The sequence below is a fragment of the Sparus aurata genome, chromosome 2 (genome assembly GCF_900880675.1).
Source record: "Sparus aurata chromosome 2, fSpaAur1.1, whole genome shotgun sequence".
NCBI classification, from domain to species: Eukaryota; Metazoa; Chordata; class Actinopteri; order Spariformes; family Sparidae; genus Sparus; species Sparus aurata.
Window position 1 is genome coordinate 31,079,121 of NC_044188.1, and position 144,179 is coordinate 31,223,299.

The 144,179-nt window shown below is 42.2% G+C and overlaps 3 protein-coding genes across 4 annotated transcripts; 1 reads left to right on the forward strand and 2 right to left on the reverse strand.

The window, feature by feature from the left end:
• Positions 1-37,238: 37,238 nt before the first annotated feature.
• zbtb44 (zinc finger and BTB domain containing 44) lies at positions 37,239-57,088 on the reverse strand. Of its 2 annotated transcripts, none has more exons than XM_030395593.1 (6): positions 56,689-57,088; positions 53,220-54,323; positions 49,410-49,494; positions 48,198-48,349; positions 45,319-45,619; positions 37,239-41,877 (listed from the first exon to the last, which is right to left on the reverse strand). In XM_030395593.1, exons 2-6 carry the CDS (start codon positions 54,283-54,285, stop codon positions 41,454-41,456), a joined length of 2,028 nt encoding a protein of 675 aa, XP_030251453.1. In that variant the 5' UTR covers positions 54,286-54,323; positions 56,689-57,088; the 3' UTR covers positions 37,239-41,453. The 2 variants fall into 2 exon arrangements, with proteins under 2 accessions (XP_030251453.1, XP_030251462.1); XM_030395602.1 differs by having other exon boundaries at positions 41,721-41,877; positions 45,536-45,619; positions 56,689-57,086.
• Positions 57,089-59,118: 2,030 nt separating this feature from the next.
• Positions 59,119-76,940, reverse strand: LOC115575484 (A disintegrin and metalloproteinase with thrombospondin motifs 8). The gene is made up of 9 exons (XM_030407614.1): positions 75,861-76,940; positions 73,408-73,647; positions 68,822-68,954; positions 68,485-68,652; positions 67,321-67,613; positions 65,149-65,335; positions 63,942-64,114; positions 63,013-63,188; positions 59,119-61,506 (listed from the first exon to the last, which is right to left on the reverse strand). Exons 1-9 carry the CDS (start codon positions 76,593-76,595, stop codon positions 60,762-60,764), a joined length of 2,850 nt encoding a protein of 949 aa, XP_030263474.1. The 5' UTR covers positions 76,596-76,940; the 3' UTR covers positions 59,119-60,761.
• A 1,382-nt stretch (positions 76,941-78,322) lies between these two features.
• Positions 78,323-97,342, forward strand: adamts15b (ADAM metallopeptidase with thrombospondin type 1 motif, 15b). Its single transcript, XM_030438166.1, has 8 exons — positions 78,323-79,569; positions 82,277-82,409; positions 83,790-83,957; positions 91,253-91,536; positions 91,643-91,820; positions 92,881-93,056; positions 94,066-94,241; positions 95,251-97,342. Exons 1-8 carry the CDS (start codon positions 78,598-78,600, stop codon positions 96,026-96,028), a joined length of 2,865 nt encoding a protein of 954 aa, XP_030294026.1. The 5' UTR covers positions 78,323-78,597; the 3' UTR covers positions 96,029-97,342.
• The last annotated feature ends 46,837 nt before the right edge of the window (positions 97,343-144,179 follow it).

The following is a 144,179-nucleotide window of genomic DNA, read 5'->3' on the forward strand; positions in this document are numbered from 1 at the left end:
GAAACTCTAGAAGTTATTGTAGGTGACCACCATGAACTCATGTGTTTTCACTTGTTTCATTCTACCCAGCACTCTCTCATTCTGGGTTTCCTGTGGTTAAAGGAACATAACCCACACATCGACTGGAGTACTGGGAAAGTTCTGAACTGGGCTGAGGGTTGTACAAAGAAGTGTTTTAAGTCATGTCATGATTTGAATATGAAACCTGTATTTAACACTGTCTCCGTTAATCTGGACACAGACTCTGAACCCCCTGACCTGACATCAGTCCCGAAATGTTACCATGATCTGGGAGAAGTATTTAGCAAAAGTAAGGCTACTTCTCTTCCTCCTCACAGACCTTATGATTGGCACATTGACTTGATCCCCGGGGCCCCTATTTCCAGAGGCAGACTGTATTCAATCTCTGGACCTGAAAGGGAGGCCAAAAAAATTGGTATTCTCTGTCACTCATGTCAACCGCTTTTGATCAGCTTCAACAAGCAAATATTTTTACCAAATTGGGCCTGAAAAATACTTATCACCTGGTTCGTATACGAGAGGGGGATGAATGGAAGACAGGCTTTAACACACCTAGTGGTCATGAGTACCTGGTTATGCCATTTGGTTTGACCAAAGCTCCTGCGGTGTTCCAAGCCATAATCAACAATGTTCTTAGAGTTCCTGAACCACTTTGTCTATGTCTACTTTGATGACATCTTGATCTTTTCCCCAGACTCGGACTCTCATGTCGGCCATGTATGTCAGGTCTTCCAACAGTTGCTGGAGAAGCATATGTATGCTAAAGCTGAAAAGAGTGAGTTTCATGCTGACACTGTAGCTAAAGTTAGCGCTGTGGCTCAGTGGCCTACACCTGGTAGCCGCAAAAAGGTTCAGCAATTCTTGGGATTTGATCACTTTTACAGGCGGTTTATCAGAAACTTCAGTGCCATAGCTGCACCTCTCCATGCCCTCACATCTCCACAGACTCCGTTCTTGTGGTTCCCTCAAGCTGAGGGGTCCTTCCAGCTGCCTAAGACATGCTTCACCACTGCCTACATCCTGATCCCAGCCGACAGTTCGTGGTGGAGGTGGACGCCTGGAATGATGGGGCAGGAGCGGTCCTCTCCCACAGCTCTGAAAAGGACAACGAGCTTCACCCCTGTGCCTTCCTGTCTTGGAGGCTTTCGCTTGCTGAGAGGAATTACAATGTTGGGAATCGTGAGTTGCTGGCTGTCAAAATGGCCCTGGAGGAGTGGAGACATTGGCTTGAGGGGGCACAGAATCTTTTTGTTGTATGGACAGATCATACAAATTTAGAATACTTTTGCAAAGCTAAAAGACTGAACTCCTGTCAAGCCAGATGGACGTTGTTTTTGTAATCATTTTAACTTTGTGCTGTCTTATAGGCCGGGGTCCTCAGAACACAAAGCCCGATGCCTTGTCCTGTCTGTTTGACCCCGAGCCTACTGCCAAGGAACCTGAGCCCATCCTACCACTGAACGTGTGGTTGGAGCAGTGACTTGTCAATTAGAATCTGAGGTGAAGCAAACTAATGGTGACAACCCAACACCTAGAGTCCAGTGAATCGCTTGTCACTATGCATCCACAGGCGATCCATTGGGCTCACACCTCGCTACTCACCTGCCATCCGGGTGTCAAAAGAACCATGCACGCCATTTCCCAGAGCTTTTGGTGGCCATCGATGGAGCGAGAGGTCCGGGAGTATGTGGAGGCACGCTCCATCTGCGCCCACAACAAGACCTCCTCCGGAGCACAGATGGTTTTGCTACAGCCACTCCCCATTCCTACTCGTCCTTGGGCTGAGATCTCTCTGGACTTCATCACAGGGCTCCCGGTCTCTGAAGGTAACACTGCTGTTCTCACAGTGGTGGATAGATTTTCTAAGATGACTCATTTAATTCCTTTGCCCAACTTGCTCTCTGCCAAAGAAACAGCGCAAGTTATGATGACTCATGCGTTTCGTATCCATGGATTTCCTAAGGATATCGTGTCAGACTGGGGGCCCCGTTCATCTTTAGTTTTGCAAACTCAGAGCCACCGTCAGCCTCATGTCAGTACCACCCAGAACGGCCAGGTGGAACGTCTCAACCAAGAGTTGGAATCATGCCTTCGATGTCTGGTGTCACAGAACCCGGCTTCTTGTCGCAAGAACCTGTTGTGGGGGGGAATACGCCCACAACTCACTCCCCACCTCAGCCACCAGTATGTCACCATTCGAGTGTGTCTTCAATTACCAGCCCCCTGTCTTCTCTGAGGCAGAAAGGGAGATCACTGTTCTGTCAGCTCACGCCATGGTCCGGCGTTGACACTCTATCTGGGCAGCCGCCCGCAAGATCCTCCTATGCAGTGTGGACCGCATGAAGAGGGCTGCCGATCGGAGGCGCCGACCTGCTACGGTGTACCAACCTGGCCAGAAAGTCTGGCTCTCTACATGGGACTTGCCTCTCCACATCATCTCCAGGAAATTGCCTCGGTCCCTGAGAGTCCATCCAACCTTCCACATCAGCCGGGTCAAACCAGTTAGGAGCACCCCATGGTTCCTGCAGCCAAACCCCCTCCACCCCCACAGATGGTCGATGGTGGCCAAGTCTACTCTTTTAAGAAAGTTCTTGTTGTGTGCAATAGGGCTGGGTAGGCAATTCCTTGTGGACTGGGAAGGTTTTGGTCCTGAGGAACGTTCCTGGGTCCCCGCAAGCTTCTTTGTGGACTGTAACTAAGCACATTTTGTTACTTGTGCATATTGCACATGTGGTTATGTTCCTTTGCACAACAACTTAAAAGGTTCAGTAATAGCAGCACTTTGCACTTTAGTCACGATAGCACTTTATTTGCCAAGGTTTGCAAAGTACAGTTTGCACATTGCGCATTTGCACAGTTTATACAGATATTTAAATCACTCTATTTATTGAATATTTATTGAGCTATTTATTAGACCGTGTGATCGCAGGTGCTTGCATGTCTGCGGGCAGGTGCGGCACTCGGCTCTGCCTGCAAGAGAGGAGAGCGAAGTTGAGCTCCGACTAAAGACTGTAATTGAAGTGATAACATAATGTGAAGCGTGTGCAGAGAGGTACTAGTAAATATGTGTGGTGCAATATCGGGTGGTAAAAGTGTGAGTGCTGTACATTTACAAAGTTGTTTGTGTTAACACTTACCTGTCCGGTCCGGTGTCTGCTCCAGGGTGCGTGGCCAAAACATTCCCCCGGGGGCACGGGCAAAGTGTTGCCAGATTGGGCGGTTTTCCGCCCAATTGGGCTACTTTTGTTGACGCATGGCGGGAAAAAAAATACATTGGGCGGGTGAATAAAATTTGGGCTGCTTTTGTCCACATTTGGCGAGTTTTTAATATTGTGAAAACAGCACTCTGAACTGCGGGAGCCCATCAGGAGCGCAGGAGGAGCAAGTTAAATAGAACAGAAAAGCGCCAACCCCACCCCCTGGCTAACGGCGAGAAGCATAACTCTCTCTCTCTAAAAAATGGGGAAGTTGTCATTTGGAAAGCCATTTGATAATATTTTAATTTGACCTCATTAGTGGAAGAGTCCAGTGATAGTTACTGGTGGTACAGTATATAAGGCTCCAGTTCCCATCTGTCTGTGTTGCTGGTTGGAACTATGACACTCATTATCATTTAATCTGTTGCTGTTATTTTAAGTTAAGTAATATCTGAAAATTGGGAAACCTGACTATAGTCTACGACTTTTCTTTGTGTTTTTCCCGCCAGTGTGATTGTCTTCCCTGCCCCGATTGTTTCCACCTGTTCCCCATTACTGTGTGTATATATGGTCTGCATCTCCCTCGTCTTGTCTTGTGTACCAGAGAACCAGCTCCGTGCCATCGTCTTGTCAAGAATTGTCAGCATTTGTTCCATGCCCCAGTTTTTGTTAGTAGATTTTCAGTTGCACTTTAATAATAAAAGATTTGTTTATTTTTCATTTGTCTCCTTAGTCGTGCGTTTGGGTTCAAGTCCTAGTTCAGTTGTGACAGAAACTTAGACTGCAATTGCTGAAAAATATGAAACATCTGGAAAAGATGAAATCTGATAAAGTACAAAAGGTGGACTCTATTTAATGTTTAGAAATGATAATTTTGACTTGTGAGGACATTGAGGAGTTAAAAGATGAACAAATGTTACTGCCTATTCATATGAATGGGGAACATTTTTTAAAAAGATGTGAAAAATATCTGAATACATGTACAGAAATGAGATGAACATTTCAGATTTGCATAGCTAAAGGTATGATGGATTTGTTCCGTTTGAGCTTTAAAGGTGATTAAGATGAATTGGATTCATCTGGAAAATCCAAAAGTATCCAAAGTCATTCACTTTAGGTTTTGTTACACTCAGTCATGTGATGAGTATGCAGGGCAGCTCCTTATACATTCCTAGAAGGAGATCATGGTGAAAAGTATCCCTCCATGTTCCCTAAAACTCATGAAACTCATGCAGGTTCTGGCCTCCACAAATTGGCCACATATGCTGGCTGACACCAGGACTACTGGAAAATGTCACAGGTGTCACAGGCGTTTTACTGTCACTGCTGTCAGGTCGGCTTTTCCATGACTTACCAGAAATGCAATGGAAAGACTTTGCCATGAAAGAATGGAAAAAACTGCTCCAGACCCTTTTCTGATGGTTGGTTGGTGGGTTGGAAATCACTGCATCACTTAAAGAAATCCCTCATGTGCTCCAAATATTGGTCCTGTTTGTCTGATATAAATTTCAACCTTGTCCCAAAATGAAATGCAGACAATGGCTGCACGCTAATGAGGGAAAAACTGAAAGCATGCTTTTAATACCTCCAGCACGTGCCTAATGTCACAAATCTGTCATCTTAAGGGCCTCCTTTCAGCACATATGGGAACAGGTTGAATCACTCACAGCCCGTGCAAGTAAACACGTCACAGAATGTGAATGAAATGATGATGATGATGATGATGATGATGCCGAGTGAAATAACAGACCCTGGCTGTGTCACACGCTTTGTCTGTGCTGGATAGACTATCCAGGCAGCACCTCTGAGATCTCTGGGAAGATTATTTGGGAAGATGAGACCATTGTTTGACGTCAGACTCTTGTGTCAAACAGAGATAGTGTGCTTAGCAACAGCGGAAAACAATGGATCACAAAGACGATTTTTGAAAGCAGCGCAGCCAAGAACCTCATCCCAATACTGTTACAAGAATAACACATTCTTGGAAATGACTTTGAATAGCTCAGTAGTGAGTCATTGATTTCATCGCTGCACTGGAAACCTCTGCTGATCAGAGAAAAATGCTAACAGGTTCCACTCTAGTGAAACAGGCTATTATGGATTTTATTGTCTTCAGTGAAAGCCTGTTGTGAGGCCATTTACAGTAACTTTGATATAAGCTAATGACTCCACTGTCAACCCACTCTCCTCTGTTCGCAGGAAAAGTAGGACGTGCAAAATAACAAAGCGAAGATCTCATCGTATGTCTATATTCTGTGTTTTGTTCCATGATGTGACCTTTTCAAACATAATTCTGGCTCATTACAACTTGGATCTTGTGTTTATATGTTTAACCATCATTATGATCAGATGTAATCACTGCACTCACCAGGGTAATTGCTTTCATCTGGAAATACGGTGAGATGGGTTAAAACCGATCACCAGCATTTGAGATGGTAGAATTTGGCCACGTATGAGCTGTAGGGTTGGTGTTTTGCTCCCCAGCACCTCCTGTGTAGGTGTCAAAGTGTGCTTGAGTCAGGAGACTGTGAATGCTTTAGACAAAGATATCTGCCAAATGAATGTAATGAGTAAAGGATAGTGGACTCACCATTAACCCTGAATCCCAAAGGAAAACTGTGTGTGCACCAACCAACAAAAAGCAAACCGGCTCAAAATTGAAACAGGATCGATTGAAACTAAATCAGGTCAAAATGAAGTATACAGTGTAAACGACGGAGGACAGGAAGGTTACTGTCTGCAGAATCACAGGCTCTCAGACCCAGTCATGCAGTCTGCACCTCTTCCTTTCAGGCTTTCTGTGGCTTTATAAGGTTACACAAATTTTGCCTTGAGCTCATAACTTACACGGCCACTTTGGGTTTTCTGATGGATAATGGTATAGACTGGTCTTTAAGACGTTTGAGCAAGTGAGAGGATAGTCTTAACATGGAAGTTTGTTTACAACCTGTCTGACAGTCTGGCTTCTGCTTGTATTTCTTGTTTGTTTGACTTCTTTACAGCTGATCTCAGTGCAGCAAGATCAAGACTTTACATGTGTGCTGTAGCTGCAACGCTTTTTAGGAAGGCAATAGTGTTCATACTGACAATAAAATAATGAAAATGTGATATTGATATTTAATACACAAACTCATGTCTTAGATGACATCATTCAAGTTTTACTTAGATCTGAAACGGAGGAAGGTTTTGAGAGCTGGAGATCTGAACATGCCCGGGCAAGCAGTCACCGAGTTACCGGTATTGATCAGTAAGCCTCCTGAGACATGGCAGGGTCTCAATGTTACTCAGCAGGAACATCTGAGTCACTTAAAGGGCGTCCCTGCAGGCAGATCTCTGATGCACATTCAGGTGTGTTTGTGTACATTGTTTGTGTGCTCACTATTCACACTAAGTGGCCTGATCACCGCGATGACGCAACAGTTTAATGGTGTTTCCAGACGAGCAGATGGCTTGAAAGGGCATGAAGTGAAACAGTGAAACTTTTATACTCGCATTTTATACTACAGCCTACAGCCTTTCCTCTTCAGCTTATGGAACTTTATGTTATTTGCTAACTGCTCACACCCTCGGAAACTTGCTTCTCCTCGCCGGTGACACCAGGATCCAGGAACAGATTGTAGTTTTCATTACCTTTATTTTTGACTTTTCAGTTCTGGTCATGATTTAATTTTGCATCTGGAGGCCCGGCTGCTGGAACGTTAACAAAAACGATCAATGCCGCCCTCCGGTTACTGAATGAGTTATTCAAATTCCGAGCATCTCCAAAACTGTGATGTTTTTCGGAGGAAGTTGCCAGAAAGAGAAAATAAATGTCATTGCCTCTTTCTTTTGCATAGCGAGGATGTGATGAAACGTATGAGATTTATACTCACATATGTAGACTCATGCCAGCTTTGTCTTGTAGTGAAAACATATGATTCATACTCTCCAAAATACAGTTACGTTACTTGATTTAACTCTCCATCATGCTTTTACATTGAGGGAAAAAATAGAGAAAGAAAAGGGGAACGTTGGCTCTTGTCCATGTCCTTCATCAGAGCTTGATAACTATTAATTTACAGAGAGAGAAACGTCACATTCCTCACAAGTAGAAATAGGTTTTTGTTACGTAAAGATTCTCTTCTGCATTCAAACATTATGAAGCTGTGGTTCCCAGGGGATGAATAAGTGGCTCACAAAAGGGATAACACACATAATGTCATCATTCTGTGACACAAAATTACACAAAACATATTTCTCTCTAAACTTGCCCCTTTTCTTATGAAATTGTTGGATATTTTGACCTTTTCTGGGCCTCTAAAATTCCTTTAAAATCTGAGAATGGAAAAAGAATGTCTGGCATAACTGCTCACAACTTGTGTCCACGTGTGAGGACAAGGGGTACAACGTAGACGTTGCTTCATTTTAGCGGATCACAAGCCAGAGAAGTTTGGAGAGAGAAACTTGAGTATGTTTCACATCAGGATTTGTTTGTCCGGACTCTTAAAACTTTGACTCTCTGTGCTGCTGTTCACATGAGCAACAACAAAAAGACCTCTAAGCTGCACTAACCAATAACTTTATGAGAAACTGGCAATAGACAACTTTTATATTTTGATGTATCGTTCTGAAGTAACTACTGATGTCACAGTGTAATGACACTATCCACATATAGATCGGCTCCCCATAAACCTAGTTTTCACTCTGCGCTTCCGTCTGTCACCAGGCCGGAATTTTCCCTGAAAAGCAAAATTAAATTTTTCTGCATAAAGGAGCAGCGGCTGCCATAACCATTTGCCCTCTGGCGTCAAAAAACTATTTCTGATTCTGATTCAGAACAGGAGGAGTCATTGCTTTCCCTGGTTAGTAGCTTTAACCTATTCTGCAGTTAATACTGATGTCACAGTGTGCTGGCTGTAGAGAAATGACACCATCCTCATATAGATCGATTTGCTAGGAACCTGACTTTCACTGTGATATTCAGTCTGACACCAGGCTGGATTTTCCCCGCAAATAATGCCGAATTACGGCACTAAGGAAGCTCGTCTGCCATTGCTCAACTAAAACAAGAGGCGTTGTTTGCCCTGGTCACTATCTCCAGTTAACAGTGGGACAACTGGAATAACTGTGGAAACTTTACACTGCAAAAGAAAAAAATCCCTCTGATAGAGTAAGAAAAGAAGGTGGAGAGGGATGAAACAACATTTAAAATAGGTGGGACCCACATGGAACAAACAAATACATATACTTACCTGGGTTTACAAATAAGTTCCACAGGAAACCTCTGCTCTGCCGTGAAGGAACTCAAAGAGTAGGCAAAAAGGGCTTTCTATGCCATCAAGCGTTCAGTTCAAATCCAAATCCCAATAAGGACATGGCTCAAAATATTTAAATCAGTTATAGAACCGATTGCATTGTATGGCAGTGAGGTATGGGGCTCATTAGTACAACATGATTGGGCAAAATGGGACAAAAATCCAATAGAAACCCTGCATACAGAGTTCTGCAAAAGTATCCTCCGGGTACAAAGAAAAACCCCAAACTCGCAGGGCTGAATTAGGCCAATATCCTTTACTTCTAAATATTCAAAAAAGATCGATTAAATTCTGCAGCCATATTAAAACGAGCGACCCTGCCTCCTACCATTATAAAGCCCTCGCCTACCAGGAGTTGAACATAGAAAGGAGTCCCCTCACCCAACTGGTCCTGAGGCTGGCTGACCTTTCACCTTCTGACATCACAAACCCCGGTCAACCTCACTCAGAAGATTGGACCTAACCAAATTATAACTAAAGAAAAAGAAAAATACAGAACTTATTGGAATGATATTACACGCTCACAACACAAACTGGAAACATATTTGACCCTAAACAGAAAGTGTACTGTGGCAGAATACCTAACCACAGTAACTGATCAGAACCTGAGAAAGACATTGACAATGTACAGACTGAGTGACCACAGTGTGGCAGTAGAGAAGGGCAGACACCATCAGACCTGCTGCCCAGAGAGGACAGACACCGTCAGACCTGCTGCAGAGAGGACGGACACCATCAGACCATCTGCTGAGAGGACAGACACCATCAGACCTGCTGCAGAGAGGACGGACACCATCAGACCTGCTGCAGAGAGGACAGACACCATCAGACCTGCTGCAGAGAGGACAGACACCATCAGACCTGCTGCAGAGAGGACAGACACCATCAGACCTGCTGCAGAGAGGACGGACACCGTCAGACCTGCTGCAGAGAGGACGGACACCGTCAGACCTGCTGCAGAGAGGACAGACACCGTCAGACCTGCTGCAGAGAGGACAGACACCATCAGACCTGCTGCAGAGAGGACGGACACCATCAGACCTGCTGCAGAGAGGACAGACACCATCAGACCTGCTGCAGAGAGGACAGACACCATCAGACCTGCTGCAGAGAGGACAGACACCATCAGACCTGCTGCAGAGAGGACGGACACCATCAGACCTCCTGCAGAGAGGACAGACACCATCAGACCTGCTGCCCAGAGAGGACAGACACCATCAGATCTGCTGCCCAGAGAGGACAGACACCGTCAGATCTGCTGCCCAGAGAGGACAGACACCATCAGACCTGCTGCAGAGAGGACGGACACCATCAGACCTGCTGCCCAGAGAGGACAGACACCATCAGACCTGCTGCCCAGAGAGGACAGACACCATCAGATCTGCTGCCCAGAGAGGACAGACACCATCAGACCTGCTGCAGAGAGGACGGACACCATCAGACCGGCTGCAGAGAGGAAGGACACCATCAGACCTGCTGCAGAGAGGACGGACACCATCAGACCTGCTGCAGAGAGGACGAACACCATCAGACTTGCTGCAGAGAGGCCAGACACCATCAGACCTGCTGCAGAGAGGACGGACACCATCAGACCTGCTGCAGAGAGGACGGACACCATCAGACTTGCTGCAGAGAGGACGGACACCATCAGACCTGCTGCAGAGAGGACAGACACCATCAGACCTGCTGCAGAGAGGACGGACACCATCAGACCTGCTGCCCAGAGAGGACAGACACCATCAGACCTGCCCAGAGAGGACGGACACCATCAGACCTGCCCAGAGAGGACGGACACCATCAGACCTGCCCTGAGAGGACAGACACTATCAGACCTGCTGCAGAGAGGACAGACACCATCAGACCTGCTGCAGAGAGGACAGGCTGTGCTGTCACTGTGATGAGGGAGTTGTAGAAACAGAACTACACTTTCTAACACAGTATCACAAATACAGAAACATCAGAGAGGAATTATTTTCACAATTTGAAAAAGGGTGCCTCGAATTCAGAGGTTTAACAGAAAGCTACCCCTCATTCTGGGGGAAAAGAAAGAATGTGCAGTGTTGGCTGCTAAATATGTCACTTCCTGCCACAACAAACGAGACAACCAGTAGGACATAGATATATAATCAGATAGACATTTATACTGCCACCATCTCCTTTTATTTACTTATTTATTTTTTATTCTATTTATTTATTTTTATTTTCATTTAATTATTTGTATTTATTATAATTTTACTTATCTATTTTATCACTAGTTGTACTATCCCAACTTTTAACATCTCTTCATTTTATTTCATTTTATTTTCAATCTATGTTATATACATATACATATATATATATATATATATATATATATATATATATATATATATTATATATATATATAGCCTATATTACATGTACATATATTGTTTTATGTCTTTTGTTTTGTTGAATAGTATTATTGTTATTATTGTTGGGATTGTGCTTTGGCAACACATGTTAAATGTCATGCCAATAAAGCCTTTTGAATTGAATTGAATTGAGTGCTAGAAACCAAGGTAAAACAAGAGTGAACGGACAGACAGTCACTGGATGGAGAGCACTCAGGTGTTGTGTTCAAGTCTGTTGTTTTCTGCTCTCGGCAGTAACAATGATGCTAGCTGTAGCAATGTTGCTAACGCTGTCTTTGCAACAGCTGCAGTTTACCACAGGGAAAATTGAAAAGTTGTCTATTTCCACTTTGATAATGGCTTAGATTACTATACTACATAGTGTAGTATCAAAGATGTCGCTCAGTGACAAATCAACACAAAATGATCACACAGCTCTCTGTTTCAGCTCAGTGTTCTGAGTTTTACTTTCCACAACTTTCCTATTTCAGTTCAATCTAACCACTCGTCAGCATGAAAGCTCCGATAAACCCACTAAACACTTCTGCTCAGCAGCTCACATTGCTCTCTACCCTCTGAATGTGTAATTTAGCATAGTTTGCTAACATGCAGAGTATTTGGCCCCAGGTGGCCAAAATAAATCAATAATGCTTAATATATACTAATATATATGTACTCTATAAAGTGGCTACACACTCATATGTCTCAAGGCAGACTAAGTGAAGCTGTCAGCTCATCCTCAGTGTCTACGGTCATATTTTAAATAGACTGGGCGCTCCATTAAAAAGGTCAGTGAACAGAAAAAGGTTGGAAAACTGCACATTTTATGTGGGCAACAAGCATCGGTGAAGGATCAAGATCAGTTAACTCGATTCAGAATACGCAATACCTTTAGCAGGCATGTGGAAAATAGGCAGCTTTGCACTGCATTACTCAAACTATGAAGTGCATTAATAGAAAAGTGACCATTCAGAGTGTGTGGTGACCTCATGCTCTACAGGCCTGGCTTATATCGCCATGTAATTTAGCGTCCTGGGGACTCTGCTGGCAGAAATTACTTTTAAAAAAAAAAACATCTTTAGTTTAGGTCAGCTATCATCTGTCTGTGTGGGTCACTGAAGGCCATCTGCATATCCCGTTCTATTAAGCGTGTGATACCACATGCCTCCCCCCCTCACAAATCCAGCTTATAGCGTCTGTTCAGGAGCATTAGCACTAATGGAGTACACTGCTGGGACAAAGAGTGCTGGGCCATAAAATGATTCTGTATAAATGTCAGCTCTTTCCTTCAATGTAAGTGATACTCCAGAGCAGGTTGGGGAGGTTTTACTGGAAAAAGGGCTCCTCTTACACAGTAGATAACAAGCACTGTTCGGGGAAAATGGGGTTTGCCCTAATGCATCAGCGTAAAAGACTTTACTCATGACAAGAGGGCACTGTTCAATAAAAGTCCCCACATAGTCTCTCATAACAACCTTCCCGTTCCGTTCCGTTCCGTTCCGTTTTCTTCCGCTTTATCCATGCGGGTTGCGGGTGATATTACCCCTTTTATACCACCTTTTTTCAAGGTGGAGCGGGGGTACTGGGGCCAAATCCAGTGACTCTATGGGCGAAGGCCAGGGTACTCCCTGGATAAGTCGCCAGCTCATCGCAGGGCCCTTACTGATGGCAGTGGCTGCCACGAAGGTGCCAACTGCACATCAGGAGCAGTGTTGGGGTTGGGGTTCAGGATCTTGCTCAAGGATGCTTCGGCTTGTAACTCAGTCCACAACCTTCCCTTGACATATAAATAACTCATACACCAAGAGAAAGAAATACAACAGGTTTAATAATAATAGCTGAGCTGAATTCGCATGTGGCACTTCTATTGACGTGAATGAATGCTCGCTGACTTGGTTTACCGGCACATCTTAATGTTGGAGGCATTAGTGATGTTATTAAGTATAACTGTGGCTTTTCGAGATAAATACGACTGATGTGAAACTTCCTGAGAAGAGGTGACAAGAACACGTGGAACAGCTCACGTCTCCTGGGTGCAGGATATCACCTGGCCTTTAGAGCCTTCTGAGCAAGCAGTCACAAGCAGCCATTTTGTCTAGGGAATTACTTTGTAGAATTACTTTGGTGACGCCTTCACTTTCCCCCTACTTGCACCAGCAGGCAGGGACGGGACGAATCCCAGTGAGCTACCAGAATGATGAATGTCACCTCTTCTCAGGAAGTTTCACATCCATCGTATTTATCTGGAAAAGCCACAGTTGTATAGATTTCTCCACTTTGGTTTATTTAAGAATTGTGACCAAGATATGTAGCCTCCTGAGCGGGTCATATTACATTTAAACAAGAATGGAGTCTTCCACCTGCTTTTAGGCTATTCTATATTCACTATTCTGACTTTACAACAGAATGACAATGTTTTGTTCTCACAGGTAGGTTACTGTGGGACACCAGGTTGGACATGTATGATAGTATTATGTGTCAGGGTGAATGAGATTAATCAACAGGCTAACAAAGATTGCTGACATTCTCCAGAGTTTCCACTGAGAATGTCTGCAGATCAACTTTAACTCTGTCTCAGACTAAGGCGCCCTTACGTAGGCCGGTACAAATATCTAGTGAGCTAGGGTAGAGTAGGCACACATACAAATACACACACGAACCCAAATAAAGCTTTAGCCAAACTTTACTCATGCCTGCAGAATCATTTTACCCATCCTTATGAGGAGAAGATCTGGTGTATGCCCGGTGACACATTTGCAAATGAACACCCAGAGTCGTCAAAACAGAGCGTCACTTCCAGTTCAGCTTCACTGGCCTGACTCTGCGCAGGCTTCTGGAACAATAACTGACAGGTAGAGCTGCATGCAGCCTGTCCAAGTTTTGCCCTGCTCTTATGTTAATGCTTTTTACTGTGTGAACCTGTACAGTGTAGAGAGTGAAGTAAAGGAGCAGGCAGGCAGACAATGAGCCTGTAACCTGGGGATGAGCGACCATATAAGGCAGCAGTCTGAAGGAATGCACCGCAGTGAGACGAAGGGGGCCCTGCAAGTCACCCAAACACTCAACACACATATAAAGTTGATACCCTGACTCAAATGAATTTTCTTTTAAAGACCTAGTCCTGCTGACCACGCTGTACTGTACAGAGTGACAGCAGAACTTTACGCCAACCAAGAGCCCTGAGTGCCAAATGCCTCCTTAATAAATCAAGCTTATGTAAGTACCTACGAGTGCTATTAGACATCCTCATAAAGCATGTCTTACTCTCCGATTCAAGAAGATCACCATAATGATCCAAAGATATCTGACATTTAGGACACTTGAATTGCCAAACAGCTGCTGAACGAAGACGGACACGGCATCAGTGAGGTTCAGTGTATCATATGAAGCTGAAGGCCTCTCCAACACTGCAGCCGTGCTGTCATTGTACTCAGTAAGAGCCACCAGGCTTGGCATTCATCACAGCATTAATGTCTGATTGTAATGCAAGCTTCTCTGCAGAGTTTGGCCTTACACTTGACAATATTCTGTCAGCCTAAAGGACAAAATGGAGAAATGGAAAAGAAAACCTGACGAAGACATCATAGATGTCTGAGTATTAAAGGTTTTATTCACGTTATGTTTCGCCTCGTTCTCCGACTTCCTTCCTCACTCTCTGACTCTCTCCGTCAGTCAAGTTATAGCGACAGACGACCAAACTAACAGACCGTTACTTTGAGTTAACCTGTAGATTTCTCTGATTCGGACATTGTTGGAAATACACAACTCAGTAAATATATAATGAAGTTGGTTTTAAAGCTTTTAACACATAAACGTAATATATATGATCTTTAAACAATGTTTCAAGCTGCTCTAATCTGTGTTGCTACTAACATGGACCAAATAACTGTGTGTATAATGAAAGAAGTGACTGGGTGACGAGTAGACTTCTCACCCAACATATCAACTGAGCATTTTAGTGTCTTTTAGCTAAATATTTTGGTTATCTGGCTCAATACCTTTATAATGTTGGTAACAACATTTTAATGTTGCAGTGACTTCTCACAGGCTGAATGGACTCTGTTGCTTGTTGCACTATGTAACTTCAGGTGGCATTTTGCTTAAAAGCACTGCCTCACACACAGCACCAATTATAAGGGATTTTGGTATAACTAGATCATATTTTATGAAAAATATGTTCTGGTGTTTCCTCTCATGTTTTCCAGCTGCTCTGCCTCAACTTTCTTCCTGCAAGCAACCTGTAATTGCTACACACCGTGGCTACAAGTTAGCTCTGCCAGCCGAGTCTGCTCAGAGCACCGTCAGGGAGTGATTACACCACTATCACAGAGGTTAGGGGCCGTCTGGAGATGGAGGTCCAGGGCTGGAGTGTGTACCAGTACTGGAGCAGGAATCAGACTCAGAAGCCTCTACAGACATCATGACTGAGGTGAAGAAACCAAGAGGAGGTTGACTGAGGAAAAGAGAGAGAAAAAGAGACAGTGACGGAGCAAGATGCAAGAGACAAGAGTAAACCTCAGACTGGCTTTGAGTCGTTGGCGACAGCTTCTCTAAATAACAGGCTGCAGACAGACCACAGCTGGACTAGCTGCTGATGAAGAGTCAGTGATATTAGCTGCTTGCTAAGTTATGTATCTTGTGTTGCTGCACTTGCAGAGGTTTAGCTGGTAGCATGTTACAGCCAGGTGTGACTGTCTCTGGTTCAGGTTACATTAGCTTGGGCCGCTGTTACTGTTTTGAGTCGTGTGCAGTGCAAAAACCTGAGCATGAAGGTTTACTTCTAGACACAAGTTTTTAAGACATAACATTGTTACAACATGCCAAGTTTGTTTGTAGTTAGCTGCTAACGTTACATTACATCTAACAGAAACCCAGGATTTATGTTTACGACCGTTTTTTTTTTTTTTTTTAAACAACTTTATTTATCATTTTTCAATATCAAAACACATTGACATCATTAAGTGATTCTTTACAAAAGTTGTGTACTCCCACCCCCCATCCAGGTGGCATCCCCACAAACATACCCACACAAATACATGTATTAAACAAAAACAAAACACCAAAATAAATAAATAAATAAAAGTAAATAAATAAATAAAATAAACAAAACGAATACAGATACAGAAACAGACCCAAACCAATCTGTCTTAATCATTATATTCATAACACCAACACTCTGGACCACTGGCATAGGAAACAATCACACTCTAGGCATTGAGAAGACCAGGATGGCAGTCAAAGAGAAAAGACAGCAAATAAAGACAAGGGATCAGGCAAAAGGCAAGCTCCTAATATGAGTTATGAACTGTGACCAGGTTTTGTCATATTTATCCTCCAAGCTGCATACTGTATACCTAATTTCTTCTAAAGCTAATCCCAACATCACTTCCTTAATCCAATGAACATAGGAAGGGGGGCTCTTCCCCATCCAATTTAGCAGTATTAGACGTCGAGCATGTAACGATGCATAGGCGATTGCATTTTTGTGGAGGCGGGATAGGCGTAGCTCATCCCTAACTACACCGAAGATGGCTATCAAAGGATCAGGCTGCAATATTTTGCAAGATATCGCTGAAAGTGACTGGAAAATGGAAGACCAAAATCCATGCAAAGATGGACATGACCAAAACATGTGTCCCAAAGAAACAGGGGAATATTGACATCGGGGGCAGTTTGGCGCTACATTAGGGTATAATTTAGACAATCTGTCATTGGAATAATGCAATCTGTGAACAACTTTAAATTGAATCAAGCCATGTCTGATACAGAGAGACGATGCGTGTATACGCTGTATGATGTTTTTCCAAGTGTCCTCCAGTATAACCTCTCCAACTTCTCCCTCCCACGCCGCCCTGACTTTGTCCCACGCAGGAGGACAGCTTTTCAGAATAAGTGCATATATTTTTGATATTGTTCCTTTATTAAGTGGATTAACATTAAGGACTGAATACAGTAAGTCTTTAGGCGGCGGAGATGGATAGCCCGAGAAGTATTTAGAGGCAAAACTCCGAACCTGAAGATATCTGAAGTAATGAGACTTTGGTAAGTTATGATCTTCACATGGCAGGGTTCTCCCCAGAAATTTTTAGTATAGCGGCGCACCGTCTGTCCGGGGGGGGGGGGGGGGAGAGACACGGACGGATGGACAGCCGGTCATCAACTCCCTCAGCCGGGGGACGGACGGACGCTCATCGCCGTCAGCCGGGAGCTCCTAGCCGTCAACCGGGGGACGGCAAACGGACGCTCGTCACTGTCACGCGCGGAGTATAGCGCCGCTGTTCCACCGTCTGGGGAGAACCCTGCATAGAAATTTAAATGACGCAAAGCCATCTTCGGCGAAGAGATCTTCAAAGTAGACCAAGCCCCTTTTATGCCAAACTGCAAATGCCTGATCTATTAGAGATGGTGCAAAAAGATGATTTGACATTATTGGGAGGAAACTACATATATTCGTCAAATTAAAATGTTTTCTGAACTGACCCCAGATCTTAATCGAGTTTTGGACCACCAAATTAGAGTTCAGTTCAGGTACTTTGACATCTAGTGGGAGAGGGGCAGTCAGGATTGAAATCGGAGAAACCGGGAGTGAAGCTCTCAATTCCATATCAGCCCAGACCGGACCCTCCTTGTCTGCGAACATGGTGATCCAATATGACAACTTAGCAATATTAGCTGCCCAATAGTAAAACAAGAAATTAGGTAAACCCAGACCACCATCAGATTTGACTCTCTCCAGACTCGCCTTCTTTATACGTGCCGGTTTTTTATTCCATATGAACGAGGAGATGAAGCGATCCAGCTGGGCAAAATATGACTTTGGGAGAAATATGGGAATCATTTGAAATAAATAAAGAAACCTGGGCATTACAGTCATCTTCACTGCATTTATCCGCCCTGCCAGAGAGAGTGGAAGTTTTGACCATCTATCCAGATCCATTTTGACACGGTCTAAAATTGACCTGTAATTGTATTGAAAAATAGCCTTAATTGAACCTGCTGTTTCTATTCCCAGATAAGTAAACTTGTCATTTTCAATTTTAAAGGGCAAATTTTCATAAGTGATCTGTCTTGCCAGCTCTATTCAATGGAAAAAATAAAGATTTCGCTAAATTAACTTTATACCCAGATATACTACTGAATTTTTGCAGCAGGTGGAGAAGGTAGGGCATGCTCTCAATTGGGTCTGATATTTGCAAAAGCAGATCATCAGCATAAAGCAGAGTTTTATGGTTTGTTTCACCCCTGGATATACTCTTAATCCTGCCATCTGATCTAATAGCAATTGCAAGTGGTTCAATTGCAATGTCGAACAAGAAGGGCGACAGACAGCAACCCTGCCTTGTACCTCTGTGGAGCGGAAAGTATTCTGAAATCAGGCCATTAGTCCTGACCTCCGCCATAGGCGTTGTATATAGAACTTTGATCCATCTACAGAAAGTGGGCCCCATTCCAAACTTTTCTAAGGCTGCGAAAAGGTAGTCCCACTCAATTCTATCAAACGCCTTTTCAGCGTCAAGGCTTAAAATGACTTCAGGTTGTACTGTTGAATGGGGAGAAAATAACACATTAAATAACCTTCTCACATTAAGAAATGATTGCCGTCCAGGAATAAAGCCTGTTTGGTCCTCATTAATAATGGTGGGAATAACAGGGTCTAATCGTTGTGCAAGGGCTTTTGTTCGAATTTTATAGTCACAGCACAGAAGACTTATTGGTCTGTATGAGCTACACTGTACGGGATCCTTATCTTTTTTTAGTAGAACTGAAATTGTGGCCTGGGTAAGTGTTTGTGGTAATTTTCCATTTACCAATGATTCCTCATAAACTGATTTTAGGACAGGCGCAAGTTTTGCAGAAAATTCCTTACAAAACTCTATGGGGAATCCGTCTGGACCTGGCACTCTTCCTGTTCGAGACGACTTGATGGCATTTACTATTTCCTCAAGCGACAATGGCTGCTCTAGAGATGACTGAGCATCCGGAGAAAGTCTTGGGATATCCACAGAATCGAGAAATGAGTATATCTCCGACGAACTAATATCTACCTCTGATTGATATAGAATAGAATAGTATTGTTTAAAGTGGTCATTAATAATTTGGGGTCTGTGTGATATAGAATCCGCACCTGTATCAATTCCTGGGATCATTTGTTCAGCTGACTGCTGTTTAAGTTGAAGTGCAAGTAGCCTCCCTGCTTTATCTCCATGTTCATAATATACTTGTCTGGATTTAAGAATGTTTCTTTCAGCTCTCCATGTCATAAGTGCATTAAATTCAGTTTGCAACAGCAGTTTCTCTTTATAAAGATCTGGTGTAGGCAAAAGAGCGCAACGTCGGTCAATATCTGCAATTTTACCAGCCAGCTCTTTAAGTTGTTTGGAACGCTCCTTGTTCCTATGTGCCACATAGGCGATAACCTGTCCCCTAATGTAGGCTTTCATAGACTCCCACAAGACTCCCCTTGACACATCCTGTCATTAATTTCTAAAAAGAAATCAATCTGATTATTGAGAAATGTTCTAAAATGTTCACATAAAAGTAATTGGGGGTCTAGACGCCAAGTTCGTTGGGGAGCTACATTGGCTGGAAAAAAAAGATCCATTTGCACTGGACTGTGATCTGATAGCACTATACTGTGATATTTACTGTTGGAAATTAAGGGTAGTAGCTGGTTATCGACAATAAAATAATCAATCCTGGAATAGCTATGATGAACCGGGGAAAAAAAGGAGAATTGCTTTATAGTTGGATTTTTTATCCGCCAGGGATCTGACAAGCCATAAGAGCAAAGGAGGGAGTTAATGGCCACTGCAGCTGACGAGAGTGTGTTGTTTGACCTCAGCCTTGACCTGTCTAGTTGGGCATGAAGGACACAATTAAAATCCCCGCCTAATATCAGTTTGTAGGAATTAAGGTCCGGGAGAGTTGAAAAAAAATTAAGAAAGAATTGTGCATCATCCCAATTTGGCCCATAAATGTTAGCCAATATTAATGGTGTATTAAATAGTGTGCCCACTACTACAATATATCTGCCGTTAGCATCTGATATTACTTCAGAATGTTCAAATGGGATTCCCTTCCTAATTAGAATTGCTGTTCCCCTGGCTTTATGGTTAAAACGTGAATGATATATTTGTCCAATCCACTTACAACTTAGTCTTTTTGGGGAATTAATATTTAAATGTGTCTCCTGTAGCAATATTACATCAGGTTTTAATGATTTCAGATGACTAAATATTTTGCTCCGTTTAACCAAAGTATTCAACCCTTTGATGTTCCAGCTAATAAACGAAATTGCTCCGTGATTTTTCACATTACCCGACATCAAATATTAACAGCTTGTAATACACTGGTCCTGTATGTTGGCTATATCTGAGAACTTCTGTGTATGTTTGAGTCAAACCATAAACCACAAATAAACCCAAAAAAGAACTGACAAAAACAAACAGACAGACATAGATAAACCCCTTACCATCCTGGACTCCCGGGCTGGTCTTCCTGAAACCTGAGACTGCCCTGAAAACTCTCCCTTCTCTCCTAGGCATATAACACGTCTACACTAACTAGAACTCTTAGGTTAACTCTGCAAAGGCAAAACAAAATGCTGTAGGGCTTTCCTCACAATACTATCGTTGCTGAATGTGTGCTGTCATTTACCTGGTCACAGGCTGAAAAATATCTTAAAGGAGAACTTCGGTCGATTTAAACATGCAGCTTCATTGCTCAAGCTACCCTTGACTTGCCAGTACCGAAGACGCGAACAAATTTGGTCCAGCCATTACAGAGCTCCGTGAACGGAGACGTAGCATTGGACGCTAACAGCATGGGGGTCAGAACTTTAGACTGTGTTTTAAGCGTCTTAACATGCTCCACATCTCACACCAAAAGTTATGCAACATCAGCAGACACCTTAGCACACAGCACTGTAGCGTGTATGACTCAAAATGAATAAAAAAGTAGTTAAAACAGTGTGTTTGTGCAAGCAGCTACTTACCTGTTTGTTGACATCGGCGTCTTCCGGTAGCTAGACCAAACTAGCTGATCCGTCGAGCGTGCATTTACTCCCTCACTGGCGGAGACGGAAACGTAATCCAGCATTTTCGTGTTTATGTTCATAATGTACATGTCCATGTTACAGCCTGTCATGAGCCATGAGCCTTACAATAGCCTGTTAAGCCTGTTAAGTGCACACTCGATGGATATGCTAGTTTGGTCTAGCTACCGGAAGACGCCGATGTCAACAAACAGGTAAGTAGCTGCTTGCACAAACACACTGTTTTAACTACTTTTTTATTCAGTTTGAGTCATACACGCTACAGTGCTGTGTGCTAAGGTGTCTGCTGATGTTGCATAACTTTTGGTGTGAGATGTGGAGCATGTTAAGACGCTTAAAACACAGTGTAAAGTTCTGACCCCATGCTGTTAGCGTTCAATGCTACGTCTCCGTTCACGGAGCTCTGTAATGGCTGGATCAAATTTGTTCGCGTCTTCGGTACTGGCAAGTCAAGGGTAGCTTGAGCAATGAAGCTGCATGTTTAAATCGACCGAAGTTCTCCTTTAACACTTACAGTTGGAAGATATCATCACAAGAATGCAATCAAATAAAATTTGATGTAATAATAATAAAAATAATAATACAAATCAGGGGATTGATTGAACAGAAAACTTAAACCTAAATAGTGATATGAACACACTGTCAGGGTATTGTACCACATTCAGACTCATCTAAAACACTTATATTGACGTGGCAGAGAGAAAGGAGAACAAAGAAAAGTATTAGCCTATCCGTTTTATGAAAAATATTCTCCAGGCCACGCCAAAGTGTCTCTAAAAACCCTTAACATCTGGATCTTGTGATGATTTGCACCCCACAATCAGTCACGTTTAATTGCAAACTGTGCATAACTGTCCACCATGGGTCCTCAGTCCCGTCTTTTTCCTCTTTGTGAGTTATTTTTTTCCACATTTATATTCCTTAGACGGCACCCAGCCTTGTCCATAGTCCAAACATAAAGTGCATCCAACTGCCATGCGGTAACATTTACCAGTCAAAGTAAAAGTCAGCACAAGCCACTGTAAAATAAACACTCAGCACGTATGGTACCTGTTATGACCCCGTGTATTAACTGTCACTCTCCCTCCGTCTCCCGTGGGCGCAGATTGGTCTTGATGTAGTGCTTCGCCTTGCTCGGATCTTCGGAAGATACCTGTTCGCCAGCTGGGGCCGTGATCTTCAATGTGGCTGGATACAGCAGGCCGTATTTCACGCCCGTGCACCGGCGAAGTAATCCTCTCACCTCGGTGAAGGCTGCTCTCTTTTTTCTGACGGCTGCCGAGCAATCTGGGTAGATGGAGAAACGCTTGCCGTTGTGTGTGATGGGACCTGCACCCATGGCCTTTCGAAGAACATCCACTTTCTCTTGAAAGTAGTGGAACGTGACGATTATTGGCCTCGGAGCGTCCCCATCCTTTGGCCTCGGCTGCAGGCTCCTGTGCGCCCGGTCTAGCGTCGGCGTATAGTCGAGGGCAAGCACTTCCTTCAACAATTCAGCTACGGCTCTCTCCGGTCGTATATTCCCGAATCCCTCTTCCACTCCAATCAGTCTGCAGTTATCTCGCCGCTGTCGGGACTCCAAGTCTTCAGTCTTATCTGCCAACCGGGCTACTTGTGTAGACAGCGTACTAACTTTAGCTTCAATTGCTATAACCCGGTTAGCCTGGGCATTAGCTTCCTCCTCGAGATCGCCAATGCGGGTTGCAAATGTGGCGTTTTCTTTGTGCACTTCTTCAATTACCTTCGCAAACTCTGCGTGCACACTCAAGACTTCTGTCCTTAAATCACTCGCCAGGTTGTCTATTTTCTTGTGCAGTTCATCTGCAGCCATCGTCACAGACGAGTCGATCTTCCTTAGCACACACTGCTCTGTTTGCTTTATGGCAGCCATAATTACGTCGGCATCTGACCCTGACCCCGCTTCCGCGGCCGGGCCCACATCAGGCGAGTCCGAGGCTTCTGGCCCCGACTTCAGCTTTTGATATTTAGGCATTTTGGACAGCTTTGAGTTAAAAAACACGACTAATTTGAGGGGCTTGGCACTTTAGAGGCACGTTCGCACCGGAAGGGAGAAGAAGGAGAGGAAGAATATTAAGTAAATGTTCGTTTATTTATTTATTTATGTTGTTTATTTCGGGCATGTCAGTTCATAAACATCACATTTCATCATTGTTCAAATAATACAATACACATGGCCGAAAGGGAAAAGCGGGAGAAGCCAAAGCTTATCAAGTCCCGCCCCCATGTTCTAGGCAGAGCTCACAAAACCACGTCCTCACATGTCGCTGCTCAGCTGCGCCCCCCTCTTACGACCGTTTTTTAACACTCTGAAGTGGTGGGGGCAGCAACTCACACTAAATATGAATCCCAACGTAATGTTGAACTTCTATGTTGAGATGGAAGCCGCCTGTTAACTAATGTTGGCAGACTCCATGTCTAAACTAACATTAGCTACTGTTGCTCTCCAGTGTTGGGGCTCGTTACTCAAAAAAGTAATATATTACACATTACACATTACTCTCAAAAATAGTAATGACTTGTGATGAATATGCTTGTTGCCTCGTAAATAGTAGGGGGTCTTCAGGCAAGTCGCATGCAGCACCATGTTCTGCTCGTGTTGTTGAAGCTGCCATTGTTATCCCATCTCCCCTTGCGGGTGGCGACTAACCAATCGGTGATGGTTAAAGATACCTCGTGCCAAACCCCAACCAATCACTGTGCCATTGTTGAGCCCCCCCCCCCCCCACCCTGCTGTTAAAATTGATTAACCTAGCAATGTAACGTAAGTAACGAGCTTGGCAAACTGTGATGTGATTACTACATTCAGATCAGTAATGCCTTACACTACTCGTTACTGAAAAAAGTGTGATTACAGTAACACGTTACTTTGTAGCGTGGTACACCAACACTGTTGCTCTCTGTAAGCGGAGTGGAGGCCCTCGAGAACGTTCATAAAGTCACATCCTTTGAACTGTCCTTGAAAGTCAGACCCGAGTCCCTCACAAAGAAATCCCCAGTCCAGCAGTATTAAACAGCTTCAACACATCGTCCACAGGCTATAGTCAACGGAGAGACAGGAAGGCAATTTTCACGATATGTTACAGTCCACTCACATGCAGCCAATTAAAGTCATTAATACATGTAGATTGTAACAAAAGTTACATACATACACATACATCCCTTTCAGCTGTTAATGCTCTCATCAGTTTTCACCTGCAGCAGACAGCTGTTTTAAACCAACACTTCCTGTTCAGCACCAAATGCTGCCAGAAAAGCTAGCATGTAGCTGCGTTCAGCTGCTAAAGAGACAGATTGCCTGCTGACACATTCACCACGTCAGCATGAAGAAGTTAAGGCTGAACTTGTTGCGCTGCCTCCAAGTGGCCAAAAAATGAGCTTTTACAGTTTTGATGTTGACTGTGAAGAATGACTACTAATTACTAGAGATGAAATGCATTGATATTAGTCGTCATGCACCCTTGTGTATCACTTACATCGTGTTATCACTTATTTATTGATAGTTCACTGATAAAAAAGAAACAACATTAAGAGCAGATTTAACAAAAAAAAGCTCAAATAATGGACGAACAATGGAATGAATGCTACAGTGAAGCTAGTACAGGCTGGGAGACTTACTGTTGAAGACTAACTGCTCCTGTCTGCCAAGACTTATGTAAAAACACTGAAACACATGGAACTATTTTCCTTAAAAAAACAACAGTCAAACCTTGAGAGCCACACAAAGACTTACAGCCTGATCGTATGGGTCAATTACAACAAAGGCTCCACGCAGAGCAGCTTCAAATTGATTCTTTTAAAACAATAAATCCGTGTCACATAAGTTAAAGCAGAAATATGCAGCGTGCCTGCAGGCAGCAGCCACTGAATCACACAGCAGGGCCGCCGCTCTGATGGCTCTGTGTGTGAGACCGTTCTCCTTTCATAAAAATCATATGAGTATCAGGGCAGGAGGCCACCTTCCCAGGACTTAAATAGGAAGTCAAGGTTGCAACCGTGCTGTACAGTGACCAAGAGATGCATTAGAGGTTGATTTTATTATGTAACTGACTGGAAGGCTTGCTGATATTGTTGGAAAATGTGCTCCTGGCTGGGGGATAGACAGGTGGGCGGATAGAGTTTGGAAACAGTCTTTTTCAAGTCAAAGTCTGGAACATTTTCATGTAAATAAATATGTTTTACTACTTACTGTCACTCAACAGTAATTGAAAGCGTTTACACTATTGCAAACGCAAGCCTTTTTGTCTTTCCCTTGCATAAAGAAATGGTTTTGCAGTGCTATGCTTCTGTTTGGAGGAGCAGGGCAGTGTGAGAGAGCAGCAGTGACAGCTCACAGAGAAACACCACTGTCTACAGAAACGCAAATAATGAAAAATGCATCCAAAATGCATTAGACAAGTACAAACATATTGGACAATTCCGAAAAAAACAATTTTCAAATTAAGCTTACTTCTTTCTACAGTACATGTGGAAGGAAACTACACATTACAGCTGCTGCAAGTGTTAGATTTGTATTAAAATAAGTGTTAACAGCTCTACATTCCAACAGTAATCACTGTTACAGCGTGTTTGGTCACTAACCCCTGGCTCTCCTCCTCCTGCTCATGCAGTAAGAGACAAGGTTTTCTAGTATCCCTGCCCACTTTATCCAATCAGGACAGAGAACCGCCTCTTTATGGATAAAGAGGCGGTCCTATCTGCTTGTGAACACACAGAGAGCAGGAGCATCCTGTTTGCTGCCATGTCTGGTGATTACCGCTCCGTGTTCATGTGGTGACGTAGAGAGGAGGGAAGGAGTTGCTAACTGCAAAACGGACAGGAAGTTAGCTTAAAAAGCAGTGATTACAGCAGCTTTGAGGTTAGCAAAAGATCATGGTTAGCTGACGATGAAGTGGTTAAGATGAGGCAACTAAAAGGTTTTGAAGATTGTGGTGACATTTGACACTACAAGAGTTTGCCATATTAGCAGACCTGTAAAGCTGTCAGTCACCCGTTACAAACACACGTCACGTTCTGTCTGTGTGGCTGAAACTGATCGAAACCATTCTAGGCAGTGTTTGTGGCTCCATCAGGTGGGCCACAGACGTCCCAGAGGCGTCCTTTTCTGACAGAAACAGACAGAAATAAAACACCCTGTGCAGATTTGGTAAGGTGTTTTATTTCACTACATCAATATTAACTACACAGTCATCTGAAGAAGTTAACAACATCAGGTAGGCACAACGCTCCCCTTCTGAAAGGCCTTAAGTGGGATATGAATCCTTGGGGAGGATGGAACGAAATCACGTCACACGTGCAACATCGTAGAGAAATGCCTGGTGAAATCAACCCGTAATGTTAACCTTGTTCACCATCTAACATTTGCTAATTAGAAACCCAACACAAAACGCAAATGAGACTAATGAGAATGTCATTAGTTTTGCAGTTCTGCAGGTATTAAGTATTATAGTAAAGTTTGCTAGTGGGGCTAGAGGAAAAACTGAACGCGCAAAGTTATCACAAATCATCCTGAGGTGGATGTGAAATCTGTACCAAATGTCATGACACACATCTGATAGTTTCAAAACAATTCCCTCAAAATCCCAAAGTCACGGGATCCTTTAAGTCAGTGGGAGGCATCGTCTGGGAACCTGTACACATTTGTTTCCAATCATCATGAGATGCTGAGATATGTTATTGTGTAAGTAACAGCTTTGACCGGCTGGAGGCACTAGTTAAAAAGTTGAGGGATCATTAACATCATTAACATTCGTCCTCTGGGCACCATGAATATCTGTTCCAAATGTCATGGCAATCCATCCAAGAGCTGTCAAGACATTTCACTATAAATCAAAACCTTGTCAACCTGCTGTTGGTGTGCACCAGGGGTAGGATTCACCCTCTGGAGACCATGGAGGTCTGTATGCAATGTTCATTATTAGTTATTTCAAATTGGGGGGCCAACCAACTGGCAAACCAACAACCATCCATCCAGCACTGCTAAGACTGAGGCTAGAGCTAAAGTGAACATGAACGGCCTCTCTGTGAAAGGACACAAACTCCAGACATCTGCGTGATGATTTCCATGCTCACTCTCTGCCTTGTAAATGGCACGCAGCTTCCTGCGTCGGCAATGACCGAAAATCACGAGGTGTGCAAACACGAACGCTGATCCTAGACATAGGATACAAAGAGGCGTCACAGAAGCGAATCGCTGCTTGATTGATGGGAGGTGCAGTGCGAAAACATCACAGTAATGACCCGACTGCAGACCCATCGGTCAAAACAACTGAGAAATTATTTAGTAAGGCAGAGCGCAGTGTCTGGAACACCGTGATCGGACACGGTGCACAGACGATGAGCAAGGAAAGCTCGATCTCAGTTTTAATTAGGCACATGGTCCTCAGAGCTTTGGCATTTCTGTTGATGACAGTCTGACGTTGGAGGTACTAGAAATCCAAAAGACAAAGCAAATTACTTTGATGCATAGTCCTGTCTAATGAAAGTGATACAACACAAGCTGTGGTTTGGCTGGTGAAATGTTAATATGGGCTCTGAGACAATTTGGACAGTCAGATAGCTTTCCTAACAGTGATCGCACGAGCCTTCATCATCATCATCAGCAGCAGCAGCAGCAGAGTGGTTGGATGTGTGTGGTTATCAGTCCTTAAAAGCTATAAAAACAGGGTGGAGTCGCAGGACACAGTATGAGCCATTGGTTAATTGCTACAGGCCCTCTGGACAACCCTCTCAAATGTTTACCTCCTTTTCCTTCCTCCACCCGCAGCACTGTGGGACATCACGTGATTCAGTGGAATTTACACTGGAATGAAGGCTGGATGTTCCATGTCTGGCTAAATTGAGGTTTTTCCAACACTAGAGAGCACATTCACTTTTGAGCGGTAGTGGAAAGAATCATAATAAAGTCTGAGGAGCTCATTAGAAACCAATGGAAATTGACATACTACTGTAGGTGGATGAAGAGAATGTCTCATTGCTTCTATTAGCAGGTATTTGGTACAGTAGAGCTGCTGGTGGACAGACAGGAGCTGAGCTGTGGAAAAGGGAAAAACCGGGGTCTACACTTTTCAGACGCCTGTCATCACTGTCCCTGGAACTTGGAAAATAAGGGAGCAAATGTATTAAATTTTTACATAACTGCAAGACGTCAGACACAAGAACAGCCAGCAGCGTTACCCAGGTGCTGGGTCACTTCTTCGAGTACAGACTTTGAATGTCTAACTATTATTTTCTGTGGATACAGAAAGCCTAATGAACCTGGCAAGGATGTGATTTGTGGAATATTCCATTGAATCCAGCCCCTCCATTGATTGGGAATGTATGACATGTGTATTAGTCATGCAGTGTGTTTTATTTTTCCTGGCAGACAGGCCTACCCCAGCATTATCACTCTCCTCGCATACTGCTGTTTCCAGTTTGTCTAAACTCCCCCTCAGGTCATGCACGTCCAACAGATAAGCCCAAAATGTAAACAAGTCATGAATGCATCTGCAAACACATTTTTGGCTCTGCAGTAAAAGTTTACAAGGCACAGAGTAAGAGCCCAGCGTTACGCAAGAAGGTAGCAGTGGAGGCATGCAGGGAGAAGGGGGGGTGAATGATGGCTTCCATCACCCCGTAATTCATATTCATCCACCTGCCTTTTATGAAATTAAATACATATTTTTAATTTTAAAAAAATAAAGGAAAATGAACACATTTTGTCCTCGATTGCCTCCATCGTTGAAAAAACACAAGTGGAGGTAGAGGGGTGAGTTTCCTCTGATGACGAGGCTAAAATCAACAGAAGTCTGGCTCTGTAAAATGGAATCGATTAGCTTCATGTTACCCATCATCAGCCCAAAACCACAGGGTCATCCACCAATCTGTGTCGACTCTTCACTAAACATTTCCAGGAATACAAAAAGAAGGTTGATAACGACACACAGATTTATACCAGAGCCTGACATGTTGATCATCCCTCTCAGCTGATGATTTCCTCACTGTTCTTTGTGCGATGAGTGTTGCTTTGAAAACGCAATAGTTCTTATAATATTTGGATTATTGGTTCAGACCTGTACGTTTTGGCAGGAGGCATCATTAAATGTCCAACTTTTAGGTTTTGTAAGGTTTTGTTGGAGGACAAATAGTGAATTTTTAATCTCTGACAGTAGTTATTCTGAGGTATTAAAAAACAGTTTATGCCCAGTACCCTGAGTATGGAAGCCCTGAGGGCCAAATGAGAAAAATGTTCTGATTTAAATCATTTTCTCTCCTGTGTTTATGACTTGCAAGCTGGTGAAAAAAAAACATTCTTAAACTGTACATACCTTTTGCATGTGTGTAGTGAGCAAGGCATTGCGAGTATACTGCAGCCTTACAGCTGGCCCATTACTCTTAAACGAAACCATTTCATTTGTTGTTGTTTCAGCCTTTTTTGCAACTCACCAAATATGTCGACACGAGGAAACAATCTAATATCCACGTAACATCTCTTCTGTTACTATTGACTACCTAACCATAAATATTCAGCCTCTCTATACGGCCCGTTTCTGTTCTGAACATATTCGGACGGTGTGCCTATGCCTCAGCCACAGGCACTGATGCCGTCTATGTTTACAGAGACACCGACTGTGGTTTTTATTATAACTGAAAGAAAAACACAGTAGTTGGCTCTGGCGGCAGACGTCATCAAATCAGACAAAGAAAGAACTCAAATTTCATCAACAAAAATGCAGAGGAAGAAGAAACAGATGAACGGCTCGGAGGCTGCTCGCTGCGACGCTGCACATGATGAGCGGTGAAAATATGTTGTGCTGTCTGAGCCTTTGTTTGTCCAAAGAGACAACGGTGCCATTTAACATAATGCCGTCGTTGGGAGCTGTGGACTGCTGAGATTTGTATGCCTTATTGTGCAAAGTTCCAAAGTATGAACTACTTTTAGGTTTTAAAAGTAATGAGGTGATATCGACTGACAGGAGCCATGAAAAAACAGCAACTGCATCTCTGAAACGGAGCCGTGCTGAAAAGTGTCCACCGTTGGAGAGTGCATGAATGTGGAAAAATGACAAACTCCTGACTCCTAACCATTACCAGATACAGACGCAGCCTTCAGCGCACTAATGTGAAGATTGACCGGGGCCAAATGAAAGCACGATGTGACAACAACTGTGGATGGAAACTCATTCTTGACCTTTTGTATCTGCGGCAAACTAATGTGAGCTCAAGCCTTCAGTCAGAGAGTGGATGGAACCACACGCAGAAACACTGTCAGGATCGTGTTGCGTAGGTTTCTTTAAAAAATGGACTGAGAGGAAAAATCACAATCACATTGCCTCAGTGGACTGTTGAGTGCGTTAAAGAGAAAACTCGCCTCTTTTCAAGTCAGCTGCTGTCATGCTAATTATGCCCACCTGAGAGCTGCTGCGTGTCCCTGTCATTTAGCTCTGTGTAATGACTGGGTGTGGTTGTTTGAACTAGGATCTTCTTGCTTTGTTTTGACTTCTTCCTTTCCAGACACTACACACAAGAACATTCAAATGCAAACTGGAACTTTACTTGTTTTCTAAGTCACACTGTCCTGACTTCTGGATTAATTGTGATTGGACAGGTCATGGCAGTGGTGGGTGGGGGTTGCTCCCGTCAGAAAGGTATCCGTCATGTCATCAGGCGTGAGTTGTTCTGCTCATACATACAGCTGGTGTCTTACATTAAGCTGTATCAGTGTTGACCTGAGCTTTCACCACAACGCTGCATCCAGCCGAGCATTAGTGCAGTTCAGACTGCTCATCATGTGTCGAGGGCCCTCTGAGCCAAACTAGAGTGAACGCAGTCTTGGCCGTTCAAGATAACAAACACTCCAAGATGAGACATAATAAGGAGGAGCAATGCAGATGTGACTCTTTTCTGAACTGTGTGCACTCTGAGTGACTTTATTTCTCGGCCGCTGCCTGCACACATCGCAGAACTTAAAACACTGAAGATGTTTAGACCACTTGTGGTTACAGGAGACAGAACACATCCTCAGAACATCTGTGAGAATACTGCTGGATCAAAACCTCAGCAGAAAGTGGTCAGGTTTAAGGACTGTTGTGGTGGCTGAGGTGTTTAAAACAGAAACCATGTCACAGTGTTGCTAGTTTAAATCCAGCTAGGACCCTCAGACATAACCTCCCTCTCCCCTCAAATCACATCTCACAATGTCCTCTATCTGATGAAGGCACAGGCAGCCTCACAACTCATGTTGAGTTTAGTTACAACCAGGATTACCCTCGAATCCTTTATCAACCCTTAAGATTTAATGTTGCATTTAATGTCTAAAAACAACAAGACCATTGTTTTATTTCTGGTTGTGTCCTTACTAAATATTTCCAACAAGAAAAATCTGCATATCACCACTGAAACTGAAAATATACGGGGCACCTACCACGACGCTGCGAGAGCACCTCCACCCCCCGACGCTGCGAGAGCACCTCCGCCCCCCCGACGCTGCGAGAGCCCCTCCGCCCCCCGACGCTGCGAGAGCACCTCCGCCCCCCCGACGCTGCGAGAGCACCTCCACCCCCCGACGCTGCGAGAGCACCTCCGCCCCCCCGACGCTGCGAGAGCCCCTCCGCCACCCGACGCTGCGAGAGCCCCTCCGCCACCCGGCGCTGCGAGAGCCCCTCCGCCACCCGACGCTGCGAGAGCCCCTCCGCCCCCCCAACACTGCGAGAGCCCCTCCGCCACCCTACGCTGCGAGAGCCCCTCCGCCACCCGACGCTGCGAGAGCCCCTCCGCCCCCCGACGCTGCGAGAGCACCTCCGCCCCCCGACGCTGCGAGAGAACCTCCGCCACCCGACGCTGCGAGAGCACCTCCACCCCACGACGCTGCGAGAGCACCTCCACCACCTGACGCTACGAGAGCCCCTCCGCCCCCCCGATGCTGCGAGAGCACCTCCGCCCCCCCCCGACGCTGCGAGAGCCCCTCCGCCACCCGACGCTGTGAGAGCCCCTCCGCCACCCGACGCTGCGAGAGCCCCTCCGCCCCCCCGACGTTGCGAGAGCACCTCCGCCCCCCCGACGCTGCGAGAGCACCTCCGCCACCCGACGCTGCGAGAGCCCCTCCGCCACCCGACGCTGCGAGAGCCCCTCCGCCCCCCCGACGCTGCGAGAGCCCCTCCGCCACCCGACGCTGCGAGAGCCCCTCCACCACCCGACGCTACGAGAGCCCCTCCGCCCCCCCGACGCTGCGAGAGCACCTCCGCCCCCCGACGCTGCGAGAGCACCTCCGCCACCCGACGCTGCGAGAGCCCCTCCGCCCCCCCCGACGCTGCGAGAGCCCCTCCGCCACCCGACGCTGCGAGAGCCCCTCCACCACCCGACGCTACGAGAGCCCCTCCGCCCCCCCGACGCTGCGAGAGCCCCTCCGCCCCCCGACGCTGCGAGAGCACCTCCGCCACCCGACGCTGCGAGAGCCCCTCCGCCCCCCCGACGCTGCGAGAGCCCCTCCGCCACCCGACGCTGCGAGAGCCCCTCCACCCCACGACGCTGCGAGAGCCCCTCCGCCCCCCCGACGCTACGAGAGCCCCTCCGCCCCCCGACGCTGCGAGAGCCCCTCCGCCACCCGACGCTGCGAGAGCCCCTCCGCCCCCCCGACGCTGCGAGAGCACCTCCGCCACCCGACGCTTTTTTAATAGGAAAATATTCCTATTAAAAGGCCTAATTCCAGTGCATGCAAACCCTGCCTGAATATTTGCCGGTGATGCAGCTCGGGGAAGGGCACTCTTCACAATACCTGGCAGAACATAAATGGTCACTGTGGCTCCTGGATGAGCTTTCATCCAGCTGTCACAGCAGTTGTATACCAGCCTCTTCAGTGGCCCATACACTGTGATCCAAGGGCTGCAGCTTATGGGAACAGTGTGGGGGGATGAAAGGAGGACGATGCCACTGCTACTGCAAAAATCAATCCCCTCCACAGAAAGGTGGGGGGCATGGTTGTCTTTTGACTCCAGTGAGGACTTGGTGTGAGTCTGGAAGTGCTTGAGGAAGACCAAAAAGTCCTCCGCTTGCATCCACCCAGACCCAGACCCATTTTTTTTCCACCACCGCGACGCTGTGAGAGCACCTCCACCCCCACGACGCTGTGAGAGCCCCTCCACCCCCCGACGCTGCGAGAGCCCCCCCCCCCCACAGCCCTGAATCGTTTCAGTGTTAATGGCACCATGACAAAAATGATCAATGGATCACTTGATTAAGTTTAAGTAGACCTGCATATAAAAAGGAAAGATAATACTGGCTTGCAGACCTGAATCATTGTGTTCACCATCTTGTCAACTGAAGCTGTTCACGTGACAGTTGTAACACCTTGAATCCCCCCAATCAGAAACAACCTAGAGTGATGACACTCACTGTGCTCACGCTCAGTTAGTTTCCCTCCATTCTTGCTAAAAGGAGAGCCACATTTGAAACTTCCTGACAGCATTATCTACAAAAGGTTGTTTTTGAGGTAAAAAAAAAATACTTTTCTTTCTGATGTACTTTTTTGGATGCTGTTATAAGATCAAATGTCTATGAATTCAAACAAGTTTTATTAGAATCACTGTTTTGTAAGCTAAAAATAGAAATGGCTAACAAGTGTCAAACTAGCAGTCAAGCTAGCTCACATGAAATGACTGTCCTGTTACAACCGTCCCAGTATCACCAACCAAGTTTCATTTATATTTTAAAAACTAACTAAGGTTAGGGATAGAGTTGCAGATATTGGTATTAAAGGGAAACTATGCAATTTCTTTGCTGTTTTCTCACCGCCCCAAAGTTGCATGGCAGGTTTTTCCGTTCACAGATGCTAGGGGGAAGCGAGATGGCCACCATTCACCCCAGAAAAAGTCATATAACCATTCCAATGACTCCGAAGCTGTTAAGTTTAGGTAAATTAAGCTTAAAAACTGTAATGTAAATGTAAAAGTTAAAAGTAAAATGTGCACTGTGCATTGCTTATTAAATGTTAAATGTCATCAAATCACATTTCGAGGTAATTATCTTTTTTTATATAAAGATAGTCAGTGGAAACATGTGATTGCTTACAGCATGCCAAATATCAGAAAGAGGAAGACAGACAGGGGAGTCCCATTTCCTGTTCTGGAAGGGGCTTCCAATGAAATCAGTCATTCAGGGGAGTGGCCAAATCATATGGCTTTTGCCATGTAACCCTGCACCGATTCCACATGAAGAGGAGCCAGGGATCAGAGTCACTTCTCAGAGTTGGATACTGGACTCAGGAAAGGGTTTTCTCACTAGAGCAGGAGCTCCTCTTGAGAGACTACCTGATGCAGGCAGCTGATTTGTTATTATGGGTTGAGCCCAAATGAGGTAGGCTAGATATGTATTAAGCTAGAGTAGGCTATACTATGTACATTTGTTGTGTATTAAGCTAATTAACAATTTATATAATTTAGGTCCGGAAGTTTGCCCATGATTTGGCAAAGACCTACAGATGCAGGTACCCCCAAACCTGGGCAGAGAACAGGATGGCTGGAGCCAACTGGTTCACAACGTTTTTGAAGAAGCACCCCACTCTCTCCATAAGAAGCCGTCAGGCTCCAAGCCTCTCACGGGCTACGAGTTTCAATTAGACAAACGTCAATACGATTTTTGACAACTTGTTTTCAGTCCCGGACAAACACAGATTTGCTGCACAGGACATCTGGAACATGGATGAACCAGGTGTGGTGGAAATGATCTAAAGCTCCCTCAGAAACACCTTCCAGAGGCTCACAGCCTTACAAAATAAAAGCATTACAAAATAAAAGCACTAAATGAAATAATATTTTTTTCTGTACAGGAATCACCACAGTGTAAAATCCTGAGAAAATTGTGGCCAGAGATTGAGTCAAGCAAGTAGGTGCAGTCACCTCTGCAGAACGGGGGACACTAATTACACTTGCCTGTGCAGTGAATGTTCATCTTCCCCCGGAAAGAAATCCATCCTTCCTTTACCAACAACGGCCCTCCTGGCTGTATTGGTACAGCAAATGGGTCTGGGTGGATGCAAGCGGAGGACTTTTTGGTCTTCCTCAAGCACTTCCAGACTCACACCAAGTCCTCACTGGAGTCAAAAGACAACCATGCCCCCCACCTTTCTGTGGAGGGGATTGATTTTAGCAGTAGCAGTGGCATCGTCCTCCTTTCATCCCCCCACACTGTTCCCATAAGCTGCAGCCCTTGGATCACAGTGTATGGGCCACTGAAGAGGCTGGTATACAACTGCTGTGACAGCTGGATGAAAGCTCATCCAGGAGCCACAGTGACCATTTATGTTCTGCCAGGTATTGTGAAGAGTGCCCTTCCCCGAGCTGCATCACCGGCAAATATTCAGGCAGGGTTTGCATGCACTGGAATTAGGCCTTTTAATAGGAATATTTTCAGTGATGGTGACTTTGCACCATCCCGAGTCACAGACCGCCCGCTGCCAGCGGTGACACCAGAGGTTCCATCTTCCTCTACAACTCTATCACCCAATATGGCAACTGTGGCATCCTCCATGCCACTTAGAGCATCATCCACTGTCACACCATGTTTGGTGTCCAAGCCTGAGCTCAGCTCATCCTCTGCTATGGACACAACTTTTTCACCCGTGTCCATCCGTCCACACCCAAAAGCTGGCCCAAGAAGGCAGACAACAAAGGGCAGGAAAAGAAGGGAAACCGCTGTCTTTAAGCTAAAAGAAAAATTTATTTTGACAACAAAGAGAAAAATCAAAACCCAAGAGGCAGAAAATTCAGGACACATTTGATGATGAAAATGAATTCTGCATTGTGTACTTGGAGAGCTTCTCCAGGCCAAGGGAGGTCTGGCTCCAATGCTGGTCCTGTAGAGGCTGGGCAACAAGGACTGAACAGATGGAAGGGATTTTTACACTTGCCACAACTGTGACTCGGACTAGGCCTACCGAGCCCCCCTCTCTGTTGTTGAGAATGTTTGAGTTCATGTTTAAACTTTTTTGAGGTGTTCTACCCATTAAATAATTTTCTTGCATTATAATGTGACTGCTTCACCTTTTTTTGTCATGTAGTATGAAAAAAGGTAATCATTACTTAAAAACAATGAAATTAATAGTCACAAAAAAAGTGTTACAACTGTCCTTGGTCTCCCCTAGATTGTTGGGCAGGGTTTAATTTCTTTTTCTGTCTTGCTCCAAACCATTAGCCAACCCCAAATTTTTAAATATAATTGTTTTCTCCGTTCTCTTGTCAGGTCAGGCTATTCTGATCATGCTATGACATTTTCTCATTGTTCAGCTGGCTCTAGGAGCAGTATCTTCTAACCATGTTGGAGGAGTTATTCTTATGTGTTTTAGAATAAAGTATAGCCACTCCACTATGTCTCTCTTTACATTTATTTTGTCCCGTTGTCGGCTTCAGCTACACACGTCAAAAATTCTTAGAACATATCAGATAAACTTCTGCAACGATTGCAGGCTCTTTGGTGGAGCTCTACTTTGAATGAAGTTCCATCGTGACAAATGAATGAACTACTTGCGGAGTGACATGAAGACATGAATCAGAGGCACAAAAAACGGATTTACGGATTTATTTAGAATCACACCCCTGGTATTTAAGCACACTCTCACTTAGTGGGTGGTATGTCTTGAGAAGGTCTTTTGTGACTGAACCCTCAACCTTTTTATAGTAAATCAATCAATGCAGAGGAAATTGCGATTGCAGGTGTTGGGGAGTAGTACTGCACATGTGAACAAAAAAGTATGAAGCTTTTTTGTGGCTCCAGAGAAAGCGACCTTGAGTGATATCACTGGAGTCAGTGTCGGTTGAGTATGAAGACTATAAATCTGAAAATGAGACAAATCCAGGGCTGAGGAGTTCGACACCAGTGAGCTTACCAGATCTCTGCCGCCCGCTCCTCATCTCTGCTTCAGGCTAGAAGCTCGAGGCTGCGTTAGCGTAACAAACTCCAAGTTTCTGACCAAACTTTCAGCAGTCAGGTTGTATTTTGGGTGATGTGGGCGCCGGGTTTTGACAAGGAATGTGTGGAATTAAAAAATTCATATTTCTGGTTCGGCTGCATCAATTTTGATCCTTCTAAACTGTCCATCATGATTCCTTATAGTGAGGTGATAAGTCAATTAAGTACTTTTTTAACTGTTAAAATCACAGCCTTTGCTTTGTGATGATCTGGTATATTAGAGAGGTCATATATCACCGAGAAGATTGTGTTCCATGATATATCTGAGGTTAACTCAGATATATCAGTGGTAAAAACAACTTCAGACATGTTTTAGTCTTAGTCTGACTTAGATTTTTTCTTTTTTATTTACATTTCATACTTTTACAAAAACAACTCTTTTTTTTAATAACAGGACTGCAAAGCCAGAACACTAGCAAAGATTCAGAACAACCATGAACTCTAAAATACAGAGTGGTCTTGTCAGTTTTTAACAGCCAACTGTGGAATATGATCCAGTTAAAACACTCAACACCACAAACGTCAGTTCTCCCTATACAATGTGCAGGTTGCATTACTATCTGGGATGTTTTTGTACAGTTTCTCCAAACTACAGTTTAAATACAGTATCAAAGACACAAAATACAACATCTGTCTCAAAGCAGGTTGTAATCAAGTAGCCTACAGTATAAAGAATATGCAACATAGTATGAGTGTATATACTGTATATTTATATATATACATACACACACACACTGCAGACAGTCACAAAGTGAAGACTACCAAGGCCCCCCACACTCCCAAACTAAGCTGTTCTATTCACATTTAACAAGAATATCCAAAGATGCCATGAAACAGCAACCATAATACAAAAGTCACCAAAAATATATATGCCATTATGAAGAGCTACCAGGTTTTTTTCTTCTATTTTCCTTACTTTAAATAAAGGACTGGAAAACATATACAACATCAAGTGTACATTGAAAAGGCATGTCCTGTATATAATCAAGATACTTTAAAACATTGCACAGAAAAGGGAAAACGTACAGAAAAGTAGAGGGCATGCTGAACAACAGATCAAAGCTATGGTGGATGAAGAGTCATCGACAAATAAGGCCTTGACAGAACGCATCGGCAACTGAAGACATGCTCTCCACTTCACAGAACGATATGAACATGCAACTTCAGAAACAAACAGAAAGGAGCTGAATAGAACCGGTCGTCTGAAATCAAAGCTTTGTTCTTTGTTTCACTGATCAAATGGGGTCCTTGCCTATTTGATTCACCTTCAATCACATTTGAATAAAACAAAATTATACATTCTTTTTTTTTTTTTTTCTCAATAGAATTCACCATTCCAAAGACAAAATTAAAACTTTCAAAAACAACACCTGTCCATTTATTGCACACCATTGGTTCACAAAAATATTTTGGGCACTTTGCGTTTCAACAAACAGCAGCATTTCATTATAAAAAAGTCGTTTGAGTACAGACACTGAAGAAAAACAGATGAAAAGCGTAACATACAAATGGAGAATAGAAAACTTTTAAAATTTTGATATTGTGCAACTAGAGTTAATAGGTCCATTTACTAAGGCTAGCCTCTTAAATGCACAACATCGTACAGTGTTTTAAGGGGCAAAACAGCAGGACCCCTTTGCTAAATACCATGGACCACTTTGAATGATTATCTCTTTCTTTTATTATGTGCAATTACTGATTGCCATGGCAAATCCCAAATGAGATAGAGAACATTTGGTCCTGTAGGAAAAAGCATGATTTGTACCCAGATAAAAGGGCAGAATGGCACAACTTTGAAAAAGTGACTGATAGGATGGCACACGCTGACTTTTTAAGACAGCCCTCAGTGAATTTCATAGATCAGGACAGGGTGATATTGATGCCCTCATCACAGCAATATTCATCTTTACATTTACAATCAACTCTGCGTGTGAGGTCTTCCATCCTGCTGTGATCATCCTAAATGTCGGCTGTTTGGACTACTTTCAGGGGGCAACAGAAAATACATACAAAGATTTCACTGAACAAGTCACAGTCAGTAGCATTCAACTCATGGATTATCACCATGGGTATCATTATCTTCTCAAAATACAGGCACAACAATGTCCAAGGACACAATTACAACCATGTTGGCACAACACAGGTAACATGAGCTGAAGGTTAGACCCAAAATCAACATTCAAAAAGAAACAAGTAACATCAACTGCCAAACTGTGTTATCAGTATAAGATGAAGGGTAAGCTCTCGCCTATATATTGAAGTTATCATTTATAATGATTTCACTCACAGTATTTGCATTCACACATTAGCATGTTCATACTGCTTCTAAAGCAATATTACCACATAACACCCAACAACAGCCTGGTTCTGACTGAGAACTGGCCATCACAGATAGCATCAGAATCTTTGCATTAACTACTTCCTGCTTTCCTGGTTGCAGACGTATAATATTTTCTTACATTTCAGTCAGGGAAGTCTTCACCATGTAGTTTTTCCCTTTATGACATTAGATAAAGAAAAATCAAACAAAGCTGGTGGTCAATCCACACTTTTGGGATAACATAATTCTCGGTTTGTCAACCATAAAGTCACACAAAGATTATAAAAGACAATCGTGTTGTACCGAAATGAAACATCACTTCAACAGTCATGCAACATCGTAGAACATCAGCAGTGTACCTGTTGGTAATTCAGGATGATCAAAACTTGAATCCCATGTCAGATATCGATATTTATAACACGGGTAAATGCTACATTACCATGTCGTAGAGTCCATTTGGGAATATAACACTGCAGTCATGATAAAACTTTGAAGCCCGAATCTTTGAAAATTTTTTTTTTTTTTTTTTTTAGTTTGCTTGTTTGTTTTACATAAATGTCAGTCTTGTTTAGTCATTTATTTGGTTAGGTTTTTAAAACAAAAGATGCATCAGTGCTGATCCAAGTTTCCCTAAACTCTTAGAGTTTAAGTTTTTGGAGATGTGATGTTTGATTTAACAACAGTGTTCATAAAAAATAAAAAAATAAGTTCTAATAGGTCAGAAATCGTATATACTGCACAAACATCTTATGGGAATACTCTGTCAATATAATTTCAAGTTTTAAACATTTAAAAATGAAATGTTCTGAGTTTAAAGAGTCAAAAAGAAATGCACATACACACCTGACATATCATACTTCACAACACCCAACATACACAGCATTCAAATAGTTAAACTACAGTACAAGCTATTGCAATATAGATAATATTGACATTTAACAGTTTGCCTATAGCGACGGCACTGAAGGAATAACACAGTCTCAGCCCATACAAACTAGCATTATCACTACAAATGAAATACAATATGTTTTTGTTTAGCTCAGTTTGCAAACACTTGATTTGTCACTGTTGACAAAGTCAAGACCTCTTCTTCCTCTACACGCTGCTTTGTTAAAATGGGAACTCTCAGGCACTTTCCAAAAGTAGGGCAAGGCTTGTACGAAACAAACCTCAAATAGGCTAAGACAGAAATGACTTTAGCTTGTGCTGCATTCACGTCATATGGGAAAAAACAACCTTCCAAAAGATTGCTGCTCTTAAATACTGTTCACTCGATATATAGTACTTGGAAATTCAGGTGTGGTGGTGGGCTGAATACAGATTGTATGACCCACTGACATCTTATGCCACCAACAACTGGGGCTTTTCCATTAGCATGTGCTGGCTCAGCCTGACTTGCTTTGACTGGGCACATCAGCCCAGTGCGGCAGGGATTGCATTTCCATTACAATGAGGCTACCTGCTTGAAGGTGCGTCTTTAACTGATGATGAAAGTGGATTGAGTGGAAGTCAAAGAAGCGCCAGAAAACACTCATCCCAGTTTAACAATCCTTCACACTTGAAGTACCCCATTAGTTAGTCCCTCCACTAGTTAATAAAATACTTTCATTATGAAGCAGCAAAAATCAGGAAATGTTGGGTTTGCTCTAGCAGTAACTCAACATGACTTCCGTAAAGCTGAACGCAAACATGATTTCAGGTTTCCTATGTAAACATGAGATGAGTCACAGGTTGGCCACAGTAGCAAGCTGTCACTGCAGCCCGCTTTAGCCCCAACCTGAAGAAGGTTAATCTCGAACAAGGCTCGGCGGCACAACTCGGTGCAGTTAAACTTGTAATGGAAAAGCAAATCAGCCCGGCACGGATTGACTTGGTGCTGCAAAGCGCCAGTGGAAAAGCCCCAACTGTAACTGCTCTGAGCTAACTGCTACTGAGTCAAGTTCAGGAAAATTGTACCACCACTGCAGAGAACACAAATAAATTTACTTTGCTGGATTTGTTTGTGTAAAACATGAACTCACATAAGTGCATCCGTGTTGCTTGTAGAAAAACATCATCAAGGCAACTGAAGTCTTCAGAAAACTTCAATCCCTGCATCTTGATGGTTTCACATGATGAGGTTTCACCATGTGCCCATGTCCAAGTTGTCTCTTTTAGCCGCCAAGGCGTTCCAACACATATTCCCATATGACATGACTGCAAAATAAGACATGATGAGCAAGTAGAAGGCTTGAATCACTCTATGGTAATAGAAGCCAGCTCCTTGCCCTGGGTATGCTGCTGCTGCTGCTGCTGCTGCTGCTGCTCTTCTTCGAGCACCTCTGGGGAACTGCCTCCTACACTGTTGTCCATCTTGGTCTCCTCTGTCACGACCGCTGTCTCATCAGCATCCATCTTGAGGGAGGCTGAGGCTTCCAGGGGATCCAGGGGCTCGGGTGAAAGGAAGCCGGAGGAATTCTCGCAATTCTGGGTGGAGGAGGAGACCTGGGAGATGACGGGCATCTGGACTGAGGAGGTGGATGAGGCTGCGGTTGTGGTGGAGGTGGAGGTGCTGCCCGGGTAGACAGGGTGATGTTGGGACTCCTCTAGCTCATACTGGACTCCCAGCGCCTCCTCCTCCTCCTGTACCTGGCTCAGGTAGTCGGGCACGAGGAAATCACTGCAAAGACCGAGAGAATGTCAAGAGTTCAATTATCCTTTATTTGCCACGGTGTCACAAACTTTTAAACTGTACATCCTGACAATTTAAAAAGATGTTAAATCAGCCATGTCACAAATATCTATGCTTAAGATTAAGAACAATGTGCTGAGTTTCATATGTTGTATCCTGAGGTTTGAGAAATAAGCTTTCATACATTAGAAACACTAAGACAGTAACCTAATGAGCAGACAGTACAAGAGATCCTGAAAAGATATTGTCAAATTGTGATGTTCGGTGTCTTCAAGGAATGACTTCCTCAAAAACCTATGAAGTGAAAGCCATGACATTTTATAGACAGACAGGAACAATTTAATTTAGCACTAGGTTTTGAAACATTCCTCATTTCTACCCAAACCTGTTCAAACTAAACTGAGACTAAAAATAAAATATGCTACATATGGAGATAAAATTAATAACAATGTCAATAGTTATGATTGATTGAAACATCAAATTAGAAAACTGGAAATGATTATTTTATTAATTGCTAAATCAATCAACAGAAAACATACTGCAAATACTTTGATATTAACCGTTTTTGACATTTTGTAGCTTAAATACCAAACATACTCTTGTTCCAGCTTCTCAATTGTGAGAATTGACTGCTCGTCTTTGTCCTAAATGATCATCTGATTACTGAATATCTGTGTTTTGGACTGTTGGTCAGACGTAACAAGAACTTTAAAAGGCTTTATTTTGGATATTTTATAGACCAAATAATAAATTGTGAACATATTCAGCGGCACTCCTAATAAGCAGTAAGCACTTGGAGTTTTGTTAATTATTGTTTAAACTTTTCATCCATAGTCTAATTTAATCAAAGGTAGGTATCTAAGGACGCAAACAGCTTTCAAAATCTGGTTCTTCAGAAGTGGATTATACATCTCACTAATCAAAACTGAAAAACAAAGTGTGTCTTGTGGCAGCATTGTATTCTGCTGTATGGAGGTACTACTGTATCTGTGTCTATGCACTGTCCTTGACAGATTTTTATTTTAGTCACTGATCAATTTTGGTTGCAAAAAATGCTGCCATACTTTCCTTACCTTCCTTCAGAAATCTAACTACATTGATGTCAACTTTTTGAGATGGTGTTATTAGTATGTTGGGGTGGATATTTCCGTTGTTAGTGACAGGATGTGTCAATATAAAGGCTCCAAATGATGCCTAATTAGAAATATGTACACCGATATACAAAAACTACAACACCAAGATGAGACTTTCCTAAACTATTTTATGAAATTTGATCATACGCCCTCATATTCCCAGTCTGGCTATTTCCACTTGGTCTTCATGTGAGAATATCCCACACAATTACATTTGGATTGCTATGACAGAGGCCCTATAAAATGTGTAAGTGCACAGTGTGACCTTGATTGTGAACTAGATTAAGAGTTCCCAATCCTGCATCTTAACACATACACACTATCACAGTGGGAATTAGAGCTCAGTATCCAGAATAAATAGCTAAGGTGGAATATAACAGTCGTCTGTCTTGCAAAATCAGCAACTTATATAATAAATATATAGGGTAGTTAACATATTTTTTTATGTGAGGACTGAGGATGAGAGTTAAGAGTCTGACTGGATTGCCAGAGAATTTTCCACACTGTTATGATCTCAGACGTAGACCTTCTACTATAAAACCTTCGAGGAGTCAATGGCCCGTTTGAGTCCTGCCGACCTGTGAGGGCTTGAGTTGATTAAGAAGTGGAAAAGTCTAGGAAATAAAAACACTCCTCGACTTTACAAAGACACTGTGTTCTGACTTTCACGAGGCTTTGTGGGCTGAGCTGCTGATAAAAACAAACAACCCACTCTGTTTGGTTGAGGACAATCCATTCAAATAGAAACAAACAGATGACACAATGATTTAAGTTGAGATTTGCAGCCATTATATGAGCATATTTACTGAAGTTTTCAAGGTGCAATTGTTCTCTCATGTGCAAAATGAAGAGTATAAACAGAGTGACTGAAAGAACATTGAAGTTATCAAAGGCGTTTATAACACTGTACAGCTGGGCTCTGATGTTGTCAGAAAACTTTTGTGATAACCCATCTCATCCTCACATCTCATGGAACTGTGTCAGTAAACAGGGACTACATGGACTTGAGGTTTTTCCCCTCCTGCTCTTCATGATGATTGTTCAAGCAGCAGAACAATATTTTGGGAAATATGCTCTCTTCCCATGGGTACGATGAGAAGATTGCTACAACTCAGCCAAAAAGCTGCATTTGAACACGCCAAAGGCTACAGCTGACTAGCTCTTCCATTACTGCATCTACGTGAGAGGAAATACGTCTCCATACCACTAGGTGGCAGTAGTCTGCATTCCTCATTAAAAAAGAAAACAGGAAGACTCAAGACTGTGGTTATATAAACCATTGTGATGATCAAGTGCATCATTGTCACTCCACTCCACTGCTAACATAGCCACTTCGAATAAAGAACACGTCCGATATAAAGTTGCAAATGGCACTAATGAAGAGACAAAGGTGGGAAAAAAAAGTAGAAACAGCACTAAATAGGTGAAATCATGGATACTACGTGACAGGCACGAGATCCTTACCAATTTTAGTTTTTTGCTGTGCACTGATTCCCTTAGCTGAATAGCCAATCCGAGTAATTTTTCCCTCGCCCAAGGGCTCTAACACTGATTGTGCTCAGTCAGCCGAAACGCCGCTGACAAGGGCTGAGTAATGCCAACGGTGTGGGACAAACTGCGAGAACTGGGGCCAAGGACATTCAACAATAACCTGACATAGCCTGCCAACCGATAGTCTGGTGTGTCAGGGTCCTAAGGGAAAGATGAAGCTACAGTCAGCAGTCAGTTAGCTTAGCTTATCTTGAGCTCAGCTCAAAAATGGTCCAAACCCCCATAAAAAAAGCAAATTAATGTTTTTACACTGCCATTTCTATACATATCTCACAATCAACATATAACATGTTAATTTGTGAACTTCAGAGGTGCAGGTAGGCAGATTTTGTTACCTTTGGACAAAGCCTGGCTAGCTTTTTTCTCCATTACCAGTCTTAATGCTAGAATGAACTAACCATTAGCAGGCTCCATCTACAAATTCACAGGATAAACTGAATGGTCTCAATCTTCTCATCTAACTCCTGGGAAGAAAGTAAATGAGCATGTTTCCCAAAATTGTCAAACTATTCTTTAAGTAAGTGAAATTAAAACTCCCCAATAAATACAGTCAAATACTTCAGGTACACTTGATCTGGGAATTAAAATCAATTGCAATCATCTTAGAAACAATTCTACAAAACCAAAGTCACAAAAGGTAAAAACGATCAAATGAACCTCAGGTATAAGAATCTAAACTGAAGTTATTTTCTGATCCAGGTGAGATCTGAGTAAATGATGGGGTCAGTGCCCCCGAACTCCTCACCTGCTCTGGAAGTAGTTTGCTAGTTCGGATGCCTCATGGTTCAGACTCCTCAGGTGTACAATTAAATTGCCAGAGTTGGTGAACATGGCCCCGCACGTTTTGCACTCGTAAATCCGCGGCTTGCGGATTATGTGTCGGGAGACCCTCATGTGGTGCTTATATTCACCGAAGGACGTGAATGTGGCGCTACAAATCTGGCACCGGAAACAGCGTTTACCTTCGTGCTTCAGCCGATGCATCTTTAGGGAGTAGGCCCGTGTGAACTTTTTCCCACAGCGGTCACACTGGAAAGGCTTAATGCCTGGGGAAGAAGAAAAGGGCAGTTCAGCTTGACATCATATTAGGATCACACACGTAATAGTATCCATGTGAGGTGAGGTGAGGTGAGGTGAGGTGAGAAGGAGGGTAAGTGACTACATTTTACCACAACGTCACCCTTCCCTGCCTTCCAAATCAGTTTCCCAGAATCCCCCGAAACAACAAACAACTTCTCGTATACAGTTTTGATGGACTCTAGTTCATCTTTGAATCCAGTTCCAAAATGTAAACTTAAAGTCAAATGAGTAGACCAGTATGACCAGTAACATAACACGTATTGTAGGTGGTCATTTAGCTAAATGTGAATAAGTGTAAATCTGCCTGGTAATATTTGAGTTTTTTGAATACACCTACCTGCAAACACAGATTTAATGAGGGATTCACCTAAGCTTTTACATTAAAATTGTTTATTTAGACAGACATGATACATATTATGTATGCTCTCAATTAGTGGTGTAATGGTACATGTATTCACTCTGAACCGTTGGGTCCAGGTCATTTGGTCTGGTGTGTGACTCCATTGGTTCGGTACGCCCTGTGACCCAAACAGCCCAAAAATGTTTGAGTGGTGCAGATACACAACCAGTTGTTGAGAGCTTACATATTTCCAAATAACTGACTGCAATTCATTTTTCTGCATGTTTTTGTTTTCCTTGCTTTACTGAAAACATATTCTGGCACATACCAAAAACGTTAATTTTGTGTTCAGTTTCTGTTACACCCCTAACTATAGTGTTGCATCAGCTAATAACAGTCATGTTAAGTCAATCACACTGATTCATGCTTTACTTTGTTGATACATCTAAACCTGCAATGTTTCTCTGAAGTTCAACAGAATCTAAAGTCATCCAATCATCATACACAGGAGAGTTAAAATCTTAAAATGATCCATTCTCCGCTTTTATAGAACATTTTCACTCACATTTAAAGAGAATTTGCCTATTGAAAAAGATGTAGGCTCAGTTAACTGTATATCCTAATTACCAATCCATCTTGACCTTTCTTGTGTAGTTACTGAGTCTACTAGGCAAACAGCCAAGTCTAAGAAAAATAGTGGTTGCAGATTCTATACCAGCTTACAGGTTGTTTGATTTATTTAATCAATTTGTAGAAAAGCTAAATTAAGTTCACTCAGTCAATGCTTTTAAAATGTCAAAAGGATGAAAAAATCTCGACAGGAGTGAAAACCATTTAGAGGCTGTGAATATTATACATTAGGAAAGTCAGAGGAAAGTTTGAAAGCGAGCCTGTTATAAGATGTTTCGGATGTTCCGTTCTCGCTTATTTTTAGATCATGTGGAAACTGTGCCATTACCATGTTGGCATTCTTCATCCATATTACAACATGTTTGGATTTAGTCTTGTATTTTAATGTTTAGTGACATCAGAAGTTAAGTGAGGCTGTAAAACAATCCCATAAGAAGTTTTTAAGCCTGGCAAACATCCTGGGTTAGAAAGAATATAAATTCAAAGCCTTTCACATATATACTTCTAAACTCTGTACTTTGCCCTTATGAGCCATTTTATTCATTGTTGGTATATTGTTATTACTGTGTTCCGAAATGTCTTTTTACATGTGAAAATACTTGGTATTCAGTATCAACTACGTTTTACATAAGAAATATTTTGTCTAAAACATCAACAGTTTGTTGTCACTTCTTAGTCTTTCATCACTCTGTACTTCATAGTACCTAGTGGCATCTATGGTAGAAGTGCCAGATATTTCTCTATCTAGTAGTATCAACTGACCATAATACATGTTGGCCTTCAGTCATCAAGCTGAGTCCAGAATTTACAAAGAAAATGATGAAGACACTTGCACATCTGATTGAAGAAACATTAGAACAAAACACAGTGTTGTTAAAGCAGAAGCAGCTCTGTGTGTGGAATCAGATGGGATCCATCCTTTAGATTTAAAGGAAAGTTCACCCAAAAATGAAATTTGAGTAATTATTTACTCACCTCAATATCGATGAAAAGACAGGTGAAGGTGAGTAGTTGACAAAACTTTTCTGCAGTTTCACAGAAAAAACACATTCCTCTATACTACTCAAGCAGATGGGGACTACACTTTTTTTTTGATTAACTATTCATTTAACACAGCAACTTATCAATTTGGTGACTGTTGGCTCAATAAAAAGGAAGACATGGAGCAGGTGACTCTACAGAAAACAGATCAGCGTCATTTCTCTGTAACTTCTTTTCTAGATTTTTTAAGGAAAAAGAATGTGTGGAATCAATTCAGACTCTTTGTTCTAAACAAGTCTGACAATGCTAAAGTAGTGCTCTTTTGAGCAACTCTTTATTAGCCAGTTGCTTTCAGAGCTTGTATTATACCTGTCTGACACACCAAGCATTTGGATGCGTTTCTATTAATGAAAAATAAGCTTTATTACAATGAATCATTAAATGTTGTAATATAATAAAATATGATAAAGTCCTAGTGGGGGTTGAATAAATACTTATTTTTTCTGTTGTAAGTTATGAAATATTACATTAATTTCCCACAGATCCATAATGCTCAGTTTCATTTGAAGTTTTCATTTACCCATTTCACATACCGGAGTGTATGAGCATATGCTGCTTCAGGTTTTGAATGCGTGTGAATCTGACTCCGCAGGTCGGACATTGGAAGGGCCTGTCGGGGCCATTGGTGCCAGGCCTGGCTGAGGGGCTGATATAAAGGTGGTAAGGGTACTGAATACCTTCTAACCTGAAACATAAAAAAAGTAAACATCAACGTGAAAATCAAGCTTGAATGTGCTCCTACTTACATTGAAAAATTAAGGTATCCATATATATACACACTGAGAGGGCCCAAAAGTCTGAGACCGCTAAACAAGATCATTTGTTTGGAATGTAATACAATTTTTTATCACATATGATAATATCAGCTTAATAGCTTGAAAATGCCCATGAATGTCAGAATATCTCAGTGTTTGGTTTGTCACCTTTTTACACACTCAAGCTACATGGACTCCACAAGTTAGGGGGAAAAAATCATTCAAAATTCATCATTCACTGTGAAATCCTGGTAGTTATGAGCCCACCGTAAGTGTTTGTCCTGGTTTCCCTCCTGAAAAGTGTTTTGGAGTCTTATCTGTCATGAAGTTACTTTTGAACCTTTCAGAGTACTAAGCTTGATGTATTGATCTTACGATGGTGTGCTCACTTTGGTTCAGCCTGATGGCACTTGGAATAGGACTGGTCCAGTTTCCCCCCTTTGGTTAGAATAACAATTTGACTTCTGGCATGTCCACTTACTTTTTAAATCCTAAAGCTATCTGATTATTTCCGTGTTTACCTGACAATATTATAGTTCAATGTGTTCTCAGACTTTTGGACCCAACTGTATAAATACTCAAAAACATCTACTCTGGTGTATCAATTAAGTAATTTGGTTTCTCTCCTTTAAAAAATAGTGGCCCGCTATGAATTATGTCAAACAATTGGTATTCAAAAAATGTTGAAAGATGTTTCAGAACATGACTTGTCATTGAAGACAGTGACATGCATCAGATTGTTCTGCGCGTGACGATCATAGATTTCCAGTAAGATGCTATTATAGCCTGCACGTAAAATGTATCACACATTTGTGCCTCAACGCTTCTACAACCCTTGATATAACAGCGCATCTTGTCTTTGACATTTCAACACAACGTCTACATTTATTATCTTAACAGGTGTGGCTCAGACACCAAGTTGTGAGGTTTATGTCTATATATTCTTTACTGCTCATGACTTGCCTCGCTGCGAGTTGTAACAAATCATACCTTTCATCATCTTCGGCATGTCCTCCAGTGTTGGAGGTGCTCTGCATTGATGGCAAACCCTCAGACACTCCCTCATCCATCGACCCTGGAAAAGAGGAAAAAGAAGAATTACTCATTAGGTAACTGTCTCCTGAACTTCTGACTCCATAATAAAGTCCAGATAATGCCATCTTTGATGGGTTAAACTAATGCAATGTAGGTCTTTATGGGCTAATCCCATATTTATGTATTGATGCTGCTGGATTCCAATTCACTGTTTAATTCCAAAGTTTAGGAAAAAATGACGAGTGTTTCCATTTTCTTTTTGTTTATGGCAGGGCAGAAAAGCCTTTCAAACAGCATTCAGGCCATCAGACAATAAAACTTTCCACTGAGACCGATACAAACAAGAATCTTGTAGGTGGGGCAGCAGCTCCGAAGGTTGAATGAGGCAGGTTTGATCGCACATTTTACAGGCAACAGTATTATCTGGGTCATGACACAGACTTTAACATAACAGTACAACACTAACACATTGATGTGATTTAACTGTGTCTTTAATACAATATATCCAAATCCTTCAATAACTACATACATTCAATTTCCAGTAACAGAGGCAGATATACCATTACCATTAAATTAATATCAATAATTGACGTGGCTGAAGGGTCACTAGCAGATTTTATCAATTGTACCTATCTAGGTAATGCTAATGCCAAAACTTCACAAAAAGTCTGCATCCTTCTGATTTAAAAAAAAATATGTTTGCAATTGATTTATTTTTAAGTAAGCTATAGGGCTTCAAATAGTGCTTGATGGCTACACACAGGGCTTCATTCATTACGGATCCCATCAGAACAAGATCTGGGACCTCCCAGATTGGGACCAGCACCTATTTGATACCTCCTTTGACACTTTTAAATACATTTTTTATCATACTTAATGTTATCTATTCTGTGTAAATGGTTTCTTTACCTATTTTTGCAGGCATTTAAATCTGATTTTACAAAGAGATAGAGGGAACAGTCATGTCACGAAATGAAGTCAGACGTGAATTTAATCTGTTAAGTGTACTCCTATTTCCCCCATGATCCAAACATGTAAGGTAAGATCTGGAGCAGTGGGCACGGGTTAACCCTCATGAACACTGCTCCCTTGGAATGGGTTGAATGCAGAGTAACAGTTTTCATTATGTTGTACATTCACATGTATGATGTGATCAAATAAAGATTCTCTTGCTCAGTTCGTAACGACAGTCAGTTTCTATTAACTGCTACTGTATTCCCTGACTTTTTCACTCCACCTGACCCACCGGAACAGCACCCTGTCTGAGTTCTGGGGCCATCAGATTGGCAAATTAGGCGCTGCAAATTGCATGGTCTCATGCTAAAAAGACATTGAAACTGTAAGTCCTCTGCAAAATTCATATCTTCACCAGTGGATGATGCCTGCTGAAGACCTGGAAATATAGACTAAAGATCTGCCTGCTTTGCAGAGTAGAACTATTTTGCCCTAGTATTGAGGTTTGGTCGATGTAAGAATTTTAGAACTGGTCTAATATGAGACTTAATACCTGACAAGACTGGTTATACCCAGTTTCACCACTAGCTATTACACAGGACTCAGCCACTACCAAGAGGAACATGATGACCGCAGTATTACGGCCCATGTCTTTGTGACACATGACACATATTTTTGTTCCTCACAACAATTCAAGATAACTTTTCTTATTTCAAAGTTTCACATCAAAAAAACAAAAAACTAACTTCAGCTGAGTGAAACTGGAGAACAGATGACAGAGGCGACAGTTCAAGTAGCCAAAGTATATTAACCTTCCTAAGTTCCTAAGTTTTCCAGCATAATGGCTCCAGCCAACTTGCCACGCGTTGCTAATTCTCTCCACCTAACAAATGCCGGTTTAGTATGTACTTGGCATAAAATCAAAACAGTTGAAGGTCGTAAACCAGGCCAGCAACGTCTGAAACTTACCTAACCATTTCCTGGTATTATTCATAAAAATGTAATTATGTTTATCATTCTAAAATACAACTTGGATACTAAAGAAATTGTTTTAATAAACATACTTTGAAAAGCAACAATGTTTGTGTTTTTGTATGCAGTTTGCATCACTTTCACTTACATTAGGGTTTCCCCCAGTGTATTATGTACACTGGCGGCCAACCAGGCTTACATTTCCCACCGCAAGGCTAAGCATTGTTTATTTATTTATTCAAAATAGGTTTGTATACATCAGTAACAAAGTTGAAAGCGCAATGGTGACATCTTATGGTCAACACGTGAACACATAGTACAAAACGCGGAGACGTTGAATCCGCTGGTTCACCTGTTGACCAGGTGTGCAGCGACATTGGCTGAGCCACGGGCAGATGAGGAAGCTAGCATGGATGTCAGCTCGTCGTCCACTGCAGTGGCAGTGCAGCCTTGTACGTGCCGCGACGGGAAACATAGAACCAGCGGATTTAATAAAAACTGGTTGGTGGACCAGAAATTCAGTGGGTGGCTGTACCTGACCAATTATAGTACGTTTTGTTTTGTTTGTGTTGTACTACGTGAAAATATTAACAATATAATTATACTTATACCCTTATATTGTTAATATAATTAATTCATTTCACAGTGGTTTAGTCGTAAAACGGCGTAAATTCAGCGTTAGATAAGCTCTGACGGTAGCTATTTTAATAAAGTCTAAGTTTCAGTTTTAGGTATGTTTTGCTGAGTCTGTCGCAGCCACCGTCAGCGGGCAACGCAGGGATCCTCGACCAGAGCTTTTCTTGAAGCCTCTTGCACTACTCATAGGCAAGATGTGCTAAACACTCGTGTTGGGTCTACTATTGCACCAGCATCAATATGGCAGCAAGCAGAACACTGTTTTCATCTTGTAGGCTTGTCAATCACTGCAGCATTCGAGCCAGTGATTAATATGGAGCATGAAATGGTCTGCATTTTTACTGCATTTTTCCAGTCTAACGACAGCTCAAAGCGCTGTGCAATACATGCCACATTCACCCATTCACACACATATTCATACACTGACGACTGCCATGCAAGGCGCCAACTGCTCATCAGCAGCAATTTGGGGTTCAGTATCTTGCTCAAGGACACTTCGACATGCAACTAGCCGGGATTCGAACTGGTGACCTTCTGATCGCTCTGCCCACTGAGCCACAGCCGCCCTCATCATTGGTGGTTTTAAATGCCTTAACTGGCTCGAAATTAGCAGCTTTAATGCAAGACAGTTTGGAACCACTCTAAATTCTACTATGTCATGAATCTGTTACAGATAGGGCACTGCCATCAGTCAGTTGCTGGCCTGTGCTGCCAGTGGGCCGCCCTTCCAACCTACCACCAGGCTTAGCAAGTTTTCTGGGGGAAACCCTGTACATATTTAAGGATGAGGAATCACCAGTAAGTTTAGCAAACACAACACTATCAAACGCAATGAGAGTACACTTCTCCAAACCAAGTAAGGAGCAGGACAAATCAGTTACTGTTATTCTACAATCAGACAGCGAGGCTCCCACACAGGGGATGTCAATAATCCACAGATATTTTTCTATTGTAACCTCCCAATGAATGAGGGAGTTAGCCAATAGCATGCCCCTTTCCTTTGGTTGGTTATTACTGTAGGTAGTAGGGCTGTAGGAATGAGTCAGGGTGTGTTGACATAGGTCATTTGGGTCAGTATGCGACTTCCTTGGTTTCTGTCAAAGCAATAGCTAATAATATAGAGTATTAATCACAACAGATATGCAACCACATTCAGGTCAGTTCTAAAACTGCGGAGCAGTTAGGTTAGGAGAATAGCACCACCTATAGAGGAGGACTGTGGACTGATGAGGAGCTCCTCCTGGACCTGTTCACTTCCTGGCACCGTCTGCTGGTCACTCAGTGAGCTCTGAGAGGCACTGACCGGCTGCGAGGACGCCTCTTGGACCTCCTCATCACTAAGACGTTCCACCTTCACTCTCACATCTTCCTCTTCTGCCGCCACTGGTGATGCCACCACCTTGGAGCTCTCACATGTTAGGAAGTCGCTGAGCCGCCGGCCAACAACCACCTCTGAGGTCCCTGGGGTGCCCTGCTCTAAACAACGAGGACTCTCCGGTAGCTTTGATTTGTCTGAGTGGAACCTCCGGTCGATACCGAACGGGAAAGTCCATGGGAAGGCCAAGGAGGATTCCACAGGCTGGGCTGTGCTGTCAGAGAATGAAGGGGATGGGTTGGGGATCTGAGGGGAGGTGGTAACCATCTGTGTAGTGCATTTAAGTGGACTCTCAGGTGATGCCATTGTTACAAAGCTTTTGCGCTTCCGTCGTGATTCGCGGCATATAGGAACGTTTCTCTCCATCACACTGCAGTCAGATGAAACAGGTGACACGCTGCCATCCAATGGCGTCAGGGCACAGTTTGATGAGGCGCTCTCTGGTGCTGATTCATGGGGTTTATCTGCCGAAAGGTTGTTGTTGTTGTTGTTGTTACCTGGGCTCCATAGAATACTGGACTTCATGAACTCTGAACATGTGCTAGCCACAGCAAACATCTGCATGTAACTTGCAGCTGCCAGAACGTCAATGATATTCTCTGTGCTAATGGACAGCGTAGATGTGTAAGCATATTCCAACAGAGGAGCGAATCCACTAACGGTCACGTGATGAAGATCCAACACAAACTTGTCCTCCTCCTCTGGCCGGCCCACCAGTTTGGAGCGGAAGAATTCACTGCAGCAGGCCAGGACCACTTTGTGGGCCAGGAAGAGCTTGTCTTGGACCCGAATGGTGACATCACATAAGTGGCCCTCGTTGCGTAAAGCGTTCAGCTTCTCCAACATCTCCTGGCTGTGGGATGTCGAGCTGTGAGTAAAGGTTTTGACCCCCATGTTGGAGTCAGTGTCTGACTGTGTACAGGAAGTGCGTCCTGCAGAGAGATAGAAAAAACAAAACACTTCACTTTAGTTTGCATAAGTTAACCACAGAAAACTCTATCTCATGGAATCCATCTCTGGTAGGAAAAGAAAAATAGGATATCAATGTTATCAAAAATATTTTTCCATCAAACAAAACACTTTGTAATTCTATTTGTTCTTCACACCGTTATTGTTAGTATCTAGTAATGACAGTGTCACTAATGATTACATAACTGAACAAAATCCAGCCACAGTAAAGAATCAAGTGTTAAATAAAAGATGTCACGATGTACTCTCCCTGAACCACTCTATTGGAAATCAATAACTTCAAAGACAAAATGAGATATCAAATGTGACTCTGTAAAACACCAGTCCCATAGTAAAGACTGGATGATAGAAGACAAGCACCTAATGGAAGGCAGTGGGTGAAGGTAGAGAGAAATACTTAGGTGCTCTGTGAGGGGAAGGCAAGGTAGGGGGGCGGGGGTTGAAAGCAGGGTAAGGAGCACGGAGGACAAAATGCCAAGTTATGTAACAACAATCAAAGCAGATGCGCAGCGATGCGAGCCAGACCCATGTGGAGGCCAGTGCACTACAGGATGCTCAGCAGCTGTCTGCAAGACATGTGGATTCTCTGAGGCATGAGATTTTCCATCAAACAAAATCTCAAGTAAAGGGGCTCTCGCAGGGAAAGCGTGCTCCCCTTTTACACACACACACACACACACACACACCAAAGGAAAATACTATTGGGCTATGTTGGCCCAGTAAAGGCAAAGTGAATTATAGACCTGGGCTGTGGAGGTGCAACAGGAGAGTGCCTAGTCTGCACCAGCAAACAGGGCTACAAGAAATAACTTTAATTCCATCTTGAGTTTTTCTCAAGGATAAAATATTTCCTGCAGGGGAATTATTCAACTACATGATCTCTATTAAAGTTGTTCCTGACAAAAAAGGAATATTCATGTCGAGTATATGAATGGTTTATGGTCTGATATCTAGTAAACAATTCTAGATAAATTAAATTATAGCTTTAAGTCATAATATATCTACAATATCATTATTCTGTAGTGGTGTTGTATCGTTAAAAAAAAAAGAAAAGTCAAACATTGTCTAATATTGTGGTAATTCATCCTCAGTCTGCTGCTTAAGTCAGGGAAAAGCTTAAACGCCATGTCGTGGTTCAAATAAATTACTGGTTCAATGTCTATCCCACTTGCCTCACTGTAAAGCTACAACAGTGGGTCTGATAGACAGAAAATCTTACAATTATCATGTTTATGATATGTGCAACTGTTGATTTTCTTCTGTTTAACTTGATGGCAGACCACACTTGTTTAGTTTTCTTCTTTGGGTAGCCATTTGAAGACATCACAGGCCCACATATTACTTATAAACACTGTTATATCCTTATAGATCAACTGAATATTTAAAGTCATGCACCCATGAGTCTGCATCAACAGCAAATAAACTTAAATAATAAAACTAAATTCACCACAAGAATATGTGTGATGGCGATGGGGCAGAGGAGGCGTAGCCTTCATCTGCTACTTTTACTGTGTTTACATCACGTAGGAGACCGCAGGCGCTGAGCTGACACACTGCAGAGGGCTGAGACACGGAGTGCTCACAGGACACAGAGGCTGCTCTGCTCAACCAGATGCTGTACTGTACTAATGTGTTTACAACAACAATCACAATTTAGCAAACACATGCTAACAGTGTCAAGCTGACACGTCAAGCCAACTACGAGATGACAAGTACATCCGATTTACTTTCGAAATAAAAGACAAGCGCCCATAATGCCATGAGTTTAACCTCGACGTTTTATTTCAAACTAACATTTGTGATCCGACAGTACATGGCAATACACTATTAGAATGGTGGCTTAAATTGACTTCACATGTGAAAATGTACTAATGTACCAAAAATGGGTCCGGAATGAATCCAACAAAACATGAAGACATTTACCCTTCATGTATTGTTAACAACTGACCCGCACTGTCCTGCTCAGAAATGTTCGTTTACTATCACATAACTGCATTTTCTTTTCCACTTTACTGATTAATTAATTAACACTAAGGAAACATTTTGGAGCAAGCATCAAATATAATATTATGAGCCATTCGATTTACTATATTTATTTTGAAGCCGAATTAGCCACATTTCCGGTCTGACCGTGGATAACCCGGGATAATCATCGCAGCTGCTGTACATTAGCTTACTGTTGTAGCTACCAAGCTAGCGCTAGCCGACAAAACACAGTCACGTTAGCATTGGTTGTTTCCTTATCACTGCGCAGACAACAAAGTAGCCGAGTTAAAGCGTCCACAGCGGGGTTACCGTAATGAGACAGACTGTGTGGAGGGAGTTTACCTTCTGGTACGAGGCCCGTGATAACGGCTGGGCCTCGGGATGCAAACAGCTCAGCTGACAAAAAGCAGCGATAGTCGGAGACAGCGGTGCGCCCTGCCGCTTCCCTCCGAACACTCACATTCCCTGCGCCTCTCGGGCAGTTGTCAGCCTGCCAGCCGCCAAAGCTCACGGTCTAATTAGCGCCCACATGAATTCACAGCACAACAGGCTGAAGTTAAAAGTTTTCGAGTTGCTGTTTTCATTCCTTTGTGCTCCCCGCTGTCCTTTCTGCGCTGTATTTGTATCCCCACAATGCAACGCGCATCTCTCACGGTACAGTACAGTAAGAAGCAGGAAGTCTCACATTAGGCAACATGTACAACACAAGCACACTCTGCTGTGGAATCCACTCTGTTCATCTTCCTAACATCCAACTTAGGAGGCCTTCTGTACAACTGTTCATCTCATTATCATATCCTCGCATATGTTATGAGCTGTGTCTTCACATGATGCTGCTCATTTTGTCTAAAAGTGTTATTTACACCCATCTCAGTTGTCTTCGACACACAACAAAATGTGTTCATATTGCCACACCACTTTTCTATTTTAATCTGTGACACATTTTTGAAATACTTTCTACAAAATGTGCAGCCTACATCAACAAGTAACCTCTCAACACTGATGCTTAATAGGGAAATGTTTTCCTATTTTCTAAATGACTGTATATTCTGTTGTCCTTTATCATGTGTAATACGACTATTTACTATTGCCAGTAAATATATATATCTATATGTTATATATTATGCTTATAGTCATATATTCTCCCTTTTCTTACAATGCAATTCAATATTTTTACCTTTAACGCAAATGCTATCTGCTTGATAGTGTTCCCTAACTGAATGTTACCTTTTTAAATCATTGATTGATTGATTGATTGATGTATAATCAAACCTTTGGAATTATGTCATACAACCGCTGTTTTTAAAGAGGTGATTTTTATTTAGTGAGAGAGTGTCTGATTGTTTGTTAGTATCCTACTTTCTGTAGTTCCTATTTTTATTTCTGAATGGTGCATTCTAAGAATTGACTGCCTCTTGAATTTATACTCCAAACAAGCAGCAACATATCACCGGGCAGTTAACTGTTGTTGCCTCTGTTAGCTAGTTAGTACTTTCTCCTTTAAACACACCGACTCATTCAGCTTGCAGTGGTGTGTCTGGGCTATGCAGTGTGGTATGGCAGACTGTCTGCAGGGAGGGCTGCCCCTCCGTATCCTCTGAGCTTGAACATCTTGGTTTCTGTAGGCCGGCGTTTTCCCACCAGACTGCTCGTGAAGGGGCACCCCGCCCTTCGGCCATTCGGCCATTCAGCCTGTCCACTCTTCCTTACCTGGAGAGTGCAGTGTGTTTATTGGGGACACTATAGGTCACAATCCCCATTTGCACAGCTGCAAATCACCAGAGGAGAAGCTGCAAAATGCAATGCTTCTAATCACAGTCATTGCAGTCCAGGTTGCTGCAACGTGCAGTTACATTTCTGAGGAGGTGCAAGTCAGGCATGAACCTACGCAGAGGCTACATGGTAGCTAAGTCATCAATTCAAAGCAGATGCATAAATCAAGCTGTAGTTTGTGGTCCACACTCGAAGCACAGAGAGTTACTGTATTATAAGACATTACAGGCTGGGACTGGCTGGTTAGCATGCTAAATCTCTCTGCAACACAGATCATAGACATCTTTGACATAATGCCAAAAGTCTCATTTCTTCACATTCTGATAATTATTTAGTTAATTTTCGAATGTTTTAAACTATAATTCTTTCATACTGCACCTTTAGTGTCAGACATGTCTTTCTTTCTTCAATCCCTGACTAAGTCTGATATGTTCTATTTTATATATTTTATTCATTCAAAGATTATGTTGTATTATTTTCAATAACCCAAACCAAATCCTGTATACAACTATTGGTATTTTCACATCGTCTTTGCTCAATCAGCCGTCAGTCTTACATTAAAAATAGGATACTTTCAAACAGAGGTTCCTCCCTCACCACAGATGCTGGGCATATTTTTACATGGATGTGTTTATTTCAGAAGTCTGAGCAGAGATGTTATTCTAGTGTAGGAGGAGTTCACTAAACATCTTGAGGGTTTCAGAATTCCATTAGTCTGAATTTCACTGGTTGGTTTCACTGGTCCACAATAGTTTTAAAGGAGTGCTCTGGAAATCATGGAAAACTTCGAACATTTTGATCGAAATTTATGGGTCATTATGAAGTATGTCTCCTCCACACATCGGCACAATTACTGATATGCAGCCACAAATCTGGACATAAGAATCCTCAAGCTTGCACAGTAGAGAAAATGAAAGGATTTTGTATGCAGACGTTTGGAGAAATGTTGCGCAAAGTTTCCTTGGTTGTTATGAAGTCGCAGTAAAACAGAATCACATATTGACATAAATGTGTTTATTTGACCATTTTTATAGACAAAAATCTCAAAGACAGCAGCATCTGCCATGTTAATTACATGTCCAAGGTAAAAACTTTACAAAAATAAATAGCTTAAAAAGGAAGCTGTAATAATAAAATAGTATGGTCCTTCACTGAAGGGATATAGGCCTAATGCGCCACCTCTTTTGTTTTGTAACATACTGTAAATTAACAACAGGAATGAAGAAATCAAATATACATACAAAAGTCTGAAAACAACGGTGAGTTTTTGCATATAATGCATTAACAAATGAAAGCCTGGAAATGAATAAAATTAATGTTATTTTTCATGTACACGATAGATAGTATGCGTATCACTTAACTTAGTAAGAACACTTCTAAAGAAACATTTGTTGCATTGCAGATTTTTGTACCACGTTTCCTCTCAACTGCATCATAATGCACCTGGGAAAATGATCCGACTAAACTACAGGGCAGAGGGAAATTCTCTGTCATGGATTTTACACAACGTGTAAACTCAAACTCTATCAATTTCTATAAATTCAACGAGGCTGGTTTGGCACTGAGACTATCTTTCCTGATTGTAGGCTCATACTCATCCAAAGTTTTGTCAGATTTAGTGTCACTGAATGGTTTTCCCATAGTTCAATAATGTTATATTTAGGGATAAAGACAAGACATCTTTATCACAATCATTCAACACAAATCACATTTTGGTATGTGTGTAGAAAAAAGAAGCGATCAAACAGGAGCACATTTCCCCAAGGCTTAAAATCCCAATGTGTCAATGCTATGTACCTACCTAACCTTAATAACTGGTAAATGGCTCGATCAAAGCTTTATAGGGGGGTAAGTTCTGTGGAGGACAATTGGAGGTATATTTACACTGTGCTGGTGTTTGACAGCAGGTTTCATGCCATTGTTCTAGCCCCACTTTAAGTGACAGCTAACTTAAAAAGACATGCTGTAGATTATATCACACTTCATCCATAAAGTTAGTGTCTGTTTGAAGTGGGACTAGAAAACTTCTGTTTCTGGAGATAACATACACACAGCACCTTCATCTAGCATCTATACATGGCACCACATGTACATCCTGAGGTAGATTTCCATTGTTTCGATTCTCAATAGTGGTTGCAATGTGTCAACAAAAGATGACACATCAATATTCAGACAAAAGCCCTTGACGTGACTTGATGTGACCAGTTGGTGGCATGGACGGGTTACTGGGCTCCTGGGCACAGACATGTAAAACACCCCCCACCCCTCCTACATAGAAGCCAGACCCCAGACTGAAAGAGACACAAAATGGTGTGATGCGTATGAACCACATTTTGCAGTTGAACTCTTTGAAACTCAGAGATACAAAAACCAATTAAGACATGTTGTTCGTAGACATTTTCATGTTTTTGAAGTCATTTGGTATCTTTGTGGTCATTTTATGTCTCTTTTTTTGTCACTTTGTGTCTCTTTGGGCTTGTTTTTTATTGTACTCTTTCTGTGTATTCTTTATGGTAATTGTGTACCTGACACGTGACCCCTTGAGCCTCTGGGCCTGTGCCTGGTATGCCCTTTCTGTAACCCATTCATGGTTGGTGAGTGCAGTTAGACCATAAAGGGAAAGTTCAATGTACTCATAATCCTCATAAGCACTCTTGGTTGTGACATTCTCCAGAGACGGGCTCTGGGATTTTTTTCGGATCACACTTCTCTGGCTCCACAGTCTTCCCAGTGTAGTCTATGCAAAAGACACTGCGACGGCGTTCCCCCTGACCACAAGTTCGTGAGCAGGAGGACCAAGGTCCCATCTGCCATATGGGGCATGGCAGATCTCCACAAGGCCTGATGTCTGAAGGCTTCAGGTCGTAGTCGCACTGGCTGGAGAGGAAGCCTGCACTGTCTCTGCATTCAACGCTCCTCCTGGACCATCCGGAGCCGCAGCTCTTGGAGCACTCAGACCATTCTCCCATCACCCAGTCAGGCACCCCAAATGGATGGATCACATGCAAAGACGGCAATGAGCCCTTCCTCTCTTTGGACTTGTTAAAGGTCACATCTCTGGGGATGAAAAAGGTATATTTGACCTTGGGAAGGTTATCTTCTCCTGCGGTTGCCAGGAGCTGAATAGTGATGGCCTCCTTCAGCTGCCTAAAGCTCTGGATCCTCTCCAGCGTCGTGGAGGAGCCACTGTACTTTAGCACTGCACCCAACACAGGAATGTCCTGCTCCACCGTGGACACAGAGAAATTACCATTGAGGATGTAACCGCCATTCTCTCTCTTTATAGCCAGATAGTTTCCATCGTGTTTGATTCCTCTGAGGCTCCGCTGTTTGATGTCAATATTAGTAGCACCAACAGGAATTGTGACAATGTCACTGTATCCATAGCTGGTAGAGAAAACAAAGAACAGGAATTAGATAATAAACCTGCTATGTTTTCTTCATTTAAATAAATGCTTCAGCAGTTTGGTTAATGTACTTATTTGTTTTCTTCCCAAGAATCAGAAGAGAATTTAAGTAAGTGTTAAGTACAGGGTTAGAGCTGAAAGGCAATTAGCTTAGCTCACTATACAAATTGGAAGCAGGCAATAGCAGCACACCTGACTCTTACAAGTGAAAACATCTGCCCACCTCTAAAGCTCATTCTCATCTATGCACATTCTGAAAGACACCCTCTGTTCAGTGTTTGTGCTAACAGGCTGCTGGCTTTTGGCTAACATCTGAAGGAAATCTGCCAAAGTTGTATATATCTTCTCGTCTGACTTAGGGGAACAAAGCAATTAAGCATATGCCCTAACATTTCAAACAATTCATGTAACACATTACATTTTGCATGTCTAATCTGTACACAAGCAGTAATGTAAAAAAAAAAAAAAAGACTATTTGTCTTTCAGTTATGTAACCATTTCTTGGCAAACAGCAGATGAGGGCAGTGACTTCACATGGAAGTTAGCAGGCGACCTGCGGTGTCGCTGTGAACGCTCTGCACAGAGGGGCTGCGTGGGTTTATGAGCAGTTGCTACTCCAGATATTGTACACACACACGTAACTCAGCAATGCTATGCTAGGTTATCTCCACTCCAGCTACATACAGAGTGCACAGATGCTTTGGTTTCTATCTATCCTACTCCTCTATCAAGAGAGCAATATTTGTCTTATATAAGCCATTTGCTGGCAGTGCAGGACTTTACCTCCTGGAAACCTAAACCAGTACCCAATATGAAGTGCATATGAAGATGCTGTCATGATATTGTAAACTAGCAGTGCTGGAAATGAGGTGTTGAAAGTTTTTTTTCTTAATGTGTTTATCATTAATAATAATAAAAAAGTGAAAGTATTGACTGTATAACAAATAAAGAAGAGCAAACTGTCAAAATGATGAAAGCAACACAAAGTTTGAAGCAAGTTAAATGTCACTGATTGAATGGAAACTCTTGTTGCTGCACAAATTTTTATCATGCTACGATCTCCCAACAGATTAGAGACTAGTTTTACAGCTGAATTAACTTGTGCTTATGGATGATGGTGCACTATAAGTGAAACCCACGTAACTCAGCCATTATAGTACAATACATTTCAGTGAATTTAAACTTCACTTCACACACAAAAAACACTGGGTTAAAAACTGTTTGGGTTGATTTATCAATTGCCAAATTACTAGGTTAACTTGATGCAGTACCAATCGGATGTTTGGACCCAGTGTAAGTGTTCTTTTTACATTACTGTGGGGTTACGGGATCAAAATCTCTCTGTTGAATGTCTTCTACCCCTCATTTCTGTGTAAAATGAACCCTGTATTGTGTCGGTACTACATTTAACCCAGTTCTTTCTCTCTGTGTGTGTGTGTGTGTGTGTATCATTTTCACTTGTAAGGGAAGCTTTTAGAGCACTTACGTTGCTTTGTTATAGGAGCCAGTGATCTTTCTACAGGTGAGCCCACTCCCTCCACACACTCCACACTTATCCAGTCTCTTGTTGGATCCAATCAACTGGTCACAGCCTGCCTTCACACACTGGCCTTGGACACACACCGATGTGGTGTCAGGGCCACAGGTCGTGCCGTCAATCACCTGCAGGGACACAACAAATAGATGTTCTTACTTCTTCTTTTATCACAAGTGTTAGTGCAACAGATTGATCTGCATCTCGCACATTTTGTGATGTTTGTTCTGTTCTCAGCTCATATTTTATATTAAGATGCAGCGACAATACATTTTGACAAAGAAGGTTAACTAAAGGTCAATATTTTAAATATTTTCAACCAATCTCTTAGACTTCATCAGAGGATAGCAGTCACAGGTTACAATCCTCCTGATTGTCTAAGACCTAACCTAATGTGCAGACTGTGGTTCCATCCCATTCCCCAAATTTAGCCTTACTCCTCAGTTTTGAGTGCCACCCATGAGTTCCCCTTAGAACAGAGTTACAAAGGTTAGTGGTTGAAATCTCCCCGTATGAAACGGAACAATGGACAACAATGACTCATATGTCATCAGTTGTCGTCGATGGTGTTTATGTATACAGACATGACTAAACGTTGTTGCATATATATATATATATATATATATTAAATGTGACTTCCCCTAGCAACCAGTTGAGCTGCCCCCTGCTGGCTCTGCTTTTCAGACTCGGAGGCTCCGTCCACATTTTACCCACACATTAACCTTTACAAATGCCACATATTTAGCATTCCTTCCTCAGGGTGCCCTTGTGTTCTGAATATCCCAAAATAGTACACCATTCTTTTTCAGACTGAAGTGTAAACGTAACACACTGGCAAAGTGGCTGTGCATTAAGAATGATTCTGAGTGGATAAACTTTACCTTAGATTCAAACACCTTGAATTCACTGCTGCCTCTGGCCCTGCAGAACAGCTTACATCTGTCTCTGGGAGAAACACCAGCGTACTTTGGTATCCATTGTTTCATATTCCCGTTGTAGTCCAGGTAGCTGGGACTGTTGTACTTCTCACACTGCTCCTCTCTGAAACTCTTTCCTAAAGGTAAAAGATGAAGTTAAGATGAGCGTACAATACACTGAGGTTGCAGAACCTGCTCACAGGAGGTGCTTCAAAATGCAATTACAAAAAACAAAGTTAAATGAGTTCTACAGGCAAATATGCTGAATACCACAATATCTATATTTCTATATCAGTCACAAACAGAAGTGCCCAGTTTGATGGACTATCTCCACTACACTGTAGGTCAAGCTCATAACGGCCAAGTCTAGAGCTGAATAGTCGATGATGAATCGACTTGATTAGCCAATTGACTGTAGGGCAGCACAAAAAAAAAATGGCAAAAAAAAAGAAAATATACTGCAATTATCTTGACATTTTCAAATTGTTCGTATCTGTGATTTTTTTGTAAGATTGCAGATAAAGAAAAACATATTTAAAAATGTGCTACTTTGGCTCAGATGAAACATCCTTTCGCACAATGTCCCACCCACAACACTGATTGGTTAACACAGAGGAGGTCTGAAGTAGCAGAAAATGGAAATACTGAAGTCAAGTGCAATGGATATGTTTCTGAGTTCCTCCACAGGAATGCACAATGATGACTGATGATGTTTTAATTGTACAATATTATCACCATTCCAGGTTTTCAAGGATTCAAACGCTGTTAACACTGTAATAACCATCATAAATAAATTGTGCCTTTATAGTTAATTAAACTTGAGTTAATTATTATTTCATGGTAATTGTAAATGTTTATAAACATCAGGTGCATCTTCATAATGGCCATCCAAATAATGTTCAAACTACTCTGGATTACTAAGTATTATCAACATCAGTTGAACCTAACAATAAACAATTATTTAATAAGTGGTTTATACATTATTTCATTGTTTAATTAACTACAAATGAGCCAACTGACCATTGATTTATGATAGTTGTTGGAGCACCACTGAATGTTGATATTCAGTTTGATAAAATGGCATTACAATGGCCAAGAAATTAAAAAAATATCATTTTTGTCTGCAGAGCTGAGTTTTGGTTTATGAAACCTGCTTAGTGCTGTTTCTCACCTTCGTTTTTGTCACAGGGCTGCGTGTTGCAGGACTGGTACTGAACCCTCTGTCCCTCGCAGTACTTCCCTCCATTCTGAGGCACGGGGTCAGTGCACTCCCTGTAGGAGAACTCCACCCCGCCTCCACATGTTCTGGAGCACTGCTGCCACGGTCCCCACGAGCTCCAGCCACCATCCACAACCACCTGCGGTCAAACACAGCGAGAAGTGAGTGAAAAAAGAGCAGTCAGAGTAGTTGGTTAGAGCTTAGTGCCAAAGGCAATCTCAGCTGTGTAGCCTAAACCACAGTCTGGGCTTCTGGGTTTGAGGCCGCACAGTGTGTTGGCGTGCCGAGACTTCAGGCTAAATCTGTGTTGAAGTTCGGCACGCGCCTGCTGTCTGCCTCTACCCACATTCCTACCACATGTGTCACTCACCACTCGTGGAACCTGCCATGCTGCAGCTTCGTATGGCAATATTCATAGTGTGTGTATGTGTGTGTGTGTGTATGTGTGCCTGTGTGTGCACATGCGTGCGTGTGTGTGTGCTTGCTAACGTGGGTGTCCTTTCCAGAAGTTTTATGAGTTTGGACCAGCTAACATCCCAACTGCCAGCACGTCTGGGTTCATAAACAGATGTGTGATCATAACACAAGCAGAAGATATCAAGGCAACCAAACTAAAATGAAACACTGAGATGTTCTTTAAGGAAATATAAAAAAGAATAACGCAGCAGCTGGATTTGAACTCACCAAAGTTCAATGATGTTGTAATCCGTACTTCCAGCCTGTACTCCATTCATATATTCCTACTCAAAACTGCAAACAGCTGCAATAATGAAAAGTGTCATATCTCCACTAACTGTGAGAAGGTATTTACTATAGGTCTGATTGATGACTTCTCTTCACAGGCTGACCTGGAGATTTATTCCTAACTCACTGGATTTCCACTGGAAATCCAACACATCTTACGGTAACTGATCTGGAGCTTTCAATTGAATTACACAGTCTCTGGTCTTTTTAAAAAAAACAGCTTTTGTCCATGTTGATTAAGTTGAAATTACAAAAAGACAACTGTACTTTCATGTCCATGTGGGAGCTGTTACAGAGCTTTAGATTGAGTCACACAATCTTCTTTAACGACTGTTTCCGAGGTCAAGGAGGAACTTTGACCCCTCAAAATCTTACGATATTGTTAATCAAAGAGAAAATGTTTCAAATCAGGCAAATCAACAAAGGTGGAAAGATGATGTCAGTTTTGTTGCAGAACAAACTGTGAAACTTTCAGACATACATTAATCACAGACGCATTGTCTACATGTATCGAAAACATCTGTCATCAATGTGCTCAGGGAGATAGTCTCGAAGTTGCTGACTTGTGATATTTACGACTACAAACTTGATCACTCTACTCTTCTCAGTAAATGAGCAGTGTGCTTCAAAGGAAATGACTCATCGAAACCCATGGGCAGTTCTCAGCAGCAAACAAGTGCAAGCAAATAAACATTGGAAACCTGCAGTGAGAAGTACACTGGCAAAGACTGCACAGCTAACTGATGTCATATTACATCCTTTCAAGGTGTTTTTTTTACCCATGTCCCTTTACAGACTCCAGAGCATTATTTGTAGTGCGTAGTCTTTTTTATTCTAGTTCTGTTTTGTTTTCACCAACTCGTGAACAAGAATATCTGACTCATTAGCTGCTGAACGCTCCACCGTGTTTACATTGTCTGTCTGTTGTGTTGTACTGGTCAGGTAAAGAACCAGAGGTTTATAAGAGAAACCAAAACAATACGCTCAAAGACGATATGAAACACTCATTAGTGCTGTGGGGAACAGGTAAAGGACTGTCACTTTAACAGTGACCACTGTATCCACAACAAGGTAAAGCTTAAACACAGCAAAAAAACAACAACAGCCAACTGACTAGCTAACTAGCTACCATTAGCCACAGTAAGCTAGCAGACCAACTAAGTCTCATTTGCATTTTCAATTTTTACCCCTACCCCTTGATTATGAGTGCCTAGCTGCCCCTCAGAACTGAGCAACATGGGGTTGAGAAGAAGGAGGTGTTGTATTTCTTATGAATCCAATTTTTCAGTTGTACTACGAAGATGAACATGTTATTTCCTCTTTAAAAGTTATTGCTTTGATGACATGATCCACTCCCTTCAGGTAAAGAAGCAGTCTTACCAGCGGCTGCATCACTTCCTGAGTCGGCATGCACGCCCCGTGGAGGCAGGTCCCGTTGGCACTACAAGGAGTGCCGTCAGCCCAGGGCAAGCTGCCGTTCCTAGTGGAGCACTTTGGTGTCCCGTCCTCCTGACACCACAGCTGGCTGCAAATATCACTGTCGGAGGTGTTGGGGCAGTGGACAAACTCCTCTCCAAAAATCTGCTGGCACTGCTGGTCCAGGCTGTACTTGGTGCCTGGCAGCTCTCTTGGTAACGGCATGGTACTCTCTGGGACATCCAGCAGGCAGTCCCCTGTGGTTACAGTACAAAGTAACACTGTATGAGGCTGATTACATTGTGGTTTATGGAGATTATGGTATTTTGGTTACTGTGATCATTGTAAATGTGTTGCTCTTTGTGTGTGGCATGACCACACTGGGAAAATATTCAGGGCAAGTTGTGTCCTGACTATAAAAATGAATAATTTAGATGTAGCTAATGAAGTGCAGTTTAGTAGACAGCCTTGTGCTCTGAATCTGGATATGTGACAGCTATTCTGAATCTGACTTTATTCATTGTTCCTCTAACAATTCTTTATTACACTCAATAAGCTTTTTGTGTGGAGTTGTCGATGACGTCCACAGTTCGGAATGAACATTCTCAGCCACATGAGTTTTTGTTGGAGATATTTTCCAACTGATAAAGAACATATTTTGCTGACACCAGCTGTTGCCTTTGGCTGAGGAGGTGAAGAACAGGAAGAAGTCCATTGTATGACTCAGTGGAAAAGAGGGTTCACTGATAGGTCTAGCAAGGATACAAACAACACAAGATGCACAACATGGGATGGGAAGAGGGAGCAACGGAGGCCAGAAAGAGAAAGAGAAAGAAAGGGTGAGGAAAGAAGGATGTGGAAAGAGAAGATGTGGAACTCAAGGGCAGGATAAACTATTCCTACAACCCCATAATTAAAGGGGAGCGACATGTTTAAGCAGGAAAGACATAGTTAGAACGCGAGAGGAATAACAGTATGTTTTATTCATCTCTGAATCAGTCCTAATAACAGCTACAGTGTGGTGACAGATGTCCACATTGGCTTAAGGTCCCTACAGGGCTTCTCAGTTTCTCATTTACTCAGTGTGTAATTTTAACCCACTGGGCGACAACCTGAAATATTTCCTACCGTGGCCGTTGTCAAAGAACTCTGTGATGTAAAGAGCGCTGCAGGGAGACCAAGGCGCAGTCTTGTTGAGGCTGACAAACAGAGGAGCCATCAGGTAATGTCCTCCCAGATCTCCAAACAGCCTCTCACAGGTCTTGGAGTCGTCATGAGGCATACTCAGAACATGACCTGCAGCAGGAGAAGAGGCACTGATAAGCACGTGGCACCCGGGTTCACAGGAACACAAAAGTGTGATTACGGGTGACTGAAAACGACTTAGCTTGCCTATAACGCAGTTTTTTCCCATAAATCCTCCGCCCACACCAGCCCAACCAAATGACAATAAATATTAGCTAACCGAGCTCATGTGCAGCTGTGAACGCAGCTTGCAGCCCGTTGTCCTCGATCACTGAACAGCTTCTCTTTGGATCGCACATCGTCCCGACATCAGCCACGCCCAACGTGTCACAGCTCCTCTGTCCACAGATGTCCTGCAACAAACACAGCAAACACTGAGACTGAAACTTTTCTGGGCTTCTATAGAAGCCTGGTGGCAAAACATGGTGGAAGATATGAAGGCTCATTCTCATAACGTAAACACAACAATCCTTAGCTTCAGGTGATTATACGCTATTGAAGACATGATTATGTATAATATATTCAATTTCTGCCCCCCCAAAAAACCTGGACACTGGACCCTTTAAATGGGACCATTTAATATTCATGCAAGACAATTTTCAAAAATTATCAGCATTGGTGTTCACTGCAACTGTATTATATGATATCTTCTAAAAGTAACCAAGTATCTAAAACAGGGTGACAAGGGAGTGACAGATTGTATGCCATCCTTGTTTTAGTGGCATATGCTTTTGTATGTCACTGCTGATTATGATGTCACTGCTGTTGGTGAGGCTGGAATCACATCAAATCAAATCAGTGTTTCCCAATTAAATGGATAAAAGGACAGTCCATTTTGGCTGCGGCGGTGCTAGCTCTGAAAAAATATGTAGCCTGCAGCCGCAAAAAAGTTAAAGCCTACTCAGTTTCTTCAGAGAAGCACAGCCAAACATCACGTTTCGCTGGCCAATCACATAAGCTGTCAATCAGACTGGCAGCATGATTGACTGAAGCCACAGTGTAACATCATGTGTCATGTGTATTCACTCAGTTTGACTTTTTGCACCAGTTTTAAACACATCTTCAGATGCTAACCATCACTATAGGACCTACTGTGGCAGTGGCATGACCAAAGATCAGAGGCAGAGCAGAACGGGTCAATAGTGGGCATGTTAGTTTGCATGGCTAAATGCTACACGGGGAACACAACGGATATTTCTCTGTGTAGCGCGATGTTTCACTTGTGATCACTCAGTTTGGTCTTGTGTCCCAGTTTTAAACACACAGTAATGCTCTGCCTCATATCCTTGTTAACAGTTATTTTTAGTCCATCAGTGAATGAACTAGTAGGACCACCGTGCAAGAGCATAACAACACATCAGCTTCTCCTTTCAGCAAACGAATCAATGGGGGTTTACAACATGTCCCACATATGAACCATGGAGTGACACCCCCACACATCACATATAGCCAGGTGTTTGGGGTGGATGGAGGCATTTGGAAAGACAGACACAGGACTGCTGTCCTGTTGGAAATCAATGTTGATTTTTTTAACCTTCTAATGTAGTGAAATTACGTAACGCTACTTAAGTAACATACAAAGTATTTTTGGTGCCTAAACTCAACTGAATTATGTTGTTGCCTATACCTAACCAAAAAGCATTTATGTAGCTATATTAGCCCTGTACAGGTAGTACAGTGAGCATAACCTTGGACAACATTTAACCAACAGTGCTAGCTATAAGGCAGTCGGTATTAGATCAGTGTTCTTTTTTTTAAATCAATTTAGTATAAGTATTAACTATGTAATATTAGTGTGTTAGTGTATATAGTGTTTACATTTCTATGTATATGTATTAAGCATGCCAAAGGAGTGACATATGACCCATTACGCCACCTGGGGATGGAATGTGCTATTCTAATGGCAGCAGCATTCTATAAGTCAAAGTGGCATATGTACGACTACTGCTTATAACAAATCATACACATAGCAGCACATGATAATCAGCAGGAGTGTATGCAGTATGCAACAATCAGTATGTACCAGTGGACAGTGGTATGTGGCCATGGAACATGAGTGCCATAGGCCAGTGGAACCACAGCAGCATACCGAGAACCACCAGGGACATACCACTCAGAAACGACATATGCCACTAGAACAAAAGCTGCATATCATGAATCACTTCTTGACCCTGTCACTGCTGTCATACAGCTTTAGTGTCATACTGAAACTAGAAAATGCATACTTTTATTGGATCCAATTCAACTATTTAATATTCAATTGTTCCACAATTAACCTGTGGCCAAAACACAGTGGACAACAGACTTTTTTCACATACCATGTTTTCTACATAGCCATATTGGCGTTGATGTACAGTAAGTATGTATTTTTCCCTTGTCCCCTTCATATAGCTGGCTGAGTGGACTCTCAAAGAGTTAAAGACATTATTCTGTCAAGTAGTAAATCTAGTAAGTATATGGGCACGCCTGAGTTACTGTTGAATAAATCACATAGGATGGCAAACCTTCACCATCTATTTATGTCCAGTTGTTTTTAAGCCATCTTTTAAGAAACAAATCAAAAACATGTTGCTCAGTATTTCCATCATAAAACAAAGTCAATAAATATCCTCAGCATGCAGCTGTCCACAGCTGTGATGTGGGAACATGAACAGTGTGGTGTATCAGAAATCTTTCCCTGCTAGAGAAGACGCCTGGCTGTGTAGGACGGAGATGGACACGTCCATGGCTTCGCCTCAGCCCAAAAAACCCACAAGGCAGAACCCTCAGTGATGTAAAACACATCTGGACTTGGAGCATGCCGTTTGAACACAGCTCAGCATGTGTTTGTACACCTTGTTCCACAGTAGCATCCATCACTCATGTACGCAGACACACGCAAAGCAAGATGTATGGGTCAGAGCAAAAGCCACAGTATTGCATTTGCAGATAGTGCAGACAGACATACAGTACAAGCACACATATACAGCATGAGACCACATAAATGCATGAGAAGATATTTCCACTACATGCAACAGAGAGTGAGTTTTGAGTTTCACAACAGTAGCAGCAGGCTTCTCTCCTGACTGCCGGGTACATAGCATACATTTTCAACCCTGACCCGGCCACACACCCAAGACCTGAACATTTCAAGTCTTAATCGTGACAGGGCTGATTTGTGGCGGCACTAAAGTTAGCTCATCCGCTAGGAACCTTCTGTCGTCTACATTTCAAAGCATTTCTCAGCAGAAATGGAAAAACAAACACAAAGCAGGTTTTAATGAGTGATGGTTTCCACGATTGAAAGCCGCCTACACAAATCCAACACAGTACTGCAAAAGCCCATATGTTCCATTCATCATTTCCCTGGTCTGATGTCAGATTTACGTCATTTGGTAGGTGATAAATGCCAAGTCTGTCATCAAATCATGCTGCAACCGGGGCACTAAGCTATAAAAATGTAATAACAGAGAAGTTACTTGCCTAATGTATTGTCTGCTAACACCTCGTCAACATCCACATACCAGATGGAAGATGCCAGCCAAATGCAGCAGGACAAGCCAATCACCATCTAAACCCTGAGGACTTGTAAACTTATTTCCTGTCGAATCATCTATAAAGCAGTTTATTTGCTCTCTGTTGACATTCCTCCTGCTTGGAAAACATTAAAACTACCTTGTCCCAAAGTTACCTTTTCAGCATCCTTAATTTACCCAGAGAACTACAGAGGCTTTCCTTCACCTCACCGTGTGTCATCCTCTCTCTGAACTCACTCCTGGACTGATAAAAATAACTGTTTTTCAGCTGGGACTCAAACTTTAAAGCAACAATTCACCCAAAAATGAAAGTCTTTAGTCATTATCAACTCCCCATGAGCTAATAGAAAAAAACAGCATTGACAGCAGACTTCACCTAACTTCGGCATGGAGGTGATGAAGATGAGTTTTCATTGAAACAAAATTGTCCCTAAATGCAACAGTGTTACTCTAAGGCGTATTCAGGCATATTGGTTTCAGGTCATTGTTGTGTGGTTGGGTCTGCTGCCTCAGAAACCATATAATGTACTGCAGCTGCACTGAATTCCACCAGGGTCTAATTTGTGACTCATCCTTGATGGGTTATTGTCTTCTGCATGGAGAACATAATGTACCACACTATCATGTCTATTATTAGAATAGACAGTCCACTCATTTCTCAGGACACTGCTATTGGAAATTCACATAAACGTTCTACAAAAACTCAGAGCTCACAGTCCACTTCTTAGCTTTTTCTGACGATTTCAACCACAATTCGCTGTCTTCCTCAGTGGATCAACTTGGCTCAGTTGTTATCATGGGTGGATGAGGATGGATTTTTGATCATCTGATAATGTGGTTACACACTGATGGCAACCCCCTGTCTCTGTTCAAACATGTACTTTGGTGTCAGATGGAAATGGCCTTTTGGATGTTTCTCGACCCTCCACTGACTTCTGGTCAATGAAACTTGACCCCGTCTCAGTTGATGCTGTGACCAGTTTCAGTGTGTTCCAGCCAGCTGATGTCTGTTTCCTGTGTTCATTCAGTCTCTTGTCTCAGGTCCTTGTTATTTTATTGATATAATTTGTTAGTCGTAGATTAAAGCTCTCAAAAACTAGCTGAGAAATAGACCTTGAGTTAAGATCTGCCTTTATCTTAACATTACTTCCAAGTTCAGCGATCATCTTTCTTGTCTATCATCAAATTTTAAATATTATACGCGGATGATGGTATGTTTTATTGCAGAGACCTCAACACTCAGTTTGCAGTAGTATAAAGAAGCTAAACCAGGTTATTTACATGCACTCACCTCTCTGGTGAAGAGCATGGCGGTGTCATAGTGCTGTGGATCCCTCTGGCTTGGCGGGTTTAAGGGCTGCTGCCAGGAGCAAAAGTTCCTCAGAGCCACACCGCCGTTGCTGGAGATCTCTGGGCCAACCTCCTCGTCCTCCACCACCAACATCTTCACCAACACCATGTTTACTGAGTTCTTTATGCTGGGGTGCTTGTAAAGCTGGGCAGCCATCGACATCAGGGTCAGAAGGTAGTGCTGGTGAGGATTACAGATAGGACATTTAGAAACTTCAACTTCCTCGCTCGAGACTTTTACAAAGCTTGGCCAGCTCAAAGACACAGTGAAGAGGGATAAAGGGAGCAGTGTTAAAGTCAAACGTGGGAAGGTCACGCGGTCTTCATGCTCATGTTTTTATGCTTCTAGCTGCAGACAGCCCAATCAATATTGTGTTTTTGTGGCCTACAGTGAAATTTGAGTTGCAGAAACTGAAATAAACTGATCTACGTAGCAAAACACTAACAGCTATGTTTTTAAAAGATTCCTTAAAATTCGTTATCTAAGAAGTGTGATTGTGATACATAATCAGCTGAAACTCTGTTGGACAAACTATATAATGACAACACACGTAAATGACTTCTAAATCATTGCTAACATATCTGCAATTTCATGTTTCGTATTGTCTGATACTATACATCAGCTATTGGCTAAAATCAGTTACAAAGCTTCATTTGTTGGTTGGGCTGTAGAATGCTGTCCGCTCTTGCAAGCAAAACTATTTTTCCATGACTTCAACAGGAGATCTCTTCAAAATCCCCCAAGAAATACTTTTATGTGTGTGAAGGTTGTTTTTTTTTTCACACAATGTTACTTTTTTACAGCAAATTTTGATCATGATCAATTGAAGAAACAATAGGTAATAGGGTTTTATAGAAATAGTTTCTTCAATGTAGTACAAGTTGCTATTATATCACCAGACACAGATAAAACAAAATGTGACGTCTTTGGCCTGAATACTGTATATTGTTATAATGGGTGATGCGTATCCATATCTGTGATGCTATCTACAGTATTTGTGCGTCTCTGGACAGGAACAGCTCTCTCCTCCAAGACGTTGGCCTGGAGTTTCCTACCGGGCCAATAAACTGTCTGCTGCCATTAAAGGGGATGAGAGGAGCAGATGTGATCGGTCATTATGGAAGTCTGGACGTCTACGGTTTCCTCCCACCAATAATGTACAGTATTGGTCCAGGACAAACTCTGTTGTATGCGCTCGTATCTATTTGACACTAAAGTTAAAGAACGTCTGACGCCTCACTGTCTTCTTCTAAGTGAAGAACTGAGTAAAACTTCCCACTGGGCTTCAATAACTCCACAGCGTTGTCTCTAAATAGTTTTGGTTCAGTATCCATGATTGTGTCATGGGAGGTAGAGACGAGCAGAGTTTTCCACAGTGCTGTCATGGAGTTGTGTTTGAGTGGAGAGCTGGTAAATCACGATGAATGTGGGGGATTGTGTCATGGTGCGCACTGAAAAGTCTTCCATCAGTTTTTCTTTTTTTTTTTTCGAGGGTGGGATAATATTCCTGCATAAAAGCTTTTTCCACATGTGCTGTACACACACCCACAGAGCCACATGTTGATTTTCGCCTGGGACTCAAAATAACTAACACCGCCCCTGATCATGGAATGCAGGGTAACGAAGGTGAAACCTGGAATAATTGATCATGCGTAGTGAAAATCTGATATAAATCAGAACATTGGTCCAACGTGACCCTAGTGCCTGGTTGCCTGTTTACTTAACTTACTTACTGTGGCATGAGGCAGAGGGTTTGGCAGCTGAGGAGCTTGTAAAATACAAACAGACAAGGACTTGGCAGCTCCAGACTGTAGCAGGACCAGGGATTGTCCTACTTTTGTTTTAACAGTTCTTTGGTTTAGCCTTGGATTAAAACTGGACTGATGTTAGGTGTGGGTGATGATTTCACAAGTTGTCTCAGTACTATATCACCATTCACACAATACCATGTACTTTAAATGTTGGATGTTTCAAAATGATGTGTGGAGGAAATGCTCAATTTAATGAATTTATACTACTGAGTACAAACAGTTGTATTGATATTGTGGGCCTCCTGAGTCTTCCCTGGATGATGCTCAGGCTCTGCTGCCAAATCGTGACCAAGTCCTGAAGAATGTGGTTCAGCATTGCTCGCGTTTCTGTTGCCTGACCTCTTCCTCAGCTTGTGGAAAACAGGGAGCCCACCGACTTCCTCCCAAGCTGCCTCGTTGCCAAAACATGTTTTATGAAAAACAAACCTGCCACTGTGGTTTAAGTCTATGACTCCTTACAAACAGGGTGGAGAAATACAGGGAAAATATGACGTTTGTTTATCTAATCTGCTAAAACTACTAGGGTTTGTTTAGGTCCCTATCAACAGTATGTGCAGGAAAGAATGAGTTCATCTGTCTGACCTTTATTTCATCTCCATAGAAGTGGGTCATGGTTGAGTCTGCCACCACCAGGGTCTCTATGAACCGTGGCGCGGAAACAAAGCGTCTCCGGCGAGGTTCCCTGTGTGCGTCACTGTCGCCGTGCGTAAAGCTTTCCCCATTGTGCTTCTCCGCTCGGCTCTCCGCCGCCGCATGATCAAACAGGAGGGGAACACCGTGGCTTTTCGTGAATGTCCTCCTCTTGATGACATGCAGCTGCTCTGCAATGTCTGGCCCCAGGCCGCCACGAAGTTTAGGCTCAATTAGATACTCTTTTCCCTCCGTTATGAAGGAGCCAAAGATACCAGAGCACAAACTGACAGATACAACCGAGTGCTGGTCGTCATCTACGCTCCCCGAGTAAAAGCAGCTCCTCAGCTGCCCTTCATTCTCCGTGGTCTGGTTCATGAAATTCCGGAGATCCGCGACAGGTTGGACACCTGAAGCGCTGCGTAAAGCGCCAACGTCTCTGGCTTTGATGCGCTGTATGGTGAAGGAAGGCGAGATAAAGCTGGTGTCTGGTATGAGATTTAGGGTCAAGTCCTTGCCAAAGGCGCTGAGGATAAATCTCGGATGCTCCTCGCTTCTCTTCCAAAAACGACCCCCGACTCTTCCATTTATCCGAACAGGTACAATATCCTCAGATTCAAGTGGAGTGGGGAGTGCCGCGTTCATTACGCACAGGAGTGAAAAGATCAGACACACAGTGGAACACATCTTCTGCAATGGAAATTGCACCCAAGTGTGTGTAAAAAAAATAAAAAAATAAAACAGAGTTTATTACAATTTGTGTCCTTTATTTCTTGTCAGTGGCGCGTCTTCTCCAACCGAAGGAGTTTCTTCTCAAATCAGCTCTTTTCAAATTAAAAGTGGTTTCCAGTGCTGTAAAGCCAGTCTTGGTCAAACTATGTGGTATTTAATTTCAGTCAATCTGAGTCGTCGTTTCTAATTTCCAAACCAACCTGAGTCTTGTTGTACCACTCACCAGCACCGCTGCAGTCTGGACACATCGGGGGTATTTATACTTTCTGCTCTTCCCTGGACATGAGGGGGGTTATTTTTGATATCCTCCGTTGCTGGAAATTCTCCTCCCACTCGCACTTCGTGAGATACTCGCGGATAAAACGGATCCAATGAGAATAGTCCGACACTCCCCCCTTCTGCAAGAGCTTGACAACCGTGCTCCTATTATTAACCCAGCGTGCTATATGGCAGGCAGGACATCTATACTACGCATAGCTGGAAGTCCGCTACTCGAGTTATTTTGGAGCCGTCTGTGAGTGGCAGGCCCCCACAGAGTCCGGAGCCCCCACAAGGCTGGTCTGCTTTATCCGCGCACAACAGATCACCGCTGGACAGAGAGAGGCGCTGACCGCCACCTTCAACTCTGGGGAGGTTTCAGCACATCAGCACAGCCACAGGAGGAACACTATTATTCAATCATGTGTTTTTGCACCATAACTGTTTTGCAGAGAAACTATTTTGAATATTATGATTTAGTAAATCATTTTTATCAGAAAAAAAACATGTTTTTCTACAGAGGTCTTTACCTTAAGAGCCACTTGTAATACATTTGCTGTGTATGTTATGAAGCAATGACTCAAAGAAACCTATTCAATTTTACTCAAATGTTAAAACAAGGACCCCAGAGTTCAAATTCAAAACTAGCATTGACTTGGTATTCATGAATCTCTTCCCACCGCCATGTTGCGCTGAGAAGCATCTCATTCACGATGCTTTGTCTTCTGCTGTGATACGACACATGTTCGGCCAGGCACCATGTAAATCACCACAGTGAGACTGTTTGCCAGGAGAACGCCAGCATCTTCAAATGATCCCCGAGGTGCCGTTTGACTCTCTGACCGCTAGATGGCGCCACAGTACAAAACAGCTGATCAGGCTGTTTTACGCACTGAAGCTGCACCTGAGCTCAGAGACAGACAGGTGTCGCTCTCTGCCCGCATTTCACTCCGCGTTCGTCTTCACACTTTCCCTGAAGCAAGAAGACAGATAATGTATTCATTCTAACACACATCGGTGTTACCACGCTGATGACGTTTAGTGTTTTCTTTGTTCATTCGACTTATTAATGTGTGTATCTGAAAAATAAAAAAGAAAGCACGTTTTAAGAAATTACTTGAGATCTTTGGATATATTGTGGAGAATCTCAAATGAACTTTATGATAAATAAATACAAACATAAATAAATAATAAATACAAACATAAATGAATACAATGTTACATCGTCAGGTTACCAGTGTGGAGTTATGGTGCATGTGCACTAGTTTAAAGCTTTGTGTCTTTTTGTCTCTCCTTTTGTCTCTCGTGTTTTTTGCTCCCTGTTCGCCGGTGGGAGGGGGTGATGCTCCTGTCACACATGCTGTACGGCAACAATAATATTTGGAGAGTTACAAGTGGCTGCGGTCTGCAGCACAAACCGAGACGCATGACCAATGAGCTCTGTCTTGCGCACATACCCAGATCTCACTTGAAAGCAATCGTCGGTGTGTATGCGCGACTTTAAAGCTCAGCAGCTCGGAGAAGTTGGGGGCCAGAGTGGAGAAGGTGCAAGATGGAAATGAAGCTGGAGGACAGTGCGGGTGCTTAGTTTTCCGAGGACGCACAAGCGGCGCATCGTGCCATTGCGCACAACTTCTTCACTGCCTGCAGACGCTCTGCAGCTGAATTACTGAGTGGACTTTTCACAGCCGGAGCAGAGATGGCGATACTCATTAGTTCTTTGATTATCTTTACAAAATTCATGCTTTATTCCAAAATGACATACTGCATGGAGGTAGACTTCTGCATACCTGTTCGTGTGGATCATCAAAAGCAAGAAAAGCATGTGCACCGGCGTGCAGAGCACATGAATGAAAGACTGGTGGTTTTTAAACTTAGTGCATTCAAACAGGAATTTTACCTCCACCTCACGCCGGATTCTAGTTTCCTCGCACCGGGCAGCTTGTCGCCTGAGAGCGGCTCCTCAGCATCCAACGGCACCGCCACCACTGACCTCAGGGAATGCTTCTACTCCGGGGATGTCAACGCGGATCCGGACTCCTTCGCTGCGCTCAGCCTGTGTAAAGGTCTCCACGGAGGCTTCTCCTTTAATGGCATGGAGTATTTTATCAGACAAAGCAGGACAGAAGACGCAGCAGCCGCGTCTGGATACGTTCAGTCTTTTGACAGTACGCATGTCATCCGCCGCCGGAGACGCGCTGCGCACTCTGGCGGCAACTTCACCAGCAGGTGTGGAGTCACACCTGACACCAACTTCAACATTTCCCTGGAGAAATACAAGCACATGGGCGAGCTGGAGATTGACGGCTTAACTGAAACTGTGTTGAAGACCCTGGGGAGGTCCAAGAGGTTTGCTTCCATCCCCAGGTTTGTGGAGGTGCTGGTGGTGGCAGATGAATCTATGGCTAAATTTCACGGGGATGACCTGAAGCATTACCTCCTGACCCTCATGTCAGTAGCAGCCAGGCTTTACAAGCACCCCAGCATTCTCAACTCCATTAACATAGTGGTGGTGGGCTTCACGGTGATAAATGAAGCTGACAAGGGACCGAAGGTTTCCAGTAATGCAGCCCTGACTCTGCGCAACTTCTGCTCCTGGCAGAAGAAGTTGAATAAACACAACGACAAGCACCCAGAGTACTGGGACACTGCCGTCCTGTTCACCAAACAGGTAAGCAGGGCATGAGTGAGCTGCATCAGGTCCAGTTATAATCCATCATATTGGTTGCACAGACAATAAAATAGAAACGTTGCACTGGTACAGTACTTGTGCATGAGTAGATCATGCACAACGGGCCCTCGGCCTTGTGCATGTACAAGCCCCCCGACCCTTCTTCATATAAGAAAGACAAGCAGACAGACAGTGTTATATAATGACCCCTCTTTCAGTAAAACTCTCTGAATCTCAGTAATACACACTTTTGTCATCACTTTAAAATATCTTTGTGTCTGTTCCAATCTCTCCACATGTACTCATTTTATGACTTTGCAGTCTTTTTTTGTCTTTAACAAACAAACCTTCGTCTCTTTGTAGCTGTGTTGTGTGTGTCTCTGTTGAGACGTTGCATCTTTGGGTTTGTTTTGTGTGTCTTCGTACTCATAGCTGTCACTCCACACAGAGGCCTGTGCCCTGTGTGCTCACTCAGTAACCCTGTGTGAACATGTGTGTTGGTCCAGCCTGTCAACTGCACACCTCTGCAAGTCTCCTTCACTTAGTTCAGTGAGTCACTGGAAAAGAGCCTGTGAGACAGTTCTTTCCATGGAAGACCTCACCTCTGTCTGCCTCTGCAGAACTGGGTCACTATCTGCCAGTAAGACACCTTCGTAACAGTCAGAATACTTTATAAGAATTCGATCGGAACCCAGATTCCTTTTTCATTCATTCAAAATGATAACTGTATATTGGCAATATCTGGAGCAGTCAACCTGATCACAGCTGTCAGATAATCCCATGTGGCCACCAGAGCTGTGACCACAAACTAGTGAATCCTTTTCCACAGTCACTAACTTCTCTCTGTCTCTCTCTCTCTGATGTCTTGTCGTTAGTGCCGGTCTGCTTTCCATTAGGTACTGTTTGGCTCAGGCTGGTCCATTTGAAACACAGCTTCTCTCCTTTACTGCGTAGCAACATGCAAAAACACTTCAAGATCTAAACAAGTGAAGAATCACCCCAGTGCCGGGAAGGAACCCTTATTTACACTGAGGGCCATCATATGTCAGGAGGTCCAGGTCCGGTCTTGTTGTCCTTGTAGGGCACAACAAGTGCAGTCGCTGAGAAGGGAAAAATCTTGTAATAGGTTACGGTAAGCAAGTGGTGTGGTGCACACATGGCTGGCGGAGGCTGCTTCTGGCATTGCTGTAAGACAGGGTTAACAAGTTCATCATCTACTATGTGTTCATATTTACTTTGAACCCTACAAAAGCACAGGGAAGTCATGTTGATAAAATATATTATCAGAAGTCCTGACCAGAAATATTGAAACAGAGACAAAATATATTTTAGACATGAAAGCTCTGCTGTAAGACTTGAGATAGAACAAAGCAACCACCTTCCTGCTGAGTCAGCCATTTCCAATGATAATGACTAGTCCCTGAGGGAGATGCTAATGCCAGCATGCTAACATGCTCAAAATGACATGTAAACATATGATGCTGATGTTAAGCAGGTATGACGATGACCGTGTTTTTATCTTATTTTAGCGTGTTAGCATGCTAACAATTGATAATTAGCAATAAACACAAACTACAGACAAATTAAAATGTTTACCCGATGGAGATGCTAGACTACAAGTTACTAAATCACCACAGAACTCGAGTCATTGTGACTTGGACTCAAGTTGATTCCAGTCACTTAGGGACTTGAAACAACCTGTGATTTGACTCCACTTGCCCAAGAAAAAAAGACTTGGGTCTCATGTCTGATTTATCCGTGGGGAACACCAGTGTCTGCACTAAATGTCATGACAGTCCATCCAACAGTTGTCAGGACATTCAACCAAAAACTCAAAATATCAACTTCATGGTGGCACTAGAGGAAGGGTCAGGGGAGTACAGCTCAACAGAGAGAACTCTTTATAAGAGTTTTCAGCATTTTGAAACTTAACTAGAACCACTGGTAACAGGACAAGAATCCTCTTTTTTAGAGCAATTGCTGACATTGGTTCCTTCAGTCATGATGATCTGGGTTAGCAACTTTATGAGGTGATAACACTATTTATTGCTTAGTCCGCTTAGCTAACTCTTCTTAAGCCTTGAAAGTGCCACTTGTGCGTCAGTTTGTTAATAACGAGCATCGGATTGTTTCCCCAGTAACCTCAACAGGAAACCTGCAGGTAAGGATTTTTTTAATAGGTGAAGTGAATTAATGGGAATTAACTGGGTTTATTTGGGTTTATACTCTGCTGCCAGCATGATTAAAAAGATAATCCTACAGACGTGATACAAAACTGACGAAGATGTTTATTTGACGGAAATATGTTTTTTTCTGATTCTGCCAGTCAACCCCACAGAGACATGATGAGATAGCTAGACAGTTAGTGGTAAACATGTCACGACTGTGGATGGTTTTACTTTACCCTGGGCTGTGTGCCACAGGTGGGACTCATCTGGTGCTCCTGAACTCTCTTCTTACATCTTTAACTAAACAGCACGAGGAAGTGGTGGTGGCCCATCTCCCCTGACCCTCCGCTTCAAAATGTTTTAAGAACGGAGCGGCAATAAGCAAACCATAGTCCCATGTGCTTTGTATTAGCGCTCTTCATGGTCTGTTCATTCCGTAGCTCGCGGCAGAGCCACACAAAACTTATCAGATTTTTCAAGCTTCCCATGAGAATAAAGAGAAAGACTTCACAGATAACACTTGTGTCTCTGTGTCACAGGATCTCTGCGGGGCTACAACCTGTGACACACTGGGGATGGCTGACGTTGGGACCATGTGCGACCCGAAGAGGAGCTGCTCTGTCATTGAAGATGATGGCCTGCCCTCGGCTTTCACCACTGCACACGAACTCGGTGAGAAAGTTGTCTCTTTATTTGTGAAAATTGTGAGCGACATGTTCAACGGCAGGGATTGAACACTTACATTATGCGTTCTACATGTATGCTAATGCATATTTGGCCTCAGAGTGAGATATGTTCAGGGCAATATATAACCTGAGCTTTAAATATCAAAGGAATGCTGCAGGAAAGCTTTGACAGATGTTTGCAAGCATAATCAGGGTGGAAACTGGCCTGGCCGGAGGGCTTTGCAACTTTCCTGAGGATCTAAATGGCTGTGGTTTTCAGCCGTGGTCCCAGAGCACTGCTGGGGTTCAGTCCCAACAGCTATTTCAGTGCATTCACCTGATGTTCTGTTCGCAAATCAGCCCCTCATTAGAGGACTCAATCAAAACCAGCAGGTCTCTGGGCAGAGAGAGAGATCCATGTTCAACATTACAGCTGCACAACGCTGGCAGCTGCAAATGGCAAGTGAGATATGACAAACTGACAAGTCAGAAGTTCAGTTGCCATGAATTATCTCATGAAAACATTGTACTACAATCCAGCTAGTCTTAGATGCAAGCTAGCAATTTGCATCTGTTTAAGAGTTTAAGTGTATCAAGTGCTAACAAGCATCATTTGCTGAACTATACTTTCACAAAAAATAAATCTCCTTCCTGCAGCCTAAAATGACCTGTTTTGATCTATGGAAGGTGGAAATGGAAAATGATCTGGAATTGAGAACTGCTTATCCTTCATTGAGTGGCATTACACTGCATATATTGCAGTTTGACACACTCTTAAATCGCTCCAGTTGATAAGGCTAATCCTAGCAACAATACCAGTGACAGTTGTTTTTTCTCACATTTGTAATAATCGGGTTGAGAGGGCAAGAGTCATGCCTGAGACCAGATGCAAAACAAACTCATGAGCCTGCAATAGAAGAATTGGTTTACACTATGCTCATATATGTGAAGTAATTAATTCTCATGATTTAATGTGCTGAAACACAGTTTATGTTCTTGTTTTTCTTTTAGAAAGTACCACATGTTCATATTTGGGGAATGAAATGATTTCCATGGGAAATAAATTCCCTATTGGCCTGATTCAGAACCAGGATATATGCCACGCTGAATATTCCCATGCATGACTGCATTCCTGTCTGCTATGACATCATGTTCGGATCAGTCCAAGTCGAGTTCTCTTTGCCTTATGCATACATGTGCTGGTGTCTGGTAAAAAGTTTCCCCTTGTGTTAGCATTTCCATATTTGACTGTCATCACCACAGAAACGTTGCTGTATTACTAACTGCTTATCGAGCTTTAAATCGTGGGACAGTGAAAACAGAATAACTTGACTCTAACAAAGACGTGACCTTCTGCCTTTCTTCCCGCCCACCCTCCATCCCTCAGGCCACGTCTTCAACATGCCCCACGACAATGTGAAAGCATGTGAGGAGGTATTTGGGAAACTAAAGGACAACCACATGATGTCTCCCACACTGATTCAGATCGACAGGAGCAGGCCCTGGTCTGTGTGCAGCGCGGCCATCATTACTGAGTTCCTGGACAGAGGTCATGGTTAGTAAACACTTCCTGTTTGTGTCTCTGGACTCACAAATTATGTCCAGGCTTCAAGCCGTCACCTGGTTCAAATCTAATTGGACCCACGAGAAACAGACCAGGGCTCTATTTTGTCATGGTTACATTTGTCATTTCAATTTCAGCTTCAATTTAGAAGTCATGAAACATTCACACACCATATGTTATAGTATTATTATAATGCAAGGTTTTGGTCTAATGTATGGTTTATCCTGGAAGATGGAAGCCCAAAGAAAAAAGAACATATTATTTATTTAAATACACATTTTAAGTGTTCATTCTTGAGTGTCTTTCTTCCAAATTGGGGTCATGGAATATAAAAGCCATAGTGTGGTAATATCTTAAGTCAACAAATAAAACAGTGAAAGTCAACAGCAGGAGGATAGAACCTTCTACCAGCAAAATATCCAAAAGGCTGATATCATGTCTAAGTTCACAAGGGAATCAGTCAAAAAGAAAGAAGGACTTAATGCTGCACTCATTCATATTAATATGCACAGTGGGTCATGTCCCCGTGTGTAATGTGAAATGGATCACTTGTAGTAATGAAAAGACAGAAAATAATCACCTGACTCTGCAGTTTCCCTCGCCTCCACAGCTCTGATGAACCCAGCGTACACTACCTGTTCAGCAGCAAACAGACAGAGTCAGTGATCAGCTGCTGAACATATTGGAGCATTCAGCAGCTAAAGAGAAAGCTTTTCCTCTTGGTTGATGGTGATGAAAACAGAAAGTGAATATTTATCATAGGTGGTCAAAAATATCATTTCAGGTTAATGCTAATGTTGCTGTGTGTCTGCTGGATGTGTAAACAAAACAGGCAACAGTTAGCTATCATGTTAGTAACATCAAGGCCACAACGTGTCAACCATGTGACTGACACATGTGCAGCAGTTGTCATCTCATAGTAGACATGTTGAAGAAAAAGCCAATACATTTATTTTGGTTCATAGACAAGTTCATGGTAAAATGTTGAACTGATGAAAAAATTCTAAAGCATTTAAAACTACTGCTAAATTAACATAATCTGTCACACAGATTGTTTGTTACACAGAACTCGAAGCTGCACTAGAAACTGTTTGGAAAAGGAACTTTCAAAGAATACTTGGCAGGTGATTGGAAGAGAAATCTGTCATCACAGGCTAACTTCAGCCAGGTGGTTAATCAAACTTTTACCAGTCACGGTGAACAGTCTTCAGTGTCATTCTTTGCTGCCCTCTAATGAAATACATTCTCCAGTTCTGATGTAATGATGCTGCAGCAGCTAAGCTAACCTTTGGAGCAGTCGTCTTTTTGCTTATTAAACAAACGGTTGCGTCTCTCGCAGGTGGTTTCATCTAAACCACGCCCTTAGTTGCCAATAGTTCCTCAAGGGACGCCGACTGGGTGAACCTCTGTGCTTTGGCCACAAGTGCAAAGCTTGAAGCCTGGCAACATGAATGTGTTAGATCACATGATCAGGTGATCTCACGAATCCAGCTGCCACGTAAGGTACAAATGAACTTTCATGTGATCAGAATCCAATCAGTGTGTGAGTGATGCAACAACCAGCTTCTCAGAGACAAACTAACAGGCTGGCTTATGCTGTTTGCTGGACATTGTTGATGTAATATCACTCCCAGAAGTGCACTTGAAACTGGAGTGCAATAATTATTAAACATGGAAAAATCTGAGGATCTATTATTTCCTTCATGTGATTCATATATGCTGATATGCACTCTCCACTTCTATATTCAATGTAACATTCACAAGTGTATTAATATATCATGCAACTTTTTCTCCTCAGTAGCTCCTTTATGCCAAGTCTTTTTCTGTCTCTGTTTAAGTTCCAGTAAGCGACTGTAAGTGGATTCTGTGTAATAGACAGAATTAAACACCAATTTATTACCTCCCCCCGACCAGTCCACTTACTGCAACAGGAAAATGAGCCTTGACTAAGTTTAACGCTCCGAAGCTATCACCACTGTCTTTTCTGCGTGAGTCATTTGCTTAATCTAAACATGATCCGGCGTCTGCACTGTCTCACAGAGCTACGTCTGCTGTTGTCCAGACTCAAGCCGAAGTGACTGAACAAACAGTACCAGCAGTTTTAAGATCGTGCATAATTTAATGTCCAAATAATATCCATCTTTGATCATACTGTGAGAACATGTTCTGCAAATAGGATATTTTTCCGCATGTTTTTTGAACATTTCATTATTGCTACAATCCATAGTTTCCAAGGTGGTACATCCTTCTGTCATGGTTTTACATGAACTTACCTGAGCACCCTTGCTATGCATAGAAGTTGTAACACTTGTGTTTTGTGTTGTGTATTTTGCATCATATCTCCTGAACCCAACATGATAACACAGGAATGATGATGTCTACCCCGATGTTTGATGGTCAGGGATTACAATGATTTGCAACATCATAAATGTTTCAGGTGAACAGTTAATGCTGAATTCAGTGACATTATGAGAGGGAAATGACAGTATCTGTGAACCTGGGTGAGACTTCATATCATGTCAGCTGCATGCATGTTGTGAAGATTTTTAAATCGTATTCCTTTTATTCATTAACCCTGTTAACACACTGAAGGAGTAGAACAATATTCAATATATATAAATATATATTAGGGCTGTCAAATGATTAATTTTTTTAATCGCGATTAATTGCATTTTGTCCATAGTTAACTCGCGATTAATCGCAAATTTTTTTTGGCACATTTTTTTCTGTTCTAAATGTACCTTAATGTATTTTTTCATGTTCTTAATACTTTTAACAACATAAGAAAGGGCAAATATGCTTGCTTTTCGAAAATGTTTATTCAACACTTCAAATCATGCAGGAAAATAAAAGGCTCAAAAAATATCCCCTCACCCTAAATGGGATCAAAACATGGTGATGTCTGCTTTTGGCGAGGGGGAGGGGCTCCCTGCATCTGCCATGTGTTTGGCTTGCAAATGATATTTGAGTCTCGACGTACTTCAATGGTAACTCATTTCATGTTGACAGTACGTGCAGAAAGTGAATTTGCCGTTCATAAGTCCTTTCTCCATTTCCTTTCGCTTTCACTTTTTAGTTCACCGTGTTTTTCCCGAACCGCCAACCCTGCTTCTTCTTCTTCTGATTCCCTTTCTTATTCTTCTGCCACCCTCTGGATCAAGACAACAGATGCCATCGACGGCCGTAAACATACAATGCACATTTCTTTTTTTTTTTAATACCAAGCGTTAATCACACGATAAAAAAATTAACGCCGTTAAGAGAATGTTGCGTTAACTCGTTGTTAACGCGTTATTAAGTGTTAACTTTGACAGCACTAATATATATGTGTATATATTAGGGGTGGGACGATACGGGTAACTCACGATTCGATACTGTGACGATATTTGGCCCACGATAATGATAATATCACGATACACGATATCTGCAATATTCGATATATTGCAAGAAATTTCATCAACGATATATCACGATATGTGACTTAAAAAGAAAAACGTCTTATGCATCTATTGCATTTATTTTATTTTATTTTCTATAAATGTAATATGCCTTGATGTGTCCAGGTTGACCCAAAGCACTTTTATGTTCCCACTTCCTAGGTACTGGATGGGTGAACAGAACTCTGCACATAATTGGTTGCATACTGAAATGTGCTCAATATTTCATTTCATTTTTATGTTATTCTTATCTTGTTTAGCAATTGTTAAACTAAAATGGGCCCAAGTTTACATAAAACAAGTTGCTACTGACTTTTCAGTAACAGAAAGCACTGTCCTGGTTTACATAAGACATGTTATTAATGTTCATGCACTTTAATGTGTCCAGCTCAGGGTTCTCTCCAGATGGTGCGCCGCTGTAGTCATTTTCAATGTTAGCTGCTTTATAGCGGGTGTTAGTGGGCTGCCGCGGTCTTCTATCAATAAAATATCGATATTTGCCGTCAGTATATCGATTATTTATTGTGACAGAGAGCACAACAATATATTGCAATATCGATTTTTTTCCCCACCTCTTTATATATATATATATATATATATATATATATAAATATATATATATATATATATATATATATTTAACCTTACTTTATTTCAGGCAGTTTCACAGAAAGCAATGGTCTTTTTTTTTTTTTAGGACTGCCCTGACCACATTCACACAGTTAACCATTCACGCCTGAAGTGCCGCCATACAACCACAGTCTGATCTGCCAGCCACTGTAGCAGTTGGGGTTAAGGGCATTGCTCAAGGGCACCTCAGTGGTGGTAATGGGAGAAGGGCAAACGCAGTTGGATTCGGCTACCACTGCCCCCAATGTGACCCCAGCAGCTTGCATGTGGAAGGTGTGTTGTTGAGATTAAAATGAGGTAAGGTAAAACTGGAGACCGTCTTACAATGGGATCACACCTGCTGTGACGTGAATGGTGCAGTGGAACAGAAGTGAGTTTGGTGAAATAAGTTAACTTTACCATGTTTAATGTTGTACACTCCTTGTTCTGGTGCGATCCTGTCACAGGATGGTCTGTAGTTGTTTGTGAAAAGGTTGAAAGGATTCTAAACTGACCCTGAATCAGCCCTCTTCCTTCTAAACAAGTATGTGATTAGGAATGTTGATTACTTCAGCTTTTTCAACAAAATTACTGTTACTGAGCAACCCAATCTGTTACTGCAGCTGTAGGCTTGCAAGTAACAAATATGAACAGTAAATCACGTATAATTTGTTTTACTACAATACAACACCATTGATTGGTCTAGTCTTGTGGTAGTACCAGGGTCGTTGTTGAGCCCCCCAAAGATGTCATGGAGCTAAATCAATGAGACATTGAGGGAGGAGACACCTATTTAAAAGCCCTGCTGACATATCATCTGGATTATGTAGTTTCGTTATCACAACGTACCTGAATTCACCATTTACTGTTAATCGAACAATCAATGATGTAGTATACAATATCATTGCAATCCTTGACCAAAGGGGTAGACAGCACCTTTTCTGTGATATCATGTTTGTTCAGGAGATATGATGCAAAATACATAATTCACTTATGGCAGAAAATAAAATGGTCGTCATGTGTTGTTTTTGCAGTGGCTCCATCTCTGACAGTGTTCAGGGGCCCAAACTCTAGGGGTACCAAGTTTCATGCTTTTGTGAAAAAGTGATAGATAGATCATCAACCTCTTCCTTAGTGAAGACACAATTTGGTGTAAATGACAGGTTGTGTCATCATCTTTAAAATTCAACCAGGCTGCTTTATTTAAGGGGTTTAGGAAAAGCGGGTCATTTTTGACCGATGGGACAAGGTGAATAAATCGGATAGAAATACTTCAAAGGGCAAAATTGATAGTCAGGGACATTGTTCGTCTCCCTTGAAAATAACAAATCTTTATCACTCTCTCACGTTCTCTTCATTCATTTGTGGACTTATGAATCAAAATGTCGATGAGTTGTGAGTTCATTACTAAGGAATGCATGCAGGTGAAAGAAATCCCCGGCCACAAAAAGTACTATTTTCACCACATCAGTCATTTGATCACAAAATTACTCACAAGTACAGATGTTATTTGTTTGTTTCTTTGTCTGAGATTTTCTATTTGTCTCTAGAGAACAATATGCAAAACATGGCCAGAGATTTAGCAAGAAACACTGAAAAGATGAACTAACATTATCAATGCTTTTTGCTAATACCATTTTTTACCTCAAGACGTGATAGTCTGATAGCCCACCGTGGTTTCAGCTGGGAGACATAAAAAACAGCCAGTTCACTACTGAGTCTAAAAAGTCAACAAAATACACTCAAAATGTCAAGAAAGGAAATATTGTGACACCTATTTTCCTTACTAAACAGAAAAATACAACCGTGCACGTCTGAATTCCAGTTTCTCTAATTTACTGAACTAAGACGAGTACAAAGTGATAGTTGGGGTCACATGTCTGGTTATATGAGGTACTTATCCCTAGTCACTGTGGTACCTGTAGTAGATGACCATCAACTCTCCCCGTGTGGAGAAGCAGCACGTAGCCCCGTCAGGCGCTTTACATTGCCGACAGATAGCCGCTGAAAGTCCGACCCAAACAGCTGATCGGTGATACAGTGCACAGCAGGCACAGCTGTGCTTGTGTGTAGGAATACGGATGATGTACGGTTCAGGGAATGTAGTGCCAAAGGGAAGGGAAGTCTGACGGCAACATAAAGCGCCAACAATTTTCAAACTATAGCATAGACTTCAACAGATGTACATTTTTTTTAGGTGTGCCTTCTTTTAGGTGGCTAAAATACATCTTGCTGTCAGTACTGCTACATGCTGCTTCTCCACACAGGGGGCAAGTCTGTCGGTCTTTAAATTGACCTCGGTGTGACCCTGTCTAGTCACAGTCTGGTGTGCAGCTTTGTTTTGTAGAGGTGGCTGAGCCCAGTTTAGCAGAGCCCCGATACCTGCCGTTGCTCCCCCTGAGTTTCGATGTTGTAATCCAGGCAGAGTACCTTCAACCAACAGGGACACTTAGCTCCACATCTACCTGAGCTACTGACTAACGACAGCTGGTCACTATAGCCAAAGAAAGCGGCAGCAAACAGAGGGTGAGCAGCTGTTATAACAGTCTTTATAGTTTCGGAGAAACCTTTGAATTCTATCCATTTCTTACAAATTTGTGCACTATATTCAAGTTGCATATGAAACACTGACATGTTACAAACCTTATTAAGTTGAGAGGGTGTTAAATGTGTTAGCTATCTACACATCCGTCAGACATATAACAACGGTTTTTCATTTAGAGTTGTGTTCTGTCCGCCTAATACAGTTCAACTTTCAGCTTTACTAAAGCTAATGTATGTTTTGTTCTCCACCAACTCCTGAGGCATGTATTTTGCTCTTAGCTGATTCATGTTCAGTAAGTAGTTGCCAGTGTTTTCTATCAGCTGTTTGGTACTGGGCAGGTAGCATAACGTGGTCTTATAAACATTTGTCCTGGTACAGCTGCCTGCTGCTGCTGTAAATGAGGTTGATGAATGTCATGAAACCAAATAAGGAGCTAAAAGATGCCAAAACTCTCCTGTTTGGTTCGGTGACTTCGTAAAGAACAACTTTTATTGCAAAGTTTAAATCCAAAAATATAAATACGTGCAGCTTCCTGTTTTCAGTGGCTGATCAGCAGCTGAAGACGACAGAAAACTGGTCAAATGAAAGAATATCTGAACACTTGCACACCTCTAGTCATATAGTCACCTGAATATAATATCCATATGAGTGAAATCAGTCTGACTGTCTGCGGTGCTGTTGGTTTATTTCTGTAGGAGACTGTCTGCTGGACCAGCCTCAAAGGCAGCTGTCTCTCTCAGACAACCTGCCTGGTTCAAGCTACAGTCTTCATCGCCAGTGTGAGCTTGCCTTCGGCCCCAGCTCTAAGCCCTGCCCATACATGCAGCCCTGCTCCAAGCTGTGGTGCACCGGGAAGGCCCGTGGCCAGCTGGTCTGCCAAACTCGACACTTCCCTTGGGCGGACGGTACCAGCTGCAACAACGGCAAGGTTTGCTACCGAGGAGCCTGCACTGAAAAGAACAGCACCATGGACATCAAGGTGAGAGAAAGAAAGCACTGTCAAGTCCTTCCTGTTTTGTTTTTTTTCGTTTTTGTATTTTTTATTACAGAATGATATACCAATCCCCGTTTTTCTTTTGTCCCAGGTGGATGGGCGGTGGGGGAAGTGGGGTGCTTATGGAGACTGTTCCCGAAGTTGTGGTGGAGGAGTTCAGCTGGCCAAGAGAGAGTGTGACAACCCTGTCCCTGAGAATGGAGGCAAATACTGCTACGGCCTTCGCATCAAATATCGGTCCTGTAACCTCAACTCTTGTCCTGAAACAGGTACACACTGTTTGAGAACGTTCACGCAGGAAGACGTGTTAAAAGCTGCCATTGACCATTCCCTGAACCTTTCCCCCAACAGCAATTGCCCAACAGTACTTTAGCACCCACAATGGGCATAGCAGACACACCCTTTAAGCTTTGGCTGCATTAGCACATTGAAGAAGTGCACATGGAGTTGTAGTAAGAGCAATATTTTTGTATGTATTGAGTATGGATGGTAGTTTCTTTATTTTAAGCCAATTAAAACACAGGGACAAGTGACCAACAATGTAAGCAAAGTGTGTTCATCCGCCTTAATATGCAAGCCCAATTGTTAGCAGGTCTGGTTGAGACATTGCTTGGTGCTCACGCAGTAAGGCTTTTCTCTCGTCATGTTAAAAGTAAAATATACACAGCATAAAGGCTAAACTAAGGAGCAACTACATGATGAATATCCCCTTAAAGGGATCCCATTAGTCAGCAGGAAACAGTAAAAAGTCTACTGAAAAAAGTCACTAGCCAGTAATGCTAACTTTAGCTCCATTAGCTCATTAGCTTGATCCTATAAGATCTGTCAGCAATAGTTGTCATTTGACCAGATATGAGGAGCTTCTTTTTCATCCATCCATTGTTCAGCCTTTCCGGGGCTGGGTGGCGCTGGCAGCAGACCAAGCAGGGTTTTCCAGACGTTCCTCTCCTCAGCAATGTTTTCAAGCCCCTCTTGGGGGATCCTGAAGAGTTCCCAGGCCATATGAGTGAATTCTGGGTCTACTGGGTCACATCAGCTGGCTCCTTGGATGCGAAAGACAGGGGCACCACTCTGAGCTCTCTCCAGATGTCTGAGCTCCTCGCCCTGTCTCTAAGGCAGCCACCCAAAACTAAATTTTAGCCACTTACAGTATATCTGTGATCTAATTATTTTGATCCACTTGAAATCGATGACTCCTTATTTGAAAAAATACTATTATCATTGTAAATGAAAATAAAAAGAACAGAAAGCCGATGTGTCTAGCAACAGTGACAAAGAGCGCTGAGACATAGTGACATAGTATTCTAAGGGCTGCTTTTTCATCTCCAGCTAAGAGTTTCCGTGAGGAGCAGTGTGAGGCATTCAATGGTTTAAACCTAAACACCAACAGACTGGGTTCCTCTGTTGTGTGGGTTCCCAAGTACTCGGGCATCTCTCCCAAAGACAAATGCAAGCTCATCTGCCGCGCCAACGGGACTGGATACTTCTATGTCCTCGCTCCAAAGGTATGTAACCTGATTTGCTGTGTGCACTCAACCATTCCTCATTGCAAACCTACCATCTGATTGTATCTGTTTAATCAACTGCTCACTTTTTCTTATAACTGAAAAAAGTCATTAGTTAGACACCACAAATTATATTTATGAGACAGCCCTGTGGGTACGCTGTGGTAATAAAGTAGAGCAATTCCAATGAGTTCTGAAAAGTTTGGGCCAAATGACATATTGACTGCCTTCACATTACCAGCAAATGATAATTACCCAACCATCTGGAGGCTGATGTGAGCCTGATAATTGCTAGATATGGTGCAGCCTGTTGACGGTATATAGAGCAGTGCTGTCAGCTTTTATTATGCTGCTTGAATAAAAACCAGCCACACTTAGATCGCTCTGAAAAGCTAAGACATGACATTGGGAATTTTGTTAATCTTCTGAGCTAAATGGTCATCAACTATTAGAGTTGCTAATGCAGTCTGAATGTCATGACATTGAACACCCCATCATGAATCAAAAGCTCATGGGAGGTTTAATTAAAAAATGTAGGTAGAATTATTGGTCAGCTCTCTGCTCACAATGGTTGTGAACTCATCCACAGTGCAAGATGTAACAGGCATTTCCATCAGCAGCAGAGCAGTGAGAGTGGATGTGTCAGTGGCACTGGCGAGAGCGGCTTCAGGATAGATGGAGTGGTGAGGAAGTGAAACATGCAGGGAAAGTGTCACCTAACAGCTGTGGCCTGTCAGCAACTATTTATGCAACCAGCAAGGAAATAAGTGTGTAGCTGCAATCCAAGCCAAGATCTCGTTTACACTAAAGGACTCTGTACACTGGTGCTACTTTTGTCTTTCTATTTATGGATCTCTTTGGTTCATGTTTGTTAAGTCAGAAGAATGAATCATGCAAAGATGATGTATGTGGCTAACATTTTCTGTCCAGCTCTTTCATTCTCTCCTTTGTTCCTGCTGACGTATGATCCATCGAAAGATCACATGATGTGATGTCTGAAACCTTGCAGGTTGTGGATGGGACACCCTGCTCTCCTGACACCTCGGCTGTATGTGTTCAAGGAAAATGCATTAAGGCAGGCTGCGATGGCAAGCTGGACTCCAACAGGAAGTTTGACAAGTGCGGTGTGTGTGGTGGGGACAACCAGGGCTGCAAGAAGGTCTCAGGAATGTTCACCAAACCTATGTGAGTAGCACAAAATGTACCGCCCTATAATGTTACATCCAAAAGCCAACTTGAGTTCACAATTCTCCCAAAGTTGTATCTCTGTAGCCATCATACCTAGTCTGCACACACAACCAATGTACAAGGAGTGTAGCCCTTTAAAATAACAGTGTAAAGTGTTGAGAGGGTGTTTAAAATCTCCCCCAAATGTGACAACCCTTCAACACCCTCATACATCATCAGTTGTCCTCGATGGTGTTTGTGTACTGGACATTACATTCTGGTGCTATCACAATGCCATTTGACTTTTATCTAATGGAAGTAAAAAAGCAATGAATTCACTAATTCACACCATCAGTCAAGTAATTAAATAACAAAGCAGACTGCTTAATTACCTGGACGGTTGTCTATAGGCCATCATCACACAGGCTAGCATCCAGTGCTCCTACCTTGCCAGTCTAAACTTTAGTAAGTAAAATTTTAGGCATCCTATGCCATCAAAGGGGTGATGGAAAGATTGAAATAGGTCAAAATGCATGACTGTTATACACAAATAATGAATAGCAATATGTTAGTTAGCTAGCTAGAGCGAGAGACATCAGCAAACTATTGGCAACTCTTCTACTGTGATAAAAAATAAAATACCAAAATACATTGAAATGACACTTAGTCCCACCCCTCTATCCCAACAAGAATCAAGACACCCTGAGGCGTAAATGCCCAGAATTGAGAGGTAGGGCTCAGTTGTAGGGACGTGGGTACTGTTGGGATGTGCCCTTAGCCTAGCTTAGCTCTCAAACTGAAAGGAGAAAGAAACAGCTAGCCAAGCTAAGTTAAAACATGTATAAATAAATAAAATGGACTATGTATTTTCTCTCTCTACAACAAACAAATATATTAGATTGGTATTCTCATTTGAGATTTGAGTATTGTCACTGTGATCCATTATCATGTAGAATTTCTTAGCTATCCTCTAACCAACAGCTACTCAGCATTGTTTATGTTCTTCATCTCCACACTTCCTTTTCAGTCATGGCTACAACTTTGTGGTGACACTGCCCGTTGGAGCTTCCAATGTTGACGTCCGTCAGCGAGGCTATCGAGGAATGGTCAGTGATGAAAACTACTTGGCGGTGAAGAATCGCCATGGGAAGTACCTGCTGAACGGCAACTACGTGGTGTCTGCTGTGGAGCGTGACCTGCTGGTGAAGGGCAGCTTACTGCGCTATAGCGGCACCTCCACATCAGTGGAGATCCTTCAGGCCACCAGACCCCTGCTGGAGCCTCTGACTGTGGAGGTACTATCTGTAGGGAAGATGACTCCTCCCAGGGTGCGATACTCCTTCTACATCACCAAGGAGACCAAGGAGGAGAAGACGCTGCGGAAGGAGGAGAGAAGTCACACAGCGCAGAACAGTGTCTTGGCGGACAGTAACAGGGTCGAAGCTAAGAAGCAGATGATGGGTAAGAGGCCAGTCAGTCATTGGGTGACTGTGAGCTGGGATTCATGCACAGTGACTTGTGGGAATGGTCTGCAGAAGAGGCTGGTGCAGTGCCAGAGCATGGAGGGGCGTCCTGCAGTGGACTGTGACAGTGCTGACAGGCCTGTAGCAGTGAGAGCATGTGGGGATCCATGTCCTATGTGGGATGTAGGGACCTGGTCTCACTGCTCCAAGTCCTGTGGAAGGGGCTTTAAAAGGCGGCCAGTGCGCTGCATGACTGAGAATGGTCTGAACCTACCCAGAGACCACTGCTCTGGAAGGAGGAAGCCTCAGGAACTGGACCTCTGCAACCTGAAGCCATGTTAGAGCAGAACAGACACAGACCAAGGACTCATTTTTGTCGGTCAAAGTGACAATTTGATGGGAAACTTAACCCAAATCAGTGTAATGATTCCATGGCCGTGTTTGGTGGAAAGATTTTCAAATGCAGCCTGGCTGTGTCTCAAGGACATCTGCTGCTGCGAAGGAGGTCAGTGGAGATGGAGAAGGTCTCCCTCCATTATTTGAAAAGAGAGACATCTATTTAGATAAGATAAAAGAAGAGGAGCTGTCTTCTTGTAAACTGTCAAACCATCTGACTCATGGTTAGTCTACCTCTACTATGAAAGATGACACAATGCCAGAGGAGAAAAGATGCAGACAGTGTTCACACTCGTCTGCACACAAACATAGTTTGTTGGTATCGTTGCGTATAAAGGATGAGTCCACGAAGCATGGTGAGGTAAAACCTCAACACTCACACTGTGCAGTTGTCAACAGCAGATATCTCATCTGTGAATTGACATTTTTCTCCTTTCACTGAAGAATTCATCAAAATGTGAAACACAGTACTGTATCATTCATGCAGGTCCACACAGTTTCAAAATGTTTTGTGTTGTCATTTTTCTTGATTCAGTGTTGTTGGCTGTTGTGTGATGGCTATTACACTTCCATCCAGAGTCAGATCAGATCATCTTGACTAATATCTTTTCAAGCTTTATAACCTTTCCAAAATGAAAACCAGTCAAAAATATATCCTTCGCACTTGATACAATCTTTATGATTTCAATTAATATCACAGGGTTCCTGAATTTTACTTACTGACCAAAAATCTGAAGAAAAAAAACTTGCAAACAAAATTTAGATAGAGCTAAAATGTTAGCACATTCTATTTAGCGGATCTGTGTCCGTTCTGTGTAAACCAAACCGACCGATGCTCAGCTATTTGTTCAATGTTGCCAAAGAGTTACAACCTTCATGAAAGCCTTAGTTCTGTGAGATGCACCTCGCTGCTAGAGACTCTAAAGAAGCAAGGCTTGCTCAAAGTAGCTTCACTTTACATTTCTGTCATCAGCTTAGAGTTCATTTGAAATGTAATGGTATTGTTTTGTTTTCAGCACACATATCTCTGAAAATCACTTGCCTTGTGTTCTCCTTTGAGAACAAATCAGAAACCAAAAGGGAGAAAAGATATTTGACAGTTTTCAGTTTCATGGTGGTGCCCTGAAGGTCTTTTAAAATGTAGTACTGCCAGTCATCGGCCTATATAGATTGAGAAGGCTGAGATACAATTATGATAATTCTCACCGGACCTTTTTGTTTTATTATAATAATAAAAACAACACACTGACATTAATTTCATTTTTTTTTTTTTACCACAAAAAGGGATGACTAAATGTGATTTAAGTTAGACTTTAAAGCTACGTTTGTAGAAATGTGTTTATCTGCACTTCAGAATAATTGTAATAAAAGTCTAATGTACCTTTCTAGTTTAAAAAAGACAAAGACAGGACATGAGCAGCATTAAGGAAGAAGTGCATGACATAAAAAGCAGCAAACATACGTAGTAGTATTAGAAAATATAAAAAGAGGTAAACTCGTAGTGAAAGAACTAAAACGTACCCATATATGGAAATTAGCTATGTAGAATACCATCCCATGATAAAAGACGGAAAGTATATTAGTTGTGAAGAAAAGGTACACAGCACAGTTAAAAATGGCCTTTCAAAGCAAAAACAATTTTATCTGGTGGGACACTCAGTGGGAGGTTGACGAGGAACCATCACAGCAAGAGTTTTCAGCTTGTTTGCACTGTAACCTCCCACTGCTGGTCTCATGTGTCCATCAAAACGAGTCCTAAAAGATATTTACAGTGTATGTATAAATTAGACCATTGATCAACTGTCAGGACAATTACACAAACACGCTAGTTATATCATATTGCAGGCCGAGACGTGACCCTCAAGAAGTTCATGTTTGCTGTGTTGCTTCCTGGCATTTCCTCAACCTTTACAGGCATCAGTCCTGCTGCTGCATGGCTGCTTCATCACCTCCGGACCTTAATGACAACACATTATGTATATGTTGTGTATGTTTCACATTTTACTGTCCCAACCATCAAAATGTATAGGGATTGATTATTTCTCTGTGGTGTTACTTAGTCAAACTTATTCTCCTCAGTGAACTGCTGAGTAAGGCCTGCCAAACACACAAACAGGTGAAGGCTCATCATCTCCATCATCCTTGGTGACATTAAAGAGAAAACCTATCTTCAAACAAAATCCTTCACCACGCACACCCATCGGTCTACTTTCCGTTCAGTTTTGTTGTTTTGAAGGGAATATTATTTTGCTATTGCATTTTGAAATATGTGTAGCTATGTAGAAAATGGATTAGCAGTCTGAAAAATATTTGGTAAGAGTCCAGTTTACGTGTCACACCCAAGTCTGGAAGTACAAGGGTGTCTCTCTGGACCATTTACATGTTTCTGAGACTAAAACTTTCACTGCTTTCAATTTCAAGATTCATCATAAAATAACAACAACAGACAACTATCACACAATAATAGATAATTATGTGTATTTGAGGGTGGAATTGTCCTTTAAACTGACTGAACACAATGCCAACATGTCACATTCATCTTCAGCCTGTTGTGGTTCAGAGGCCCATTAATACCATCTAAAAGCTGGTATTGTATAGTTAGTTTTTTCTTTCTTTCACATCATGTACAGATAATGTTATTTTTTATTGTTGTCTTTTGTATTGTATACTATGTATACATCCATCTAACTGTATAAAATAAAGTATATATATAAGAATATAACAGTATTCTGAATCCTGATTGATGATCCGTCTGACACTTTGGGTTTTAAGGCATTATCCAGATATTTTACAGTAAGACATTAAGGAATTATTACTGTAAGTCTATCCCATATCATCTGGTGACAGGCTGGATATCAATAGAGACATCTATTGTCTCTTGAACATCTCTCTTTGCTCCAGCAGTATCTGTTACGGCAGATTTCTGCTGTGCCATGCAGTCTTCTAACACATGAGATGAGACAGTCTTGATAACTCAGCTCTTCTCCATCTGAAGCATGGCCGCAGATGAAAACACATTCATTCATCCACTTTGGTATTCTGCTGATTTAAGCTCCGTTGTCCCGGCTGTACTGTAATAACACACCCAGTTTGTCCAGCGCCCGGCCAGTAAGCCTGATCTATTGTTGGACAGACGTCTCTCAGACTTGGACACCCTCACCCCAAGGATTTGACCTATATGATATACTTTAAAGGGTCCAACATGTTTTGATGAGAGAGGTGGATGGTTAATATTAATGTCCGAGCAGGTGTAGTAGGAGTGTAAAGGATTCTCCTTGGATTTGAAGGGTCGGTTTGAAACCATAAACTCTAGTGGGGGCGTATGAATCATGACATCATGAAATGTCACTGAAGAACACATCGCCAGCAAAACTGAGTTCCTATGTTTTCGTGTTATTTTAACATTCATACAAATGTTTTAATATTCTCAGCTTTTCAAGGAGATACCCTTTTCCATATATCTACATTTGGTTAGACAACAAGCTTGTTGCCTAATGAGATATGGCAGGCGTTTTTCAAGCAGCCCTGCCTGTAGTGACGAGTCAGGGCCTTACACCAGGCTAATGGTCCAGACTGTGAGACATGAGGCTGGATGTAAAATACATACTCATGTATAACATCATAATTGAAATACTCCTAGTAATTTGTTGTTTATGTCTGGTGGATGGATCGGGCCAGAAACCCAAGTGAATTGGAAATAGTGACAGCTCTTTAAATTTAAGAGGGTCACAGGGCATCTCACACATGGAGATAATCTACTCCTGAGCCATGAACCTTGTGCTGACAGTAACAGTGATGCTGGCCTTGGAATGATGAACTACTGTTTAGTCAGGTGTAAGTATTATTGTGGAGATTCAAAGTGCATCCAGTCCCTTCTCCTTCGCAGAACATCAAATACTGACATCTCTTTACGTCTGTATGCATGTCATGTAGGTGCACATGCTTCCCTAATTTGTATGAGACTGCAGAAAAATCTTTCAGTTGCACTTTGGTTAGGTTTAGGAAAAGATCATGGTCAGGGGCCAAAAAAAGGTTACTTACTGTATGTGATGGAAGTTAAAAAGGGCCTATTTGTTAGAAAGTTGTCTTGAGTTTCATTCCCAACTCTTCAAATAATGATGCTCAGGGGTGGTTACCATCCCGACCTACCATCCCAAAGTGTCAGGATTTGATCTCTCTTGCCATCTGAATATGTTGGACAAAAGCAGTGTTTGACTTATTGTAACTTATGTAAGTTAACAGTCCTATTAGTGCTCAAACATCCACTTCTCTTACAAATAGGACCTTTAAAGGAGCACTCTGTAGTTTTGGGGTTGAAATGTTAATAAGAAGAGAAAGATCTTCATTGACTGATTTAAATGAACAAACCCTTTGTTTTCATGACTGAATGAACAGAATAAGCAAAGCAAATATCCACATGCTCTGAATACCACGAGATCTCACCTGAAAAGCCTAAACCCAAAGCATTTAACTCTGTCAGTGCAGCCTGTGAGGACGCTTTTAAAACACTGCTAAAAAACACAAACATTATTCCCTGGTCATCCAAAGGTCTTCTTTTAAATCCAATGTATATGAACTGAGATGCTACAAACTTGCACAAATGAAGTTGTGGTGTCAGTGTGTCTGCGCCTCCACCCACAGGAAGTGAAGTTTTTCATTTAAACTCATGATTAAACATCTCCTAAACAGCAGTCACTACGTGTACATGATGTAGAAAAAGTTGGACTATTGTGTTACTCCCAGATAATGCGGTTGGAAAGGGTTAGGCTATACATGAACGAGTCGATTTACTCTTTGATGTATAGTCAGTTGGACCTAAATGGCCTTGGCGTGTGCATGCACCACAGTCCTCGCACTGAGCATTGATCCGGAAGTCGTCAATGACATAAATCCGCAACAGAACGCAGAGAAAACCAAAGAAGAAGACAACTACGAAGGTATCAACATCTCGAGGGCTGGAGCAAGAAATTAGATTTTTTGGACCGATGAGGAGACATAGTTTATGTTGTCTCAGCTGAAGGAATGAAACATTTTCAATTATAAGGAAAACGCGAAATGGTGACCTTTTTAAAATACCAACGGCCGTGGTGTAGTCAAACAGACTTTCGTTAATATCGATTCTCCCCTGGTGCTTGTATACTGGGAAAATGGCAGTAATCCAATTAAATGACCTAATCGAGCTATGACCGTAGCTAGACATAAGTGTGCATGGAAACATACTGAGTGACTCATCAGTGTTGGATCTTTCTCTTGAAGTGTCCCTTTGGTGTCTCTGGTATAGAACAGTGCTGAAAAGCAGGGTTAGTTAATATGACCACGACTGTATGCAATTTAATGAAGTCACTTATACTAACTCCTGGTTGTCCAATAAATGAACGGACCTTGTGTGATGGGTTAAATGATTTGTTGGAGGATCTCTGGAGCATGTTGGTGAGATGAAGTTACATTATGGCATGCTGGGTGAATTGGTCGACCCAGCAGGGAGGGGATGGATGGAGATCAGTGAGCCCGAGCTGGGAGGGACACAGATGGGTGTGTAGTCTCTCTTATTAACATCTTCCTGCCTTACTGAAAAACACATTTACTTTATATGATGTTTTCTGAGGGTTTTCAGTACAATTTGGATCTTAACTATTGACATTATGTAGCCAACTTTACTTATCACAGTTCAATAGATACAGATGAGTATCTCTTTATGTTATAACATGTGTTTCAAACAGAATGTGCGACAACGCATATTTAATCATGTTATTATGGCTGTATATATGTATAACAGTGATTCGGAATCCAGTAAACATTTCCAGCAACACATAAAACATGTTTTGAGCTCTTTTGCTCTTCACCAAATGCTGAAGGAAATAGAGCCATTGTCTTGTTATCGGAAGGTTGCTGGGTCGATTCCCCTGGTCTGCATATAGAAGTGTCCTTGGGCAAGATACTGAACCCTAAAACTGCTCCTTATGTGCTGGACGGCACCTTGCATGGCAGCCACCACCATCAGTATATGAATGTATGAATTACTGTCGCTTTGGACAAAAACGTCTGATAAATACCCTAAATGTAAATTTAAATGTTTTGTGTCTGTCTGATATTTGATGCAGGACTCGTAGTGTACAGATGCTTTATCAGAGCTTTTTCTCTGGACACATTAAAGCTCCAAAACTAAAACAATGAGCTAAAAGACACTAAAAACATTCTGCAACACTGAGGGGTTTGATGATCATTTCTGTGAATTCCACATTACACACAGTCATTGAATACAGGGTTAATAATGTACAACGACATTAATTAGGACATAATTAAAAAGTCTGAAAAAATGAGATAGGCCTATTGTTGGCCTATCTCTCAGACTGGAGTTAAATACAAAGTATTAATGATATAAGTGATTGCGTTGTCTTTCTTAGCCCTATTATTCTACTTTGGTTTCCCTTTTAATTTCTTCACAGACACAAAAAACATGGTTTTAAGCCTCTGAAACAACAATTAAATATTTCAGCCAATTTCAAGCTATGACATGGGCTAAGTGAATTATTCAAGATCAACTCAAGATGTTGAATGGTTCATTAAATAACATGGAAAACAAGACATTTTGTTACATGCACAGTATTTAATCAGCTGCAGGCATAAGTAGCGTGGGATTGCGGGAATGGTTAGAAACAGTGTTGGAAACATTTGGGATAATGTAAGGACATAACTCAACACAGATCTAGTCAAATTTGAATATGGTAATGCAGAAAAGTTTCATATCATATCTTAAAACAACTCTGCACACCCAGTTATTAGCCTGACACACTAATATTGCACACACTGCAATCTCCACTACACTTTTAAACTGCTCCAAGAGTTTTGACAAAGTTTGGCAAAGTAACATGTTTATAATGAAGGGTGCGGCAGATTGTGAGACTTTGTGTGATTCGAGCAATGACTCCTTGTATGACACTGCATCAATAAAAATATTTGATTTGCATGTGTCTGAAATTTAGATCAGCTGGCTTAAGTCAGCCATTACTATTCTGTTCCACCGGCCTACACAGCAGCTCCAGCCAGTTCATCACACCATCTTTTATACAGTACAGAAGCACAGACCGGCAGTGTCTTCCTGTGTCACTATTACTGTTTGAGTCTTGGGATTGTTAAATGGACCTGAGCTTTGCCTGTAACATCCTGAATGGATCAGAGCTCTATTGAGTGTGAGCTTTGGTCCAGTGTATCTAGAAAATCACCCTCTTGGAGTTCATCTTAAAGAGTTTTACCTCACAGTGGGCCGCTGCTGCAGAGAGGTGTGAAAAGAACTCTTGTCCGGAAATCACATTATCTGCTTTACACAACAACACAGCAGTTGACACTGGCCTCTGCCAAGAGCTGAGTGGATTCTGATTTACTTTTCCCCCCTCTGCTCCAGTCAGAGGCCTGTCCACCTATTCAGACCCAGCTCACGTGGCTAATGAGCATGAAGGGTTAATGTTTCCCAGTCCATGGGAACCGCTGAGGCTTTAAGTTGGCCTTTCTTTACATTGACTGAAGCGCAAAGTCAAAATGACCAGCGTTGCAGAATTAAATGCATGTGGAGGGCTGTAAACAACTGGCTGTGAAGTTCATTTACTTAGCCAAGGTGCCGGGAACTAGCTAGAACTGAAATGAACCACCATTCACTGGAGTCTGCAGTGTAAAATACAACAGGACATGAAAGGATCTGTGCCACTTGACTTGTGATTCAGATTCCACGTTTTAACCAAACTCCATTCAAACTGTTTCCATATTTCCTCACCTCGTGCTGCTTGTATTGGCCCGTCTTGCTTTTAAAGTAAGGCAATAGGGAAAGATATTTGTTCACCTCGGCACAGAAACAGAGCAGAGAGCTTGTTAATATAAACCGTTTTCTCACTCCGTCACGTCTCACTCTTTAAGCTAAGTAATCTTCAAAGGTCTCTTTGGATTGCGAGGATGACCTTACTGAACACCATTTTAGGCTGCTGAGGTCTTTCAAAGGGTCCGTGAGGTGACAAATGATTCTGTGCTTTTTCCAGAAGACCCATAGCTCCTGTTCGCAGGACCCTTTGCCTGGACGTGATTCCATTACAGGCAGTGGGAGACACATTTTTCCATGCTAGGAATGGGAATTGTTTGACGTTTGGTGTTTTCAGAGGGTCAGTCCTTTCATTACAATGTCTTATTCTGACAAATAGAAGTATGTTGGGCAGTGAGCATGTAAACTTAAACAGACTGTCCTATACTGTACTGCTGTGTATCAGGTTCAGTGGCAGCTACATATGTCCTATTGATGTGTTTAGTAAAGTAAATAATGTCAGTGTAAAAGCTATATGTTTAGCCGTGGAGTGAATGATGCATTACACATAGAAGAAAATAAAGGTAACAGACAGATAAGCTGTGAAAGGATGCAGCATAGACCATTTTACCCAAAACTACAAAATAGGCAGCATTAGAAAACACGCTCAGTAAAGTACAGTAAAGGAAATCTATCTGTTTGGTAGAAGAGCGAGATGTAAATACAAGTTAAAATCGATATACAGTTTAATGCACTGATTTTAGACACAGCATTCGGTTGGTGTACAAATCTGAAGGTAGCCATCTTTGTTTTTCCAGACTGTACAGCAGGTCAGTGTAAGCCCCACTCCAAACGTGAGAATGGTGAGAAGGCACATTAAGCTGTTTGGCATCGGTTAAAAAACAAAACTAACTAATGCTATATTCACCCTTTAAGTGTCGCCAGTTTTTGGCTTATTATCGCCAGCTTCTTTAGAAAGGCAAAGTCTCGCCCCTTCTGGTGTGTGTCTGATGTGGACAGCAAAACAGTGTTAAAAAGGATTTTAAAAGTCTGTCTGTTTTGACAGCTGCAGTTATGCTAAAGGAGAGTTATTCAGTTCTGTTAGCTGCTAATATACAGAACCAGCTCGACACATTTTGTGGTTACACATGTTGGTGAGTGTTAAACAAGATTCTGTAGCCTTGTAGTCTGGTGCTTTGTAGTCTACACTCACCTTTTAGAGCCATTCTAGCAGGTACAGCTGGGCCTCGACCTGAATACTCTATCAAGATGCTAACATAGTCGCAATAAAAATGCTAACATGCTAATGCATATTATATTCACCACTGAGTTTAGCATGCTGGGATTTGCTTATGAACACAAAGAACAGCTAAAGCTGAATCTGATATAGACGTTGTGCTGGTGTTTCCTCATGATCCAAAGTTTTGGTCCAATTAAAGGCTGATCTGACAATAGTGTTAGATGAGTCTGGAGGATTCATTAAGTGGCGGTCCAAGAGCTCCTGCATTCCTTCTGATGGCTGTTGAAATTGGTGTAACAACCAACAGAGTTATGTTGCCGTCTCTATCGAGCCATAACCATAAACAGGAGAAGAATTAAGCTTTAGCAGTCTAGCTAACAACTAGCTAATAACTATCCACAACCTAACACTAACACACTGGTGGATTATGAACATTATGGTGAAGGCTTCTGACATAGTGCCCAGAAGAATGTCTGAAATGGCTAATTTTTGTGTATTTGGTGTCCACATGACACGTTAGGAGGTACATGTGTTGGCTCCATTGAGACCTGCAGTTAGCCATAACACCCTTTGATGCACAGAGAAGTTTGTGTATCTTCACAGTGGCAAATGTAAATGGGGTCAGAGGTCTCACAGCTAATGGTGGCTGGCATTAGGGCTCAGTCTCTCTGTGGCAGAATAGCTTCAGCAGAATAAATTACTTGGATACCCTGCCCGAGGCTATGCTCAAATATGATTTGTGATTTATCTCTTTGTTTATAAGAACCTTACATGATACAGCAAGGCTCGCAGATGGGGCTTCAAAGTCAACACAAACCACTTAAGGTCACTGCACTGGCGCCTGTGTCGTCAAATCTAAATCTTGGCTCAGGTCAGATAGGACTCTTTCCCTTGGAGGAAGAGAGACTGTGGTTTAAATCAATAATTCTCGAGGCTCAGGGCTGAGAATGCAGGGGTTAGCAGTCAAGTCAACTTAATCCGCAAGAATTTATTGGTGGTGTCGTTTCCCCGTACCAGTCTTGTTTTAAAGTGAAGGATTGATGGTCTTAAACTGGAGATGAGATACTGTAATATACAGTCAGACCACAGCCACATGTGCAATTTCAGCAGTGTGTGGATTTAATTATGTCTTATTACAGGATGCCATCAGGAGCACATCAGAATGATCTGAAATCTTCAGTGACAATATTGTAAAGCTCTGAACATACAGTTCACAACGAGACCAGGAACACATGAAAGGTGCTGATAAAAACTGAGTGCTGCAATCACTGCATGAAAAGTGGGATTTTCGTCCCCGTAAACACCCGGAAATCTCCCTAATTTTCGGCAGTTCACGACAATTTATAGCCTGCGAATGTCGCGTTTGTCTGTGCCACATACTGACGGAAACGAACCATGACGTCAGTGGAGCTCAATTTGCATATGAATAGCAGCGAAACCACGCCTGGCCAGAGAATGTGTGGCCTGGCTTGAATATCCTCACTCAGTATTGGATGAAACCACTACTCATAAATAAGCAAAATCACCCTAGCTCATTATAAATGTAAACCACAATAATAAAATCATTATATATATATTACATGATATCATCAAGGACATGAATGAATTTATTGAGAAAAGGAACATTTGCCAGGAAGGTGTTATTTATTCAAAGAAATAGCTTTATTAGCACAAACACAAACACACAGCATGTACAAAGCAAAATCTGCCCACACAACAAACAGGAAGCTCACAAGAGGCCCAAATCCTGCAGCACCGCGAAGTGTCTGTTTGCGGCCTCGGAGCTGCAGGTAACTGCCGGCCTTCTGTCTGAATTCGGTCCGTTTTGCAGACGTCTGTTGTGCGCTGCCCTGTACTTCGGAATCGCCTCTAATCTCGACTGCAGTGTGGCACAGAACTCGGTGAGCTCCCGGCTGCGACTTGCAGACGTGGCTCCGAGCTAACAGGAGGTCGCGGCCTTGTTATGAGGTGAGGTTAGTCTGTGAAAACAAAATGCTCGCAGCGATAATCCTCCGTGTCCCTCTGCGGCAGCGAAGCTCCGTCCGTCGGCGACACTCTTCGTAACAACCCGGCAAATCTCCTCCCGTCAGCACAGGCCTCCTCTCGTAAATGACCGTGCTGCTAGCCTAGCTCCTGCTAGCCTAGCTCCTGCTAGCTAGCTTGGCTCCTGCTAGCGAGCTTAGCCGAACTTGCTTCGTGTCCATTAAAACACAAACACTTCGACTGCGATGGAGAGTCCAACTCACACACTCACAGCACGTCGTCCGACAACAGTTCACAGTCTGTTAGTGATAAAACACGACACTGACGACACACACAGTCCACTGTCAGCGGCTCGACGCCATTAACTCTCCGCTCCTTCTTCCTCGTCACTCACGCTCCGGTCAACCCGGAAGTGTAAAAACTCTTACAGGTCATGAACTCTCACACGCAGTAAGAATTACTTTTCAACTGCTTTTAAAACATTCAGAACCCATGAAATTATATTTTAAAGTCACACATTTTAAACAGAAATTATTTATACATTTTAATATCTTATTTATTTCAAAATATTTAATGCAAATTTTTACTTCTTAACAACTTGCGTTTTATCTTTAACTTGATCCCAGGAGAGAAAAGAAAAAAAAAATAAAGAATCTTTTTTACATAACATTGGCCATTGCTAATGACATACACAGTAATTAAAGCTAGGGTCTACAATCCTGGAGAGCTAGTAAGATTTGAAAGTGGCACCTCCTCTAAGTTCCCCCCCCCCCTCCCCATCCCGTCAGTGCTCTGTCCAAAGCCACTCCCCCTCAAACTTGAACGTGCATCTGTTAGTGGGACTCAGCAGGAGAAGGAGATGCCGGAGCAAGACGCAGGCTGAATTTAGCACAGAGCAGACAGGAAGTCAAGCGCCAAAATAACAAACTACATCCGGTTACTTTTCAAAATAAAACACTCCGTGTTGACACTAGCACACATCGTGAAGCCAGCTGTCTACCGTACTGCGCCGTTGCGGACTCAGACCGCAACCGGTGGGGATTGCCGGAAGGCGGCGCAAAACCGGATCGGAGCCGCAACGCAGCGGACCGTATCCAGTGGAAACTGGGCCGACTCATTAGCCATTCTCATGGCTTAAAACAACACACGAAGAAGCTAATGTTAGCATTGGGCTAACATGAGCTACAAACGTAGCCAAGTTGGCAAACCTCACATATTTCATGAAAATAACAAATAGCCCTGAAACAAAACAAATAATTACTTGTCCAACAGAAAGAGAGCAACCTCTGCATCACTTTTCAAGCCCTTCACATGCCCCAGTTGTCTCCAAACGCCACACCGATGTTGACTCAGTCTGACTTCTTTCTTTATCCAGAGCCTTTTTCGTGGCAGCCTTTTCTGCCTCAGGCTTTCTTTTCCTTGCCTTTTTAGCGGGGTGAGCTGTTAAAAGTAACGCTGGCTGCATTTTCTCTGCCATTGTAACCAAATGAACGTCTTCTCCTGCAACTATTATTTCTGCAGAGGAGTGTGCTGAACATTTCCGGCATCAGTAAAATGTAACGTGTGCACGCGCGGAGGAGGGAGGGACAGAACGAGACATGAAGGCATCTGACCAATCCGTGCTATCCGGGCTGGATGATACGGTCAGCTTTTTCTCAGTCCTGCAGCTGCCACAGAGCTCCAATTATATTCGTTCCTTTTTCTGAATACATAATGTATTGACTACTCTCAGGATAGCAGGATCATTTCACCCAGTATAACAAAATGTGTTTCTGAACAACATTGCAGACCCTAGCTTTAATCAAGCATACTTTCATAAAATAAATCAATTCAAGCTAAAATGTAAGGGTCTATAATTAGGCTATACTGAGCCTGATCTATTTATACCAGAGATTTTCTTAAAATGAAGTTAATACCTTTCAGAAAAAGGTCACCTGGGGTAAAACTCCCCCTGCTACCCTGATTTGCATTTGTATAGCTCACAGCATTTTCATTTACATGTTAAAGCATCCCCTAGAATCAGGGGGAGGGGGGTCATGGGAGGACAACTGCCAAGCAAGGCCCACGTCAATTTCCGACAATTTATGTCAGTTTTCAGTGTTGCCTGCAAATAGCCGCGTGCAGCCGCAAACCTGAAATTCCACGACAATCTACAGTGCCGCATACTGACGAAAATCCCACTTTTCATGCAGTGAATTTTACTTGCACTTAAGGATATTTTCAGACCCTGTCAACTTCTCATATCATGAAGACCGTATGTAACACTGACTGCACTGTGCCTCAAAGCTAGGGTGGTATTTTAGCAGCATTTTCTGGTAGAAAGTCTCTTAACATCCCTCCAGCAATCAATGAATCGAATGTTCTGAGAAGAAAAAAAATCTGAATCTTCCACAGAGGAGTGGATATTGTGCTAAAACTATTGGTGAGCTAGTTGCACAAGAATGACAGAGGATGTGCAAGCACCAGTTTTGTGACGCTAACATGTTAGCTTGACATTGCTGAGTACTGACAGTAGCCATGTCGTTTCTTTACATTTCCTATGATAATGTAAGGGGTTTGCTTACATGTGAAGAAGAGATGAGGTTGTTGAACATGACAATGATGACAACGATCACAGTACACTCACAGTGCACAGCCCCAGAGCCTGTTGTCCAGCAGCTAACCAGTAGCACAAAGCACACCGCCCCGGAGCCAAAGAACAGCCAATTTGGAGTTAAATATTTTACCCTAAAGAGATGTGGATCCAAACACCTGCCCTCCTGCTCTACCTGCTGAGCCACAGCCATATGTCATCAAATCGTCCACACGCTTGTACAGGCAACCCAGAGAGATGTGGAAGGTCTCATTTTTTTAATTACATTTCTCACACATTTCTCCCCCTTAGTGTTGTAGCTGGTTATTGTAAATAATAATAATAATAAATAATATAAACATGTAACTGAACCGTACAGAAACTATGCTGTCAGAGTGTGTCAGTGTTCCTCCTGTCGGCTCTAATCTGCCTTCATGACAGGCTAAAGACACATCAGCCCCTCTGTATCCTTTTCCTCTCCCTTCTTCCTCCTCTTTGCTCCCCACAATGTAAAAAAAACCTAATGAGGATTAAATTGGGGTTTTTCCAGCGCCTACATAGATTTAAGTTGCCATGGAGACTTTGCAAAATAAGGGCCGGGCTTAGTTAACTGCTCTCCTAATGTTTCAGCAATCATCTTGGCTGTAATGAAAAGCAGCATGCTAGAAAAAAAACAAAAAAAACAGCTCTTTACAGTCAGGTCTTGCTAGTTTTTATAGCTTTAATGTCTGCAACAACAGTTTAACAAATGTGCTTAGACTCTTAAAATGTTGTGATATGTGTGTATACCATGAGGATAAAATTCCTTTTTAACATTTAACAGGCACTTGCAAAATAGACAGTTTTCTGCTGCACATTTGTGACAAAGTTGTATATGAGATGCAACACTGAATCCCAGTTGGTAAGCAAAGGTCAAGTAGCTGAAGAAGTGAGGGCAGCACCTTTGGGATCCCGCCTGCTGTCCTGCTGAAGACACCAACAATGAGCGCTTCACTTGCCCCAAAGAGACTTTGCACATTTTAAACGCTTCCTTGCTCTCACACAACAAAACCGCCTTTTGTTATCTGAAGGAGATGGAACCGGCGGATGGCAGGAATCCGCCGAAGATGCCAATAGGCTTTGATCCCACAGAGTGGCCTCTGCTCGGCTTTGGCTAACAGCCACAGCATGTTCAAACTGTGAATTGGACTTAGCTTAACCGGAGCGAGGAGGGAGAAGTGGGATAGGAGGAAAGTAGGAAAAGTTAGTAAGGAAGAAGGAAGGAAGAAGCAGAGCGAGAGCTATTCCTCAGCTGTAACAACTCTGACTGTTATTATTGTGTGAAGGCGAGGACTGAGACAGCTTGGTTTTCATCACAACACACTGTGTTTGCTTAACCAGTTTATACTAGAGCGGCTCGCCCCGGCCTGCACTGATGAGCCTCTCTGAAGGGAGGCCACGTTTCAGAGGACGGCCTCCCGAGTCACTCAGGCGAAAGAGAAGCAATCTGGAGGACATCTAACTCACACACACACACACACACACACACACATACGCACACAAAACATGACTGGCAGAAATAAAGTAATGAAATGTTTCCTCTTCCCGTCTATTGAGCATACTTGTGTGTCTGGCAGCACGTTGTCTAAGTCCTGAATTTCATGCAGGCTGGACACACTGGATGTGTGTGTCGCGCTGCTGCGTGGCGCTGCTTCTCACTTCTCATTTCAGCGTCCATGTTAACAGGTTAGACAGTTCACACTGGATACATGAGACGTGCTTCTCAAGCTCATCTAGAGAGTCGAAGTCTTGCCTATTTCTACCACGACACGCGGTTCTCTGCAAATATTAACCTGAAAACGACCTGTAGACAGTCCCATGGACGTCATGCCGGCATTTCACTACAGCTTTTTATGTCTGTATGTGTAGAATATGTCACAGACATGATGAGGATAAATATAGTTCATTCAGCGGGGTTAAGGAAAATCACGTCATTTATATTTATCAATAATTATCAAGCCACACTGCAGCATCAACGCAGCAGCAACGCAGTACACAGTTATCCAGTGTGTCCAGCCTGTTCCCGGCATCCCCTTCTCACACATCACAATCATCACATTCACAGCTAACAATGGCAGTGCTGCCACAAATTCTTCACTTCAGACAGATATCGACAGAAGTTTCTACATTTTAGACAGCAATCACCATTTTCACTGGCTTAAATGACAACTTTCAGTGGCAGCTTTTATCAGCTGTAGCTCGCAAGCTAATGAGGTGTACTTTACATTTAGCTGTAAATGGCTTTTTATAATGCGTAAAACTAATATAGCTACTTACGGCTGCTGTAATTGTTGTTTTAGCTGAATTCCTGCCCGTTTTTTCAGTTAGCAATCCCCTCGCCACATCACCACACTTGGAAGACCCTTCCTTTTTTGCATCTCGCATCTCTCTTTGCCTCTTTTGTTTCTTCAAGCACTTTTCATCACTTGCCCTGTTTGGTTTTATAAACCGTCACCTGGAGAGTTTTCCCTGGTGACACTTGGTTAGTTAGCCAGACATGCTAACAGTTTAGCATCAGGAAAAGGTTTTGGGAAAAGCAAGGAAAAAGTTTCAGTAAAAAGAAAAAAATAATTGGACAATTTCTGTTTAGGGGAGGTGGCTTATGCAGTTATCAATTACCCATCCCATCTGTCACAACAATATTTTGACTTCCATTTTTCCGCTTTGCCAAAAACTGACAGCATCTTAGTATGAATCCCTGGTTTTGATCTCAGCAGACCTCCTCTATCTAAATCACAGGGTTGAGTTGGATTACATAATGTTTTCATTTATTTCACCTGCAGGAAGCGTGCACATACAGTATAACCATGCTCATACCTTAACGCTGTGTGTGTGTGTGTGTGTGTGTTGGTGTGCATTTTAACAACACAGTGAAGTGAGGAGAACATGCGGTCAAGCCTGCATACGCACAAGTAATAAAAGGCTCTCTTTATGACGGGTGTTCTCATGCTATCCACACAGTCTGTTTTCAATGTGACGGCACTGGATCAAAGATACTCAAACATATGAAACACTACACTCCGATGCTGGTGACATGATCTTTTTGGTTTGACAAGGTATCAGGTGTCATGTTGGAAAGAGAGGGAGAGGCAGGGAGTGACGTAACCTACACAGCCGAGGAGTTTAACACAGACCATTAATCACTGACGTCTTCAAAGCAGTCTCATGCCTCACACTGGACCACTTAGTTCAGCTGGGACAGGAACTGAGCGGGATCCAAAGTGAAACCATATTCAGTAACTGTAGCAGGTTCAGCATATTTGTCCGTCTTCTCTTTTCTCTGGTTGGGTTACAGTGAAACTGTTGTTAATTTCCGCCAAATCAAATGTGAATAGAATAATAACAATTATATGCGTACCAATAACTACCCTGTAGCAAATATATTACATTGATATTATATATTCAGCTGGGCACCAGAATCTTATTGTGGCATTTCAGTATTGCTTTCTGTTTCAGATGAGTGATTGTGTTTTTTAATGAATAATTTGTCTCTTCAAGTACATTTACTCAAGTACTGTCCTTAGGTGCAATTTTGAGGTACTGGTGCTTCAAGTGTTTCCATTTCCTGCTACTTTATACTTCCAGATTTATTTGATCTAGTTTCTTTGCAGATTGCATATTGCATTAAAGCCTAGTGCATTATTAAATGTATTAATTGTATCAGCAGTAGGATAAAAAAACCCACAGATTGAGATGATAAGAAAAAGATGATATCAGATCTGATTGGTCAACTCATATTACACAGTGTACTGTACACAGACATGTCAGTATATGTGAAATGTTCCATGATATTATTCTAACATGACTGGCTATTGAAGAATGCCAGAGGTTATTTTCAGTGGAATGATATATTTTCAAATCCTGTCAACACACACACACACACACACACACACACACACACACACAACAAACATTTAACTCAACTGTACAAAAACTATACTGTCAGAATGTCTCAATAAAGTGTAGTCCTACCAGCTGTGAATAACTGTGAAGGGATTGCTGCTACAGTTTTATAGTTAGGACAACACATTCTTTGCTTTTCAGGTCCTTAACACCATCTGCATTAAGCCTTTTTGTGTCATACTAAATGCGAATGTCACATCAGGTGTCAGGTGACTTCAGTGTGAAACCAAAAGTCAGCTTAGTCTGTCCTACATTACAGACTTATTTTAACACATTAATCCATCAGCTCACTCTAAACCAAGCCGAGGTGTTTTGTTGCCTTTACCCTAAAGAAACTCTTCACATTGTAAACCACGTTTTTATTATTGTAACCATGAGCTCACCTGAGAGTGGCAACACAGATCACCAATTACTACCATAATGGTTAAGGTCACCTGACTTCATCCTATCCTACACATCTAAAACTCATCAATGCAGATGACATTAAATGACACACAACAAGCCTTAAACACATAGATATGACAGGTTAAACATCCTCAACAGTGGCATTTTATTTAAACTGCATCCCTGATATCGACCTGTTCCAGCAGGTCTTCATCCTCCTTGGGTTGGATTGGGTTGGAGGGTTAACATCAGTGGCTGTGGGTGTTTTGGAACTCAGAAAGTTGCTTATATGTGTCAGGTGACTTAGTATAAACATAATATATAAAACTAGCTAGCAACTGGTTAGCCTACATTGAGGAGTCACCAGGTTTGTACTCTGCTGCTTCATTGTGCTAACAGGACTTCGGTCACTGGGGCTAAACTAATTGTTCATGGTCTCCATGCAACAGTGTGTACTTCTTTTGGTTTATGTTTTTTTGTTTTTCATTCCCACATGTAAATAGAGAACATTTGATATGGTGTTGTAGTGATTTTGGATTTCTTACCTTGGAATGTGATAAAATGAGTAGTGAAATTATTTCTGGTGTCAGTGTGTGATTTACTAAAAGTAATTAATTCCATTCTCACACCACCCTAATAAACATTATAATTCAAATCCAGTAGGAAGGATTTAGTCGCATTTAGCGGTGAGGTTTTAGATTGCAACTAACTAAACACCCCTCGCCTCACCTTCCCCTATGGTGGCTGCTAAAAGTAATAGAAATGTGAAAGTCCCTCTCTGAGTCAGTGTGTGATTTGTCCTTTCTGGGCTACTGTGAAAACTGTGATGTCACTTACCATCACAATGGTAAGTCTATGGGCTGAGCGGGAACTTGAGGGCGTGGCCAGCAGGCGAAACCCTACTGTGCATATGTAATGGGCGACATAACCAAGAAGTAAACACAGAAGACAGAAAACCATTTTGATGAATGCGCTGGGGGAGAGAAATTCTCATGGGTTTGAGGAGGAGATGCTCCCTGTACATATTATATGTTCATTCTAAGTTCACAAAAACACAATGATTCTCCGTTTCAGGTGATTTTGCACTAATGAAAACATCATTATGAATAATATATTTAATTTCTGCCTATAGATCCTAAATCCTACACATTGGACCCTTTTAGTATAACCAAAGAGTTGCACCAAACTGACAAACCGTCCAGTTTACTGCATTTACATGACAGATATTTATAGCAGGGTCACTGTGCACTCTTGAAATATTGTACAACTATTTCAGGTCAGACAACAACAAATGTATATTCACCTCGAACAATGCATATGACAAGATCTTGAGACATAATTCTGAGTCAATCTGAGAAAAATGTGTTAACACTTCAGTATCATGATGACCTTGTGTTCTGTGAACTGTGTGTGGCCCCAGGCACTGGAACCAATAACCGGGTCCTCGTTTCATGTTGGGTCTCCTTGTTTAAAAGTCCTGAGCTCTTGGGAATCTGTTCTCTTCTTCACCACACATGTGAACCCTGCCAAACTACATCAAGAGTGTGAGCGTGTGTTCATGTGAGAAAGAGTGAGCAAGCATCTGGATCCACTCCAGTATTATCAACAAATTGCGGATCAAAGCTAAATAATCAAAGAGTGACTCTGTGTCATATAGGAACATGTTATTTGGTTGGGCTCTCTTGGCACACATGGTATATGAGGCATGTTAGAGAAAAGCTTAGACACACTGAGTCAAAGCCCAACACCAGATATGTCTTATGGAGATTTGACATATTGCAGCGAAATTCAGTTTGGTCAACGAGTCAGGGATTTGTGGTCAGGGGTGATGACAAACCACAGAGAAGCTCTGAAGCAGCAGTGAACAGAGCGAACACGCTCAGGGAGCAGAATCATGGAGTCCAATCCTACCGTCACAACAGGACTCAGATTTCATAGGATAGCAATGTTACAGCTACAGAAACACTTGAAATTATTCTCTTACACAATTCACTGAACTAAAACAGTTATCTTTGTTGAATGCTTGGCTTCGTCAAGCCTCAGACAGTTGGGTCAATTCAGTTTCTGACCTGTTGACAAAAAGTGAGAGTCAGACATCTGTTTATAACACTGTCATATCAGACATATGCGTTGTTGTTGTTTTTGGCTTTTGGCTTTTTGGCTCTTTAAGGAGTTCTCTGTAGTTTTATTGAAGAAATGTTAATGAGAAGAGAAAGACTGGCTGATTTCTCTCTTTCTAAAAAAGTAAAATACACAAAACTCTCTTTGTTTTCATGACTGATTAACTGAATAAACAAACTGACCTTGAAGGACAACACAATTTCATGCTGTTTTACTTTGTTTATATGTGGTGGACCCAGCCACCTTTCTAACTTCCAGCAGTGTTCTAAGGTCCCACACCTTAGTTTCCTCTGAGAACAGCTTGTTTATTCACTTATGGTAAAAAATACTTATTTCTTAGTGTACATAATTACCTTATTAAAGATGCAATACATAAAAATTGGCCACCTTGAAGTCAGACCAACTGGCGATTTCCCCGGATGTTTTGGGAACAGCTCCAGATCTCTGTGCCTTAAAAAACTAAAATAAATCAAATACAATTGCCTAATGATGAAAATAGCCCCAGAGGTTTTCATGTGGTTGCATATCGAACGGCCAGCAGCCTCAAATGCAACATTATCACCAGCGCAAATTGCGCAGAAGCTGGCCTGGCCTTCCTTATGGCATATGCCCATATATGGGCAGAGTCAGAATAATTTGCTTCAAATTCAACATCAGTGTTGTTCCTTCCCCCTCTATGCATCACTGATATTACCAGAGCCTGTCTATTATATTATATTATTATTATATAGCCTACTGTTAAACACCATTGCAGGGTTTATAGTAGTTAGTTATTATGTTTTTTTTTTAAGTATTTTTTTGCCTTTTTTTGGCTTTATTGATGGTGCAGCCGAAGAGGGGGACAGGAAACAGGGAGAGAGAGAGGGGGAGTGACACTAACCCCTGATAATACTTCCTTCAGCTCAGGTTTGTGAAACACTGAATTGTGGTGGTGAGTGTAGTCTGGGTGTGTAGTCTCTGTTAAATGACCATTTTTTTCTCTTAATATCCTACAAAGCCTACTGTAGGCCTAATGCAGATAAAAAATGAAGAGAAGAAATTATAGTAGGGGATGTTCTACCTGCTCTAATAGCCTGTGCACACAGCACAGGTCTTACTGCAGGCTATAATATCTTTAACGTAAACATTACTCAGTAGGCCTATGGTGAGGGAAAATTAGCTTTATTCCCTTTCCTTCTCAAACCACGTTGAAATTGCATCTTTAACAGCCCAATTTTATAAATAAAAAAAAGACAAAGCCCCTGATGTTTTGCTCTCCTAGCGACACCCCTGGGTGTGAGTATGTCTGTGGGTGTGAGTGCATGCGTGAGTGTGTGTGTGTGCACATCTGTCTTGGTGTGTGTGGGGAGTCTCAGGTTACCCCCTTATCATTCTACCACACTCTGCAATACATCACTGTCACGGCAAATCTAGCCTTGTTCCAAATAGTTTAGTCTGACAGGAGCCACTTGAACGTGATAGTGTGGTTTCGTGTACTGAGCCTTTCAGATATTCATGCTTAAAGCTGCGTTGTTGAAATCCATTTGAGGACATGTTATCAGTTTGTAGGCTGGATAAGCGTTATTTGGCTTAAAGTCAGAAATCCTACACATGTTTCACATACTAGTCTCAATGACTCATGTAGCTCTATGTAGATAGCATTATCCACATAAACAGACAATACACTAATGCACAGTGCAACTGTAGCCAAGAATGACTGTTTCAGACGAGCAGCTGCTGAACACCATCACAACTAAAACAAACATGCAAGTACGCTCTGCAAAATGTCGTCCAATCTAAATGAGTGTTTACTGCTGTCCAAATTGTACAAATTTGGCATTAGCTGAGACTTTTTCAGTTGGCCTGCCCTGTCACCACTTTCACAGTGAACATGATTCTCTCCAAGGATTTAAGTCACAACTAATTGTCTTGACAATGGAACTTTGTCTTCTGGTATTTTACCATCAGTAATCCCTGTTGCAGTCCATCATTGTGTTTTGGAAGTAATTTAAGATAAGAATTAACACATGTTCAAATTATCATCTGACAGCCAAGTTCATTAATGAGTTATGAAAATACATTTCTCCTCTGTCATTGTTGAGCAATCCACAAACATTATTCACTAATGTAGATGTAATTTAAGCCGTGCAATGATTTCATCGTCTCTCTGGGAGCTCTTTCAGTGGGTGATGCAAGGAACAACCATCCTTGACTCTTAAACTGTCCTGCACAATCCTGCTAGCTCATGAATGAAAAGCATTAAGCCATGGTCATAGTGGAAACTATAGATACATAAAAAGTATGTATCTGAAGAAAACCCTTAGATCTTCCGAAACAATCCTAACAAAACATACTTTGATGTACTACTAATTTTGACAGAAATGTAATGCCACTCAAAATATATTTTTCATTGATGAAAGGACAAAAGGTCAGTGACAACAATAAAATTGCTTTCCCTTCAGCGTTCTCCTTTGCAATACAATATCTATTTGTACTGTAGCAAAGTCTGTACAACCTGAAGCATTGCCTAATTAATGGGTTGCTTTCAGGGAACTCTGTAAATCAGAGTTGTCGTAGTTCAGCCCAGAAGACTCTGAGGGAAAACCAGAACACATTTTCTCCATCATCATGTTGCTTTAAAGGTAAAATACGTAAGAATGTAAGTTTAGTTAACAGAATGCGAAGATAAGATATCATCATTTAATTGTGTATCATCACAATTCACAGTGCAAACAGATGAAAATTCTCAATGAGTGACACAAATTTCGACAAATGTGTGTAAACACACACTAAAAATGTCATCTTGAGCATTATTATGATGTTACTGGAGTCTACAATATGATAACATAGAGGTCTAAGACAGTGTTTCTGGTACATTTCAAGGTCAGACAAACTCAGACACACTCAAAAAACACAACTGGTGTGTACACTGGCAATACTTATTTTGGTACTGGCAATGTATATGTGGTACAAATCATTTCACATTCAATCTGAACACAAAATTATGGATATTATGGATATGTTAACATGTGGAAATGAATTTCCTCTTTGTAATGTTCGTCAGTTTCATCAATTTAAATGATGTATGAACTAATGAACCAGTGAAGAAATTGAAGATTGGTGATGATTTCATCGCTGTTATCAGACTGTCGAACTACAAGCTCTATCACGCACTTTTGAGAAATTGCGGCTGGATCACCTTGTCCAAGGAAGTTAATAAGTTACAGGTGATGTTTTGCTTTCAAAACTCACATCCAACATCCTGTCATTTCAGCCCAATACTTCTTGGAAACATGTTAGACTACATGTTGTGTGCAGACAGTGATGCAAAGATGTAACTTTTGAAGGATGTTTTCCTGGATGGAGAAGCACTGAGGCAACGCCAAAGGGCAAAACCTTTAAAATGGAAAGCCATACTGCTGTCAACTGCAGTTTGACAGTCAGTGTTGGAATGGCTCGGAGCTCGTCTGTTTTCAAAGACAGGTGAGATCTAAACTAATGTTTTTTTTACAGAAGATTCTTTGGCAAAAAAAGCTTTAAACTTAACAAAATCATGCAACTCTAAAACTTTCGGCTGTGAGCATGCCAGTACATTCTTTTTGTCCAATACATTCTTGTGTGTAAAGATGAAAGATGTGGAAACCTCTATCTTAGCTCTGCTCTCTTCTGAATCAATGTTGTGTAAATACTGTGATGACACTGGTAAGAGCTGGGATGAGGGGGTCCCTTTTTCCTGTTTGCAATCTGGCATGCTAAACAGGAATCACTTGGTTTCAGTCCGGCTGAGTTAGTGTTTGGGCACAATGTGCAGGGTCTCTTTAAATTGTAAATGGAAAAGTTTATGTTATGGATTTTGTCTCCTAGTGCAGAGAGCATCTGCGTCATACCTCGACCCTGGCAAAGGAAGCCCTCTCCTCCTTTCAAAGTGGTTCTGAAGATGATGTGTTAGTTCTGTTGCCAATAACTGGTGCTACTCTTTGTTCAAAGGTCTCTAGTAGTTAAAAGTCAGGTGTCACCCACAGATTATGTCATCCACACACCTGAACGCAGAGACGCGGTGGTACCATTGTTTTTGTTTCGTTGGCTTGTGTGGGTTCCCTGAGTGATGATGGTTTGGAGGAGTGCAGCAACAGTGAGCAGTGAGTCACATCTGTCCTATCTGCCTGATGGGCAGCGTAGTGATGTAGTTAGCTTTCTTAACTCTTACCCCTGTATTGGTGATGTGCCATACTGAACCACTGAGTTGTCCTATGACGTTGACTTTGGCTCTGCTGCTCCCATTAAGCAACATGCCTATTGCTGTCCAATTCCTAAGAGGGAGGTGATGAACAAGTAGGCCAAATATCTATCAGTAAATGGTTCAGCCAAGCCAAGTCGCAGCCCTTAGAGCTCCCTGTGTTGGTTGGAAACTGATGGCGCTCCTTGTTTCTGTCCAGATTTTTGTAGAATGAATTCTGTTACTGTGTGACTCATTTTCTCTGACATGTATGGACAATTGCATAGACAGCATTGGTCTCTCAACCCTAATCACAAAATTAGAGCTACTGGCAGGTCCCACTAACATCCAGAGTGTCTGTTTGTCACCCCCAACCTCTCTATTGCAGTATGACTTGATGGCTTTTGGCGTGTGGAATGAGCCTGCTACCCTCCAGCGTCTAATGCTTTTGGTGTTGGGAGATGTGCCAAACTGTAATGTGTATTTAGATGATGTAGTCCTGTATTCTCACTCATGGGCAGAGCATGTGTCCAGTTTGTCGGGGCTGTTCCAGTGGTTGGCTAAGGCTTCGCTGATGTTAAACCTTGCCAAGTGTGAGTTTGGACAGGCCACCGTCACTTACTTGGGGAAGCAGGGCGGCAGTGGTTAAATCTGCTCAGGTCCAGGCAGTGTTGTCATATCCCGTCCAGTACACCGGACGTGAACTCAGGCGGTTCCGAGACATGAGAGGGTATTGCTTTAAAAGCGGCTAAGCCCCTTCTTTGTAGTGCCCCTGTTCTGGCTGCCCCAAACTTCTCTCAGCCGTTAAAGCTTGATGTTGATACCAGTGCTTCAGGGGCGGGTGCTGTGATGTTGCAGGATGGCAAAAGACATGTGACCAATCCTGTGTGTTAGTTTTCCTTTATACACCAGCTATACCAGCTGAACTACTCCCCCATAGAGAAGGAGACAATAGCCATGTCTCTGGCTCTCCAGCATTTCGAGGTGTCTGTCAGCTGCAGCCCATCTCCTGTGGTTCTTCATACTGACCAAAGCCCTCTTGTGTTCCTTGCCCAGATGCGTAACCACAATCAGCACCTGATGCGCTGTGCTCTGTTCGTGCAGGGATATAACGTCAATGTTCAGCTCAAGAGGGGGGCCGTCAACATAGTGGCAGATGCACTGTCCCATGGGTAAAGTGACTGGTTAAGTTCTTATATGACATATTGATATGTTGGTACTAAAGTGTTTAAGTGTGTGTTGCAAGTGTCCAAATGAGTATAGCCTGTGGTAGAGCCTAAAGTGTGAACTTGTAGTGTGTGAACATAAATAACCCTAAACCTTTTCTTCAGGTGTTGCCCTCTTTTTTTCCCTCCTCCTTGCCTGCGTGTGGCGGTCCACACCTGATCCTAATCACCACTTAGGCCTGGAGAGCCAGAGTGACTGAGCATACGACGGCCTCTTCTTATTTTGAAGATGCATTTTTGGTCAATGATTTCTAAGTTAAAACAACTACATCCTGTTTCTTTTCACTCTTTTACTCCCGGTTTTTATTCACCGTGTTACTCCCCTCATCTCCTGGCTTTACAGGGACGTAGCAGTGTCGTTTTAAAAGTGAAACTTGAAAAGTCCAGACTGCAGATATACAAAATGTTTACAAAAGCAGCATTAACCCATCATTCTCACACCAAAAAGGGTTTAAGAGCACCAACTGTGCAGGTCACAACACAAAAACCAGGGCCACAGACGGCCCGACACTGACTGTTCGAGAATCATCGGCCTGGTGTGTCAGAGCCCACACACTCTGTCTCACACACACACACACACACACACAGTGTGTTTGTATTTACAGCTCATTCCAGTTGGCATGAGGAGTTCCCGGGAAACCAGTCCAGGGCAGGGCACTGACTAGAGCCTATTTGAACCTATTCCATATATCAGATATTTTAGTACAATCCTCAGAATAGTAATATCAGCATGTTATTATAATTTACACCCTCACCTTCGATCACCTCTGGTTCTTCTCTGTCTGTTGTTTCCTCTCTGTTATTAAACACCACAGTTGGATTTGGTTTCAAACTCTTTCCATTTCTGCCTCTCAGTTATGAAAAGACTAACATCTCTGGAACAAACCGTGAGAATCAAACTTCCTCCAGCCTTTCTGCAGAGACACTGTCTGGGAACAGTTTTCACACTCATATACAGTCAGTCAGGCTTCATCCATCATTGTCCAACATTCGTCATTGTGACACAAGTGGAAATACCTGTGCCATGAATGTCAGTTTTATGAAGTACAGTGTTGAAAAGCATTTAAAAAACATGCTTGAAAGTGTGCTACTTTTACAAAATTACAAAATAAAAAAGGCAAAAATGAGACTAGCATGAAGTGTTTCATAGGGCTTTCATCCAAAGTAATTCAGACCACTGAGTGTATTTCTCTTCAAATTGGGTGGTGCCTGGACAAATGAAACACCCTTCATCATGTGAAAATAGGTGATCTAGCCCTTGTACTATCTGCACATTACAAAATAAAGGAGGATATTAGAAAAGCCGAAGAGCTAAGGTAGAAAAAACCATTTGTATTTCAGTTAATACAAGGTGACTGATAACTACCCTGACACTGGTTTGATGTCTGTGAAAAGATTAAGATGAAATGAGGAGTAAAATAAATCACCTCTCCACGGACACAGACCCCAAGGACAAAAGCATCTGGTGCAGTCTGCTTTTATGATATCATCCGATAGTCATCCATTAAGTGTAACTCAATGAAGAGAGCGAACTCACCATAAGACAATGCAGCTGACAACATGCTCATTAACAAAGGTAGGAGTTCTTTGAATTCACATGGATAGACTTCAGTATTCAGTTTGATGTATCATCCACCAAAAAACACCGTTCTGCTCAAAGGCACCGCCTCCCTGTGTCAAAGGTCCAGATGTTCAAATGGAGTCTGACATGATGTTATCTCTGGACAAATTATCCACTGAGACATTTGTTATGGATACATCAGCTGTGTCCTGATTACATACTACAGAATAATTCAAAGCATTCTTTTAGTGTTAAGTGTGTTCATACTGGCAGAGTGTCAAAAGTAGGAGTATACTCTCACAGATGTTTACAGCTATGTTAGCATACTTAGACAAAGCGGTTCTGTGGAATACATGCTAATCTTTCATAGTGACAAAGCTAACATGTTAGCTTGTTTAACTGGTATATATATATATATATATATATATATTACCATGGTCCCCATCTAAGTAGCATGTTAAAATACTAACATTAAATTAAGTGAATTAACACTAAACATGAAGGTACTCAGTGCACTTAATCTATAATTGTAGGTCATTGGTGGGACTGAAAAATACAAAATAAATATCAACCTCGTGATGTGCTTACCACAAGCATTTGGATACATCCTCTAGGAACCATGAATGTCTCTACAAAATGTTGTGCTATTCCATGTGTTAGATGTTTAGATATGTCACTGGACCTTGACCTGCTGGTGGGGCTCGTTAAAAAATAAAGAGGATCACCAAAGTCATTAGGATCCATACACATGTATGGCTAAAAAGAAAATGGAAAAATACAATCTTTGAGTGAGTTGTTGATGTACACCATTGTCCCACAATGCAATGAATAGAAAAAATAAGAAAATTAAGACACTACTCATAGAAAAAAGCACATTTAAAAAGACATTTCACTATATTTTTGTTAAGTTAGTTTGCCTTAGCATTCTGAAGTTGAAATTTGCTTCATGTATGATGGTGGAAAAATGTTATCATTTTTTTATGTTGTATGTTTTGTTTTTTTATAAAACAATATACTACAAAGGTATGAATGCAGTAGTACATTGTGCATGATGAAACATGGCTGCTGATTTCCTCCCAATCATTGTGGTGAGCACCACAGCTGAAAAAACAAGAACACTTATACAACAAGACTTCTATCTATCCTTGTGTGTTGAAATAATGGTGAGAAGCATGTTTACATACCTCCACACCAGGACTCTAGAGTATTGACATGATCATACAGGGAGAGATACATAAAACAACATCCTGTGTAAGTTGATCCTGTCTAGTTTCACTGTGTGAGTTATTTACACAAATCAGATGTGTTAAGCTCATCTATTAGTTTTCAAACAATCAATAGTGTAATATCTAATCTCTAACTGGTTTGTGGCAATCCATTACAGTTAGTAGACCTGCAGTCACTAAAGAAAAACAACATAAGACACACATCACCAATCATTATTGACTCTAGGTCGTCCCATTGTTAAGATGGCCAATCCATTTGCATGTCCGGACAGGAATCCCACTTTAACAGCACTATTGGCTGAGTTGGACATCCATCAGACAGCCTTCATTGACAGCTCCCAGCCTCTAATCCATCAGCTTCATTGACTGTAATGTGGAAATACCTCCATGAAAGCCACTTGGGAGTAGTTTATCAGACTCCTGACATGAGCAGTGATTATAGTTCTGCTGAACGAGGTCCTGGACGTGCAGCTTTAATACATTTATAGTGACGGCTGACCTGAAGCATAATCTGATTACATAAATGCTATTAATTTAATGTTGAGTTATTCTTTTTCATTTGCTACTTTAACCTGTTATATTTAAATGTGTATCTCTCATTTTGTGGCTATTGTGACTCTAATGGTCACGTTGACGTTGGGCCTGCTATTTCTGTTTTAGCCACAAACCATATTCAAAGGTGAAGTAGTATTTCCTGGGGTGCAGTTCTCCAGGAGGCATTGTTTGACTTTTCCCTTAATTCTCCCCTGAGTGCCCCTCACACATTTTGTCAAGCAAGATAATCTTCACAAATAAATACCATTCTTATGATTTTTGAAACATAATTGCAAGCAAAAGAAGTAAAAGGCTAACATTTGGCTATGAGTGAGTCTTTGGTGAGTCTAATAGCTTGTTATCAAAAGCCTTCTTTAAGGCACTTTGAAATTCTCAAGTGGGGTATCAAATGACATGTTTTCTGTTGTGGGATTTCTTTTTTAAATAAATGATGCTTGTAATATTGTAGGCTTCTACCATTAAAAAAAACCCATTGAATTCAAGAAGAGGGAACCAGAAGTGCAAAAGTGTTAACTTTATTTTTAAGACTATGTCAGGTTAAAACAGATTTGTCATCTAACAGATGATCATAATATCTGCAAGTAATGAATCCTGCAGCTCTACAGTTCAAAGTTATGGGTGGTACAGTGCAGAAGTTTGACTTCAGTACAGTTGTTGCCAGGTACACCCAAATATTAACCAAACACAAACATCTAAGTTTCTATGAGACAAAGAAAAAGCCAGGTATCTCTCTAACAGCTGCCTTCCTGCAGCAGGTGAAAGATAGAGCCCAGTGGTGTGAGGATGCTATGAGGAGCTGAGATTAAGGAGCGTGGGTGTGACAGGGGAGTTTGACTGCCTCACCGTTTCCAGCTCCATTTATCATTCTCAGATTCCATATGTAGAATGTGATGGCTGCAGGGAGGAGAGGAGAGGAGAGGAGAGAAGAGGAGGCCCAGCACCGACAGCCTCTGATGGATCACCTGCATACTTCTCAAGATTCCTAATTAAATCGACCCCAACAGAAAAAGTACAGGTGTCCTGCTCTCTTCTACCTTTTCTTAGCCTTACATGTTGTAGTCTGGATCCGTGACAGGTCTGGAAAACGTAAAGGTCTGGAGACTGTTCTGACAACAGCTTCAGTGTGGAATTATGAGGCCGGAAATATGCTTCTATTACGAAACTATCATCCAGCAAACTTCAGGCTCTGGAAAGACTTGAAATCCCTCTATGAACACAAGTTCTTGAATTCACTATTTAATTTCACGCTGAAATAATTTCACCTTTGGCCAGGATTAGGTTTGTTGTTTATTGTATTTTACAATAAACGTGATTACTGCTTGAGCTAAGTGATTAACTTTTAGCCACAAATATCATGCATTTTGTGCTGACATCTGTTAAACTTTACACACCAACTGACTGATCCATAGATGTGTTTTGTGTTCTTAAACTGGCCTTGAAAACAACAAGATTCACACAATCACTAATTTTCTTGTTTATTTATTAATTTTTTCAGCTTTCCAGCACTACTGCAGGCTTCATAGTGCTACTTGCAGGAATGTTTGCCCATACTATGTTTACATGTGTAATCATATATGTTTTCTATGTATCTATTCCTTCATCTAAACACCAAAATGGACTTGGACAAGTCCTAAACACGCTAATGCACTGCACTTTAAACTGTCTAAATAAGGCCCTCCGTCTGATCTCTGTGTGCTTCACTGTAATGTAAATGATATGTTAACCTGCCACTGTCAGCAGTAGATGTCCGTGAACACACTGTCTGTTTCAACTGATCCAACCACCGAACTAGTTAACCACAATATCACCAGCCTCCCTTGACAAATGGTCTTGTTTTAAGAGTTGCTGAGTGAGGAGAGACTTTATAATTGTTATGGAACACTTTCTACAACATATTTCAATTTATTCATGACTTCTTGTAAATTCAGCATTAAATGCAGTACATTAAGTTCTTCCTTTTATCATTCTGTCGCAGCACTGCTGTACCATCCTGTCTGCTCCCATATCGAAAGTGCGTCCTACCTGCCGACACTTTCTTCAACAGACTTTTTTCCAACTGATTTAAGCGCTTACACTGAATGTATTGCGTAATTTTGTGAGTTGTACAGTTACGAACATTTTTATAAACTTTGTCTACAACAAATTCTTAATAAATGGGCATTCCTGTATATTCTGCAAATGTTCTAGATGAAGTTCTTTCTTTGCACAAAAGAAATTGTGGCTCAGTAATGTTAATTGCATATAGAGTTTGAAAGTGAGGCCTGTTATTACCTGGTAACTGAGGCTGTGATGCAGTGAATTGTACAAATGAGGATGTGAGTATTTTTTTTCTGACAGCTTCTCCTCAACAGCATTTATTCATTTGAACACAAAAAATATCAAAGAAGCAGCCGTGTAAAGAATTAATACAACTTTAAACGTTAAAACTTTTAATCTTTGGATTGAAGTACAGTTGAAAAGTAGGCTTGAGATTTTACTTTGTAGTAACTAGTCTGTTCAGCTGACAGACTGTCATCAGCTTCAGAACACACACCAGAGAGTTCTTTATTAATTAGTTAATATAGTAAAACCTTCCTAAAAATACATGTCTGTTGTTTTTAAACGTACATATACAGTATAAGTGGTATATTTTCCCCTGTAGATCAGTACAGTAGAACTCTGACCTGCTGTACCATGAAAGTGGAAACATCCCTAAACATTAACCTTGGTTCTTGTTGCCCTCAGAATGAGTAATCCTGGCAGCAGCAGCAGGTCAACATGTTTGCGTCAAGTCTTCAACATGGAAGTGTATGAACAACTCTGTCAAACACACCAGTGAGGTGCAGTTTGACATGACTTTTAATAATGTGGCGCTTCTCTCTCTGTAATAATGACACACAGGTGTTATTACTGATGATAGGATCTCTGAGTCAAGAACAATAAATCACATGTGGAACAGGAAACACACCTGCATGTCTCACACGTCAATGCAATCCTCTGGTGTGTGTGTTGTGGTGACTCTGTACGTAACTATGGTATCAACACACCCATGTATTTACTGGTGTGATCATGATAACAGTAAAATCTGGGCTGGATGTTTGTCTCCTTGACGCTTCTCAGGTTGACTTCTCCTGACCTTCCTCTGATGTTATACAGATGACGCAGGATATAGACTACATGTTGTGTAATCAATCCAACCCCCATATTTATATTTTCATGTTCGCTGTTGCAGTTGTCAGAGACTTGCAGACACTTAACAAACATAGCATGAGGGAAGAAGAACAACACAGCTGGTTGGCACTGCGGTTCATGTTACAGGCCTGGCATCTCCAGCAGTCGTACAGCAGCTCTGTTCTCCAGCATGTTCACTGACCCCACGTTACTCCGTGTCATAGACTAACGTCATCGCTCATGTGGCAGCCTGTTCGATCACACTCAGGGTGGGAAACATGGAAAGCAAAGCAAAGGCAAAAGGTCTTGTACAGGAGAGGACGCCGCTACTGATCATCCATGTTGTAAATGTCACCCTTAAATTAAACTGGATGAAATCTTCCAGGGATTTAAAAACCCACCCTCCTAATCTGTAAAAAATGTTGACAACATCCAGGCTAAAATTATGTTATTCGTTTTATTTCCTGATGTGGAAAAATTGGCCACCTGTCAAAAATGACTGTCACAAATGTCCTCACTTGTTGTGCTATGTTTGTGTGCTGGGGGGAAAAAAATCCTTGTTTGCTTTTTAAAAATAACTGACTGGCTTTATATCTGTGTTTATTTGATGCAAATGGGCTGTAGGTCGGGTACCGTGGCTGGAGGTACCACAGCTGCATTGGCCCCTGCTGAAATCTGATTGACCCCTGAAGTGCCCCTTTAATTAGCTGAAATGTAAAATGTGAAATTTGTATACAGTATGCCATTATGTGTGTACTGTAAGAAAATATAATACAATGAAGTGACGTTGCATTTTTCAGCCTCTGTATGTTGTGTCCATAAACTTGAATAAATAGCCTCCAAACGCTCTGTGAGATTTGGTTTTCAAGACGGGAGAAGTGCTGAGATAGAGACAGAGAGGGGGCTTGTACCTGTCCTCCACAATAAATAACATTGTTGTCTGGTGTCTGAATTTTGATTTGGCTTTTTCAAAAAGAGTTCCATGTTAACATGTTAATTTGCTGTTAGGTAGGTTTTTTTTTGTTTGTTTTTTTTACACGCGCATATGAAAAGTCACCAGAATGCAGGAAATGAAGTGTCTAATGCCCACATTTTCCTGGAGAGGCCCCCACACCTTCCATATAGTGCCAGGCCTGCTGTGTAAAGCGAGGCCCCATTGTGACCCTTGATTTGGAAAAATCTGTGCACCTGTAACACCCTTAACAATCCCTGAGAGATGGATTTGGCGTGTGTTTGTGTTTGAGGGTTTAATTTTCTTTTCTGCTGTGGTACAGTGTAAGCATGTATATTGGGAAAAACAAAAAAGAAAGTGTGGCTGTCTGGAAGTTCTCCGTGTGCCCCTGTTTCAAGAAAGACTGGAAAAAAGTTTATACTGATGCATTTATTGTAATTGCACTTCCTGTTTTCTGATTTTACTGCTGTGCCGTCATCTGCCTCTGTGTCTGCTCCTCTTCAGCCCCCCAACACTTTCTCTTTATCCACCCACACTCCTATCACATCATCTCTCTCCTCCTTCAAGCCCCGTTTGTCTCTGTTATGTTCTGGTTTATAGTGGCTGAGTCACCCTATCAGACGTGAGGCAGTTTAGCTGTGAGGAGGTCAGAGCCCAGCTGGTGCTGGTCTTGTGGTTTGTAGGGAACAAAATAACAACTTATTGTAGACTAACAATGACACTTATCCCGTCACTGAAAATGTTTCCACAGTGAAAGTTTTCCTTTGACCAACATTCTGTGTGTCCACCCAATTCCTCACTCTTTGTGAGGTTTCGCATTTGCATCGTTAACCCGTTAAGCCCAAGCAGAGTCCAGTTGGGCTATATTTTGAGGGCCTATGGTAACATATAAGTAAAATATACAGTTTGGTATCTGATACCATTTTAAATGGTGCATATGGTACTAAAATTGCACGTCTGGAGATTCTGCCTGAGTTCTCAGCACCAAAACCTTTCTAATTGTGTTCTGATTCACTTTAATAGCATGAAAGTTATCAGAGGTAATGTTCAGATGTTTTGCTGTGGTTTGCTAGAGATTTGGAGCTGCAGCTGCATCATTCCTCACGGATATTCACTGTACAATTATATAAAAAAAAAAAAATAATCCTTAAGTGTGCTAACTTAATTTACCCCAACCCAGTAACATATATACTTATACTTACACATCTGAGCAAATATTCCAAGTGTTTCCTTATTATGATACCTTGATTATTGAAATAGACCTTGTGGTTGTGGAGATACACTCTGGTAAACATTGAGCAGATTTGACTGCCCCATTCACATTCACACATTTTATCCAGTAATACTAAAAAATATGTATTGTACATGTTATTGCTTTCACAAATACACTTTTATTACTTTGTGTCTGCAATCCATGGAAGAGCCTCTTCAAATAAAACAGGTCGTTCTTTCCTTGTCGGTGATGCTGATTGCCTGGAAAAAGTAGTGCCATGATACAATCCATGACATGACCATCATTCTTCCTTTGTTTGCTTTAGTACATGACTATCAAGTCCAACGCTAAGATTGTTTTAAAGATTATAAGCACAGAGTGCATTAGCTGATCTGATGCTCAGAGGAAGGCTGGTCCATAGTCGAGGCGCCAATACAGCAAATTTGCATGAACTCTTACAGATCCATGACTTGGCTGTTCAAACAATAATAGAGGGGGGAGGATATAAAAGCACGTATGAATCTGTGTTTTAAGGATCCTTTCAGTTGGTAAAAAACATGACTGGGCTAAGTCCATTACTTGCTCCTCCAGGCCTAAGACACAATTAAAAGTAACACCCACATTTTTGTGGCTAACTTTATGTCAGAAGTGAAGTCACAGAGGAGTGGCAGTATTTGTTATGAAAGTAGCGATGGCTTAGAATCAACGCCTCTGTCTCATCTCGGATAAAAGACTTTTTACACCATAAAAGTATCTGCATAAAGAAACTAAAATACACGGCTGTGTAAGGAGATGATGTGATGGAGGGTGATATGTCCCAAAGTTAGCGTAAATAGAGTGAACAACACAGGTCCCCTCCTTCAACTAGCAGAAACATGTCCTACCTATCAAAGAAATAGGTTTTGGATTAAGAGCATGACACCTGACCGGCCGGACCGCACCAGGGAGGCGAGGAAGGGAGTCAGGATAGAAACCGTGCTACTCCATGTTGGATTTAAGCGGCTCCTGCCTAATATCTGGTTGCAGGAAAATTAGATGGACTAAACAGGACTAAAAAAACAGAAATCAGAGACCGGTGAATTCAAAGCTCTCATTTCATTAGGCAACCCTGTATCACATAATTACAAGTCAATCTCCTTGTTACCGTGCTTGTTGCCTAATGCTCGATAGTATTAAATGCTGCACAGAGGTGAAGCAGCAGTAATACAGAGCATTGATCTGAGTCAGAAGTCATCAGTAAATCATTTGTAACGCTACACAGAGCCAATTCTTTGCTATTAAACCAACAAAACCCAGACTGGAAGTTTAGAAAACATACTGTTGTTGTAAGTACCTCCAGAGGGTTGTCTAGCAGTGCCCGCTCTAGTAATTGACAGCTTTAAATATACAATACTGTAATTATGTTGGATCTATAAAAAGGGTTTTGACCTGTATAATACCTAGAATGTGAATAAAAATAAATATAAAAATAAAAAAAAATAAAAAGTTTTCAGTCCTGGATAAATAATGATAACATATGCATGTAGTCTGTGCAGACCTGCTTTAACTACTCTCTGAGTCCCCACCTGATACACCTGGAGCAACATTGTACAGAGTGAGTGAGAAATGACCATTCACACCGTGTTAAATTAAGTCAATCAATTATATTGCTCCTTGTAAATCTCTTACAATTAGTGTCTGAGTGTAACTTCCTTGAAACAGAGCCCAGACTAGAACGAGCTCTTTGTGCCTGGATTTTATTCAAGCATGCACAGTGTGTGTGTGTGTGTGTGTGTGTGTGGGTGGGTGTGTGTGTGTGTGTGTGTGGGTGTGTGTGTGTGTGTGTGTGTGTGTGTGTGTGTGTGTGTGTGTGGGTGTGTGTGGCATGCCTCAACATACTAGGTTCCTGTTGTTCATGGTAGTTCGTTACAGTCGCATGCTCATGCTGGCATGAATGACAGCACCTGGTAGAGATTACCTATCGCAGAGCCGAGCACTGATGTACAGTCAGCGCAGGGCTCGCGTCGGGCCGGGCCTGCTGCGCTAGTAAACAGCAGGGGGGAGCTTAGCGGTTGGGTTTTACAACTCACACCTGCCCATACAGGCCAGAGGTAGACTGCTCTACATCCACACCGTTAACCTGAAAGAGAGTTCACGTGTGGCGCGGCTATGACTGTGCTGCATTCTTTATACATCTCGTCAGAGCTAACTGACGATCATTTCCACCTTGGGAGATGATGTAATATGAAAGTCAGCAATTGTGTATGAGTTTATGTGCTGGGGTAAAGTGTGTTTAATTGGACCGTTCTTTTTCAATTTATTTGGGGGCCACGCGTTCGGGCCAACTATTCTTTTGTGTGTTTTACCTACATGTCTGTGGCAATATGTTAAGATTATATTGTGTAGAGAAATTTGTATCATGCACTGAAAAAAGCAAACAAAAATACAAGCAAAAAAGATTTTAAATTTAAAATTGTTCTCAATAAATGTATTATTTGTCAAAACACTGGGTCACAACACTACGCTTTCCATTTTGGCAGCTCTCAGGTGTGCCTGCCTGCTCCCACAGCTAGTGTTACGCTCTGGTTTCACTGTGCAGATCTCTGTGCAACCTCCGGCTGACCTCTTTACGTCACCAGCTGCCTCGGCATTCAAGAAAGATGGCGTACGAAGAGTGAGACGAAGCTACATCTTTGTACACTTCATATATGGTGTACATGATAATTACACAAACTAGGTGCACAATGGCGCTCTTTCTTGCCGTGATTTCGGAGGAAAGATGCCGCCGCCACCGTTCGTCTACTTCCGGCTCACGGCCCTGGCGAAAAATCTTGTGCCTGCGCAGAACGCAAAATCCGATCTGATCCGCTGGAACGTATACATGCAGGAGTAATGCGACTATCAATCGAATGATCACGGTGCTTTAATTCGACGATGAGAAATCCGATACAGTCCGATTTTTAGTCAGACTAAGGTGTATACATGCATCTTAAAGATCCCATCATAGTCGGACTAACACAGTAATTCAGTTTTCTTGAGTGTCATGTAAACGCACTGACTGTCATACTTTGAGTCATTCAGTCCAGTAACATTTGGCAAGTCTAGAAGAGCTGCACTATTCAATTATTTTATTTTATCCCCCTTCAAGTCGGGTATTTTCATAGCCGAGGTGATAAAAGAGGAGAGATGTTAAAAAGACAAAACCTGGGAAGAAAGCAAGACGAGTCTATGGTGAGTGCTGAATTTAGTCAAAGGCTAAACTGAACACAAACAAAACACCCTCAGTGCCTAATGTAAGATATTCTGGCTGTTTTAGGTGAATCAACTTCAAACAGTCAAAAAACACAACTGATGAAAGATCAACACAAGTGAATAACAAAAGGCAAAATTCACTGCTTATCTTGTGTGAACACAGATAGCTTGTTACGCTCCACCTCTTCTCATATTTTTGGATTAACTGAAGTTAGGTGTTGTCAAGCACTGTGGTGAAACCTGTGGGTGACGTCACGGTGGATCTGTCCACTATTATTTATAGTCAATAATTGCATGCAGGCATGCCTGGGAGCAGAGAAACAAATACATTTAATGAGCAACCAATAGAATAGATTTCTCATCTTAAATAATTCTTTCTGAAATAATCATTTTTCACGACTAAATATTATTGACATCCTTCCCCCCCCAAAAAAAGGAAGAAAAAAAAAAAAACAGATAAATGACACAATCTGGTTTGAACAAATCGGCCTCTGAATACTTGTTGAAACATCTCTAACAATTTTAATAACAATAACAGGACATTTTGGGGGGGAATTTAAGAAGCCAGTGTGAATAGAGGTTCTTTGTACTTGAAGATAAATGCTACAGGAGCTCCACTGTCCAGAGTGGGTGGGAGGAGAGCAGTGAAAAAGCATAGCTCAAGGCAAAGTAATTATTAAACTTCACAGAACTGACAATTAGACAGGGGGCTGAATTGATCCCACTGACAGGCCTAAACATTCCTCTGTAAGTCAACTGCCAGGACGTCATCTCACCGAGCCAAGGGACAAAATGTCTTTGAGAGGAAGCCAGAATACTGGAAGGCTTCAGTTTCTAGCTGCCCATCAAAGGTGGGACAGCTGTGAACTGGCTGACTGATTGACCGACCTCTTACAATGGTTGCAAACTGGTAAAAGCCATGTCTAAAGCCACTCAAGCATGTAGAGGCCGGGTCTGTCAAAGAAACAGTCCCGGGAAAATCTTCACAACACAGAGGTTTTGTGTTACACTTCTGTCTGTGAAACACTTCGATCCTGACGTATTTTCAGAGAATACAGCCACTACTCCTGAAAGGATTTTGATGCCTATCTTATTTTATTCACAAATGTGCCCACTGTTTTTAATGTTAAACACACATGCAGCGGTCGAGAGAGCTTGAGACACTGCAACCTAAGATACACATGCATATACAGAAAACACAAGCACTGGCCTTCTGTAGTCTATGCCTATATGATTAGCATACAAGCTACAGACCGCCTGTCAACATCAGCGGGAGGACAGTAAAGGTTAATATCCGTCATAAACACTAAATCTCCCCACAAATCACTGAAATGAAGAAAATAATTCTGATTGTGTGCAGCAGTCACTTTCAGAGCATGCGCAGAGAAGGGCAGAGGCAGAAATCACAAATCCCCAATATAAACATTAACAGACGACACATGCACCCGAAATCAGTAACGTCATGAGTTACAACATGTAAGTCCAGGCCTAACATTGTGTTTCAAAAGGCCCCGACCACACTTAAACACCAATAAAGTATTGTGTCCCCTCATATCAGAGGTGCTGGAAGAGTGAAAATAAGTGTTTTGCTGCTCAGTGCACTAACATCCAACTCCATGTCACTTTTATTATTCTTAGACACTGGGTTACATTGGTGGCAGCTGCATTACATCTCTGCTACCCTCCCTCCAAACAGCAGTGTTTCACTGTGGACATCATCGTGCACATTTGACAAAAATCTCTCAATAACATATGTTGGCTGGAGCGGCAAGACTTGCCTAAAAGGACTTATAGCTGCCTGACACCAAACAGCAGGCAGACAGTTAGTGACAGTTGGCATGGTGTGACAGGACAACAATCCATAAGACGATTATAATAAAACTCAGAGAGATTCAGGAACAAACAACTTAAGTACTCAAAGCTGAACCTAGCAAGATATTTGAAAGTAGCACGTAATTTCTAATCACAAGCAGAGACATGAGTGTGGATCCAATCAGTAGTTTAGAGCAGGACATGGCTTTGATTGAGGGAGCAGTCATGGTTGATTCCAGACAGACCTGCTGCCAAGCAGGAGAACAATAGCCCGGGTCAGCGGGGTTATCCCCTTCTGTGAGCCACAGTGACCACAGCTCACCTCCCTACAGCCTGAACAGGATGTGTAACACTGTGTTCATGGAAAATGCTACTTGTTTGGTTGAGGGACAGAGATGCAGCGTGTGCTGACTGTGACTGCTGTAGTTGGCTCTTGAACAGATATTTGATTGTTCCTTTGTTTTGTTATATTTGTACACTGATATAACTTTGATGAATATTTGCTTTCATCTCTGACTCAGATCGGATTATTAATGCATAACTATCAGACAGACAAACAATTGTTATTATTGCATGAATGTGCTTCTGCAGTATACACATACCATACACTGAGTATAGAACAGGAGAAGCCTTTCTGTTGCTGCTAAAGCAGTTTTTATTCATGGATACGTCATTGTTTAAGAGCTACTCATCACATAGCACTAGAAAGTGGTAGTATTTATGTTTGACATAGACGAAATGTTCCAGTGATTTAACATCTACAGCCAGTTTTTCAGTTGTTATGATTATTTACCATATTTTTTAAGAATAATTTAATTTGCAGAATTTTAACATTGTTGTTTTTTTCTGTATAAAGAACAGAGTAAGAGTGTCAAAAGCAGTAAATAGAAGGTAGGTATCATGTCCTGAAATGACAATGTAATACAAAGTTAAAACATGAAAACTGCACAGACATATATGTACATCAACACTGTACATGTCACTGTCAATCAACGTATTCTGCCGTTTAGGTATGAGGGTGTGTTGTCCTGATGGATAAGCTGTGTGTAAGTAAATCTAGCAATCCTTATTAAGCTAAATAAAATGAGATTAGAAGGGGAGACACAAACAGAAGACACAGGAGTCTTTGTAAGAGGAAATTCTACATTGGAGGAATCTGGCAGCAGCAAACGCCCGATATGTGATGGCTCAGGTATGTCTGTTTGTTACCTGAGTAGGAGGGTGCCGTCAAAACCACAGCACAATACTTCACTTTGGCACTGCTAAAGCCTGCAACTATCCCCTCCCCAAATGATAGGTGAGGGCTGATGAATGCTGTCCTGGAGGGACGTGGGGGAGATGTGCCGTGGGTAAGGCAGGTACGATGTTTCTGCACCTTCCATTGTGGCGAAAACCGATATGAGGTCAGTGCACCGAGGAGCAAAACTGTGGAAAACACTGACGTCAGTGGAGCTCGTTGACTCCATCCTCAGAGCCAAGAGATGAGCTGGTCACGACGAGTCCTCACCGTCCTGGATCTGAAAAAATCATTTAGCAAATTCCAAGAGGAGTGTCACTGCCCTTTCCCCTCGAGTGTCGCAAAAGTGCTCTGAGCTTCTATCAAGATGTCTTTATCAGCACTGGAATGTTTGGACGCAGTACTACCAACTACACTGACAACTCTGTGTGTGTGTGTGTGTCTGTGTGTGTGTGTGTGTGTGTGAGACTGCCATTGTGTTACCACCCTGTAAAGATTGTCATGTGGCGAGCAGACTTTGTTTATTTGGAGTTCACACAGCGTGCATGCTGCCAGTGTGTGCATTTACTCTTTGACATTTCCCGCCCAGTCTTTGAGCAGGAGAATTCCAAGCCAAACAATGTGCTAGAGAAATAATACAGTAATAAAGAGTACATGTGCCTGAATTGGCCTGCGTCCACTGGATTTCCATCAACACAATACACGTGACTGAATGTACATGATGGACATAACATCCTGTACTGCACACAATGTTCGGAAAACAATTCCCATTTGGAATATACAGCTGCCTTCAGAGTTTATATCATTTGGAATTCATTATTGCAGTACAGTTGTAGTTGTTATCATGTGGAAGATATTACAGAGTTAAAAGAGTGTAGATCACACCCTCATACTTTCACAAGACGTGTTCAACTTTGTCGTGTCAAGCTCAGATATATAGCAAACCCATTTCACCTCTTTATCATCATTATGTTTGTCAAGGAATTGTGTTGGTTATTTTTTCGTAGCCTACATGTATTAAAAATGTCTGTAACAGTTACTGTGACACACTGCAGAGAACAAGTCTTGCTGACTCCAAAAAATAAACTTTATTTGCGATATAGGGGCCAAATGTCACTCAGTGGCTTAATGGCAGGGTTGTTGGATCAATCACTGTCTGCCGTCAATGACTTGAACATATAATTGAGCCAAAATGCTGAGCCACAACTGCACGATTGTCCTGTTGGCTAGAAATAGAGGGTGCTGTATAATTGTTTTTTTAACCAAACTTCTCATGTATAGTCAGGATTCTTAAATGCAGGTAAAACTGCATCAGACTACATCCAGACGACATTAAACTTGTTTAAAAAGTCTTCATCAGTTACATTCTGGGCTCTATCGTATGCTCATTGCAAAGAGGTGCACAGCGCAGCTCAAATTTCACTGCTAGTTTCAGAGTGTCATTTTCACATCTAGCGACCACGTTGTGCAAATAAAACATATTGTTTCTGCTGCTGGAGGATCTCTGCAGGTGATGTCATTAATAGTTTCCTCATTAAGGACGTATTTCTTTACTCTCATCCCACCGTCATTGATCAGGATGAAACCTTTCATGACCCATCCTGCCTGATCCATGGACTGAGATCTGCATGCACACAGAGGGATGCAGCAGCTCTCCTCCTCCTCATCATCATCCTCAGGTAAATGTTATTGTATTTTTTCATATGCAGTTAAACAGAGTTGTTGATGGGACTGATGATTGTGAAATGGCAGGCAGAGGGTCCAGCAGCCAACGATCACATCCCTGTCCCTCAGTGAAGACGAGTGCCACTGGTTGATATGTGTCCTGGCTCACATGGCTCAAAAAGTGAATGGAAGACGACAGTTGGATTGGTTTGATTTATGTTCAGCCCAAAACACACCCATGACTTATTCAGAGTCTAAATACCACCTCTTTAACCCCAGATTACTGCTGTTTAACTAGCAAAATGGACTTGGACACGTCCTAAACACACTCGTGCACTGCGCTTCAGACCGTCTACATAGGGTCTTCTGAACTAGACACATCTTTTTTTCTGAAGCTGATGATGGAAGTCAGTAAGGAGTAAGATATCTCGCCCTTTCTCACCTCTTTAGAACGTTGCACATGTGCGGCACATGGCAGCTGGCAAGGCTCAACGCAACCTACAATTTATAGTGTTAACTTTTTAAATGACTAACTACTTCAGACTCTCTTTCACACTCAGCACCAACATGCAGAGGCAGATGAAAATGTTTTAACAAGCCAGCATCCTTCACTCACATCACAGCATCACACCAGAAAAGGGATGAAGGTGAGCGTGTCCACTGGTGGAGCTGGAGCCGATAAACACCTGGGACTCCTGCAGAGTCAATTGATGGACCAGCGAATGCCACTTGTTACTTGCTTGCCTATGATTGTCCTCTGTTTTTTTCACTTTAAACTTCATGCGTTGCTGAAGTGCACTTCTCTTATTCGGTCTCAAGCACCGGATGTCTTTTCTCTCTCTTTACTTTGCCTGACTCAGTTACATTTCAGATAAATACATACATGTTGTTCTCTTCCAGCAGTAGATCATGCGGGAGACTTGTGGGCCGGGGAGGGGGGGGGGGGGGGGGTTGTGGATTTGCCAGCTTCTATCGAGCTGGGATTATTTTTCACAAACCACAGTGAGCAGCCAAGCCAGTTCTGCTGTTATGTCCCGTCAAACACAATGACATCACTGTTTTATCAGTTTTTTGAATGTGCGTGTGTGTGGTTGGTGCTGTGTGGAGCCTGGTCAGCTGTTGGCCTGCTAGGACTCCATGACTGATGCGTAGCAGAGCCACTGGCACAGACTGCCACAGCTGCACTAAATGATGCCGCAAAGCTGCCAAGCCAGGCACTCGACATTCCTTCAAGAATAGGAGCAATGAGGTAGTATGCTTGTGTAGTGACGAGCGACGCTATACAGCACACACACATACGTACGTTTCTACACATGTATCGACAATAAACATTCAAAATCCAAACCACCTCTGCACATTAGGTGTGTGCGCGTATACCTCCATAATGCAGCCACAGGTTTATGTGATGTCAGATGACTGTGAATAACACGTCTGTCGCTAATTTAGACTGGATAGATTTGGCAACTCATCAATTCAGTTTATGGGTGTTTCCAAAAGGTTTAATTCAAGCACAAAACAGCCCATAAACATACATTACAGAGTAAATATATGCCTGAGAGTTAACTAGGGCATTTACTCACCTAATGTATGAGCTAGTGGGCTGAAAAGTCCCTAATATAATATCCTGCCAGCAAAATGAGTCAGTGGAACAGATATTGCATAACTGAGGCTTTGAAAGTCAACCACATACTGTATGATGTGGCATGTTTAAGTCTGATTATAGTTTCATATCCACCATGTAGATCTTTGAAAGTGTTTCTTTCTGGTTGTGGCCGAGAGGATGAAGGGTTATTGCCACACTGAATAAGCTGAGACAAGATGTCTGAAGAAATGTGTTTCTGTTAATTGAAATCCTGCCTTTGCTGGAGAACACTGGGACTATGTGATCCTATAGAACTGACTTATTTGCTATGATTTTTAAATATGTCACATCAATTACCATATCAGGCCATTATGACTACAAAAAAACACATACAGACCAAACTTACCGCCAAGTTAAATCAGATATGTAATGAGCACAAAAGGCACTGTGCTGGGTCATTTCACAGACAGTTCTGCCATGTCCAGTATTCCTATGGACGGCTGAGCATTACCTTTTTAGGAAGCTTGTTTGAGATATATATAGAGATAGAGATAGATAGATAAATAACTCTGTTTATCTGGTTCAGTCTCTTTGTTCCTTCAGTCGACAGCTGTTACAGACAAAACATTCAATACAGCCAAAAGCAGTGATTGTCAGAGTTCAGCCCTAATCACATTACTCGTCATAATAGAAAAGAAATGTACGGACTCGTCGGCCACGCAGGCACTGCTGAGTGAGGCTGTACTAAGGCACAGCGCTGCATTGAGATACAACATTAATGATAACAAACAGGTATAACTGTATTGTCTCCATCTTAGTGTGTAATTAAGCATGTTAGCATGCTAACATTTGATAGTTAGTACTGAACACAAGGTAGCTACAGATGCAGTCGCCTCAAGGCCTTTTGTCTGCCAGCCACTGGAAGTCCACTGTAAACACGCCCTTTCATTCAATTGCAGGGTGTCACCATCAGATGGCACATCCCTCTCAAGATTGCAACCAACTGAATATCCCTCACCTCACCTTTCCCTTGCAAGCCAGGAGGAAACCTGCAGTTTGTTTTTTATAAAAAACAAAAAACAAAAAGATCACGGGCTCTTTCCAGAGTCTGGTTGTTTGGTTTGTCCATTCTGGGCTGCTGTAGAAACATGATGGAGTCTGAGGAGCTGCTCCCTCTCTAGATATAAAAGGTTCAATCTAAGGTAACGAAAACACAACGATTCTTAGTTACAGGTAATTTAATTATACACTGATGGATTATACACTTAATTATATTCCACAAATCCAAGATGTGGAATGATTATATTGGGTTAGTTTTTGCCGATATTGACCATTTTAAGAGATGGCAGCCACCTCAAATGATTAAGCAGCATAACACCTGCAAACTGTTGACAACTGTTCACAAGCTAACAAGCACACACTGCAGCATGCAGAACACACAACGGTGGTAACTCATCCGTTTTATTTACTTATGTTAGGTCTTTACACAACACTCATAAACAAAGATAAATAACTGGACACAGGTTTTGAGAATCACACGGCATTCCGTTTTATTAGTAGTTTTGACAGAATGGTTTCCTTGTGTAGTGCACACATTTAGGTAACTTTTCCTCATTTTTGCTTTATTTGTTAGCAAACACTTTGAGTGCCTTGAATCAATGGCAAATCTCTCAAAGTCAAGCTCTGTCAAACAGGTTGGTTAGTTGATTACAAACATAAACATAACGGAAAAATGTTGTTTGATTCCACTAGAGACAATAAATGCATTGAATCCCCACCATGTTGTACATGAAATCATAAAAGTGATATTTATGTGCGTGCCTGTGTGAACAGACGTAGGCTTTTTATCATTGTATAAAAGATGTGATGGCAAACATGTGAGCAAAGAATGTGTATCAACATCCAGCAGACACAGAACAGAAGTAGCACTGATTTGGAGTCAAATGTTTTTTCAGTTGGCAAAGTCCAATAACCACTCTTCTTGTTGCTCTGTTTTGACATATCTCCTTCATCAGTTAACATACATCTGCACTGTGTTGTACCACACCCGGCATGTCAGCATGTCTGGTGCAACTGGCTATTTAAAAGCTGCTATCTGCACTGCTGAAGCCAGTTCATGCCAATGTTTAAATGAGTTATAAGTCAGTAAAGACTACAAGGGAGACAAATCTTATCTCATGCAAATTGTGCCCACAGGGACTGCAAAAACAAGTCTGATCGTCAGCCACATTGACATTTAATTTGAAGCAACACATTGGGTTGGATCATGCAACCAACAGCCACAAAGTTCCTCCATTTAAGTTGAACTCCTGGCATTTCTAAAAAGACAGGTTACCTTTGTTTTCCAATAACAGTAGACTTCATTTTTCTTGGATTTTAATGCCGACCTCAGCTTGAAACTATAGTATCCATCCATCCATCCATTGTCAACAGCTTATCCAGAATCGGGTCGCGGGGGCAGCAGCTTCAGTAGCGAGTCCCAGACTTCCCTTTCCCCGGCCACATTGGCTAACTCTGACTGGGGAATCCCCAGGCGCTCCCAGGCCAGAGAAGAGATATAATCCCTCCACCTGGTCCTGGGTCTACCCCTAGGTCTCCTCCCAGTTGGACGTGCCAGGAACACCTCCCTAAGAAGGCGCCCTGGTGGCATCCTCATCAGATGCCCGAACCACCTCAACTGGCTCCTTTCCACGCAGAGGAGCAGCGGCTCTATCTGTATCTATAGTAGTACCCATTAATTCATTTATTTTGGAGGGTGGGGCAGTGCAATGATATGGGCCTGGGGATGGATAGGTTCTAGGTTCTATTAAAAAACAGCTCTGAGCAGCTCATTTAAAAAAAACAACATCAGCTAGTTCATTTTAATCCATGTGTTGTTTCAATCCAACGTTGAGCTACAGTAGCACTTGTAAAGTGTAAACTAACACAACACCGTTGATATCAGCCTTAAAAATCCAGTCGCTGGTTCGAATTCCCGGGGAGGAACTGAGCTACATGTCAAAGTATCCTTGAACAAGATACTGAACCCCAAAATTGCTCCTGATGTGCCCTGTGCAGCCTCTGCCATCAGTAAGGGTCCTGCGATGAGCTGACGACTCATCCAGGGTGTACCATCGCCCATCGAGTAACTGGATTTGGCCCCAGCAACCCCGCAACCCCCTTGAAAAAGGGACGATAAAGCGGTAACATCTCTGCGACCCTGACGGAAAAAACGGAACGGAACAGAATGTGCAACCGATATGAAAATACTGACAAATAAATGCAATAATTTGTGTGCATTTCTTGTATTGTTATACATTATATTGAAGGAACACTGTCACATTGTGTACTATTTGTCTGTGATACACTCCCCCCTCATGGCTAAATACTCACCGACACCAAAGACAAACGAACTTGGCTGTGGACGAGTGGCTCTGGATTTGATCTATCATGCAGATGCTGCCATTCTTTGTCTCAGGCGGAGCCAGGTTGGAGCTGCAGCTGCTCTGCATGTCGCTGTGCTGAAACCCCAGGAAATGTCAGCTTCTTCTCACCACAGTGCCCCACTTCAGCTGTTTACAGGACTACAAGTAGTGTATAAAGACTTGTTGACATGCAAAATTTCAAATACTGAGCAACTTAAGTGGACAAATATAGAGGAAATGAAGCGTGTGTGTGTGTGTGTCTGTGTGTGTGTGTGTGTGTCTGTGTGTGTGTGTGTGTGTGTGTGTGTCTGTGTGTGTGTGTTTGTGTGTATGTGTGTGTGTGAGTCTGTGTCCAGGCCTACGTGTGTGTGTGTGTGTCTGTGTGTGTGTGTGTGTGTGTGTGTGTATGTGTGTGTGTGAGTCTGTGTCCAGGCCTACGTGTGTGCGTGTGTGTCTGTGTGTGTGTGTGTGTGTGTGTGTGTGTCTGTGTGTGTCTGTGTGTGTGTGTGTGTGTGTGTGTGTGTGTGTGTCTGTGTGTGTGTGTGTGTGTGTGTGTGTGTGTGTGTGTGTGTGAGTCTGTGTCCAGGCCTGCGTGTGTGTGTGTGTGTGTGACCATGTTTAACTAACAGATAAAGCAGAACTGATGACTCTGTGAGTGTGTTCTATGTTGTGTTTGCCAAAATATCTCATTTTTTTACCCTCACTCAGCCTTGAATTATTTTCCCTCATGGTCCAAACCCTTTTTTGGCACCCAGACCTAATACATCAAGAATAAAGCAATGTCATTGAAGAATTCACTGTCAGCACCATATCTAACTGTGCCCCGGGACAGACAGTAACAAATGATGGATATTCTATTGTGGCACAAAGGCATGCTCTTTGAGTTATGTGCCTTTTTTCTTTCTTAACAGGATTCCTGAGGTATGCAGCACAGCAAACAGAAGAACATTTTTTGGAGATGACACATTTTTAGGGCTGTGTTTGGTTCAGTAAGAGTGTCAACAGAGCTGAAGTAGACAAATCACTCCCAGCAACAAGCCTTTCCCCTAAAAAGTTTATT

Bases quoted from the DNA above. Each gene is read 5' to 3' on its own strand.
- zbtb44 (XM_030395593.1), bottom strand. From the start codon at position 54,285: ATGGGGGTCAAAACCTTTACTCACAGCTCGACATCCCACAGCCAGGAG. The intron at 48,350-49,409 runs GTATGATTTGTT...TTTATGTTTCAG, and splicing joins CATGCCGAAGATGATGAAAG to GTTAGAAGGTATTCAGTACC. The intron at 45,620-48,197 runs GTATGTGAAATG...CTTCTTCCCCAG, and splicing joins GCATATGCTCATACACTCCG to GCATTAAGCCTTTCCAGTGT.
- LOC115575484 (XM_030407614.1), bottom strand. From the start codon at position 76,595: ATGTGTTCCACTGTGTGTCTGATCTTTTCACTCCTGTGCGTAATGAAC. The intron at 67,614-68,484 runs GTAGGAAATATT...CTGTAACCACAG, and splicing joins GTTCTTTGACAACGGCCACG to GGGACTGCCTGCTGGATGTC. The intron at 64,115-65,148 runs GTGAGAAACAGC...TTTTACCTTTAG, and splicing joins GCCCTGTGACAAAAACGAAG to GAAAGAGTTTCAGAGAGGAG.
- adamts15b (XM_030438166.1), top strand. From the start codon at position 78,598: ATGGCGATACTCATTAGTTCTTTGATTATCTTTACAAAATTCATGCTT. The intron at 83,958-91,252 runs GTTAGTAAACAC...TTATTTCTGTAG, and splicing joins GTTCCTGGACAGAGGTCATG to GAGACTGTCTGCTGGACCAG. The intron at 93,057-94,065 runs GTATGTAACCTG...GAAACCTTGCAG, and splicing joins TCTATGTCCTCGCTCCAAAG to GTTGTGGATGGGACACCCTG.